General features: G+C 37.0%; 2 protein-coding genes, 1 long non-coding RNA gene and 1 pseudogene across 3 annotated transcripts in view; 3 read left to right on the top strand and 1 right to left on the bottom strand.

Moving 5' to 3' along the window:
* Positions 1-1,743: 1,743 nt before the first annotated feature.
* LOC121319035 lies at positions 1,744-34,507 on the top strand (annotated as a pseudogene).
* Positions 34,508-44,218: 9,711 nt separating this feature from the next.
* On the bottom strand, positions 44,219-60,726 carry LOC121317907. Its single transcript, XR_005950549.1, has 3 exons — positions 60,574-60,726; positions 44,886-44,941; positions 44,219-44,265 (listed from the first exon to the last, which is right to left on the bottom strand). It is a non-coding gene; the product is annotated as an uncharacterized LOC121317907 (long non-coding RNA).
* Positions 60,727-62,555: 1,829 nt separating this feature from the next.
* Positions 62,556-103,014, top strand: LOC121318363 (tyrosine-protein phosphatase non-receptor type 12-like). Its single transcript, XM_041254937.1, has 18 exons — positions 62,556-62,912; positions 83,061-83,169; positions 83,358-83,434; positions 83,719-83,814; positions 84,387-84,425; positions 84,743-84,814; positions 85,635-85,694; positions 86,551-86,693; positions 87,551-87,617; positions 88,278-88,355; positions 88,450-88,545; positions 90,287-90,372; positions 94,014-94,969; positions 98,804-98,881; positions 100,224-100,327; positions 100,415-100,445; positions 102,248-102,367; positions 102,731-103,014. The coding sequence occupies exons 1-18, from the start codon at positions 62,814-62,816 to the stop codon at positions 102,790-102,792; spliced, it is 2,373 nt and encodes a 790-aa protein (XP_041110871.1). The 5' UTR covers positions 62,556-62,813; the 3' UTR covers positions 102,793-103,014.
* Positions 103,015-107,668: 4,654 nt separating this feature from the next.
* LOC121318361 (lysine-specific demethylase RSBN1L-like) overlaps positions 107,669-121,896 on the top strand; it is a 39,010-nt gene continuing 24,782 nt past the window's right edge. Inside the window, exons 1-3 of the mRNA XM_041254935.1 lie at positions 107,669-108,236; positions 109,684-109,785; positions 120,541-121,211. Coding sequence (XP_041110869.1) covers positions 107,762-108,236; positions 109,684-109,785; positions 120,541-121,211 — 1,248 coding nt within the window. The 5' untranslated portion in view covers positions 107,669-107,761. The remainder of the gene's footprint in view (positions 108,237-109,683; positions 109,786-120,540; positions 121,212-121,896) is intronic.

The following is a 121,896-nucleotide window of genomic DNA, read 5'->3' as shown; positions in this document are numbered from 1 at the left end:
CAAAACACTATAGATTCACATCCTCCTTTCCTGTCACCTTTAACCATACCAAGGAACAGATCACATTGCTCCGTCCACTTTTGTATCATCTATCATGAGCCCTTGGTTAACGATTTGGTAAACAGCTGCCACGTCGTTTCCCTTCTGGGTCGATGATTTAGTGTAACAGAGCTCCGCCCCCTTTCTAGATGACCAACTTCCGCCTATTCCTGGAAATGAATTGTCTGGCCATCCAGTACAGGGTACTCTGTTCCCTTTACACAGCGCCCTCACAGGTCAGGAGGGAGATGAATCGCTGTCACTGCCACAAACACAGGTGTACATAAAGCACTTTATTTAATATTCAGTGGCTCTCAAAAGTATTCACCCCCCTTGGACTTTTCCACATTTTATTGTGTTACAACATAGAATCATCTGTTTTGTGTTTAATTTAGAACAGTTTGTAGATTTTATTTTTCACTTTGACATTATGGACTTTTTTGTTTTGATCAGTGGCAAAAACTCCTAATTAAATCCATTTTGATTCCATGTTGTAACACAATAAAATGTGGAAAAGTCCAAGGTGTGTGAATACTTTTGAGAGCCACTGTATTTTCTGGTTATGATACAATGAGGGTATTTGTATTTTGCACTGAGAAGAGGTTTTAAAAAATAAACTATTGTTTGATTTTGGACACACATTGGGGGGGAAAAAGCAAAGTGCAAAATAATGGGAAATATATTATTATTATTATAATTCAAGTAACTGTTTAACTGTGCCACCTTGTATATGTTTTAATACTTTAAATGCTAGTTGAACATTAGTTTATATGTGCATTTTAACTCTGTTGGATTTTTTTTGTTTAATAAAACATAAGACAGTAAAGGTTAACTGTTTACATTGTACCGCTATTGATTTTTAGGACAGCTCCAGTACTTCGTTATGCCAGTAAACCCCGGCTTCATCAGCTTTAGTGCTGATCTAAAATAGTAAAGGTTTCTTAATTTTTTTTTTTCTTGAATAATATAAATCCATATTTCATGGTGTTCAGTAATTTATTCCAGATCACTTCATGTTTTTAAGTGCACCTTTTCTTTGTGTGTTGGGTTTGAAACACGGATATCAGGAAGACTGAAAGCAAAATGAAAAGTACATATTCAAATTTTAAAACAGGTTGGACAGGATTCTAGCACTATAAAAAGTATTATGAGTTTCCTGATCATTTTGAAATATTGTATTTTTAAAAGATGGTAATGATATAACTTGTAAGTGTTTTATTGAGGACATTCATTTATAGAATGTTGCTTTGATAATTTTATTCCCAGGGTACACTGGGAGACCACATAGTCCTATAAAAAATGGCCATATATATTTTCAACACACAGGACTTGATCCATGTCTCCCGATTCCCAACATTTTTGCATCTATGGTCTTTTGTGAACATTAGCATACTGTCCATTGGTATATTTGGTCAAGGTTAGTTAGTTAGTACCAGGATTTAGCAGGGTATCTATTTTAATATTTCCAGAACTATGGCACAGTAGTGCTTGTAGTCTGGGACTTCATAAGTCTATCGCATGTGTTTTTGTTCAGTACTGACAATGTCTTGGTTTACATGCACTTGAAAATTGACTCTACAGTCATGACTGTGTGACGTTGTCATGCAAATACGTCATGAAACGGCAAAAGGGCGTCCTTTTGCCAGCATGACTTTAAGGGCAGGGTCAATCACTTTCTTGCCATAAAAATAACTGTAAAAACCCATGTCAGCCAGAGAAGGAATTGTGCTTGTGACTCGCGTGGTTTCAGCTCCTACTCCTACCTACAACCGCTGGTACGTTGTAAACACCATCAATATTAAAATGAAAGACAAACTGTCGTATACAACTCAAGTTTTATTCAAGCACATCATATCAAACATCTGCACAGCCGAAACGCCATATATAAATGAACAATTAAACATAAAGGGTTTATTTTCTAACTTGCCACATATAAAGCACTAATTTAAAAAATTCAAAACTATAATAAACATTTCAAAAGAAACTAGTGTAAACAGGTATATCCACATACAAAGCTGTAAAATCAAAAGTAGTTTTTAATCTAAAACAAAAGTAACCTGATTTATCTTGCATGTGTGTCTCTCGCAGCACAGAATCCAGGTTGAGCTGCTGCAGCCTACAGCTTGGCAGTTTTCTGATCGAAATGCTTCTGCTGAAGCACTGTGGTTAGCTTCAAGATGAAATCTCTCCTACCTTGTACAAAACGAAGGAATTGATGGTTACCAGGTCCATTAGCGATAACAACAGGTGTGTGTATGTATGTGTATGTGTGTGTATATATATATATGTATATACAGTGCCTTGCAATAGTATTCAGACCCCTGACCAATTGTGTCATATTACTGAATTACAAATGGTACATTGAAATTGTGTTCTGTTTGATATTTTTAATTTTTAAACACTGAAACTCAGAATCAATTATTGTAAGGTGACATTGGTTTTATGTTGGGAAATATTTAAAAAAAAAAAAACTGAAATATCTTGCTTGCATAAGTATTCAATCCCTGTGCTGTGGAAGCTCCCAGTTTGCACCGATGAAAGAAATTGCCCTAACGAGGACACAATTACCTTACCATTGGCCTCCACCTGTGAACCATTAAAGTTGCTGTCACATTTTCTGGATAAAAACCCCACTATTGAAGGATCATTGGTAAGGCTGTGAATCTGAAGGAAAATGAAGACCAAAGAGCATTCTACAGAAGTTAGAGATAAAGTAATACAAATGCATAGATTAGGGAAAGGGTACAGAATAATATCCAAGTGTTTGGATATCCCAGTGAGCACAGTTGGATCAATTATCAGGAAGTGGAAACTGCATCACACCACCCAGGCACTGCCAAGAAATGGCCGCCCCTCGAAACTCAGCGCTCAGACAAGGAGACGTGAGAGAAGTCGCAGAGAGGACAACAATCACTTTGAAGGGGCTACAGAGTTCAGTGGCTGGGAGTGGAGTAATGGTGCACCAGTCAACCATATCAAGAGCTCTGCATAACACTGGCCTGTATGGGAGGCGTGGCAAGAAAGAAGCCATTACTCAAAAAGTACCATCTGAAAGCATGTCTGGAGTTTGCCAGAAAGCATGAGAGTGACCCAGCTGCGATGTGGGAAAAGGTTTTATGGTCAGATAAGACCAAGGTAGAGCTTTTTGGCTAAAACTCAAAGCACTATGTGTGGCACAAACCTAACACTGCCCATGCCTCAAGACACACCATCCCTACAGTGAAGTATGGTGGTGGCAGCATCGTGCTGTGGGGATGCTTCTCATCAGCAGGGACTGGGCATCTTGTTACAATTGAAGGAAGAATGGATGGAGCAAAATACAGGAAAATACTGCAAGAGAATCTGCTTCAGTCCGCTAAAAAACTGAAGCTTGGGAGGAAATTCACCTTTCAGCAGGACAATGATCCCAAGCTCAAGGCCAAAGCAACATTGGAGTGGCTCAAGAACAAAAAGGTGAATTTCCTACAGTGGCCAAGTCAAAGTCCTGATCTCAATCCCATTAAGAATCTGTGGCACTATTTGAAAATTGCGGTCCACAAGCATCGTCCAACCAACCTGAACAACCTGGAGCAAATCTGCCAAGAAGAATGGGCCAAAATCACTCCGACACTGTGTGCAAAGCTGGTACATACTTACCCCAAAAGACTTAAAGCTGTTATTGCAGCGAAAGGTGGCTCTACCAAATATTAATGTGTGGGGGTTGAATACTTATGCAAGCAAGCTATTTCAGTTTTTTATTTTTCTTAAATATTTCCCAACATAAAACCAATGTCACCTTAATACACAGGACTCATTTATTTTGAGTAAGTGTTTTAAAATAAAATATCGAACAGAATGAAATTTCAATGTATAATATATATATATATATATATATATATATATATATATATATATATATATATATATATATTGATTGATATGTAGGTTATATTAAAAGTAAAAACATGTATTGTAAAAGGTGCTTCTAGTGTTAATGAAATGTAACTTTTTTAGATGTTCCACAAACAGGCATACATAATTTTGTGTGTGTGTTGGGAAGGTAACCAGTAGCTAACAAACAAGTAGCTAATGCACGGCGTAATTCAGAATGTGCACGGCAACACGTGAATTCATGTATTTTGTTAAATGTTTTTATCTTCATGGCAACTCTTGAAGCTCTCCTAACGATATTCAGAGTTGTCCTTTTCCTGCTTAGTAAGCAGTCGCAGACATTTAAATATCCCCTCCCCTAAATGACTATGAATAGTATAATCTACATTGGCACGGATGATTTTTTTTTCCTAAATCGGAACTGCATAGCAGTGCATTTCCTGAAAAGTAACGGCAAACAGGTTGTGAGGAAAACTGTTATGACTTGTGCATGTAAACGCCACCAATGACATTGTAGTAACTAAGTTAAACCAATCCTGCTACATTTCCTAAAAGCTAGATAAGAATTTGTTTGCAACATTCTTTCATTGCATTGCAAGGATTTCTTAGAGAGAGATTGTATGTCTCAGAAGAGATTGTATGTCTTTCAATACAATTGTACAATACAATACAATTCAATTTAGTTTTTTCAGCAGAAGCTATGGCGATAGTACATAGTGCACAAGAAACAGCAATCAGTAGCTTTTAAGTCAGTGTGTTGGCTATTTTCTTAACTCTTGAAAACAGAGCTTACATTAAATGTTTAAACTGGACCAAAGGCAAAATATTAAAATTATCAAACTGAAACTGCCCTACAGCAGTGAGAACACAAAACTTTTATTTTGCATCAGACTAGCATTCGAGAAATTTGTAGTGCTTGATTACCCAAATATGTTTTTATTCGAAAATCTTTATGTAGGGTGTGACAGAAATACAATGATTCTTGGATGTAAATCTTTCTCCCAACCCCATGAAGCAGCGAGAACAGAGTTTCCTGGAAGAGGGAGAGACTCCATTGCAATAACGCATTGACCCGGAAGGGAAACGACGTGGCAGCCACAGATTGGAGAGGCGGTTGCACTCGTTTACCAAGGAGTCATGTGTGACAGCATAAAAGGGGATGGAGAAACGCAATCTGTTCCTTCACATTGGTTTTGTGTTAATGAGCTGAGAAGGGCTGTCAGAGACCCCGTAACAGTTTCAGTATCGTGAGTGTTTTGTTTGTTTGTCTTTGTGTAATTCGTCTCGTTAGTAAATCACTAGATGGCTAACACGATTCCGGAGCCGTGGCCGAGGGCCAGCACTAGCTGCAACAACACTGCACTACTGTCACAAAATAAACTATTACCCACCATGAGCACTACTGCACACACCCAAGACTGGTGACCGTGCCGGTATTATTGTGGGGCAGATACGTATTATTTATTGTTTAGGGTCTAGAAGCCCATTATTGTCTACCCCGTACAGTACACATTGTGTATTGCAGGGGGATTATTGTTTATTGGTCACCAGACCTGATTTAAAAATCACTGTCTAAAAGTCACTGTCTGTTTCATTGCTGCACTGCATCACTCCTGCACCTGTTTCCACAGCCACTTACACAGTAGGCCATAAAATGATAAACTGTTTAGGAATGTTTGTCATTCTACCTAATGAAAAGGCTATTTAATATTAGTCTTAGATATAGAATACCTCAGTTTAGAAACTTAGAAATGCTAGCAATCAATCATTGTGTTTTAGTTTGTATAATTCCCAAGCCTTTAGTATACCGTTTGTGACTGGTGTTGCAGCTTCAAGTCAGCCAAGTTTTCTCTCCTGTTACTATTTTTAAGTATAAGGTCAAAAAGTATTGGTTTAGAATTTACCAAAAATTAGATGGATGAATTAATTTAAACTTCACTAAACTCAATGAATGTTGTAACCAAGCAGATTTTACATTTATACATGTTTTCATATGCTTATTCCCTTCAGCTCAGGGGGTCTAAGAACAACAACTTTGAATATTTTAAAAGTTGTGAGGCATCTAAAAAGGAATGAGTACACATTATTTATGTGATAGGGTGACATTGAAGCTACAGTGTCTGATTGTGAAAAAAAAAAAAAAAAAAAAAACTGATGCTTTGATTTAATTAGAGTACATCTTGTACGGAAAAACAAGACGATCACAATGTGTATTACATTTAAAAAAAAAAAATGTATCCCGTACCGTGTGTGCAATCAGGTTAAGTGTTTGAATATAAGATGAAGGTTGTAAAATAATCTGATGGATACTTTAAAGGAGACATTCATGTGGTGTTCTTTTCCATTTGATTGTAGATATCCAAAATGTCGTCTAAGGGCAATATCACAAAATGTTATTGAAACCTAACTATATAAATGCCACTTATGAGTCACATTTTACTGTAACCAGTGAAAACATTTTAATTAATAACATGTAAATGAAATACCCTACTGATGTTGTAATCCACGACTCTTTCACATTAAATATTAAGTGTTGGAATTTTAGTTATTTTCTTTCTTTGAATTGTATATCCATGTGATAGACAGATGTGCCAGTTGTAAGACTTCAAAGATGGAATGGTGATGCTTTTTTTTTTTTTTATTGCTAACTGTTGTTTAACATTTTGAAAATAGTGTATACCCACATATACTTGAGTTTTACCTAAAAAATCTCTATCCCGTTGCAAACCGGCTCTTTTTGAGCTCAATGGGGAATCGAATTTAAAAACAGACAACAAACACCCCTCATTCCGCTACAGTGATTTAAACCATGTCAGGTTGAATAATTGAAGGAATTGATTTTAGCACTTCTGAGTCCACACCACACTTACTTTTCTCACTGTATACCACAAAAATTGACCACTATCACTTCCCGTCTCAATATCACAAACTGTTTCTTCTCCATTTCATTGCAAACGGGTGAATTTAAGTTTGACTACTTAAGTACAAATCTTAATTGCTCACCAAATAAGCCACTTGTTTACACTTCATAAGAAGGAATAACAAAAAAAAAATGAAAAAACCTGGAGAAATTATTGTAGACATCTTGGGCTCGTTTCTCGAATAGTGTCATCATGTATATTCTACTGCTGATGTGTACATTAGAAATAGCATTTCTATATAAAGTTGGTCCCAGTGTTTTATCATATTACCTGTCATATTCCACCGACGCCTATACCCCTTTTTCACTGGCAGATCTAAGCCATGAGGGACCCAGGAGTTTTCCACTGGTTGATGTATTCAGTAATACATGAAGAACAAAAACAATCATAACTTCTGAATCTGCCATCGTGCCAAAATCTTCCCCTTCCTCACATTATGTATCTTTAAAACTGACTAGATGACATTTTTTTATGGAGTATCGAGACTTTTTGGGAAAGAGCTAATAAAAAGAGTGACTTTAACCGCTATTAAAACCAGCCCTGGCGTCCTGCCTTTCAGCACCGACGAAACTAGACTCGCTCAAATTAATGGCATGGGCGAATCAGACCTGGTTTTGGCATCTTTCCAGGATTTTCTTTTCCTCATGTAAGCTAAACTTAATAAAAACAAACATATACAGTACATCAATTCAATATATATGAATCAGTGTGCTATATACTTAGATGTAATGTCAGTTGGCAATATTGTACTGCTACTGTGAACAAAAAAATAAACATTTGTAAAAGTTCTATTTCTCGCATTTAACATGACAAAGGCCCTTGGCATTAGGATAAAAACTTTACACACTGTGTCATGTAATCATCATCAATAACACTATGTAACACAATTTTTGTTCCTGGGTAGTAAGTGTTATTTCCTAATTGCCTATGCCTCAAAAGTATAGAAAATGGCTATTATTCCCCACAAACTTTGCTTTTGTGACCAGGACAGTGATATTTCAAAATATCACTATTTCCAATGGGAAAACGGGCAAATGTGTGTCTTTTCGTTCACAAAGTCAGAAAAAAACAACATATGAATCCAAATTAACATGTATTATACTAAAGTAATACAAAAATGACTGCAAAAGATTTAGAAGTGAGTAGTTTTTCGAGATTTACGATTATACTGTAAATACATTTGCCCGTTTTCCCATTGGAAATAGTGATATTTTGAAATATCCCTGTCCTGGTCACAAAAGCAAAGGAATAATAGCCATTTTCTATACTTTTGAAGCAATTAGAAATTAACACTTACTACCCAGGAACAAAAAAAAAAAAAAAAAAAATTGTTATACGTGTAATTAAATGAATCGCTGTAATAGCTATTTACATGTATTTGTGTGCACTGCAGCCTGTTAGTTACATCCCACTGCGGCCTTGTGCCACCAAATGAAGCCAGCGGCTCCAATTGCTCCTTCCCAGTGATCCAGCAGACTTTGTGCTCTCCCCCCAGGCTGCATAGCTCTGGCTGGAGCTCATTTTCTTTCTCGTTTTTTCTAATTGGCACCATACGAGATGTTTTAAATTCTTTTAATTGTTAAATTGCTGTTTTTTCTGTGTTTTACAGATATCACATGCAGGTCTGTCTGTAACGTGGTGCCCAACACGCATGCAGCAAGTGCAGCTGCTGGGTTCAGCAGCACTGCGCAGGATCGAGATACTCGGGACAGATGTTACCGCACTGGTGTTAAGTACACAGAACCAAACCCCTGCCTACCAGGTTCAGAACCGCCTATGAAGGACATTGTCCCTCACTGGAGACTAAACGTGGTGCTTAATGTACTCATGAAGCCTCCATTTGAACCCATGCATTCAGCTGAGCTGAAATTGCTATTATTTAAAGCAGCTTTCTTGCTTTCTATCACCTCTGCAAAGCAGGTGAGTGAGATGCAGGCATCGCGAAAGCATGCATATTTTTTTTACAGATGGCCAGGACAAAGGTCACGCTCCATACCAATCCTTCCTTATTATCGAAGACTATCTTGGCTTTCCATGTTAACCAGTCTGTGGAATTCAAGGCTTTCCATCCATTTCCTTTCCAGTCTGACAGGGAGTGACAGCTCCATACACTCTGCCCAGTTTAGGCCCTGGGATATAATGTTGACACAACAAAAGATTGGAGGCAGTCTAAACCATTTTTTGTCTGCTATGTGGCAAAGTCCTGTGGTCAAGCCCTGTCTTAGCAGCGGTTGTCCAAGTGGATAGCAGACACAGTGAAGACTGCCTATGAGCTGGCCAACTTTTCCCCCCTCTAGAAAAGCTCATGGCCAATTAGACTTTGAGCTTTAATCCAGGGTGCATCTTTCAAGGACAGATGCAATGCGGTGGTGTGGGCTACTCTCCATACTGATTCCCGAAATAGAAATGTAACAATTAAACTTTAAGGTTGCTGCATCCCTTATTCGCAGCAGGCTTGAAGGAAAAATGACACTGAGATCTGTGACAGCAGTCTTTTTGATCCCTTGGGGGCGGGGTCACGACTGCGTCACAGTCTCAAAGAGCAGCTTTGGTATAAAGAAAAGGTTCTTAAACTCTGCTCCCAGGTGGGCCGTGGGAGCAGTGACATTCTATGTTTTTTTTTTTTTTCTATTAATGGCGAAAAGCAGGTGTAAGGGAGTATTGTCAATCAAAACAGAAATTGACAAATCAGAGCTAACAGACAATAGGGCAGTGTTAAGGTCATGTGATCGCTGTGCTGGCAGATCTAAGAAGTGTGTTCAGTATTAATAAAATTAAAATATGTCAAATCCGCTACCAAAGAATGCGTTTGGCAAAGTACAAAGAACAAAAAAGGCAGCTACAGGAATTTGTACTGTGGGCTCAGTTTTTTCACTTGTATCGTTTTCATACTAACTTTTGTACTTGATAACATTCATTTAAAAATTCAGTTGATGCCTATGATAAATACGTTAAATCCTAATTTCAGTGTTCAAAAATTAGGGTTTAAGAGTTATATTTTTGTGCACGTTTTAATGGTTTTAATCAAAAGTGATTCCTGTTCAGGTATTTATGAATGTAAATAATGACACATGCACTTCTTTCTTGTTTGAACAAGCAAATAACTGCATTTCTAAAATTTTCAATTCTACAAAGGTGCCTAATTTTAAAGGTTTTTTTTATTTTCTAAAACTATAGTGTTTCAAAATGTATTTTCACTTGGTGCATATTCTATGTGATTTCCATCTTTCACAATATTTATTCAAATGAATAAAGGTCAGTTTAGACTAAGCTTATTTATCATGTTACAGGTTTAAACATATAAAGTGTTTTTTAATTCAACATTTTCCCAAGGAGTGCTAATAGTGAGTCGCAGAGCATAATGCAGCAGAACAGGGACGGGGCACTTTGCTAAGCTGTGGCAAAGTGCCCTGCCCCTGGGCTATTTATCTGTGTTGTATGTTGCGTGTAGTGTGTTAATGTTGGTGTATAGTCATTGGTACACAGGAGGTAATATGGGTTACGAGCACGTGTTTAAAATGTATATTTGTATTTAGGCACTGTGACCAAGGGGGAATTGCACTTTATTAATTCATGTGCAGTTGTACCGAGACTCCAATTGAATGATTGGTTAGCAATCGAGTCTCTGTACAGCTGCATAAAAGCAGCATGTTTTCATTCACTCTGGGTTGTGTGTTCGGTGAGTGGAGAACGGGTGTGGAGAGGAGAAAGTAAAGAAGTAAAGTAAATAATTGATTTTAACTCGCCGTGTTTGTCCTCTGTTTTGTTAGTGTCTGTTTCATGTAGTGTTAATCTGTTTTGTTTGTCTGTTTATTTTGGCCTCAAGTGCTGTGTGCTGTTTTTTTGTTTAACCTTTTATTTTTTGTCTGTTTGATTATTAAACCGCGCAGCAGCGCGTTCATTCATTATTTCACTCGGAGTGCTGTGTATTCATTTCTGGTCTGAAGTCGCCCATTACCGACATCTTTGACACAGAGTTATGATAAAACCCTAACTTATTAAACAATAGTCCCCCATTTCTTTTGTTTATGATTTTGGTTCTTTACTTATTTTACTTGCTACTTCTATACTTTAATTTGGATTATGCAGCTATTGCAAAAGTAACTCTGATGCTTCCTAGTACCTAATCACTTCTTGTGTTGTAGTTCAAACTTTCTGCAGTGACCTTGCAACCTACAACAAAGGAACCAGGATGCAGCAGTTTATTTGTAACGTTGTATTTAGTATATTTGCATAGACTGAAAAAGTATAGAAAACAAGTGAAGAACCAGAAGATTGTTGACAGTAAAAGGGGAATAATGTTAATAATAATAAAAACCTCATTAGAGGTAAGAAAATGTGTTTTAAAGCATAGATTAGCACTACTTTAAAATACAACATATTGTTTACAAATGTGAGCTATGGAAACAATTGAGACTACATATTTCCAGTAGGCATATATTGTTAATTTTGAAAACAGGACCATATGAACAAGATATTTTTCTTCTAGAGTATTTATTGCAATCTATTTTAAATTCCATTTAAACAAATGTAAACAGTCAATTCTTGTTAAAACAAACTCAGATTAGATGAATTTCCTGATGGTACAATTTTTTTTACAATGTCCCGGCCAAATTTAACAGTTGCTTATTGTAAATGATGTCTTATAATACAAATTCACTTTAACATGAATTTACTGTTCGTGCAAATTGTTTTGGAGCCCTCCCAGGAAAGAGAAAACTTGAATAAAACAAAACTAGATTAGCGCTTAGATAATGTTTATGAAATTGCGTAACAAGCACTTCCCCTAGAATACACAAGTAGGTTTGAGGGAGATTTCACTGAGATGCCAACTTGTTGTTTACAATATTTACAAGTGGCTTCGACTTTTCTGAGGCATTGTTTGGTATAATGAAATGCAAATTAGCCTTAGATCTTGGAAATAACATGTTGATAACATAATCAAGTACTATGTGAACTTGAACTGAAACAAGCAGTGTATATATACCAAGTCCCCTTGATTGACTCGATAGAGATGTTTGAGAAGGTTTTCAAATGAGGACACTATTAGCTTATACAACTTAAAAAAAAAAAAAAAAAAAGTTACCATCACATGAAGAGACAAGAGCTATGAAGTGAGGAGTTAAACCATTCTGCTACGGTGATAATGACTCTGTTCAGATAATGAAGACGTGGAGTTTCGTGGTTTCTGACCAAGTGATACAAACTCTGCAGTCTGATTGATCACACGTTCCTGTTCCGCTACAATCTATATTTAGAATTATTTATTTATAGAAACTAAGAGCTTGTAACTCGGCCACCGTTTTTTTTTTTTTTTTTTTTTTTTTGCATGGAACATTTTAATGCTATAGTGCTACTTTGGATGTTAATTTATTATTCTGTGTTGTGTTTTTACACTGGACACTGCAATTTCTTACTTGCAGAGATTATGTAAAACCCTTTATTTTAGTGGACCGAAAATGTCACGTGTTTATATATTTTTTAAATGTAGACTTTTATTTTAGCGTTTTTCACCAACAAATGTGTTCTTTTCATGATGTGGTTTTGCACGGGACACTGCAGCTTTAAAGTTTAATGTTTGTTTTGTGAAAAGTTTTGAAATGACATAACTGCCAACATACTGCAGCAATGAATTGTATTTCACCTGTCATAAATATGTTAACTGCTCTTCTTTAGCATGACTTGTGCTGTGCTGTACCTTTTGAATTAAGCATGCCTAATTGTAAACATGATATATCTACCTTGTTATCACAAGGAATGACTTGACTTTCAAACCCAAAGGCACAAACCATTTTGCTTGTAGGGTCCTTTAGGGTTGAGTAAAAGAGTTTAATGCCCCCTGCAATTCTTAAGTACAGAATGTCTAGCTTTTGACCTTTTTAAATTAGACTACTTATTGTTGCAAAGGTTAACTATAGTCCCCCAGTTCCATTGCTTAAGAAGACTGTTATTTGCAAATCAATCTGTCTTTTTCTGCAGTCTGAAGTTTCTGTTGTTGTAAACATTCTAAGAAATGAATGCCTTGATGAAGAAATGCATCCTTTTACTAATTCCCTTTACTGCCAGGCTGAACTAGTCCAACTGCAGTTCATTACAGTCCAACTTGAGAAGGAGATTGAGAGTATAAACTGAAAAAAGATGTAAGTTGTAAATGAGGTACAAGAAAATACCTTATCTTTGTCCATGGCATAAAATACATGTATATATTGTAAATGTTTACCTGTTAAAGGCCAATTTTGAAAACTTTTTAGGGATATGCAAAAAGAAAACAGAGCTGGCAGAGCAAATCTCTGAACTAAGTATTGCTCAGAAACAGACTGAGACCAAATGCAGGAGGATAGGGGATGAGAAACAAGAGGTCATGAAGGAACTGCTTGGTAAGAGGGCACTGCTGGAGGAAAAAGAGCTTGAGCTGAACAAACTGGTGAAATAACTGGAAACAGGAAAAGAGAATGAAGTAATAGTTATGGGAGAAAGGTGGGTTACAAGTTGCTTGTATTGCAATGCTTTATGTGCAAGGGAATTAGGATATAAATGTAATTGAATGCAGCATATAAACAGAGCATAACGTATCAATTGTTAGAAAGGTAAACAACAGGGGCTCTCGAGTGGTGCATCTGGTAAAGGCACTCCTCGTGGACTGCACGATACACCCTATACCCTGGACATCGTCGGTTTGGATCCAGGCTATTCCAATGCCGACCATGGATGGGAGTTTCCAGGGGGCGGTGCACAATTGGCCGAGCACCGCCCGGGTGGGGGAAGGCTTAGGTCAGCCAGTGTGTCCGCAACTTACCGTGCACCAGCGATGCCTGTAGTCTGGCCAGGCGCCTGCGGGCTTGCCTGTAAGCCGCCCAGAGCTGCGTTGTCCTCCGACGCTGTCGCTCTGAGATGGCTGCATGGTGAGTCTGCAGTGTTTAAAGAAGTGGTCGGCTGACGGCACACGCTTCGGAGGACAACATGGTGGTGGCAGCAGTGAGCTGAGCCTAAATAATAATTGGATACTCTAAATTAAAAAAAGAAAAATCAAAGGTGAACAAGAAGGCAAGTTTTAAATTCTGAAAAACACACATTCTGAAAAATAAATTTTAGAAAAAGCAATGAGATGATGTTGTGTGTTTTTTTTTTTTTTAAATTGATTTAATCATAGTATGTGAACAGCTGATTAATTACATTTATTATAACTGGCATATGATGATGGAATTACGATATAGTAATAGTCAACCCCAAAAGGTTCTGTAAAAAAAAAAAAAAAGAACATTAAAAAAGCTTTCAAATACTGTTTCAGTAAATGCATTCTTGTTGATTTAACATGGTATATAGCAATGAAAAGGGAAAGGGAATTATTCTCAGTACACTTGAAAAGACAGAAGTGTACTCGGGAACATTTCCAAGTGTACTCTGTACACATCCAGTAAGTTTCCCCTGGAAAGAGCTGAGGACCCTTGGTAAGTGTACTGTACTTGGTACATTTACAAGCATACCCAGTGTGAAAGGGCCCTTAATAGAAATGATAGAGCCTTTTGTAGTGATACATTTAAGGAATTATTTGCCGATGTTTAATTACATTATTTTATTTTAGCCTGCAACCATATAAAGACACTTCGCCATCTAGCAATATAACTTACTGGCAGTTGTTTTAGTTATATTCCGCTTTGGCAATAGTTTATGTTGTTACTAGACAAACTGGAATTTTGATTAATATAAAAAGCCTTAACATGAAATCTGTAAAATGTGAGGTAGGCTATAGTCCATTGAATGTTTTAATACTTAGCATATTCAGTAGTTTAAAAAAATACAATGATTATTTGAATTATAATTTGAATGATGTCTTTATTTTTTATTTGAGTTAAATTGCTTAAGAATAAATATATGCTACCTTTGTAGAACTATTCTGGATCTGTATTCACCCCTTCTTTTGATGGAAAAGAAAACTACATGACAGCATGTCTCTGAAGTAGAGAGAGAAAGACATATATCTGAGCAATCTGAAGAAAATGGAGTTGCAAGTGAAGTTGGCAAATGACGCATTAGCACATATTCAGTCTCTGCATGAGAAAGAAATCCCAGGTATGTGCTGATAGCAATTAAAGCTGTAATGGCTCGGTTTAGGGTAGTGACGGCTGGTTGCCAAAAAAAATGGAGGCAGAAAACGGGCAGAGGGAGGGCTCCCGAGTGACACATCCATTAAAAGCACTCCGCCTGGAGTACAGGATGCGCCCTATAGCCTGGACATCCCTGGTTTGAGTCCAGGCTATTCCATTGCCGACCGTGGACGGGAGCTCCCAGGAGGTGGCACATTTGGCTGAACGCTGCCCGGGGGGGATTTGGGATTGGCCAGGTGTCCTCAGCTCACTGCGCACCAGCGACCCCTATAGTCTGACCTTGCGCCTGCAGACTTGCCTGTAAGTTGCACGGAGCTGCATTGTCTTCAGGCGCTATAGATCAGAGGTGGCTACATGGTGTAAAAAGAAGCGGTCGGCTGACAGCACACGTTTCGGAGGACAATGTGTGTTCGTCTTCACCGATGTATTCTGACTGACAACACTTTTCATATTATTATTTATTTATTTGGCAGGTGCCTTTATCCAAGGTGACTTACAGATGTTACAGTGCAGTACTGTACAGGGTTGCAATGTAACATTAATATGAAAATACAGTATAGTTTACAGTAAGTGCAAATAATACTACTAAAATACAATACGAACTAGGATGCAACAAGTTAGGATTACAACAAGTTATATATACAATTACATATTGGTAGTGCAGTAGTGCAAGGATAGTGCATCATCTGAAGATCCAGTAATGTGGTGCATAGTCCAGTGCATAGGAGTAGATGGGGTTGATCAAGAGCTCTGCAAGTGCAGTCTAAACAGGTTTTACCCCAATTCGGCTGTTAAACACATTTTCTCCACTAGGCTACAGACAAAAGAAAATGGTAGCCCATCATAGTTTATTCTAATTGACTTAACTACACACTGTCAGCGTATATGTAAAAATGCGTCATATACAACATGAATATAGCATTTAGATTTCAAGACCACGTCACTAACATGCTTTGCATAAAATATTTTTTAAACAAAGTTGCTAAGGTAGGAGAAAGGAGGACAAAAAATCAAGCACATCCTATTGACATAATTTGCTAAATTTAAATGTCCAACAAAATAATGATATACCGTACAGACGAAAAGAGAGTGACGAGTTTGCCTGCGCTGGGGAAAATAAACAAATACTGCTGGGGAAAGGCTAAAATAATATAACTTCCAACCAACACTAACAGAGAGAAAAAACAACACCAGCAACTAGATTTGTTCCCAGAGAAAGGAAGTGGTATCACAATATGAAACTTTGAAAATATCTCACTTTCCTGATGCTATTGGTGTCACAGTACAATGTGCAGATGTGATCTGCTATTGCTAGTACCTTGGTTAATAGCAGATAAGGGTTGATGTTACTATAGGAATGTTGAATCTTATGTTTAGGTTAATTTTTTTTTTTTTTCCTTGCATTTTATACAATATTTCTGTTTTTGTTTTATTGAACATTTCACTTTGAAATTTTGAGAAGGCACTGTCTCCCTAGCCTAGTGGTGCCTTATAGTTTGTCCCACTCAACTACAGTACATGTTACAAAAGTGGATCTGGGTTGTTTTTGTTTTCGATGTGTACAAACAAATTACAATTTATATAACCGGCCTTTGTCTTGTATAAAGCAAGTTTCTGTAGAACATAAGTGCAATAAAAACATTTCCATTGCCTTGTTCTCCTCATGCCACATGTCTTGAAGTTTATTTCCATTACATTTCTTAGATTACATTTTCAAGACATGCTGCTTACATTACTCTGTACTTAACCTATCTTAGCCATTGTATTGTTGGAACATTTTAACTTACTGTTTTGTTGCCATGTACACTTTCAGTATGTCATTTTGTAACTAATCACCATCACAAGTACATACTGTTGCAGCTGAAACCACAGTCATAGTCTTAATCATATCCTGTAAGAAAAAAACAGAAAAATAGAACATTATAACCACTTTCCCTGAAGGTGCTCAAGAAAGATCTTGTAGAATGAGGAGGATTTTCCTAGGAAAGGGTGTGCTGCACCTTTTTTATCTGCACTAGAATTTGTGATAACATCTGTGTGTGTAGAAAAAAAGATGCATGTGTTGTACAGCTTTGTCTATATTGTATTTCTGTTTTTAGCGCATGCAGTACAATTGTTTTTTAGTTTCGCAGTTAATCATGCAGTGCTGCCTTTCTATTGATGGTATTCAACTCAAGCCAAGTTTAAAGATCAACATGTGTTATTTTTGTTTCTTTGCAACAATACCGTGCCATAACATCCAATGTTATTTCCATAGCATTCATCGTAACAAAGTTATACCCTGCTTGCTAAATAGAAAAGAGTAAAAAAAAAAAACAAAGTAGCTTTACCCCTGTATTTAAAATTTAAATTTCACACTGTAATTGCATACATATTGTGTTCATTTCTTATTTATATGTTTAGCCTTGGGTGTCTGATAGTTGCTTCTGCTAATATTTCTTTTTGTGTCTATGCTCAAAATGCAGGACAACTATTGAAGTCCATGGATCTATTATACTTGCATGAATCATCACATAGTACCTTGGGGTGTGTTTTTGACATCTAAAGACCTGATTATCCCTTAGGTTTGAGCAAGTATAGGCTTTCATATAACCACAGGGTGTGGAGCTTATAATGCATGCTTTAGTGCAGTACAAGACAGAAGGCATTATTGATTTGCATGAATCATGGATCTGTAAAGATAAAACAAAATACCCTGGCCATCTATAGTTATGTCATCCCTTTGAAATGATATTTACATTTTCATCTGTTGATCAATGCATTGATACACAAATTAAAAACTCAAATACTTAGCAACAGGGGTGTTTTGATATCAAGAAGTTTGTTGTAAAACTCCCAGTTGGGTGAAATACATTTCTAGATTTTATTATTATTATTATTATTATTATTATTATTATTAATAATAATAATAATAATACTACTACACAAAAGCTTAGATAACAGGTAACATATAACTAGATGAAATCACAATGACCTTATGTCACAAAGACGGCCGGAGTGGGTGGCGTCAGACCAGAAGCAGGAAAATAAACAAAGAGAGAAGTGCAGTTTGGGGAAGCTGAGCGAATGTTTTTTGCTCAGCATTTAATAAACAGAACAGACAGAAAATAAAAAGGTTGTTCAAACAAAAACACAAGACACTGCACATTCGCTAAAATAAACGGACTAACAAAACAGACGATACAGACAAACACGGTGAGCAGATATTTATCTACTATCATTATTCTTATGATTATTTTGACCTCCGTCTCCTATCCCGTTGTCCACTCACCGAACACCCAACCGACACACAATGCGCAACATATAACAGAAAATATACACGGGGCGGGCACTTTGTCACACCTTAATATACCCATTAACCAAGCAAGTGTGTTTAAATGTCTGTTGGGTTGTTTTTAGATGGATGCCTTTGAAATTATAAAGCAAAACTTGGCACAATGGGTGAATAATTAAATTCTCAGAGACTCCCACACCAAGCCAAATCTGAATAAAAAACATAAAACTGATCCTGGAAAAGCTTTTTGCATTAGGTGACTCAGCTTACCCGCCTGGTCCAAATCAAAGCTGACGAACAAGAGCAGAAATCAAGGGACTTTGTTAAAGCTGAGGTATTGTCAATGTAAAATACACACATGGCAGATAAAATGAGCATAAAACTGCGTTAAATATAGAGTACTTATTAACAGTTACGGATTTAAATGTATCTCTATGCTTTTGTGTTTTTAAAATATATGCTTGATGGGACAGTACTTTTTATGGGAAATAGAGGTATGATCATTTGCAGTGCAAGTAATTTACAAATGGATGTTTGAATAATAATTTCTTCATAGCTGGCCATTACTGGCACTGTAATGCAGTGTATATACACTGAATACACCTAAACCTAACCCAACCTAATTCAGCTAAACTATACGTCAATACTAAGTATGTAATTTTCACAGAAATTAGTGACACTGCAGGAAGTAGTAATCAGTTTCTTAATATTGCACCAGATGTATTACCCAAGCAAGCTTAGATGGGCTGTTGTAAACATTCTTACACTGAACAACAATATAAACACAACATGTAAAGTGTTGGTCCCATGTTTCATCAGCTGAAATAAAAGATCCCAGAAATTTTCCATACGCACAAAGAGCTTATTTCTCTCAAATTTTGTGCACAAATTTGTTTACATAACTGTTAGTGAGCATTTCTCCTTTGCCAAAATAATCCATTCACCTGACAGGTATGGCATATCAAGAAGCTGATTAAACAGCGTGATCATTACACAGGTGCACCTTGTGCTGGGGACAATAAAAGGCCACTCTAAAATGTGCAGTTTTGTCATACAACACAATGCACAGATGTCTCAAGTTTTCAGGGAGCGTGCAATTGGCCTGCTGACTGCAGGAATGTCCACCAGAGCTGTTGCCAGAGAATTGAATGTTCATTTCTCTACCATAAGCCGCCTCCAACGTCCTTTTAGAAAATTTGGTAGTACGTCCAACCGGCCTCACAACCGCAGACAGCGTCGTGGGCATATGCTCACCTTCGATGGCCACTGGCACGCTGGAGAAGTGTGCTTTTCGCGGATGAATCCCGGTTTCAACTGTACCGGGCAGATGGCAGACAGCGTGTATGGCGTCGTGTGGGCGAGCAGTTTGCTGATGTCAATGTTGTGAACAGAGTGCCCCATGGTGGCGGTGGAGTTATGGTATGGGCAGGCATAAGCTACGGACAACGAACACAATTGCATTTTATCAATGGCAATTTGAATGCACAGAGATACCGTGACGAGATCCTGAGGCCCATTGTCGTGCCATTCATCCGCCACCTCATGTTTCAGCATGATAATGCACGGCCCCGTGTCGCAAGGATCTGTACACAATTCCTGTAAGCTGAAAATGTCCCAGTTCTTCCATGGCCTGCATACTCACCAGACATTGAGCATGTTTGGGATGCTCTGGATCGATGCGTACGACGGCGTGTTCCAGTTCCCGCCAATATCCAGCAACTTCGCACACACATTGAAGAGGAGTGGGACAACATTCCACAGGCCACAATCAACAGCCTGATCAACTCCATGCGAAGGAGATGTGTCACGCTGCATGAGGCAAATGGTGGTCACACCAGATACTGACTGGTTTTCTGATCCATTTAAAGGAATATGGAACAGTAATTTTTAGTATTACTGAATTATTTAGTGTTTTGGGTGCAATGTTCAACATGATTTGCAATGCCAGCTATTTTTGCTTTTTCTCTGTAAAAAGAAAAACATATACATATTTGTGGCAAAGTGGCTGCTGAGTGAGTACAGGTGCAGAGGTGATGCAGTGAAGGAATAACACAGACAGAAACTGTAATCCGGTTTGGAAAAAGGCTTTTTTATTATTTTTAATCCAGATCTGGTGACCAAAACAATAATGTGTAATGTGTGAAGGTAATATTAACAACTCGTTGCAGCCCAAACAATTAACACAAGTTATCTACCCCACAATAATACTGTACATGGTCTCCAGTCCTGGGTGTGTGCTTTAGTGCTCGTGAGGGGTGATAACAGGTTATTTTGTGACTGTGGTGTAGTGCTGTTCCGGCTTTGTGCTGGCCCAAGGTGACAGCCCCGGATATGTGTTAGCCGTCTGGTGGTTTACAAACAAGACAATTATTAACAAGCACAAACAAACAAAGCACTCACGAATATAATTGCAGTTTTCGTTGGTGTCTCTCATGATCCTTCTTGTCTCTTAAACAAAAACCAAGCGAAGATTGTGATTCTCCTTCCACCTTTTATGCTGTCACGCATGACCCCTTGGTAAACGAGTGCAGCTGTCTGTACAGTCTGCAGCTGCTACTTCGTTTCCCTTCCGGGTCAATACGTTCTTGCAACGGAGTCTCGCCTTCTTCCAGACTGACCGACTTCCTGACCCAGGGAAAGAACTGCTTTGGCTGAAAAAACTATTTTTTCACTGCTTACATAATTTTATACTAGTAACTTTTGTATTTTGATTTGGAACTAACTCAAGAAAGCCCTCCCTCTCTAATTATTCTATAGAATCAACCTGGCTTTAGCAGCCTGCCAAAGTACTTTGTGAAACAGGCTCCAGGTTTTTAGAACTTGTTCACTTATTAACTGTTAACGTTTTCTGTACTATACAACTACTGTGTGCTGTACAATTTGTGTCCTAATTCTTCCACATTTTAATCCAGTAAAAGCTACCTTTTCCATGGGTTTCCTTTTGTTCCACTTGCAGGCTACTCCAGAAATCCAAGATGAAGCACCTCAATAGCAAAACAGTGAGAGATAGCATAAGAAACGACATCTCCAAAGTGAGCTACACCCTGTACGATATGAGGGACAAGAGGGAGGAGCAAAAAATGGACATCGGCAAACTTTCCACCATGATTAGCCAGACCGAGGAAAAGATGGTGCAGCTGCAAAAGATGTATGAAACTGCAGTAAAAAATCGCAATGACAGGTAAGCCAGTTTCAGCTGTCTTCTTATGATATCACATTTGTTACTTTAAATAAAAAAGTTTAAGTAAACCTTGAAAAATGCATATAATGTCTTGGGATCCCCAGTTCAATACACTGGCACCTGAAATAGGAAAATTCGGGATTGCTTTGTAGCAAATACTCAAATGTTTTGGTGTGCATAACTTTCTATGGTGCCAACGATTCTTTATTTAAATTTTTTGGTTTAAGAAAAGGGCTTTATACAGTATGTGTCTTCAAGTAGGAATAGATTGTGTTTCACAAAATGTCTACTACATCCATTTTTATCATTGGTGTTCTTTAAACCTTCCCTTCAGTATGAGGCTCCATTTGTCACTCTGCCTCTTATTTTCTCAGGGGAGTACAATTAATTGAGAGAGAGAAGGAGGTCTGTATGTATTTTCTTTGAAAAGGTGAACATTCAAGACACCCTGATACAAAATGGAAATCTTGAGGTCCAAGCCATTGAGGAAGAGACTCGCGTTCTGAAATCACTGATTACTGAAGTGGAGAGGCAGAACGAGCAGATTTATAAAAGCCTGCCACACCGACAGGCCCCTGAAGCAGACTTGGTTGTGCTGCAGATACAGGTGGGAAATATGATTCTATTAGTAAAAACCCTAGCTGCTCTCAAGTATTCTGATTTACTCATGACTTTATACATTCATGACAATTATTCTGTTTAAGATACAGGGTTATTGTATTAGAGAGGTTATCTTCTTTTTCAAATCATAGACATTATAAGGCCCTCTATAGCAGACAGCTTTTTTCCTATCCTTTTTTTATAGTTGCACATTGTAGTAGCGAGTGTTTAACATCTGAGATCATAGCCACTGTAACAGGTGTTACATATTCTATTCTGGCTTAAATATATTATAATTAAGGGTACGATTTTGTCACAGAGGTCACGGAAATCGTGAAAATCATGAATTTGAACAAAAGTCAGTGGAAGCTTGGAAATGTATGCAAAAACACATTTGGTTAGGCACTTCTTTTATGTCATGCACTGAAAATACAAACCTGCGAGTATCTGTAAATTGTTTGGTTGTTTATGAATGCAGCATTTATGTATAGCTATGTAGGTCAGCGAATGAGATTTGGATTTTGTAGCTGAGCGAGCATATAAATGAACACAGATCGTATTGTAAACTCTCGGCTGTGATCTTCAGATACATACAGCAGTTGTTAATTAATTTTTTTAAACAAAAAAGTAGGCTTGCATCTCTAAAAAAATATGAATTAATACTTTATATTTCTTGAAACATTTTTTTCATGCAATGTAGAATACCCAGTAGTCTGCTGAAAATAAACTCACTTTCTCTAAAACTAAACATTGCTAAGCAAAATACTTCAGACTGCCATTGAACATCTTTTTTTATTTCCTGCAAACTGTAGCTAAATCGAGAGGTTTATCTGTTTTGTAGACGTACTTTCCTGCTAGTACATTCAACTCTGTAACATCTATGGCCCAAATAAAAATATTGAATGTCTATACTATCTTCCCTAAACAAGGAGATTTTTGTCACCTTATTTTTGGCAACTTTTGAATACGTCAGTCCATCCAATCATTTCTGCAATGTGAAGATCTAAATTAAAGTTATATTTGGTTCAAGTTAAGTCCTGCAGTTCTTGTATGTGTTATATGGAACCCTTTTATCCTGATTCACATATTTTTTAAAGGTGGCTTGCTGCCTGGCTGTTAGGCAGCCGTGATTTTGTTGGCGAGCTATCTGATCAGCGATCTGAACAATGGTCATTGCTTTATTTAAGCCCAGAACGGAAGAAGGAAAGAGGTATTAAAACATTGTTTTGGCAAACGATGGATAACACCGTGTAACAATTTTTTTTTTTTCCTTTTTTTTTTTTTTTTTTTTTGTTCCTGGGTAGTAAATGTTATTTCCTAATTGCTTATGCCTCAAAAGTATAGAAAATGGCTATTATTCCCCACAGACTTTGCTTTTGTGACCAGGACAGAGATATTTCAAAATATCACTATTTCCAATGGGAAAACGGGCAAATGTGTGTCTTTTCGTTCACATAAAGTCATAAAAAAAACAACATATGAATCCAAATTAACATGCATTTATACTAAAGTAATACAAAAATGACTACAAAAGATTTAGAAGTGAGTAGTTTTTCGAGATTTACGATTTATACTTTTGAGGCATAAGCAATTAGGAAATAACACTTGCTACCCAGGAACAAAAATAGTGTTACATAGTGTAATTGAAGTAAAATTTATGTAACTTTTTCCAAGTGGACTTAAAAGTAAACCTAGATTTCTCTGCCATAACTCTTGTACCAATATAAAACAACTTAAAACAGTTTTATTTTGCATTTAAGAGAGATGGATAAATCTGCAAATTAATATTAATACTAACAATTCGTTTTATTTTGTAAACTGTTATGAAACAAATGAACAGAACAGTGCATTCTTAATTATTCTTTATTTTCCGACATGAGGACAATTAACAACATATTGCTTGTTATTTTACTGAGTTAAAGTACTGACATTTTCAAGTAATTGACATTTAATTATTGGCTTTTTGTCAGAAAGTCATGTTTTCCACACTGTGAGTGTTTGCCTACAAGTTTTCAAACAGAGGTATGTCAGTGTCCCAATGAATTCTGTGGATCAAGTCCAGCCTTGCTGGGGGAACATATGAGTCTTTGTGATTTTGAGAAAAGCTTGTGGGACCTACCATGTGTGAAGGCATTAACAGTGTGGGCAGAAGATATCAATTTATCCAACTGAAATTCCTAGTAACAGATGTGACATTTCAATAATACATTTTTGTTGTGGGTTACTGCAGTTTCTCTCAATTAAACATGATTAACTCACCCCAATTTAATTTACTTTTTTTAAATGGGGAACTGTGGCAAAGTGGTTTGCAATGCGCAGGTGTAATGCTGAGTGCAAGTGGTGAATTACAGTTTAATGGTGAACAATAGTGCAGTGTAGACCAGGGTTGGTGCTGGCTCATAGTGATCGTAGTGTCCCGGATCTTTAGTCGTCTATAATGATAAATACAAGAATTACTAGACTGACAAAACACTCACGGTTACTTTTTACTCATCCAGCCATCCTTTCACAACCATAACGGAGGAACAGAACACTTCGCCACATCCCCTGATATGCCTTCAGTCACACCCCCTTCAGTAGCGAGTGCAATCACTTTTCCTCCAATCCGCAATTGGCACATTGTAACTGCATTAAGGTGATGACTTCTGGTATTGTGACTCCGCCCCCTTTCTGGATTGCACGCTGTTCCTGTTACACAGCGCCCATACAGGTCGGAAGGGAGATTTATGACTTGGATTCTCTTGCTCTCTGTCACAGGAACATATCCTATGAAACATTGAAATATCATTGGGTCTATTTCAATTGATTTCAAATACAGTCCTGACATTCTTTTAAAACCCAAAGTACACTCCTGTTCACTGATGATCTAAAGCAGGGCTTCACAAATTCGGTCCTGGGTACCCCCTGTGGCTGCGCTCAATTACTTAACTAGACATTTAATTGAACTGATCATTTGATTAATTAGACCTTTTTACTTGTTTTTAGCTCTTGAACAGTTGCATATTTCATGTTAGCTATAACATTTGATAAGGAACTTGAACTGCAACTGTTTAAGAGCTGAAAACAAGTAAAAATATCTAATTAAGCAAATTATTAGTTCAGTTAAGGGTATAATTAAGTAATTGAGAGCTCGATTGGAATGAAACAGGGGATCCCCAGGATCGGGTTTGAGAAACCTTGATCTAAGAGATCTGTAGCTGTTCAGATCAATTAAGTAGTGCCATTTTTGATTGGAAAGTAATATATTTAGAACTATATAAATGAAAGAGCACACATTTATGTATTTTTAAATTACATAATTTTTCCTACTTTCCTAATATTTCCTAATGTTTTTTGGTTGTTTGCAGCCACACATCCGCTCCAGATCTGCTCGCCATCTGCCATACACCATATGATTGTATGACTTTGAAGTAGTCTAAGAAAAGAAAATATGTGCAACTCTCTGACTTTTAACGTTTACTGAAAGCAGTTTGTTTTAATATATTACTCTGGATTTACACAATATCAGTGGTGTTTGATAACACTTTCATATAGCCACAATATTGGCAAATTTTACTTAATCAGCGGGATTACTAGCATTTTTGTATTGTGTTCTCACAAAATCCATCAGTATTTTTGTGATATTTATTTAAATGTTGTATCATCTGGAAATGGATCCACTAAAACTGTTAACCGTAGCTGTAAAGAATTATTCACATGCTTACTTCAAAGAAAAGATAAATATTTTCTTTGAAGTATTTATAATAATCATTCTGTTTTAATAAAAAATAGTGTCTCTTACAGGAAGTAATTAATGATAATTCCTGGTTATAATTTGATATATGCAAGTGTTTCCATATTTAACTGTCCAAAAATTACAGAAATCTGTAGTTCTTTATGTAAGGAATTTATATCCATCTGTGTGTCTTTCACCCATATGCTGTGCTTTGATTTATCTTGTAGCATGTGTGAATAACTGCATAAATGGACCAAACTGTATATCCCACTAAAATAACTAAAAAGCTTTTTCAACCAAGAATAATGTTCTACAAAAGCAAAATATATGGACAATAGTTTTGCTAATTTTCTTAGATAATCGCATTTTAATCTTTAAAAAAACAAAACATACTTTTTAATGAATTGAAGAAAATATATGTAGTGGGCTGAAAAGACTATGAGCTGATTGAAGATTGATTCCTGCTGAATCCTGGGACTCAAACTTGTTGTATCTCATAAGACTTTCCTGGTGAGCAAAATGTAACACTTTTTAGTGAGTTTGATAGGCACAATTGCATGGTATGTGTCCTGTGCCATACGGAAAGCTGTGCCTCCAACTAAAAGTGTCAAGATGCGCAGGCATAACCTTTACCCTCTGCACCTCTTAAAAGGCTTCATCAGCCGGTTCAAATAAACTTGTAGCACAGTATTTTCTATTAGTTCTCACAGTGCCGGGATAGAACATTAGATCTGGAAAAAACAGTGTTGGATCCTTGGAAAGAGGATCAAATGCAGTTGCTTGAGGGAAAAGATCCATCACACACGGAGCACATCACAAAGGCAGAAGAGGTAATGCAGATATACTGTGGGCTAAACAGGAAGCTGATGGCGTTTACAGAAAATACTTTTGTAGTTTAGTTTTCAATGGAAAAGCCAAAGTTCCCATGTGTACTTTTTAGTTATAAGATTATTATGTTAAATATTTTAAATATAACATGTCCTCTCTTTGGGAATAACACACATCAAAGTAAGTGTATTAAATCCAGTTCTGCTTAAAATCTGTGCTATTAAAATGAAAACAAAGATTTTTTAATTCAGTGCTTACACTAGCAATACTCAAGTGACTGTTGCATGAACATTAAAGCTGTAATCAGTGTTATGGATGGTAAAAATAGGATCTCTGTTATCAACACATAACCAGTCACAGACCTGTCAACTGTCCCTTATTTGCGGGACTCGCCTGTTTTTTTACACTTGTCCCGGACAACTCCCAGGACAGATTTTCTCCCTTATTTTGCTTAAACACTACTGTTAAACCTCTTTATGCCGGCAAACCTTTATTTTCTGTAAAAAGTCATGGACTGTCTGTGGTTACTGAAATGCAGGGTTTAGGACCCAGGGGTGGCCTGTGGCAGGCATGTATTCAGTGTGTGAGGCAGCTCACATACTTAGTCATCTACAGTGGCTTTTACATGTAATAAGACCTCCCAGTAAAAAAAAGAAAATCTAAAATATTGATGAAAATGTCAAGCTTTTTGGCATATTCTCACATAATCGGAAACAATCTTGGAAAAAGTAGTATTTGTTGTAAACTTGGCAGGACTGATTTTATCGGTGGGACATGGGAGCAAGAATTGTTTGTAGTTAGCACTAGAGATCACAAACACCAAAAAACCAGCGAAGCTCAGAAAACCAGATCTTCAACTAGTAACATCTTTCTTTGCCAAAGAAACAGAGATCAAGAATGTTACATATGCAGAGACCTTTACATGTTGTGACCAGCAAATCTGTAGACATGTTCCCAGACTCGCAATGCAAAGTATTCTGCAGGGAAGTCTAACAGTCACACAAACAGTGAACTGTGTTTCAGTTACATATTCAGCATCAACATTGCTTTGTAAATTCAAATTGATTGATAACGTGTTTATATACAGTACTAGTGTGTTCATTTAAAATAGAAGATCGTTGACAGTAAAATGTTACTGACAGTGGTATTATTGATATACTGCACATAGGTGCAGTGTAATGAATAACGTTGTAATACCACGTTGTTGTGTGTTTTGGCTTAATTTAGAGGATTTTTTTTTTCGTTATAAAGAAGGATTTTTTTTTCATCATAGCTTGTCCTTTAGGTTTGTTGGGTGGTGACAATAACAATGGTAACTGTGTATGCTTTGCTGTCCTGCAAAATCAACTACAGTGTACCTGTTCACAAAGTACAGGTATTAGCCAAATCAGTCACAACTACAGTATAATTAGAACCAAAAGAGGATTCGATTGTGAATCACGTCATGGTTGGCTATCTGTTTTGACATTTTTCCTTTTTAAAAGCAATTTGAAAGCGACCAAATCACAGTCTATAATAAAGTGGAATAGATGTATGCCTTTGTGTTATGTAGATACTCACTTCAATTCAGGCCACTAAGATTTCAGTTTACAAAAGCTTCCAGTGTTGACAGGTGTGCAGTTAGCCATGCTTCTTGTGTTAAATATAGCCATTGCTAGGGCCTTCAACACTAATTTTGAATAACTTCTACTTCATGTGCATGACATCATGTGAAATATTATGCCATAGGGTAACTTTTAGTTGGTCCCATGTCCAAACAAGATGTCCAAAACTGAAAAAACATCTATATTTCATGTTTTAATTGAGCTTGTGCTGAATAGGCCAAGAACTGGGAGTCCCATTAAAAGGTGCTTATGCTGCCTAATTTGTAAGTCGTTCCAAATTGCTTTTACAAAAAAAATAAATTAAAAAAAATAATTAAATGCAACGCATGCTCCCTGGTTATATCCTGTATTACACTTACCTGTACAGCTTCTTCACAAGAAAGTTTTGTGAAAGCTAAACTTTTTTTAATAATACTTACAATCCTTTCAATTACTGTATATTTTGATTCCATTTCACTTGCTGTTATATTATTATTAGATATCTACAGCTGTATCTATGAAAATGCATTAAACAGAAAATGTGGCGTATTTATCATATTAAGCCATCATTGATAAAAAAAAAAAAAAAAAAAAAAAAAATTTCCCTAATGAAGTTAATTGAAATATGTATTCTAAACACCAATGACCCTTAGATAATGTATTTTTTTAATTAATTGTGAAGCTCAAGAATATTTCTATACACGTTATGTAACAAATCTGATTTAATCAGATTGTAATGTGATTTACCAACTACCTATCTTGCTTTTCTGAATATCCCCACCCCCCCATAATGCAATAAACAAGCATATACAATAATGCAATAACAAGCATATCACAATCATTATTCAACATCCACAGGATTTTAGGATTTAAATAAATAAAATGTGGTCTTAATTCAAACTTTCATGTAATGTCAATACAGTAACATGATGTTTGTCAATGGCTTTAATTTTTTCAAAAGTTTGAACCTCTTTCCACATTAGAGCACAAATACAGAAAATTAAAACTTTTTATATTGTTCCAGGTGAATGAGCTTCAGATCAAGATTAAAGAGACCACAAGGAAGATGATGGTGCTGGTGTTGGAGCTGTCTATGCAGCAGGCAAGTGCAATGAAGATGCAGCAGCAGGTGCAAGAGAAGGAACGATTCCTTGAGTCGAGTCACATAAGGCTGTAGCAGGGCCTGCCACCCAGTCCTGAAATGGAGTTGGAGTGGCTCAGGACAGCGAGGGAATATCACAAAGACGGCTGTAGTGGGTGACATCAGACCAGAACCAGGAACCAACACAGAATAGACCGAGAGACGTGGAGTTTTGGTGAAGCTGAGCTCTACCTTACGCTCAGCATTTAATGATTACACAAGCAGAAATTAAAAGGTTGAAAGACAAACAAAACACAGGACATGGCACTTTAGCCAAAATAAATAAACAAACAAAACGGACTACACAGACAAACACGGTGAGCTGATATTATGATTTACTTTACGTTTTACTTTCTCCTCTTCACACCCGTTCTCCACTCACCAAACACACAACCTCGAGTGAGTGAAAACATGCTGCTTTTATGCAGCTGTACCGAGACTCGATTGCTATTCATTCAGTTGGAGTCTCGGTACAACTGCACGTGAATTAATAAAAGTGCAATTCCCCGTGCTCACATATTATTACATTTTACCTGCATGTGAAGTGCTGTGCAATCCTCGTGCCTAAATACAAATATACATTTGAAACACTTGTGCGCAAAGCCCATATTACATCCTGTGTACCAATGACTATACACCAACATTAACACACTACATGCAACTTACAACACAGAAATACACACAGGGGCGGGGCAACATTGCTACAGGGACCAACAGAGACACAATAGAGAGAATAAAGAAACAGCCAGGCTAAGAGAATCATTGCAGCTCAGCATTATAAATTCACTGGCAAATCTACCCCTACCATGCTTTTACTATTTATTATACTTGTATGTGCCTTAGTACAATTTGCTATATTTACATGCTATTTCAACTACCCACCAAAAAGTTTTAACACATCCTGTTTATTTTCACACAATTCTTAGTAAAGGTCATCTAGACAAATATTTAACACATAGAAACGAGTCCTTAAATTGCCTTATTTTTATTGTTAAAAAGCATCTCAAGTTAAATGTGTCATATACTAATAGAAAAATGGATTAGTCTTATGGTATGATAGATATTTTTTCAAAGTTGTTAAAAAAGCACTATTTAACCTGTTAGATGGAGAAAGCGTATCTTTTTTTTTTCTTGCAGCTCATGGAAGAGGATCAGCAGTACCAATTAGCAAATGCTGTCTACACCACATCTGAGCCCAGGCCCAATGCCTACATCCCACAAGAAGAGGGTGCATTGCCTGTAGCCCATCCATATGGAGCTTTGACTCCATTCAAACCTACTGAACCTGGAGCGAAAATGAGACACATAAGAAAGTATGTTTCTGTTTTGAAGTATATCCTAAAGAGAAACGTTTCTGTAATTTACAAAATATGAAAAAGTCAATCATAATGTGCTATTGTAAATTATTAAACTTACTCTAAAACAAATGGTTTAGCATTCGTTACATATTAATTGAACCGCTTTTGTTTTCTAATGAATGGCTATAAATAAGTACCAATCCCAAAATGTTTGTCAGGGTAAATGAACTGTTTCAAGTTTTATTATTAGGTTCTTGTTGTTGCTGAGTGATGGGTTTGTCACACCACAGATTATTGGCTCAAGTACAGTATGTAGTTTTGCAAAAACAGAAAATATATTATAAAGGTCATAGTAGGGGAGAGTCAGGTTCACAGGTCTAAGTGAAACCTTCCTGCTCATTTGGCTTATCTTAGGGAAGGTTGACCAAGAGTGCAAATAGGGGTCTGGAAAACTATCCATTTATTCTTTTGTCAAGAGAAAGCCAAGAGATTTTTTGAATATTTTACTTAGTAAGAGTGCTTAAGAACCATGAATTACATGCTATATTTTAAGTCTTGATGTGTTTGGAAATTGATTTTGCACCAAGTCTAATAAGCACCCTATGCCAAGCTTAAATGTTCTTCTTTTACTTACATGTTTATTAACAATACTCACTTTATTTTTTGCATTCCAATGTACCAAACTTAGAAAAATCCTTTTTTGCCAGTTCCTTGTGTTAATTATCTTATTCTTATAGAAGTTATTCTAATAAATGCAGACTTCAAGAAATCCATTGTTATAAACATTATACTGAATATAATTGCACTTAATGTAAAATAAACTACATACAAAATATTTACTTACATTATAGAACTATGAAACTTTAATAAAGCAGCACTGAAACTAATATAAAACAATTACAGAAGTTAAATAAACCAGTTTCATAAAACAGCATCACTATAAATAGACTGTATGATATCACTTTTCTTAGAAATATTAAATATTTGCTTTTTCTGCAATAAAACATTTCACAACATCCAGTTTTATTTGACTTCATACAGTGGAACTTGTATGGAGCCACCCTGCATATTAATTGCTGCATCATTTTAATAGCCAGTACCTCCCACTGCTTAAAATAATAACCTATGACCCAGTGGCTTCTTCCTCAGTGTTTAAACAAGATGGTTACCAGCAAAGTCTCTCTCTCAGTAGCACCGCCAAGCAGACATTCACCAAAAAAAATATTGTTTTTATTTCACCTCAAAGCCCATTAGAATAAGTTTGTTTGAGAGCTAGTTCTTCAACAAATAGTTGAAGAAATAGTTCCCGCGGGGCGCCGCACAATTGGCCGAGTGCCGCCCAGGGTGGGGAGGGCTTAGGTCAGCCAGGGTACCCTCGGCTTACTGCGCACCAGTGACCCCTGTAGACTGGCCGGGCACTGCAGGCCCGCGGAGCTGCGTGGTCCTCCGACGCGGTAACTCTGTAGGTAGCTGCATGGAGGGCCTGCAGAATGAAAAGCAGTGGACAGCTGACAGTACAAGTTTCGGAGGATCAAAAGTAAAGCTCAGTTGAAAAGAAATCAGCTTAGCTCTAAAAGTCTGTTCATAATACTTAACTTCAGCTGTTCATTTGCCTTACTGTTGTCAAGATCTATAAAGAATACAAATGTAATACCCTTGTCAGAAAAATAAAACAGTCTACACTTACCAGTTAGGAAGGAACTCAACTACTGGAACTCCACAACTCTTACCTGAAGTGAACATTCACTGAAACAACTGAAGCATTACACCCTTCCCTTCAATCAATATTTTATGCTTCTAGAAATACACCCCTATCCAAAGGTAAAGCAAACATGCGTAGAACATTCCAGCATAAAAACTAAATGTCTTGTAATATTAGTTTGCAAACTTGAACAGTATCTATTAAAAAAAAGTGTGTGTGTGTGTTTATATTATATATATATATATATATATATATATATATATATATATATATATATATATATATATATATATATATATATATATATAGATAGATAGATTGCTCAAACTCTCAGAAAAGAATTGAAGATTGTTAAAAAAATGTTTTAAAAAAAGTGAGGTACAGTATATACCACAAATACCCAAACTGACACAGGAAGAGAAAGAATATACTTGCCACTTCCAAAGTTTAAATTATTAAAAGGTATCCATGGCTTACCGGTAGCTGCAGATTAAAAAAACAATACTGCTGGAACTGTCTTTTGTTCAGTAAAGAAAAGGCGATCTGACTACAGCACTGTCTACATCTAACGAAATCAGCACAAAAACACGAGTGTTCTCAAAGTCACTTACACTCTAAACTTTTGGACAAACCCTGACTGATGTTCAAATGGATAAGTAGTAGTGTAGGGATACAATACATCACAAGAGCAGCAAAAACTGGTTTTGTAGCACAATGAAACACCGATTCCTCAAATAATGGCCATAAATTAACCGATCAAAAATTTTAAATAGAGTGACTATATATATATATACTTTGAATATGGTGTTAAAAAAAACGAGACGACCACCACATTGCAATTAAAAAAAAAGTCTCCTTGAGTTGTTAGTTAACAGGATACAAGCTGTTGACAAAATGGCAGCAAAACAAAGCTTTATATATTCCAATTCCAAACACACCTTTGAAAGTATTTCCCGTACATTCATTTTTCTTGCTTAGCAATTTGCTTACTACAATAGATTGATTCTTAAAACGTGTGTGGAAATACATTTTAGCTCCCAATTTTGAAAAACATATTTATGAAAATGTAATGCAAATATTAACAGCAACAGAATACATGATACTCTATATTTGTATTTAAAAAGGCTACTGCAGCTGTAGTGATCGAGTCTGACCTGAGTAAGTGAAGTTCCAGTTATAAAGTTGCAGCACAAAATGAAGTGTCAAGCATTTCAGATAATATGTATGTTTTTGGGATTTGGGAAACATTCCTGGCTATGCAGTATGACCTTTTCAGATTCCATGACAGACATGAGTCATTACACATTTTCTACATAGTTAATAACATTGATTTATTACACTGACAGTTCCATTGTCTACTTTTGCCATTATGTAAGGTGTTTGTGTTTAAAAGAACAATGGTTTTTATGTGGCCTACAGACTTATTATACAATTGCAAATTCAAATGGTAACACACACCCACTCCTGCTGAACTTTGTGATTTATGAAGGAATTTCAGAAGGATAGAGCAGCGACAGAGATAATGCTTCAAGCATTGGGCGTTTATTGATTGGTTAAGGAATTTTTATTATTTTTTATTACGTTCCAAATGATATATATTTTGCCCCATTTTCTGTTATTAAAATAAATCCTTTCCCCTTTTATCCCAGATTACAATCCTTATATAAAACAGCACCTTAGGCTTTCGAGGATTTTCCTGCCTGTATGCAATTACAAACTGCTATTTATATGCATGCCTTTCTCTTTTGAAGCAGATCCTGCAGGGAAAAGTAATAGTTCGACTAACTACAAAGGCTGCAGTTCAATAACTTTAAAGTGAGATTTTCCCTATGCACTGGAAAAATTGAAATCTATTAAAACAACGTATGCTGTTCTCTGAAAGTTTTGAAACTGCAACCTGAAGCTGGTCCAGTACTAATGTGATACCCTAGACTATGCTTAAAGATCATCAGTCCTATTACACTTTGTACTAAAATGAGAATACATCAGGTCTCCAGAAAATTCCATTAGGATCACCTAACAGCTTCGGACAGCAAACCACCTAAAAACACGACTTCTGATATAGACAATTTCTTATGTTTTTTCTTAACAAGACGACTAGATCTTTTGGAAGGACGATGGAATGGAGAGTTGAAACGCCCTACCTTTCAGCAGTCTTGTCACAAAGGTTTCAGTCAGGTGAAGTACCCCATGGTCGATGTACAGCAGAAACGTGTGAATGGGAAGACCGCGGACCCCAGCACAGCGTGAAGAGAACAAAACCTTGCCATGGAAGGCTTTCAAACAGAATTCTTACTTTTCAGCTAGTTTTTAAAAGCCAGCACAAAAGGCAGACGCTAAAAGAGGGAAACCTAAGAGTCTTAGAAATGATTGATACAGAAACGATAGTTGTACAGCATTTTCAGTGTGTCTTGTATTTGGGTTTGACATGACCAATAATGCCCTTCTACTAAAGCAGACAATATGTAACTCAATATAAACCCTAATAATATCAATTCTTGTAGTTATCCTTTATCCTATATAACACTAAATAGTATCTCTGACAGTTTAAGATGAGTACATTGCTTTTATGAAAACCTTATATAATAAAGCATTAAAACAATTCCTTCAATGTCTACATATTTCATACGTTTTAGACTTGGCCAATAAGTGCACAACAATTCAATCTTGGAAAAACATCTTGGCAAACTAATTTAATGACTTGTGATGCAATTTCTTTGTGATTTATGTATAGTTCTGACACTAAGCACACAAAGCAGAGATGCAATCTATTTGTATATGTCCCTTTGCAAACATAGAAACCGCCTTAGACAGGCTTAAATAAAAACAATATTGTCTGAAACTGGATGCTGTAAGATTATCTGATGTTGTTCTATTATTCTCAGGCCTGCATGTTGGCAACACTTAAGGGGAGTGATTTTTATTGAAATGCAGTTATAAACTGTCACAAACATACATAACACAAACACATTATATTATTGTGTGTGTGTGTATATATGTATGTATGTATATATATATATATATATATATTATATAGTAATGTGCAATAGTTCCTCCCAAGATTCCTCCCTGCCTAAAAACATGTGCAAATGCAAGTTTTGTTTAATTTAATTGCTTTTGTTTAATTTGTTTGTTTAATTGTATTATTTGTTAATTGTTAATTATCCCCTGCACCTGGATGTAATTGTAAATTAGAACCAGGTGCAAGGTATTTAAAGAGTGCAGCCAGTCTGTTCTGGGCTGCTGCTGTGTGAAGAGGAGGTAATTGTAAATTTGAACCAGGTGCAGGGTATTTAAAGAGTGCAGCCAGTCTGTTTTGGGCCGCTGCGGTATGGTGTAGAGCCCGACTGGAAATCTGTGTAAAACCTATGTTGGTTTTATAAAAATCTGTATTAAAGTTTGTTTTTGTGTTATATGTCAGGTAAACAGCTTAGCTGTCCTGCGCGTTAGTCAGGGACCTGCATATGTTTAGTTAGTGCTCCGAGGGAGCTAGGGTTTTGTTTGTTTGTTTTTGTGTTTGTTTTGTATTTTGAATTAAAGTGCGCATAAGCTCTTTAAAAATCAAAGTTTTGTCTGGTCACTAATATATATATATATGCATGCACATACCTCCATACTTGTTCATAAATGTAACCAAAGATTTATCACAAGTAAATTAGTTCACTAAGGCTTTGTATCATCACAGAAGGTTCAACTCAAGCTTCCTACATAACTGTAGTGCGAAAAAATGGTACTTACAAGCAAAACCCACTTGGAAGCTGAGAATATATTTAATCCACATTGTCTCTGCCTGACCCGCTCCAGCTATGAATGCGAAAAAATTAAAAAAAACTAAACATACCGGGTTAACTTCAGTACAAGAATTCAATTCATGTTTGCACAACATTTAAACAAACATGATCATTTTACTGCAAGTTATCTATCTTGTTCAGTGTACGACTGTATCCCTGTGGTAATGCCACGTCAACAGAAGAATTTCTCAAACGTACAGCATATTTGAAACCACTGGAATGTATAACAGAAATCAATAACAGCAACAACAGCAACCATACTTCATGACTGAGTTCATTTCAGGTTAGTCAACAACAATTCAAGAATATCAGCATATAAAGTTTTTGTTTAACATTTAAACAAACATGATCATTTTAAATGCAAGTTATCTATTTGTTCAGTGTAACTGAACCTCCCTGAGGAGCATCCATCTTTTTCAGAAGAAAAAAAATCACATTTTGAAATCACATCATTAGTAAAATAGCTCAGTTTTGTTGATATTACAATTATCTTTCTTTATTTCACATAACAGAGATTTACAGTCTACAGCTATAATACTTTTGGCCATAGCTGTATATCATGTGCAGGTTTAATAGTATGTTAACCAAGCATGCTATTAAAAGTGTAACATTTTTCAATTTCTGTCAGTTTTTCATTAAGTATATGGAAAACTACAAAGCGGTATGTAATTAGATAGTAAGATATCCCATTATGAAAACCGGTGGCGACATTAGTAACATGTCCAAATTATCATAGTATGGTTCGTACGATAATTTAACAGTGTATTTATAAATATTGTAAACATATTTAAAAATTTTTAAAATATATATATGATATATATATGATATCTATATACTTTTATCTATATTATATATAATATAGTGGTTTGTGCATAAGTATTCAACCCCTACCAATACCATCATTTTGTTGAATTACATTAATCTATGCAGTTTTTCAGTTTTGTATTTTGAATTAAAGTGCGCATAAGCTCTTTAAAAATCAAAGTTTTGTCTGGTCACTAATATATATATATATGCATGCACATACCTCCATACTTGTTCATAAATGTAACCAAAGATTTATCACAAGTAAATTAGTTCACTAAGGCTTTGTATCATCACAGAAGGTTCAACTCAAGCTTCCTACATAAAGTACTTACAAGCAAAAAACTTGGAAGCTGAGAATATATTTAATCCACATTGTCTCTGCCTGACCCGCTCCAGCTATGAATGCGAAAAAATTAAAAAAAACTAAACATACCGGGTTAACTTCAGTACACATTCAATTCATGTTTGCACACAGATATACAGAATGCACACCCACTGTACACACTTCTTATACAGTACGACTGTATGTGTGGTAATGCCACGTCAACAACCCATTTCTCAAACGTACAGCATATTTAAACCACTGGAATGTATAACAGAAATCAATAACAGCAACAACAGCAACCATACTTCATGACTGAGTTCATTTCAGGTTAGTCAACAACAATTCAAGAATATCAGCATATAAAGTTTTTGTTTAACATTTAAACAAACATGATCATTTTAAATGCAAGTTATCTATTTGTTCAGTGTAACTGAACCTCCCTGAGGAGCATCCATCTTTTTCAGAAGAAAAAAAATCACATTTTGAAATCACATCATTAGTAAAATAGCTCAGTTTTGTTGATATTACAATTATCTTTCTTTATTTCACATAACAGAGATTTACAGTCTACAGCTATGACCAGCATCACCTGTATTTTAGGATTGAGAAATAGTTACATTTTATTAATCATGTAATCAAAGAAACTACAAAATAATATCGGCAAGTGTCTACCGGAAGCCATAACAGTAGTACAGTATTTCATATTGGATTCTGAAATGTCACATTTTTCAATTTCTGTCAGTTTTTCATTAAGTATATGGAAAACTACAAAGCGGTATGTAATTAGAATTCATTCTATAGGGTAATACTTTTGGCCATAGCTGTATATCATGTGCAGGTTTAATAGTATGTTAACCAAGCATGCTATTAAAAGTGTAAACATAAATATTTGACATTTGTGTATTTAAACCTTTTTAAAATTTATATATATATATATATATATATATATATATATATATATATATATATATATATATATAGTGCGTTGCAAAAGTATTCAACCCCTACCAATACCATCATTTTGTTGAATTACATTAATCTATGCAGTTTTTCAACCAAACTTTTTTTTTTTTTTTTTTTAATTCAAAGCTGTAGGGGTTAAACTGAACACTGTTAGTTGTGGAGGAGGTTAAATGTCAGCAAAACTTGCAAAGAAAATGTACAAAATGAAATTTACTGGTTGCATAAGTATTCAGCCCCTTACGTCAGTACTTGGTAGAAGCACCTTTTGCAGCAATTACTGCTATGAGTCTTTTTGGATAGGTCTCTAAATCTTTGCTCAGCAGGATGGTGACATTTTTGCCCATTCTTCACAGGAAAATTGCTCCAGGACCTTACTTGGGACGCTCACTTTGTCCTGTTTTTTCCCCAGCACATCATCGCGCCGGTAACAGAATATTGTACTTGCATGTAGGCTGCTGTGTTACTAATATATCTAATTTAGCAGAGTACAATGACACTTACAATGACTAAAGGAAAGGCTGAACGACCAGTAGCATTAAAAAGTGGCTGTACAGCGCTGTGCAAATCTGCTGAATTACTGAACAGTCAATGTTCATATTTGCAACCAATCCAGAGAATTGCGGGTGGGTTTATCAACTTATTAGAGTGTTGCTAAATGAATTGGCGGCTATCCTCATCTGAATCATCACTCTCGCTGTGTGAAGAGGTTAGACTAGTCTAACAATAAGGTTCATACAGGTAACATTTGCATTTTGTTGGAACTATTCTCTTCATCCATGATATATCCATACCTGCGTGCAAATGTCTTTGCTACGTGTGTCTCTATAGGTGACAATTGTGGAAACCAACGCTGTTATGTCACATCACCGTGCCATGTTTACAACGCAGTGCACAGAAGCTTGTCGTGGTTTGAACACTGTGCATCAAAATAGCCCATCACTACAATAGGAGGGGCTGTAAAATGAGAAAAGTATTTGGAAACATATTTTCTTTTAAAATAAGTCTATAATCAGTTTCAGCTCACCACAGGTACCCTCTAAGAAATGTATGTGAGTGAATAATACAAAATATAATTTCACATCTGGAAAATTCAGTGTGGCAGGCTGGTGAGTCGATAGAGGCCCAGAGACAGTCTGGAGTTCAAAAAAATAACTTATTAAAACACAAAAATGAAAGGGCACAAGGGCCAAAACAAAGCAATTTAAACACAAAATAAACAAAAAATAAAGGTTTCCAGGCTGGGCAATGCCTTCACTGGACTCAAAACATTCAAAAAATCACAAACACCAACCTGCTTCCTCAGCTCCCTCCTCCTAAATGAAAAGCAGAGGCCTCCTTTTATGTCAGGTGGCTGGGCGCTGATTGATCGTTAAACTAATCATCTAATCAACCCCAGCCACCTGAACACAGTCAACCAAGGCAGGTAGGGGAATTTAACCCCATCCCTGCCAATTTCTAAAGAGCAGAGCTGTGCTCTGCCACATTCAGGTTATAAAAAGATTTCAGAATTTCAGATTTTTTTTTTTACTTCTTTAAGTATACATTTGATCTTGTTTCAATAATGAAATACAATAGTTTCAGGTCACCTGCTGCCAATTTAATTTCTTAAAAAAAAATGCACATTGATAGTTGAGTATACAGTATATGATACAAACAGTTTAAAACAATTAAATTTTACCTTCTTTAAAAAATATCTAAATAAGCTGCCTTACAGGCAGGATAAATCATTTTAATTTGCTGACCCCTTACTTTTATTTCTGTGTTAAATGTATTATACAAGAATATTTTATCCTGCAAAGCTTAAGAGAAAGAAAAATAGAGACAATGCAGTATTTCTATTTCCTGGGGCTTGAATTACTGGGGATCCCTTTAAGTTTCTCCAAATAGTTTCGTTCTAAGCAATGCCCGTCAGTTTACAGCACATTAAAGGGGGAATTTGGAAATTCAACTATTCAGAGAAACTTAAACGGTTTGCCTGCCTGGATTACTATTTATCATACTTACTAACTACTTCAGCAGGACATTTCTGTTTGTGCAACCAGGCCAGCTTCTAAACAAAACCAGAAAACTGACTAGTGTGCTTCATTTACTGCACACAGTCAAAAGACAGGGTATTTAACACATTTCATCACCTTTGATAGCAATAGTTTAATAGTAGAAAGTGGCTGAAAAAAGTATCTATTAATCGCATATATACAAAACAAATACCACGTCATATTAAACAGTAAGAAATTAAATATTTTAAAAAAATATAGATTCTATGAATTAACCATTTAATAAATAGAAATACTGATATATGTAATGTTTTCATACAGGAAAGGCCTGGTTTGCAGATTGGACACTGGAGGATAACAGAGATAGAGACAGAACAAGATAGAAAGTGGAAATTAAAGGAGAGAAGATGTCGTTTCTTAGGCAGAAAAGTGACTAGATTTGCAGCAGTAATCAGCAATAACATTGAATCTCAGAATTGTATATTATTGAATTGCTACTGTGTAATATAATAACTATACTTGTACAGAAATTAAATTACAAAGACAATAAGATCATTTATTCAGAAAAAAAAAAAGTTTTTGAAAGTAAAAGATCCATTCTGAATATCACCACGAGCCTCTGCATTCACTTTCACTATGATATTAGATCAAACATTGCCAAAGTGAAAACAAAAACCCTCGAGCTAGAGAGGCGATTCACAATATTTCCATACTGTCCCTGTTTACAGACTTAAAAGTCTGGTCACTTTAGCAATCCGGCACCAATGAACCCCTGCCTACTGCTACCCAGCCAGTCTTTTACTGACACGTCACAACAAGAGGAGTTTTCAAAGGTTCAGTAAATTCAAGAAATGGGTACAAACCAGCTTTACAACAAAATTAACAGCCATCGTGTCAATCTGAACAGTGTCTATAAAGGTGCTGAGCTTTAAGGTGTAGATGCGCTGTTCACACGCTTGTTCTTTTTGTGATTTTAATGAAGTACCAGTCAGGAAATATTTTATAAATATCCTTCAGAACTTTAAACTTTCAATCAAAAATATAAAGTAAATGTCCCCATGACATCTCTACCGATTGTTGACCAGACTTTTCTTACACTGTAAGTTTCGCTTTTGATATTAAACTTTATTTTTTTCATCAAAACATAGCAAAAGACCAAATAAAAAACAATAATAAAAAGCAAACAAACAAAAAAAACACCATTTAATAACTTCATTTACCAAGCTTATGAGCACCCTCTGCTGGTTATCCTCCTCTTGGAACAGTGGAACCACTCTCTTATCTAGAAGAAACCAGAGGACCATGTACTGATCACAGCAAATCACACCCCTTCTGGTGTTTAATTGTAACGTTCTTGATGCTAGTGGCCTTAAGGGTGGCAAAATTCAGACATTTGAAATTGATGATAGCAATATGTGCCTTGCTCTAATAACAGAATCAGTCACTGTGTTATAAAGTGTTGGAATCTGCACAACTTGAGTAAGGTCGGGCTGCTTTCAATCTATTTTGGGATGTTTTTCCTAAAAACATTTTTGGAAATTGTTTACTTTTCACCTAATGGTGTATAGCTGGGGGCCGGGGGGGGGGGGGGGGGGTTGCTGAAGACAACTATTTTTGTAAAGCAGCTGTTGCGTGTTTGCATGTGTTCTCTGGCTAATAAAGGCACATTTACAGGTCAAAGATATCTGGATGTAAGGAATGTTTAGTTGCAGTGCTGATTTTTAAACATCCTTTCAATATCTGCCTAAGATGTGCATGTTGATTGTGCACTGAGGAAATAAAGCTTACATCTCCAACATATAAAATAGCAAGCACCAAGTGTCGACAATTGAAAGAACCCTATAATAAAATAAAAACATAAATATATTTATAATCCAGGGCTTGTAATGGAATGTGAGACATGCACTGTGATTGGTTACGCAAGGTTCCCACTGTCCGTATACTGGATGGATACTGACAGTTGGAGCCCTGTCACATATTCTAAATCATTGGGCTGCCTCACAGAATTTAAAGTATCTGTAGTGGGCTCCCGAGTGGAGCATCCAGTAAAGGCGCTCCGTGTGTAGTGCACAATGCGCCCTATAGCCGGGGGGGAGGGGAGCGCAGGTCGGCAGGGTAAATTACTGAATTCCTCACCTCTGTTCTGCTCAGTGTGTCTGCACTGACAGGAAGAAAAAAAAAATAACTCAGTGCCGTCTCAACTCCGCCCCCTGGTGTATTTTTTTTCAATGGCAATGTGCACACTATCAAAAAATTATTTGCTTTCTTTTACATGTTTAAATTGAATTCCATTTACTCATCTTAACTTAGCATGGGCTACTTTATTATTTATTTATTATTTTCTTCTTCTTCAAATCCACCGTTTTACCTGGATTATAAATGCAATATGGCCCTCCGTATACGTTGAATATATGGGCTTCTCAGGGGTTCTCAACGCCCCGAGGCGTCTGTATATTCGACGTATACGCACGCTCAACCGGGCTATTGCGTACATATTCAGAATTAAAAGAGAAAACAAAAATGTCCTAATTTGACAAGTAATCAGCGAGTATACAGTACCAGCGTACCTGTTGATGTAAGTATATACTAGCAAGTTTATATCTGTACAGCAGTGCATGCGACTGTACTGCATTCAGAAGCATAGCTTGGGAAGAGTCCAAACCAAATCTACCGACATTCATTGAAAAGCACATACAAAAAAAGAATACAAAACTGGAGTAACCTTCACTTCGAAGGTTTTCAGATCATGTTTTTTTTTTTTAAATGTGTTTTATGATGAAGCCACAAATGTATTACAAAGGTTTTTCACATGCGTCCATGCGCCACCTACTGCACTGTTTTAGTACAGTACTATAAGCAATTTAATTTAGTTCTCATATGTGGGTTCCACAGTCTTAGATTATCATATAAAATAAGGCAGTGGGTCTGTTATGATGCTGGTGGAAAACTTGCAAAGTTATACCACAAACCTATGTGTGCAGTTTTCTCCACAATGTAAAAATTAAGAAAAGTGCTAGGTGTTCCAGATTAGGAAGAACCATTGAAAACCTCTGGAATGTGTTCAAGAGGAAGATGGATAGTCACTAGCCATCAAACAAAGCCGAGCTGCTTGAATTTTTGCGCCAGGAGTGGCATAAAGTCACCCAACATCAATGTGAAAGACTAGTGGAGAGCATGCCAAGACGTATGAAAGCTGTTCTTGAAAATCAGGGTTATTCCACCAAATATTGATTTCTGAATTCTTCCTAAGTTAAAACATTAGTATTGTGTTGTTTAAAAATGAATCTGAACTTATTTTCTTTGCATTATTCGAGGTCTGACAACACTGCATCTTTTTTGTTATTTTGACCAGTTGTCATTTTCTGCAAATAAATGCTCTAAATGACAATATTTTTATTTGGAATTTGGGAAAAATGTTGAAAAATGTAGTTTATAGAATAAAACAAAAATGTTCATTTTACCCAAACACATACCTATAAATAGTAAAACCAGAGAAACTGATAATTTTGCAGTGGTCTCTTAATTTCTTCCAGAGCTGTATATTGTAAACTGTATCAATTGCTGTATTATATGAATGCTCTCTGAGGCCTTATGTATGCTCGTAGCAGGATACACAAGGAAACATTGACAGAGCGCGCTTCTTTGAGCATGTGACTCGGTGATCATGTGATAATGCAATTCCCACAAAAGGCGATGTGGTTTGAACAGCAGTTACAGTATATGCACAATTTTATTGATACGTGTGTAGAGACTACTTCTATGTAACATACTATCACAGTTGCACCACTCAATTTTAAAGACTCCCTCCATTTTCTGACATTTAAAGAGGAATAATCATAGGTTTCCTTAAAAAAAAAAAAAAAAATGTTTTTTTGTATAGGGCCTGTTCACAAAGCTTTAACTGAAGAGTTATACAAATTCTGTCTTCATGTATAAAGTTTGATTATTCACGAAACTGTTGTAGACTGTTGTCTGTAAACAATGAATATTGATGCGCTGGTTAGATCAATAGTATTGGCTCACAGTACAAGCGTTAGGATTGCATCAGATCAATCCAAATGATTTAAAACATTAAACAGCACTCTTACCTGCCTCAAGATGCTTGTTTGTCCTGTAGGATATTGACAGCTTAAAAAAAAAAAAAAAAAAAATCAACAACACTACAACACACTATATAAATTGATTTGAGTCATAGCACCTTGGTAGTGGTGATTTGTTTTGTTTTTTTTGTACAAATGATCAATCAATCACAGTTAATATAAAATAATCCAATGCCATGTTTTTAATGCTTGCTGGTATAGTTTGAGCAGCCAGTTCCATTTGACTTTGTATGGGCTGAAATGCTCACACTGCTGTGTCTTATTGTTCAGGTCTGTTAGCTGAAAGTGATGTGAAAATCCTTTCCTATATGATGGCATTTTTTTTCAATTGGGAAGTTCACATGCGGCTTGGATAATTACCGTTGTACAATATTTATAAATGTTTCCAAATGAAGGACAAAACAATCCAGCATGTGCTATTAAGTAACCTTTAGTGTCTAACATGAATCCTTCTTGCTGGTCTCTATGGAAAAACAGACTACTGTTGTGATGAACATATCCAGCAAGCTCCTTTCTTTGTTGACCGAACAGCTTATTACACAAACCTCCTTGTAAAAAGTGAACAGCAGATTGAAAATTAAGAGGAATTAAGCTTGTGCTAACATGTTTACTTTAATCTGTTAATTCTTAAATGTAGGGAGAGCCTACCTTGTTTTGTTTTTGTGAAAGGGTCATAGCCTCCAATAAATGGCTTCAGATGTTTCCTGTCAATGACAATAATACTTACATAAATAATTTCAAGTTGAAATCTTTGAACAAATTTATTTCTACAAACTTAACAGTTATTTCCGTGATGACAGACAGGTGCCTCCAGATTCTGATTATCTCAATAGATAATTATCTCAAAAGATTATGCTGAAGTATATCCAGATGCGCTTCTCCTGATACTGTATGTAAAAACATAGTGTGACATAATAGAGAGACAGACAGATCCCTTCATGTATTTCCAAAATCTGTTACTCTTAATAACTTGTGCTAAAAAATACTGATTGCCAGGCAGATTTAAATATATAAATCAATATTCCGATAATATCAATAACCTGTGTTACAGAATGTCCACAGCAAGTTTCATCATATATGAAGAAGTGCGTCTCAAGATATATGTAAAAATGTGTGTTCCATACTGACAGATTGATGGACAGCCCCCATATACTCAGATATGACATACTCAATAATAACTTGTGTTCAAGAAGGTATTTGCAAAACTCTAGCAGGGTTAGTCCATCCAGTCCTGGTCTGCGCCAGCCCTGTTCTGAACTGTGCAATTGAAGCAAATAAACATGAACTCCCCTAAAGTAGTTGACTATTTCATTGCACTTGTAAATCCTTTACCAGTGTTTTTACAGTTATGTGTCAAATGCACTCAATACCTGTTTGTTGTCTGGAAAACAAATAATAATCTACACTGATCTTTAAAAGGTGTCAGCGTTGGAGTGATTCGAGTAGGTTAGCTTCACTTTTGTCTGCCCCTTTAGGAGAAAAAGTGATTATAAGCTCTACAGTAGCTACATTTATTATGTTTGAGTTAATATCAACCTCAGTCGACCCAGAGTTTACTATGTAAAACCTTTTGACCACAAGATGGCACCCTCACCAAAAATAACAATTCTAAAGGTTATAAAACCTGAAGACAGATACATAATCATTCTCAAGGACGAATTGCTTTAACAGTATTCTGTCACCTACTAACAGCTGGCATAGAAATATTTTGACATTGCTTGAATTTGTCTACAAGCTGGCCTATTTTATTCCTTGCTCTGGGTAAGATGACATTAAACTGTGCAAATGTAGACAGAGCACTTGGATATTATCAAGTGAGTGAAACAGTTGGGGGGCTTTGTGGAATAGGCTGAGATTCCTTTCAAGTCTCACCAGATGGAATTCTTCCAAGCTCAGCAGTAACATTCAAACTCATGGCTGTGAAAGCCCTGCGACTAGTAAGTTCTAGTGGCCTCAGCCCAGTCCTTGTTGATAACATAAGCCATGATCACAGCTGCATGTCAAGTATCAATGTCTGACTTTAAACCCCTTTAATGTTTTTATTCACTTTGCTTTTTTTTCTGCAGAGTTTTCCTATCCAGAGCTGTTAACCAGGCTTCTTTCATGAGTCATACATTTATCACAGTGTGTTGTAACTTCTTCTTTCCTGTATAATGTTTTCACGGTCACTAGCGAGCACAGCTATTGTTCTGCTTTTTTTTCCAGCAAGGAGGATTTTAAAACTAGCAAGACAATAAAGCAAAGAATGTCAATTTTAATGCTGCTTAACTATTACAGCTACAGAACAAAGCTAGTATTACTCACATTTTGCATCAGTAGATAAGAGATGAGATCCTCTCCTGCTCTTCTGCAATTAATCAACAAACCTTTAGAAAAGTCAAACCTATGGTTTTGTAATTCTTGCAGGATAGACTATACTGCAGAAAGGGAAGTCATGGGTTTTAATCTGAATTACCTGACTTCTCTTTAAGGCATTCATTTCAGACTAATTACAGAAATGAAATTCAGACTCAGCAACTTTATATTGGTTATTCTTCCATTGTATTGGGCAACTGCTAATATTTCAGTCTGCTTGTGGGATTGTACACCACTCACCAAAAACAACAGAAGCTGATACTTTTGGAGTGCAGTGTATTTCTAACATTTTGATCCACTGCAGTGCTTTGACTGACATCTCGGGCCTTATCACCACCCCAGGTGTGGTATATCTCGTGGGAACCACATGGCCCATGTGGTTTATACCTTACATATATTACAACATATTTATTAGTATTTTATTTCTGTATATATACTTCAAATATTACACTTTTAAAAGATGTATATCAAAAATAAATACCACAGTTTTAAATGTTGTTAACAGCTCTCTTTTATCAGGTATTGTTCCTAATTCTTTCAAGACAGCAGTAATAAAACCTTTGCTCAAGCCCTGCCCGAACGTACTTAATAAATACAGGCTTGTATCCAATTCCTTCCTTTTTTTATCCAGGGTGTTAGAAAGAGTGGTGACGGAGCAGCTCAACAGATTTCTGGCTGCACAGGACATTTCTGAGAAATTTCAGTCTGGTTTTAAGCTGTATCATAGCACTGAGACAGCACTAACTCAAGTGGTAAATGATGTGGTGTGGTCCTCCAATGTGGGCTCACCTTTGGTTGTTGTTTTATTTGGATTTAAGTTCAGCTTTTGACACCATTGATCACTTTGTTTTAACTGAATGTGGGGTCCCCCAGGGTTTGGCCCAATTCTATTTTCTCTTTATATGCTACCCTTGGGTAATAATATTCGTAGACATGGAGTTTATTTTCACTGTTAGCTTTACCTGTCCCTCAAGCAGGGTGATGAATCTGCTGCTAATATTTTGAATACCTGACTTGCTGACATCAAAAATTGAATGTTTAAAAATGTCCTTATCCTAAATTCAGAACTCTTATTTGAGGCACACATTAAAATGTTAAAAAAAATAATTTAAGAAGCATGATTGATAGATATTTTTTCTAGACAGGATGCTGAGAGATTGATGCATGCTTTTATATGGTCAAAACTTGATTATTGTATAGGTCTTTTAATTGGTATTGGTAGCAATCAGGTATCTCGTCAGCAACTTCTACAAAATGCTGCTGCATGAGTTTTAACTGGGACTAAGAGACAAGATCATATCACTCCTCTGCTGGCATCCCTACGCTGACTTCCTGTCTGATTAAAAATACATAGCCTGGTGTATCCAGTTATCTAAAATGATATTCTCTTGTTTCTATATGCACTATTTTACATTATTTTATGTTTCATTTATTTTCAATACTTTTAACTATTTTATGGGTAGTGTTCTTGTTATCATTACCATTGTTGTTACTGCTTAGCGTCAGGGGAGAGAACATTTTCTTGCCTGAACAGGAAATGAATAAAAAACTATTTACTTTCTACAATGCTGCAGGAGCGCTTTAACTGGACTAGGGCAGATATCGATAGTACACCAAATTTTGTTGAATTATTCAGCTATAATTGCAGACTTTGTCACTGTAATAGCTGTCTCTGTGAGTGCTGTAGTAAAATGCAATGCATTTAATAATGTTGTTGTTGCCCTATTTGAAATCCATGGTATCTTAGGGCAGTATTACTGATAAGAATAGGGAATAGGGGCCCAGGAATCAAGCTTTGCGTAGGGCCCCATTGCCCTCAGCATGCTAGCTTATTACCATGCCGTGTCTCTCTGTGCAATGCCTGTGCTTTACTAGGCTTTTGCTATGTTTTTGTACCACAGCAAACTTGTAATAGTTCCAAACCTTTATAAAAAAAAATATAATAATTCATGTAAAAGTTTACCATGGGAAATTGCCAGGTAATCTCTCTGTGCACTGTGCCTTTCTTGTGCTTATACAATGCATTTGCTATGTTTTTCCATGGTCAGATATGTGTTTTCTTTTCTTTTTCTTTTTAGCACGCTCTGTATGGAATTTACTATAGTTGACTGCTTTACCATTCTTTCACTTTGTTTTCACCATGAGATATATTGTAACAGCAATGCAAAGGGGATTTAACAGTAAATATATAAAGCATGACATATGAAAAATAGTTGGAGCCTCTCAGGTAAAAGGCTGATTTATTCTCCAAATTATAACCTGGCACATAACCCTATAGGTGAGTGTAGCAGGGCTGTAGGAAAGCCCTGCTGTTTGATCGTATTGTTTGCCCCTGTGTTATTTTGTATTTGTTTATATTTATGGATGACAGCGAACCACTGTGTGTTTTGTTTATTGTTGTGTATTTGTGTATATAGATGACGGCAAACCAAATTAATGAAATTATTTATTTGTTGATAATCGGGAGATGGTCACCTGTATTCGGGTGGCTGCACGGAGGAGAGACAGAAAGAGAGAAGAGAGAGAGAGAGTCTTTGACTTTTAAGATCCTTTATTTAAACATTCAAATAAAATCCATTAAAATTCAATAAAGGTAAAACACAACAAAAATTAAGATTCCTACTGCCTCAGCAGAATTAAAAAACCTAAAATACATCATGTTCTCCTTAAAAACAGATTTTAAACAGAATAAAAGGATAATTTAAAAAATCAATAAAAAAACAGTGTTTTCTTTCTGTTAAAAACAGATTAAAGCCAAAATTAATAAAAACTCTGTAAAACAAAACAAAAAAATAAATAAATAAAATTAAAATTTGAACAAAAACTGGAGCTCCCCCTCATCACTCACATCACACAAGGCGTCTCCCACACACTACCTCTCCTGGAAGTCCTCCAGGTTATTATTTAGTTTAAAAAATTCAAAATCCACTCTTATCCGGCTGACCACCAACACCCTGAACTGCAGAACCCGGTCCCAGAGATCCTGTTCTTTCTGGACTTTAAAATGGCTAATTTTGCCTGACCCATTATACAATTTGTTAAAACACACCTGCTTCTCTTTTTAAAACTGTAGGGAACCCCAAAGATAAAAATCTGTTTATTGGACTCCTCACCCAGGCCCTGTAGGGGCTTTTGTAAGAGATGGAAGAGTGGTCCTAGCCTAACACACTCGCTGTGCATGTGGAACACTGTCTCCTCTGCAGAGCAGAAACAGCACTCTGAGCTATTACTGGAATCAACTCTGTGGAGAAACCTGCCGGTGGACACAATACAGTGCAGGATCCACCACTACAGGTCCCCCGCTCTCTTGGCGAGAGGCAGTTTATACAGCACCCTCCATACTGGCCTGTGCCCCTCCTCTACCTCCAGACATGCCCTCCACCTTGAATATACCAACCCCCTCAACTGGTGAAAATGTGATATCTTCACACAACAGGTAGATTTTCTTACTCCCTGCTGTGTGAAGAGTTAAGTCTTTAACTGTGTTAAAGTTGAGTAGCGTTCCCTTATTCCCTCCATCCCCCTCTCCTTCACCTACTGCTGGACACACTAGCAACCCTGGAAAGATGAAGTCTTGTCTCTTCCCTGTGCCTCTGGACATCTCCTCCCTCAAAGCCTCGCTGAGCTCGGGGGAGAGAGCTTCTCAGCTCACTAATCAGCCTCTCAGAGTGCCAGCCCAGCCGCCTGGCCTGCTGTGTAGCAGTCAACCAGCAGGAGAGGTCAAGGTTGATCAAATGGCTCAGCCTGGTCACTCCTGCCCTCACAAAACCGGCACAGAGAGTCATTGACTGAAAGAAACGCACAGGGAAGAGCGGATTGAAGAATAGGGGCCCCTCCAATAGGACCCTGCCTGTCAGAGACCCCTCATCTCTCTCCACCCTCACTGCTCTCCAGGCATCTAAAACACTCAAGTAAAAACAAGGGAGACGTATTTTAGCTAATCCAGTACTCTCAATTAAAAACAGGTGTTTGCCTATCCCCAGCCCCCCTACTCTGCTGAGAAAAAAACAAGCCAGCCTCTTCCAATGAGCCTCCTCCCCAGTGTACAGGAGCCTCTGAACCGCCTGCAGTCTGAAGGCTGCTAACCTGCTGGCAATACTGACCAGCCCCTGCCCCCCTTCATCAGTGGGGAGATACAGGACTGCTGGCCGCAACCAATGTCTCCCGCTCTAGAAGAACTCCAGCAGTATTCTCTGGATCTCTTGCACCATACTGCGGGGAGGGTCCAGACACACCAACGTGTGCCACAGCATGGAGGCCACCAGATTATTAATCACAAGGACCCTTCCCCTAAATGACAGCTGGGCCAGCAGTCCCCTCCACCTCTGCAGCTGCCCCCTCACCCTGTCCACCAGGCCCTCGATGTAGTGTCTCAATATCTCCGTCACTGCACACAAACACATTCATATCAACTGCATATGAAGACACCTTCACTATGACAGGGTAGGGTGAAGAGGGCACCGCCCAGCCAACCAGCCTACCCCTCAGTAGGTGCAGCAGGGGCTCTATGGCCAGTGAATAAAGCATTCCAGACAGGGATCAGCCCTGCCTAATACCCCTGCACACTGGGAAGGGTTGACTCAGCCCATTGTTGATCTTTAAAATGCTAAAAACATTTAAGTATAAAAGCTGAATGTAAGAAATAAAAATAAGGCCAAACCCGAAGGCTCCCAGGGTTTTAAAAGGTATGTGTGGTCGACCCTGTCAAATGCCTTCTCCTGATCTAAAGAGACCAGCCCAACATTCAAATCACATGTATTAGCCATTGATAAAAAAGTCTCAAATTAAAAATAAATTATCAAAAATAGAGCATCCCGGCATACAGTAAGTTTGGTCCATGTGAATTACAGCTCCTATACATTTTTTTTATCTATTGGCCAGACATTTTGAAATTATTTTAAAATCAGAACATGAAAGCTAAACAGGCCTCCAGTTTTTTTTAAAACACAGGTCTCCTTTCTTGGGCAGTAGTGTGATTACTGCCCTCCTGCAACTGAGGGGCAGTTCTTTATCCTGGAGGCTCTCTCCCAGCACCTGCAAAAATTCTTCTCCAATCACAGTCCAGAATTTTTTCAAAAATTCAGCGGGCAGTCCGTCAATGCCAGGAGCTTTTCTTTTTGAAAGCTGTGTAACAGCAGTGGTCAGCTCCTGATATGTTATCGGCTTATCTAATTGATGTTGTTCTTCTTCGCTAAAGGTGGGCAAATCCTGAAGCAGCAGGTCCATATCAGGTTGGTCATATGGCTCTTTACTATATAACTCAGTATAAAATTTTACTGCCTCCCTGCTAATATCCTCCCGGCTGTACAGCTCCCTGCCGTAAGGTATCCGGATGCAATGCATCTGCCAGCTGTCTGCTCTCTTCCTTTCCAAGCCAAAAAAGAAACTGGAGGGGGTGTCCATGTCTTTCAGTTCCATGAAACGAGAACACACCAGCACCGCCTTCACTCTCTCCTTCAGCAGGCTGCCCAGCATGTGTTTCTGCTCCTTCAGGGTTTGCAGGGTCTGCTCCTGGTGGTCTGTGTCCAGGGTGCTCTCTAACTGGAGAATTTTAAGCTCCAACTCTCTCACCACTGCGTTCAGTGACCCAGTTGAACTGAGTGTGTCTTGCTGGCAAAATATTTTAATCTGTGTTTTGCCAATGTCCCACCACTGCCTCATATTTTTATAGAGTGTTTTTTCTTTTTTCCATATGTTCCAGAATTGCTTGAATTGCTTTACAAAAACTGTGTCCTGTAATAACTATACATTAAATGCCAGTAGGAGGTGCTGTGAGAGTCAATGGTAGGTGTTACTGTAACTAACAAGCAGTGGTGGTCAGAAAGACTACTTGGAATGATGTTGGCTTTAATGAATTTATTCAAATGAGTGTGTGACGTGTAGAAGCGGTCTAACCTTGCTCTATATATTTGTTGTGAGCGACAATGAGTCCAGGTGTATTGCCTTGCATTAGGGTGCAGACACCTCCAGACATCAACCAGGCCACTGAACTGAAGAACTGCAGCTAATTCACTGGAGGATTGGGGATTGGGCTCCTCATTGTTTCTATCCTTAGTAAAATCAACGGTGCAGTTAAAATCTCGGCTGTGGTGTTGGCGACTCCATTAGATTCGGCGGCTCCCTGGTTTCTGCAGACTCTGGCTGCCGCTGCGACGGGGGAGCCGACTCATCCTCCCGCTCACACCCAACATCCCCAGCCTCCTCCGTGTCATCAGTACCCTGCTCCTGCCTTTCCTCATTTCTATTTTTTCTCGGGCAGGCTCTCCATTGGTGTCCCTGTTCCCCTCAGTTAAAGCACAGCATTGTGTCTGAGCTGACAAATACAACACAGCCCGTACTCTCCACACTGAAGCTCCAAGCGACATCAATCATCTGCCCTGGGTTATTCAGCAGTAAAAACGTCTGTCTCCGAAAAGACAGGACGTGCTTAACATTAGCATTTTTACACCCTAATGGTATGTTTTTAATTGGGAACACCAGCTTGCCATACTGGGCAAATTCATTCTCCAAGATCTCATTTTTTTTAAATGGCGGCACATTTGACATAATAACCTTGGTAACAGGGGTTACTAAGGGGGACACTTGAATGAAATCTCCTTTCACTGAAAATCCCTCCTCCACCAGTTGATTGACCAGCGATACCTCTTTTTAAAAGATGACAAATCTCTTATTCATGCGGGAAGCCGACACCATGTTCTCATAGCCAACTACCTCTCCTACTGCCAGCAGGCACTCCTCCACCGACAAGTCGGTATCCGACAAGCAGCTAACCCTGTGTCGGTGGCTGAGAGCCCCCAGCCCTCCAGAGTGAGATCCCATAACGTGTGTGTGTGTGGATGTGTGATTGTAGATGACGTCATTCGTACTATCTACACACACACACACACACAACACTACTCAGTAAGCAGTAAAATGCAAACCAAAACAAACAAAACAAGCTCTTCCCACAATCCTCTGCGAGAGGATTTATTTTTGTTATTTAATAAACAGCGGAGAGAGAGAGAATAGGATCAGTGAAGGTATTTATTTGTGTTACTTAGTAAACGGCACACGCCACGTCTTTTTTGTAAACTGATGCTACCTGACCTGTGTGTGCTTCCTTCTTCTGGTCTGTTATCACCGCAACGCCATTTCCTGCCACAGTGAGACTGGATGTGATACTTGATCCATCCCCATCTCCATCTCCCCCACTTTTCCTTATTTTTGGTGTTCAAGGTCAGTTCATTACAATACCCTTTTTATTGAAATCAAGGGACTGATGTAAGCTTAAGAGCTATGCAAATTACTCAACAAGCACAAATAATGAGCTGCAATTATGATAATGAGGGTCATAGTGAATACCGCCTGTGCATCGGGCTATTTAGCAGCCTTACTTACAGCCCAGAGGTGAGGTGAGTTAGACAGAGAGCAGTAGGAGCTGTATGAGATTTGTGGAGCACAAAAATCAAACCAAATAAAAAAAATGTCAGGACAGCAAAGTCCTCTTGGCACACGGAAAAGAAAAGTTTTCTGAGGAGGAGTTGAGAGTCCTTACGCCTGAGGTCACTCAGCATGAAATTTAGTTATTTGGAAAAGCCTCAGCCAACATGTTATGCTACCAAAGAGGCCATATGGTTCCCTGTAGTGAAGAAAGTCATGCTCTCAGTGTTACAAGGAGGACAGTCAACGAGGTTATGAAAAGGTGAAATTCAACTATTAGGTCAAGGATGACCTGCGGAGTGAGATGATAACACCTTACCACCGCATCCGCTGGAATCCCAAACAAAGTGACCCTGGCTTTGAATATGCTGGGTCTTCTCCGTCTTACCCTTCTCCTCTGAAGGTTTTCCAGACTGTCCTCAACAAGAGCCAAGCATTACTGCAACAGGATGTGTACCGCAGCAGCCATCCTGAGGCCAGTGACAGGTCTCTGAAGGTGTGTGGTTTTATATAGCTCTTAATTACTTGCTTCTACAATGGTTTGCACCTTGTAAGATGAGGTGCAAAGTTTTTGTAGGATCAGCAATTGACCATGCAAGCCAAAATCCTTACATCACATTATAATGTTTGTGCCTTCTTAGTATTCCAAATCCCATGGTCTTTTCTTCATTTGAATATATTTCAGTATCATTTAAATGGATTAATTATGGCAAAGTGCTAGTTTGATAGCAGGTGCAGAATGGCAGATGAAAACCATTTTTTACATATGCTGCATTTTTTGTGGCCTCTAGAGTCGGTTTGTGCCAATTCTGATGGCAATATGAGGCAGAGGCAAATCACTTTGCATGTATATTTACTTCAGCCCCCAAGTGAACCAATCAGCCAGCATTTTGCACATCTTCAATACCTTATTGTTTTAACACTCCTCTGCCCATGCCAACAGACCCTCTGGCACAGTGTCACATGCAGACCTCGTGTTATTTATATCTGCTTGTGTAATCTGAACCTCTGTTGAGTTGCCGGCTCCTCTTTTTCTGGTAATGCAGATAATCTTGTCTGGAAAACAGGTAACAACACTAAACACTCATCCCTTTCCTTTTATCAACAAATTGCAACACTGGCTGCCTAACACTTATGCAAGATAAAGACGTCTGACACTTCTACAAACCAATTACCCCTGTGCTGCAAGGCAAAATACCATAAGCAGAGTAATTGGAAAGTGTTGGTGGGGGGAGGTTCTTCTGTGAATCTGACAGTATATCAAATAAGGTACATCTGCAGTATATTTTTTTAGTACAGTGCATAGCTAGTTTTGACTTTTAAAATGATACAGATAACTCCTACCTTTAGGAACACAATACTAGACAGACTCACTTACAGCCACCAGGAACAAATCTGTGACGACTATTTTAATAATAGTTTCTTAAAACTTATGGTACTAACAGACATTACAGTTTTGGAATCATCATATGTTGTCATATTTTGTTGTTTTATTAATTGTAGAAATAAACAGAATGGCAGTGTTTGAAAGTAGGCCTTGTTTTCAAATTTCACAGTTATTTGAACTGATAATTCTACATATTTAAACACACTGTCCTATTTCCAATCTGCATCAGAAAATAGTTTCAATTGAAGTATTGATAACACTTTATATGAATCCCAGAAATAAACAGTAGCTGATACTACATTGAATTTAGCACAGAAGGGTGTCAGTAGGCATGTTTAATTGCTAGCATAACACAGGAAAGCTGTTTAAAACCACATCCATAAACTGGTAATGTTGACTGTACTGTACATGCACCTTTAAAGAAGTGCATAACATGTTTTTCTAATGTGGCTTGTTGGCAAGGGGTGATGATGACAAGCCTGGCTGCGATACAGCGGCATTTATTTCATGAACATTCTTTTTTTTCCTGGGTTTGTCAGGACTTGTTGGTGCACATTCCTGAACTCAGCTGCTATGTGTTTTATTTGGGTTCTTGCATAGTTGTGCATGGGCAGAAAAGGATTTCACATGTCCCAGCACTCTGTCTTTGCATTTCATTTCATATCCAGACAGAAAAAATAAATGCCTTTGAGTTATGTCTGAATGTTTTTGCTGTGTTATGGGGAAATGTTTTCTAAGTGAAGTTGGCTAGAACACCACATACACTTACAAAAGTATAAAAAGTTTAAAATATATGTGAATCATGTTACTACAGACTAGTTCTTGGATCTCTAAAACCATTCTTCCTCATTCTACACTTTTGTTTACATCACAGGACAATGATTATACTGTATGTTTTTTGCTTATGTCATGATTGTATCTTTCATTGTGTTTACTTCTTGTACTGGGGTTAAAAAGCAAATATTTTACCTTTTTACAACATTAGCAACAAACACTGACTATAAAAAGCTAACATACAGGGGCATATTTTGAAAATGCTTACTCTAGTCTTGTAATCTGCTTTATTTTTTTACAAGGAGACTAATTCATGGTAATAATACAAACTGACACCATTCACTTGGCTCGGGTCTCACAGGGAGCGTCACCAGGCTAAGAGATTTAGTTATTTCATCCTTTCTTTGTCACATAGTCCTTTCTGTCCCAGGATCAGTCTGGTTGTTCTTTGGACTCTCTGGAGGGCCACAATGTCCCTTTGGTGTTGTGGTAACTAAAATTGGACACAGTATTCCAAGTGCTGCCTCACCAATGCTATCTACAACCTTATGATAACCTCCTTGGATTTGAACTCTGCAATAATTTCCTTATTGGATTCCTAATTCACAAGCGAATTGCTAACTATGCATTTTCATTCCTAAGAAAAGCACTTTCCAAACTCACTAAGTTCCCATGAACTCTGGAATCAGCTGAGCCTCCTGGGTCCTGAACCTTACCAGTTCCTTTAGCACAAGATGCAAAACAAAGTTATGGCTCATCAGTCCCAGATTTACTGTTTCTTTTTACTATATACCAAATTTTATTTTTCATATTTTGGATTTCTTTGGGTGAATAATAAATCATGTAGTTTATTTGAACACTTGTGGTAATCTACAGTGGTGTACCTATTTACATGTTTTAATCTGTAGAAAGATTAAATTGTCTTAGTCAGTGAAATAGCCTTGTTGGATGCCAAGGATTCCAGCCAATAGAATCATTTCAGTAGCAAGGCACAGGACTGAATCTCATGAGCATCATCACACTGATATATTATTGTGTATGTTCTTCTTTCTAGCTCAGATTTTAACCGCTGTACAAAAGAGCCAGGCTCATTTAAACTGCAGGATTCAATCTCGTATAGAATCACTGCATCTCTTTCCATGGACTCCACCAGTGACCTACTTTTTCATAATGACCAAACCTGATTGAGTTATTGAAGGCTAATATGGGGAACAGGGGGACAGTTCTAAATGCTTTGGATTTCATGATACTGATACCAATATGTGTTATTTACATTGACTGGCCAAAGAATATAACATTGTATCCTGCAATATATGCAGATATGGGTCAAGCCTTTCATTACAACTATATAAGCTGTGTTTGAGTTGTGTGCAACTTTTCAGCAACAATCATAGGAAAGGAGAAGGATATCTGTGCCTTCACAGGGGGCATAAAAGTATGTGTCTGTGTCTATGTCCATCCAGACAAGTGTTTGCAGAAAACTACCACTGGAAAGCCACCCCCACCCCTGTGTATCTAGCCCATAGGCATGTGCAAAATATTGACAAGCAACAGGCACGCTACTGTGATTCAAGTCACAGAAACCTCCAACTCTGGACAAGGCATAACCATACCAGCAATGGACTGTGTTTTGCAGTGCATGTTGGGAGCACTGAGGTGGATGATAAGAAGCTTTTTTTTTGTGGTAAATGGGACTTAGCTATCCTGCTATTCAAGGGGAATGCTTTCCTTTCTCAGCAATTTTATAAAACAATGTTTCTCATTGCAGTTTCAGAGTCTTTGCTTTGCTTGTAGCACAGAACACAATCATTTTGTGTTGCTGTCTGTAGCTAGTGTTTTTGAAAGAGTAACATCATATGATAAACCACCTTACAAACTGTAGAATACCAGGCACCCTGCTCATTTAATATTATTACAGTTTTTGTTCATAATACAGTTTCTGTTTATTTTTACAATGGTTTGCTTTGCTCCACACTGACTCAGCTTGGGTAGGAGGGCATCTCAAACTGGCCTCATATTACTTGCTGCCAGCACCTTAGCTTTTGTAATTACCAGCAGAAATTGGCATTATATTTCTCAACAGTAATGTGCTAGCTACCAAACTCATCATGTCTAGTTTCCTAGACCTTCTCTTACAAAAGTTATCTAGTTCTCTGCAGTATAATATGTTTAAAACAACATGTTTGATAAAGGATTGTGAATTCATGAAGAATATATTTCAAAGTATAGACTTCATATCAAATATACTTCAAATGTAGGTCACTATTCACAAAGTGTTAACTTTAATGTTAATACAGAAAGGCACCTTTGTTGTCAGCTCTCGGGAAAACCAACAACAATTGGATGGAGACTGAATTACCCTCTTTTAAGAAAGTTCAATGCATTGAAAAAGCTTGTCTGAGCTATATCTATGTGGTACAGTAAGTATACAAAGGTTTTCATTCCTCAGGGCATTCAGTACAGCATGTTTTTGGTCATTGCTTTGTCATTGTTAATCAAATACTGGTATCAATGCAAATAGTTTAAAAAGATTAATCTTTTGGTCTGTAGTGAGAATGGAAGAAGAACGTTCTTGTAGTGTTTTCATGGAGAGACAGGCTGTTTTTTTTAATTTCAATGCTTATTCTTTAAAGCATACCAGGCGTATAAGCATTCTGCCAAGCTTTCGCCAAAAAAAAAAAAAAAAAAACTTGGCTCTAATATCCCTTTCGTTTAAAACTCAATGGGTGTTTTGTTATCATTAATAAGTCTTGTGAAAAAATCGGGTCGATTTCCTCTTTGGAAACACCAGCTGACTCTTCATTGAGGAGATAAGAACTGCTGTGAGGATTTCAATATGAAAAGTTGTTTTTTTATTTATATCTACTGATAAAAAAAAAAAAAATGAACAGTAAGATTACGCCCTATACAACAAATGGTTTAACACGGTAAATAAAATATTGCATCTTGCACAGGGATGTTTTTAAGAAGTTGTACACAATGGACTCTTGCTGCACTCACTGTACAAAGATTAACCTAATTTATTAGTTTAAAAACCTTGTATGCATTATACTGACTGTAACTGAGTGACTGTGTGCTGTTTCAAAACTTTCAGTCATGCCTTATTTTAAGGGGTAGTGTTTTTCTTTTTTTATTATATATATATATATATATATATATATATATATATATATATATATATATATATATATATATATTATAATTTTTAATATTAATATATGAAAATTATGTGTCTATATTAAAACTATGGTATACGATTTACACGAAAATTTTTGTGTAATAATTTAGATTCAATTTGCTGTTAAAAATAAATTATGACCAAACTTAGTTAAATAAAATTTATTGGTTAATTGTGAACATATTTATATAAATATAAAAATACCATATCGGTATTATTTTTAATATTATATAGATTATAATAATAATAATAATAATAATAATAATAATAATAATAATAATAATAATAACATTAAACATAATTGATTTAAATTAAATACAACAATAACAATGTGCCAGTAGGCATGGCTTAAATATGTCTTATCCTCCCTGGTTTCAGAGTAGAGTGGTTGGTTGTTTAGGTCTTGCCATCTATAGATGGTGAGGGGATTCTCAATGTTTACTTGGATAATAAGCTGTGTCTAGTGTTCCAGCCGATCTGATTGAACTCAGTCAATTGAATGGGACGTTATCAAACAAAAAGCAGCCCATATTAATGGGCCAGTAGGTACCTACTAGCCTACTAACCCCTAAATCTATCCCCTACACCTAAACTTAATGTCTACAACTAATCTAATGTCTACCCCTAACCCTAATCTCAACCCCTAAACCTAACTGTGTTATTATTAAAGTCATTTTTACTATGAAATCAACACCACTTTTAAGAGCCCTCTAGCGGCTACTAGTACATCCCATGTCTGTTAAAGTGCTTGATCCGGACCGAATCTACCTGCTGGGAGGCTACTAGGTACCTACAGGTCCATTCCTATGGCATGATTTTTGCTTGATAAAGTCCCGTTCAATCAACTGATCTCAATCAGATCTGGTGTGTGTTCTGTGTGCTGTTTCCTATTTTGTGTTGTGCTCAAACATGACATTCTGCCTTGACATGTGCTTCAGTATCTACTTAATATCATCAGCGATCAACAAGCTACCCTGAAGCTAATCCTTGGCAACAATTACAAGATCACCAAAACGGGATTGTGGATAATTATGAAAAACATTTCATATACTGTATACTTGCAATGCGCCTGGAAGAAACCTATATGGGTCTTACAAACAAAAGAAATGAGCCTGTACAATTATAAACCTTTACCTTTGTTTAAGTATGGTTAAAACATGGAAGCCTCAAGAGCACTGTGCTACCTCAGCTTTCAGATTCACCCTTCTCCTGTTTTTACTTACCTTGAGATTCTTCCCTTTAGCCTCCAGAAATATAAAGCATTTCACAAGAAGGCTGTGGCCATCACTCTTTAAGAAAGCAGGAGATACTGGGAGTCACATGACCTTTACCTCCCTCAAGCCACAAAATTCCAATCATTTAGTAAACAAGAAAGAATCCTGTAGGTTTGAGGAGTTTCTAAAATGACTGTTGCTGCTAAGGAACAGGAACTTTTTTTTTAACAGACTCATTTGAGTTTTGTAATACCGTTTTAGCTACAGCTTGTCCTAACCCTGCTTTATTATTCATTATATTGTGTTGCATAAGAGCTGCTTATGTAACTGCGCCCCCTGATCTTAATAGTTCATTTGGTCTGGAAAGGATCTTACTCTGTAAGTGCAGGTTTAGAATCTTACTATTCTTACAGTTTGTACTGGACACACTCAGAAACATCTCTAAGCCTGTTAAGATCAGAATGATAACAGAATAGTCTTAGCTCATTAATCCTTTTTTTTTTTTTTCATTTTTCCTACCACACTGAAACAGCACCATATTGTTATGGTTCTGTGCTCTCATTATATTTAAGAAATAAGGATTAGCATGGGATAACCCTCCCCCGAAGGGGAATATGAAGCACGAGGAACAGCAGGGTGTCTCTTCTCTCCTGGGTTAGGCTTGTCCAATGATAACCAACCTCTTGCCTAAGATCAATGATTTATAAACAAAAAAAAATCCTTTAGGGAAACATTATTCTGTGGCCAGTTACACCCAAAAACTTGCTCTTAGAAAATAAATACAATCATTTTATGGTTTTATTGGTTGAGAAAGTAGGTGAATAAATAGGAGCTGGACCATCACATTCAAATCAACCTCTAAAGCAGTTACAGTGTTTTTTCTAGATTATTTAATCATCAACTGAGGCTTTCAAGAACATATATACTGTATTAGAAAGCAAATATTACACACTGTTTAAAACAGGCACCCTCTGCTGTAACTGGTAGTCCTGTGATGTGTGCACAAGGAATCATTGTATTAATGTTCACTTTTGCTCAGCAAAAAAAAAAATAACCCCACCCCTTACTCCCACACATCTTTTCATGCAGTAAATAGCAACTAGTTCAGGACAAAGTTGAAACTAATTACTTAACCAGTGGTGTCTTTAAAGGCAGACTGAAAAAAATATTCCAGAAATAGACTGCACTATATATATATATATATATATATATATATATATATATATATATATATATAATATATATATATATATATATATGTCCATAAGCTAGATCAATACATAATAAGTGTGTGCATCTAGTTACATTACATTTATTCGTAGGTCTATACTATTTATGGTTTTCGTAGTTGCAAACGTTGTTATAACGTTATCAACAATACAATTAAAAAACAATAAAAAAAACTTAAAACATATATTTTTGTTTTTACTATTTTCACTCGCCAAACGAAATCGCCACACGACTCGTTTATGATTACGGGGATGGGGGCGCGAAATTTGGCATGACTCAAGACAATTGTATCAGTCTCCATTCCTGCTGCGGGTTATGGTTCATTGATGCTTCTGGTCCTTTTTACTTCTTAATTAAAACTACTGAAACTACTCTGGAACTATGCAGGCTGTCATATGTTTCATACATATGTACAGTTTAAACCCAGTTTTAAGGGAACATAAATCCAGTCAGTTGGCCTTAGCAATACAGATACCATCATCAGACCAATTAACGGAAAGAAGGCTTTTTTTTTAGGCAAAGCTACGCTCTGTCAGACGGTCTCAGTTGACAATGCAAACAACGAATAGATTCGCAGAAAGGCTGGTCGAATGTCTGACGCGCTTACTATCAAGCAGATGCTGAGAAAAGAGGAATTTAACCCAATCAAGTTTAACTACCTTTTCACTACGACCCAATCAAAGCTGATATTCCCTGAAAAGGGGCAGGTTGCTTCAGAGCGTCTTTTGGGGGCGGTCCAGCTGGTTAGTGTGATTTGGTTTAGTTGAGAATATTGAGGTATGAAGCAGTCTGTACGGAGTGTTTTCTTTATTTTTTAAATAGAAACAGTCAGAACTAAATTGGATTAATTCTGGTATCTAAGCAACAACTAGCTAAATATGGGACGATGCAAATGTTAAAGTGAAACTGTGGTTTTATTTTTTATATATAGTTGTACTTGTTTTTTTTTTTTTTTTTTTTTTTAGTTTTGTCCTTTTTCTCGTGAAAGCCGCTGCGTTTCGTCTTGTCTGAAGCGAAGGATGGATCAGGTGGAGATCCTGAAAGTGTTCATTCGGGGAGTCCAAGCCATGACTACCGGGGATCAAAAAGGAGAGGATAACTTCGGCAGCGACTTCATGGTGAGGAGGAGGAGGAGGAGGAGGAGGAGGTGGAGGTGGAGGTGGAGGTGGAACATGTGTACTTCCAGCCCCAAAAGATACAAGTGTAAAAGCTTGCCATTGGATCCTAATATTGCAGAGATGATAGTGGTCTAAGATCGCTACGGTAGTTCCTGTATCAGGGACTTTGTGTCTGTGTGGTGTGTGTTTCGGGAGGCGGTGGGTTAAAGGGGATGTCAGTTCATGACTTTGTGTCTGTGTGGTGTGTGTTTCGGGAGGCGGTGGATTAAGGGGGAATGTCAGTCCATGTCTTCCCTCTGACTCCCACCTCTGCTCGGTTCTAGGCTTTATATGAGGCCTAAGCTTGGTCCCACATCTCCATTCGGAATGCAGTTACTTAAGGTTTACAGCATCTTCACCGGTGATCTCTAAATACTTTTTTTTTTTTTTCTAATTTCTGCTTGTACTTTAAAATGTGAAACGGTTTTTGGTTTACAACGCAGTACTTGCATTCTTTCAAATCACGTCTAAGTGCTGTATTTGTAAGTAAAAATATTACATCAGACAATCATTTTCAGGGCAGGGGGGTGGGTCAAAATATCTCGGATTTTACAATCCCATCACAATTTTAGCATTGAATATGTTTTTTTTTTTTTCTTCCAGTTTGCGAGCTGATAAATGAAAAGGTTTGCCTATCGCGTATACATGGTATACATGTGAGTTTTTGTTTAGTTTAGTTGCAGGTACATTTATAGCTGTTGCGCGTAATTGTGATCACTGGTGTAATAACTGGATGTTTGGTTTTTATTTTTAATTTTAATTTTGATAAATCGGTGCTATACTGTATGTGTGTATGTGTGTGTGTATATATATATATATATATATATATATATATATATGTATGTATGTATGTATGTATGTATGTATGTGTGTGTGTGTGTATGTATGTGTGTGTGTCAGAAACGTCCCTGCACAAATTTATTTTAATCAGTTTAAAAAAAAAAAAAACCCAACAACTTTGATTTCAGTTTTGTACACACAGCAGTTACACATTTTATACGTATCTATTGGTGGGGTAGTAACATGGTGTTTTGTAACAGAGTATTGTCAATGTAAAAGTTTTGCACGTCTTCAGGGAAGGCAAATAATGAGTGATGTTAATGTTATCAGGGATTGTGTTACAAATTGTTGGGAGTTTTCGGATATTGCGCAAAGAACAGGGCGTTGGATCCACCGTGTGAGCAGGGAAGACGAAAGGAAGTGGGGTTTGGGAAATGAGGCAGTTGTAAGACTTCCCCAGAAATGTATTATACTGCGCAAAACAAGTCACTTATTTAGAAGTGACGAGCTATTTATAGCTGGACTGTAATACTGACGAAATAACACCAATTGTTGAAGCACCGTTTTTTATGTTTTAGAATAAATGGGATTGATCAAAACCAGTTTGTTATATTGTAGTCTTAGTAGGTTGTAAACGCAAAAAGGTCAATTAACTGTTATTGTGTATTTATAGTACATGGTTTTGTTACTGTTCCAGATATTATATTATGCATGTGTGTCACGCTAAAATACATTGCCTAGGGCTATAATTATGCTGTTTTATGGAAGCAGTCTGGGAGATTAGTTCTAATTTTGAAATTCCTTAATTTTAGAATACATGGTATACCGTATACTTTCTTGAATCTGAGAAAGCTAATTCATGTAAAATCAAATACACTACTGTAGATGCCACTGCCATTATAAAATTTATATGCCTTCAAACATTTTAGGATGGGCTCTGTGCATATAATATGAATGCTTTCACAGGGAATCAGCCCCTTGTCATGGTAGGCATTTCATGTCACATATTAAAATAGAAGATTTAGGTTATTTAATTTTGCACAGCTTTCCAGTTCACATTAAATGCACTTTACATATTTTTATGTGACACAATTCAAAAGACAAGAGTTGTCATTATTATACACACCAGTTTTTTAAGTTCTGTTTTCAGACACATAGCATGTCTTTTGTCCCTGCGGAAACCACAGTGCAAACTGAAATACTAATATGAAATGCAGTTGAAATGAATAGTTTTTAACCTTTTTTTTGTTTTGTGTTTTGAACTTTACCCCTGTCTGAAAGTTTCACCTTGTAAATATTTCACATTATCATTTACTTCCCACCGCAGCATAATTGTGTGCTATTTAAAATGTTTATAATATCAAAAATAGGGGGGTACCAATATCGTTGTAATGCTTCAGTGCTGAATACCTTGAGTACAAGACGGTATAAGAGAAGTGCTATGGTCAAACATACAAAATATACGCTAACACTAATAATTAATTAAAAAACTACGCACAGTCTCTACCCCCCCCCCCCCCCCCCCCCCCCCCCCCCCCGCCCTTGTATTTAAATTTCTCGAAAACCCTCTGGAGACGACAAATTTGTAAACACAAATTTACTGGTTTTTTCAAGTAATAATAATATCATCAGTAGTCATATCAAGTAGTATAAAAAATCATCTTCATTTTACACTGACTGACTATGGACGACCTGACGAACCTTACCACTGACATTTCGACATATGACGAACTGCTGTTGTTGCTGCAATGCAAGCTTACTGTATATGTCTCAAAAAGCCTCAATTACGTGTAAATAAACATGTATTTTTATTTAAATTATAAAAAACATGATTACAATTCTATAGAACATTTTTAAACTACATATGAATGTTTTATTCCATTTATATTACCTGTAAAATAATAGGATATTCAATCAAATATAAACAAGGCGGCCAGCTCTGGTGTGTCATCAGTAAATTAGTACCATTGACTATTCGAACCTTCCTTCGGTAATGTGTTCCAAACCATTTGAAGGTCAAAATTAACCCTTTGTTGCAGCCATAAAAGGGACTTGATGTAACTTTCTGATGCTTAGCACGTTCTATAGACTGTTTTTTCTTCCTTAAATTTTCCTTTGCAAGTAAGAAATGTGTTCATGTTTGACGAAACGATAACGATAATCTGGATTTACTCTATCAAACACCGAAAACTATTCAACCAGCCGCTATTTCTGTTACTAAAATGTAGCTACGCCTAATAATCAGAGCGGAAACTCACTCAATCAAAACCACGCATGTGTACAGGTTGGATGAAATTAACATTTGAGCTGCTAAACAAAAACGAAATTTTTATGCAGAGTGGTTTAGATATAATATAAAATTACCCTTAGAAGTACCCCCGGTTGAAAACCCCTGCATTAATGTTTAAAGGGCTCTTAACACTTTGTGCTGTCCCTTATTTTGCATTTTGTTGTGAGTTTATGCCTATTCAAATTACAGCCAGGATTAATCTAATGTAGGTAGGACAAGTAAAAAGCAGGTCAAAGCAGAAGACGAATGTGTTCTCTTGAGAAACGTTGCAGTTATTGTATGTAAAGTACTTACGTTTTTACTCTTCAATAATGATCAGAAAGCAGGGTTTCCATTTATAGTCTGCTTGAAATTTGTCATAATTATATAAATGCCAATACAGTATGTCACACACCAGTGAATCACTTGAGTGCTTGGAATGTGTGTGCAACATCCCAGATGGAATTGGTAAATTGCCACACTAATCCAGGGTTTTCACTTATTCCTGTTAGCCCAGATATTTGCAAAAGCTTGTATATTGCAGTGTGCGAAAGTCAGATTCAATGCACATTTGTAGATTTTTTTTTTTTTTAATCTCTTTAAAAAAAGGCACCTGTCTTTGTTTTACACTTCCAATCTGAGAATCACCTTTTTGTGGTGAAATGTACATATTTCTCATTCGAGCTAGAAAATGAATCTAGTTCATCGTGATGTATGAAGGGAAACTCGCATCTGTTTGCTTTTTACATGAACAATAAACTTCAAGCTGTCTAATTCTGCATGCATAATAACTGGTTGGTCCCAGACCAGTGTTGATTTTTCATCTGACCTTTGGGATTAAACAACAGTTTTTCCTTAGTGTTGCGGACCAAATATTTTTTCACAAGAAAACATGTTTTATTGTTGCAAAAAATGCATTTGAATGTTAAATAATTTGCAGTTATTATATTTTTGGACATTATCACACTAGAAAATGTCTTCCTTATGGTTTCTTTCACTTTATGGTTTACTGTGAAATGTAGAATATAGGCTACCCTTTTATAGTGCTTTTATTGAACTTTGTTTAAGTTAGAGTACTGGCACGTATAGTGGCAGCAAGCTATGTTTAGTCTTTTTTGGAATCTACTGTATCACCCAGTACAATACAGAAGTTACCATAAATTTAATTAATTAATACAATAAGGAATAAAAACATTCAATATTGAGATCTTTTGAGGCTACTGTGTGGTTATTGCCCAAAATGGCAGTTTTGGACAATTCTTTATTAGGCAAAATGCTCCAAAAACTGAAGATATCATTGCTGCTAATGTCATCTGCTGCTGTGATCGGATCACACAAGATGATGATTTCTTCAGTCAGTAACTTCAGCTGACTTCAACAATCATCATATATTATGAATTAAGTGAAAAGTTTGCTTTTTTGCGGGAGCATTTGGCATCAGTTACCTAATTGGGGAATGACCACATCTGTGATTGCTGGCAGGGACAGATTTAATTCCATCCCTTCCAAGCTTACATTCCCACACACACCATTTACAGCAGCAGCGCTTCTGCCCTGTATTAACAATTTTGGGTTCACAATACCCTGTAAGTCACAGTAATTGCATAAATACAATGCTTTATACTTATTGGCTTTAAATAGTGGTTGTATGTAGATATTTAGTATACTGTGTGGTTCATACTTTAAACTTTCTTTTTTTCTTCATAATCATTGAATACAGAGCTCTTCATAGTAAGTACTATATAGTGAGGGTTGTACAGCAAGATCAAATTTATAATCCGTGATACTTGCATTGTCTATCTAAAAAAAAAAAAAAAGTGTAAACAGATATCTTAGTGTATCTTGTACCATATTAAGTCTTATTCTTTTTCTGTGCTACATTCTTAGTAAAACAATCTAACAGTCTGACAACACAACTTTTGGCTTTCCAATATAGTTTTTACTTTTTACAGCAAGTTGGTCACAACTGTATAAAGGGAAATGATCCCTGAGCTTTGCAAGGCTAAAAGTACCCTCCGCTTTTACCTGCTGACATGCAGAGAGAGATTTAATCCATTAAGTATTCCTGTGGCAGAATTGTTACTATTTAAGAAGGGTTCTCTGTCGCAGATGTTGGCAGAAGTCAGGATTCCTACCTCCAGAGGAACCAAATTAATGTGATTATGGGATGGATCACCGCATCACAATCCCACATCCTGCTTTGTTTCAGAACTATGAAGTTGCTGTGCTCTGAAAAAGGAACCCTCATTTCCTGCAGCACTGTGCCACTTATTAGCAACCATGGTAAATGAGAACAAATGCTGGCAACTGCTAATTAAAGAGGAAAAATTCAATGGCTGCATTTTAGTGACCTCCAGGACTCCATGCCTGGTGTTTTAAAATATGGTTAAATAGAAAATACATTTGGAACTGGCAAAACAAGTCTTGGAGGTATTAATTTTTTTTTAAAAAAGAATAATACTTGTATGCTAATGGAAACATGTAAAATTGCAATTGCACAAATTGCATTGTAGTATGAGTTTAGGGTATAAACTTAAAATATTACGTTTAGAAGAAAATTTCTGAAGTACTTTTAATCACAATTTTCCTTTTACACTGAATTCTGTTAGTTGCATTTGAAATGCTTTGGCTTTTGTTTAATATATCTATAACAGGGTTTTCCCTGGGTAAAAATATGATCAGGGTGTTTCCTCATCTACTGTATCGTGTCCCAACAGGCCTGGGGTCAAGGGGCTGCCTAGGCCTCTAAGCCAAGGATGCAAAGAAAACATTGAAACACATACAAAATGAAATTGGTAAAACAAATTACTTAAAAATCTTTCACATACTGTACATTTATATTTCACAAACTTCTGTACTGTACCACACTTTTTTTGTGGTACAGTACAGGCACCTGTAAGTGTTCTGTACTCTTGGCATGGCTGTTTCTCACATAACAAAACTTTCCACTCGATAGGGCTGATGTAAGGATAGGTGTAGTGCAAACAATACGGCTACAAAATCCAAATTGCCGAGCGGCCAAGCAGTTATTTTGCACTGCTCCCTACGTAAGCTTAAGAGCATTGCAAATTACTCAACACGCACCAATAACGAGCTGCAGTCACGATGAGGGTCGTAATGAGCGCTGCCTGTGCTTCAGACTATTTAGCGGCCGCACTTACAGCCAAGAAGTTTAGGTGATTTAGGAGTACAGAGAGAAATAAGCGCTGTATAAGATTTGTGGAGCACAAATCAAAAGATTTTGGCTGCAATATTGGTGTTTTGGATCCGCGAATCATTTTGCACGTATCCTTACATCAGCCCTTCTTTGGTGACCTTCTCCAAATGCTGCATGCTTCATTGTATGGTTTGTTTCTTTTGAATACAAAAAAAATAAAAAATATCAGAAGCCATGCATATTTTGAGAACAAGTAATATGGAAAATGATCCTGACCAATAAACACAAGTGGGAGGGGGACAGGATGATGCCCTTTCTTTGCAAGTCTGTGGGAAAACCTAAGTTCATCAACAGCATGCCTTTCACCCACATACAAGGGAGCAGACAAAAATAAGTGCTGGGTTTCTGCTTGTTTGAAGATTATTTTATTTTACAATTATTGATTCTGCGTATCTTATTTCCTGAAAGCTGTGTTGGCTTAAACAAGATATGTTGACTTCAGATAGTAAGAGGTTTGTGAAAGGAACTAAAAACAGAAAATGTGCAGTAGAGGAATATGTTTTCTAAAGGAAATGGCTACACTATGACAGTTACTTCTTGCACTGCAGTAGTCCTAGTAGCCACAGGGTTTGTTTAGCTCAGGAAACCTTTCTAGCTATAAAAACTACCCCAGCATGTTCTAACAATGGTCAGCTTCAATAACTATTTGTTAATTCAGTGTTTGGTATCGGTTTCTATGTTCAAATAGTTGTTTTCAGTTTTTTTTCTTTAACTATATAAAAGTAGAACTGCATATGAACGTACGTCCTTTTAAAGAAAAGTTTAGAAGGTCATGAGACGTCTAATCTAGGTAGCAGATTTCAGTATTTTCCAGCTATTATTAAGATAGACTGTACATATTGGTAGAGTCAGCAGAGATGAGCTTCCATGCTAGTGAGTCAATTCAGAGGTCACATTAACACAAAATTTTGCATCCTAGACGCAAAATAAATCCATTGGACGGAAAATACTTTGTCATGCGTTCATGGGATGCACAGAATGGGAAAGGGATGCAGACATGAATATTCATGGTACTGTAAAACAAGAAAATTTCACAAGCAAGAAATGTTTGCTAATTTAGCTTTATTGAAAATCCGCAAAATGAATGTGCTGTGAAATATTATTCATACATGTGCCGTACATTAAAAGAAAAAGCACAAACATTTATTGCAGCAAAAATTGACCTTGAAGGCCATTAGCGAGATTAAGTTGCCACAAAAAAGCCTGTTTTACAGTAATCTATTACACTGCAGCAATGAGCGTAAAATACTAGCTTGTTTAAAATAAAAAAAAAAAAAAAAAACACATTAATTTAAGGTAAGTCTCATATTTGGCTTTGCCAGCAATATTAAGAATATTTACTTTTAGGTCCTGTCCACACTTCATAACCGATCTTAAGAACCATACACAAAAGCGTTTTAATTAATCCAGCTCAAATTTTTGGGGTCAACACTGAAGTAAGTACCGTTTCCTATTTAGTCGGGCATAATGCGTACACACACTAATGCTGTTAGAATAGTTAAGTTACAGTTCCTAGCAGCACAACGAACATTGGGAAATTAATACGATAGTATCCATCCATGCACTGTATTTTATTTTAAAATAATAGGTTATGCCCTATATTAACAGAGGTCCATATTGCTAAGAAATATTTTGGAAAAAGTAAATGCAAACACACACAAAGTAGGGCTTGAAGTTTTTTGGTTTTATTTTTAATCAGGTGACAAATTTAGTTGATTCTGTTTCATAATTAAACTCAGAAAAAGCTGTTAATTGCAAAACAGTCTTTGCTTTTACCTTCATACCTTGCCTGAGCCTGATTCTGGTCCCTTTAATTTTATTTCATGAATTTTTGCAGTCGCCTAATTTTAAAGTTGTGCTTTTGTTATTTTCCACACTAGTTTAACAGGGAAGCCCTTGCAGATTTTTTTTAAGCATAACATTTTTTCTTTTTGTTTTTTTGCTAAGCAGTCAGCATCTTCAGGGGATTCTCATGAAGAAGATTGCTCATCTGCATTTCAGCCATCTACTTCTGACTACGAGTACTACACCGAAGCAGTTGCAAGCAGTAGTAATGCACAAAAATGCAAACGAAAAATATGTTCATATAATTTTGAATGGGAAATTAAGTATCTGTAGCTTGTTATCAAGACGGCAAGATGTACTGTGTGTGAAAGAACTAAAAATGAGCACAGATGTACAGTTTTTAAAGACTCTTCGCGTAAAAGACACGGCAGTGCTGTTATTGAAATGCAGAAAAATATTGAAACACAGGTAGATGAAGGCAACAAACGGTGCTTAGAATCCCGTTTCATTGTCATGCGAACGGTCTACTGTTAGTATATATATCAAAGAAAAAGCGTACGTCTTTTATATGTATATCTATACACAGACAGATAGATATATACTACTACATGCCATAGAGTTTAAACGTTCAGAAAAATTTACCAAAATGCACATCCCTGGAGTTTCTTAGCCTTTGTGTTAAAATGTGTATTTGTTGCAAAGGTTTGGGCATGTGTGTTTCAGGAATGCATGAACAGAAAAGCTAGCGCAACTTCTGATTCAATTGACAGTTGGGAGCTGTCACTGGTTAGACCTAGAATTCCCCTGTCTTTTGTAGTGTTTGATAGTGAAGAATGAGTTCTGACAGTGTGCATACTGTAGCTCTTTAATCTTCTGTCTAATTAATTTTGTAACCTCCTGTTTTCTGTAATCGGATATATTTCACCAGCACAGAACCCCTATAATGGCAGAGGAAGTTTAGAAAGCTGATCATGATATTGTTGCTCCATAGAGCACATTGCCGATGGGAATCTAAAATTGAAGTGTGTGTCTTTTGTCACCACCCCCTTTGTAACAAATCCTCTTTGCAAAACGGCTGACCTTTTTAGAGTTCTATTGATTTTAGCATTGGATTTCTTTCCATCAATGTGTAGATGATTTCTTCAGTGTACTGACCTTTTTTATGTGTGGCATTCTGTACCTGATAGAACATTAATTGGTGAAGATGAAGAGGATTATTTGTATTTCTATTTAAAACAAACAAAAAAATGAATGTCCAATGACTGTTTTCTCTAGTGGAGAATTGCATTTCAGTGTTATATTTGTCTCTGGGAACTACGTACCTTTTTAAGGTTTGATTTCTATCAGTTGTTTACCAAGTAAGTGTTTTAATCTGGACTGCTCTCTTGTCATTTTGCATGAATATCCTTCAGTTAAATGGGACAACTTTTTTTCCCTACCAATTATCTTCAAATGGCATGACTTGAAGTTGTTGAATCTGGCCTCTCACCATTAGATCCGAGACAGGACGAGACAGACGTTGGAGGTAAATTTCAGTAGAATCCTAAATTGGACTGCTTCCATTCCATTAAACACTGCTCTCACTGTTAAAGCATTTGTTTTGATTACCTTGCAGCCAAGAGAATGTTGTGCAACTTTATTGACTCAAAGACAAGACAGACCTGTGCTCGGCTGGAGCGGAACAAGTCCATTTAACTATGTAACCGTTGACCTTGTTAATGATGTTTCTGGCCTTGTAAAAATGTATGTGGTGCCAGCTGCTTTTCATTTCACATGCCCAACATGTGTTGTATGCATGTAAACAGTATTAAAATGAATTTCTCTGCATGCAGATTATTTAGCATTCTGACATAGTATTTAAAGTATCTTTTATTTAACCAAACTGAAAATGAGCCATGAAATAGCATATAACACCCAGTGTTCCTCCCTGATATATCTTTTAGTCTACCTGCGGAGACTACAGAACTGAAGGGTCTTAAATAGTGATTTTGAAGGGCACTTTAAAGCTTCAACACAGTAAGCTCGAAGTTCAGTCCGCAGGTGTTTCCTGAAGATAATTAATTGTTTAGCTTATTTTATATCACCATATTTCACTGCAAGCGTCTGGAATTGTGTTAAGGAACATGATGGTGTTTTAATTTAAGCGATGGCTGGCACTTGCTTACAATTTGCCCATGATTACTGAATACCTGCTCAGTAGGGACTGATGTTGCCAGGATGCTTAATACTTCTGACCAATGGTACAACTTTTGGTATGATCTTGGTAGTTTTTCTTCATTTTTACATGGTGGGGGTGGTGGTGGTTCAGATGAATAAATGCAGATTTCGTTTTGAAGTTTTGTAGAGTGCCATCTCATTAAATGGTCATGCAGATTAATTGTGTTACTGGAGTATAACAAATATTACTTTTACTTTTTTGCTATCTTACTTTAGAAAATAATTTTCCAAACATTGGAAGGCATTGTAGCTCGGGCGATACAGCAGCATTTGTAATTCTAGCACAACGCTCTTAACTTGTTCTGTTACTTTGAAGACTCCTGCACAGATCCAGTCCCATCAGTAAACACTTGCAGGGGGCGGGGCAGGGGGGGACAAGGTGAGCTCAATCACATGCCGGTTCAGAGTCAGACCTTTATGTGGTATCTGTCGCCGATAGTAGGTCGAACAGGGATGCTTAAAAGAATGGGGTGAATGGAAAATACCAGTTGCTCAGCTGACCTACATGTACAAACTGCTTTTCCTGTTTCTTTTTAAAACATGTTGTATATTAAAAATAATATTTTGACAATGCTCGTAATTCTAAGTGTTCATTTAAAATGTAAGACTGGTTGGTTTGCACTTTGCAGTTTCTCAAATGGTAAAAAAGGATCTTTAATTAACCCGTTTTACTTTTTAAGAAGTTTTATACCAGTTTCCTTTTATTTTTATTAAGATCCAATAGCTGTGTTGACTAGCTGAAGAAAGGCAGTGTGACTGAATGAAACGTTTCATCTGTATTCTGTTGTCGGCGGCAGAATGTGCAGGATTTCTGAGGTCCAGCTGCCCGCAGTCTTTATTATGCACAGTGTGCGTGTTGAATTCTGAGGGGGAAAACAGTTATTGTGCTGCTTTAACAAAACAAAAATAGCAAGCAGGGTCGGAGCTGTGTCTATGGATAGGTTACTTTTGTTGCAGTCTTTAGAAAATGCAATCTGAAGAGTAACAGACTAATCCAGTTAGTATTCATACTGTGTTTCTTCAATATTTAGTCTTGTTTTCTTGGTCTACTTATTGTGTGCAAATATCCAAAATCTCCACCATTTTACAGTTTTCTGTAAACTGTTTTACCCATATAATTTTGGCTTTGAAGTAACATTCTTTTAAATAGAAAATGTATTTTATCTTACCCTCCATTTCAGGAACTGAAACAATGACCTCTTTTAAAAGGGGTCCAGTATTTGATTGGAGACTCCCACTGTGGTACTCCTACTACTGTAGCATGTTAATAATATTTTCATACCCACATGGAGACCCCGGTTCCAGTGTATTTCAGAAGTACTGCACATTTTTAGAACATAGTGCTTGTGTAGGTCATGTTGTGTTCTCATAGCCTACTGCATAGTAGTTTCTTTTTGAAAGGCAATATTAAAATCAAATGGCAACATTTGCTTGTTATAATAAATGGGATTCACATCGAGCATTGTTTCTCAGTGTAAAGGGTTAATATTGTGACTGTGTGTTTTGCTGTAGTGTCAGTAATTCTGGTGCATGTTTGAATTTGTAATTTTCTTATCAAGCTGGGGTTGTACTAAACTGAAGGACACATTGAATTGTGTAGGACAGGGTTTTTTTTTTTTTTTTTTTTAATGGAACCAGGGTTTCTTCAGTTTAGTAGTACCCCAAAACGGATCTACCAAGAGTTTACTGTGTTGTGTAAAGTTTCAATTTTGTTACCAGTACTGATGGAATTTTGACCTAAAAAATCTTGTAAAACAAACCCAGCATGATAAGCTTCTGAGAAAGACCAGGGTTCTCGCCAGCGCTGTTGAGCGTAACGGCCTGTTACATTGTTACCAGGAAAAATGACGCTGTATTCAGGTGGCTATGCTGTGTTTTTAGTTTGCATAACTGACAAAAAATGATCATAATCCTGTGAAACATAGTTGATTATTCCTTTATGTGAGAAATTGATTTTCTTAATATACTTGTTTCAGCTCTCAATACTCTTCAGTGGGTTGGTTGTGACAGCATGTTCTTTAGGTTGGTGTGTGTAACGTGTGCGACACGGAGACAAGATTAAACTTCACTGAACTTTATTAGCACGTTCCCCCCATTTGATAGATGAGATAAATCCTGGGTGCGGCCCTGATACACAGCTCTGTAACAACCAACACCGGTGCAGATCTTTGTTAATATACCATAACTACGTTCCCTCTACGACTTTCATTTAGTTAACCACTGTGGCTAAAGTAACTTAACATTTTTAGCACACTGGAAAAACTTTTAGCCACTTAACAATACTGTAAACAAGTTAAGCATACTGTTTCAGCAAGGCAAAAAGACTTGTATTTTGTTTTGAAAACCTGTAGATATTTAAATGCCAGACCCTACCATTTAAAGTACACATAAATATGATATTTAAATTGCACTATAACTCTGATTCCCATTTAATAAATGGCAAACTTAGTCCCACATGAAAAAAAGTCATTACAGATTTCCTATATTCTGAATAGGTTTGCAGCGATATTAAGAACATAAGAACATAAGAAAGTTTACAAACAAGAGGAGGCCATTCGGCCCATCTTGCTCGTTTGGTTGTTAGTAGCTTATTGATCCCAGAATCTCATCAAGCAGCTTCTTGAAGGATCCCAGGGTGTCAGCTTCAACAACATTACTGGGGAGTTGATTCCAGACCCTCACGATTCTCCGTGTAAAAAAGTGCCTCCTATTTTCTGTTCTGAATGCCCCTTTGTCTAATCTCAATTTGTGACCCCCTGGTCCTTGTTTCTTTTTTCAGGTCGAAAACGCCCCTTGGGTCGACATTGTCAATACCTTTTAGAATTTTGAATGCTTGAATTAGGTCGCCGCGTAGTCTTCTTTGTTCAAGACTGAACAGATTCAATTCTTTTAGCCTGTCTGCATATGACATGCCTTTTAAGCCCGGAATAATTCTGGTCGCTCTTCTTTGCACTCTTTCTAGAGCAGCAATATCTTTTTTATAGCGAGGTGACCAGAACTGCACACAATATTCAAGATGAGGTCTTACTAGTGCATTGTACAGTTTTAACATTACTTCCCTTGATTTAAATTCAACACTTTTCACAGTGTATCTGAGCCTCTTGTTAGCCTTTTTTATAGCTTCCCCACATTGTCTAGATGAAGACATTTCTGAGTCAACAAAAACTCCTAGGTCTTTTTCATAGATTCCTTCTCCAATTTCAGTATCTCCCATATGATATTTATAATGTACATTTTTATTTCCTGCGTGCAGTACCTTACACTTTTCTCTATTAAATGTCATTTGCCATGTGTCTGCCCAGTTCTGAATCTTGTCTAGATCATTTTGAATGACCTTTGCTGCTGCAACAGTGTTTGCCATGCCTCCTATTTTTGTGTCCTCTGCAAATTTAATAAGTTTGCTTACTATACCAGAATCTAAATCATTAATGTAGATTAGGAATACCACACTCTATTCTGAGGTTTTTCCTCTAATCAGTACTTTCTGTTTTCTACATGTTAACCACTCCCTAATCCATGTACATGTGTTTCTTTGAATCCCAACTGCATTCAGTTTGAGAATTAATCTTTTGTGCAGGACTTTGTCAAAAGCTTTCTGGAAATCTAAATAAACCATGTCATATGCTTTGCAATTATCCATTACACCGTGTAACAAATTATTTTTATTTTTTTTGTTCCTGGGTAGTAAGTGTTATTTCCTAATTGCTTATGCCTCAAAAGTATAGAAAATGGCTATTATTCCCCACAAACTATGCTTTTGTGACCAGGACGGGTAAATTTCAAAATATCACGATTTCCAATGAGAAAACGGGCGCTTTTGTGTCTTTTTGTTCACATAAAGTCAGAAAAAAACAACATATGAATCCAAATTAACATGTATTTATACTAAAGTAATACAAAAATGACTACAAAAAATGTTGTTTTTTTCTGACTTTATGTGAACGAAAAGACACACATTTGCCCGTTTTCCCATTGGAAATAGTGATATTTTGAAATATCACTGTCCTGGTCACAAAAGCAAAGTTTGTGGGGAATAATAGCCATTTTCTATACTTTTGAGGCATAAGCAATTAGGAAATAACACTTACTACCCAGGAACAAAAATTGTGTTACATTGTGTTATCGATGTTGCATCCTCAAAAAAAAATCAAGCAAGTTAGTTAGACACGATCTCCCTTTCCTAAAACCATGTTGACTGTCTCCCAGGACCCTGTTACCATATAGGTAATTTTCCATTTTGGATCTTTTTATAGATTCCATAAGTTTGCATATAATAGAAGTCAGGCTTACTGGTCTGTAGTTACCTGGTTCAGTTTTGTTTCCCTTTTTGTGGATCGGTATTACGTTTGCAATTTTGCAGTCTGTCGGTACCACCTCTGTGTCAAGAGACTGCTGCATGATCTTGGTTAGCGGTTTGTAAATAACTTCTTTCATTTCTTTGAGTACTATTGGGAGGATCTCATCCGGCCCAGGGGATTTGTTTATTTTAAGAGCTACTAGTCCCTTTAACACTTCTGCCTCGGTTATGCTAAAGTTATTTAAAACTGGATAGGAACTGGATGACGTGGGGCCTGTTGTCCGTATCCTCCTTTGTAAAAACTTGTGAAAAGTAATCATTTAATATATTTGCTATTTTTTTTTTTCTTCATCTACGATTTTGCCATTTGTATCTCTTAAACATTTAACCTCCTCTTTGAATGTTCTCTTGCTGTTGTAATATTGGAAAAAACATTTTGGAATTGGTTTTAGCCCCCATAGCAATGTTCATTTCTATTTCTCTCTTGGCCTTTCTAACTTCCTTTTTGACTTGTGTTTGCAGATCTGTGTACTCTTTCTGTTTACTTTCTTTTTGGTCCTTTTTTAATGCTCTGCAAAGTGCCTTTTTTCACTGTATTTTTTTTTAATTGCTTTATTAAACCATTTTGGCAATTTAGTTTTACATTTAGATTTGTCTACTTTAGGGATGTAATTGTTTTGCGCCTCTAGTACAACATTTTTGAAGAACAGCCATCCTTTTTCTGTGGATGTTTTCTCTATTTTACTCCAATCTACTTCTGCTGGTGTCTGATTCATACCTTCATAGTTTGCTTTTCTAAAATTGTAAACCTTAGCTTCAGTCTTTGCTTTTGGGGTTTTAAAAAACACTTCAAATGAGACCATGTTGTGGTCTGAGTTTGCTAGTGGTTCTCTGACCTCTGTTTTATTTATTCTGTCTTCGTTATTTGAAAAGACTAAATCAAGGCATGCCTCCCCTCTAGTCGTTGCCTTGACAAATTGTATTAGGAAGCAGTCATTTGTCATTTCCACCATTTCTATTTCATCCGTCGTGCTACCCACCGGGTTTTCCCATTTTATATGGGGCAAGTTGAAATCCCCCATTAGTATGGCTTCTCCTTTGCTACACGCATTTCTAGTGTCATTGTATAACAGAATATTTTACTCACTGTCTGAATCTGGCGGTCTATAGCATGCTCCTATTATTATTCCCTTTTAATTTTTGTCCGTTATTCTGACCCATATTGATTCGGCTTTATTTTCTTTGTCTAGTTTTAACACCTGAGCTTCAAGACTGTTTCTTATGTATAGCGCTACCCCTCCTCCTCTTCTGTCCTGCCTGTCTTTCCTATACAGTGTATACCCACAAATATTATATTCGTCCCCATCACTCTCAGACAGCCAAGTTTCTGTAACACTTATCGCATCATAGTTACTTGTTAGTGCAGTAGCTTCAAGTTCTAGAATTTTGTTTCTGATACTTCTAGCATTTAGATAAATACATTTAATGGTTGTCTTACCTGAGTTGTTGTCCTTGTTTTGATGCGGTCCCCCTTCTGTTTTTTTTGTTGATTTCTCCCCCCTTCCTTTCTAGTTTAAATGCTTCTGAACCTGCTCGAGGATCTTTTCTCCAAGTAGATTGGTTCCCTTGTTATTTAAGTGCAGTCCGTCCCGACTATACAGATAGTCCTCGTTGTAGAATGTGGTCCAATGATCAAGATAGGTGAAGCCTTCCCGTGTGCACCACGTCTTCAGCCATGCGTTTTGATTAATTATTTCCAGCTGTCCGTATGGTCCTTTGCAAGGTGCCGGTAGTATACCAGAAAATACCACAGTTTTGGTTTTCTCTTTTAATTTCCTTCCTAGCTCTCTGAGTTTGTTTTGCAGGGATTTTGGTCTGTCTCTTCCAATGTTGTTTGTACCGATGTGGACGACTACTGCCGGGTCGTCTCCTGTTCGTTCTAGGAGCCTGTCCACGTTCTCGGTGATGTGCTTGACAGAGGCTCCCGGAAGGCAGCACACTGTTGTAGTAAGGGGGTCCAAACTGCGAATTGAACTTGTTGTGTTTCTCAATGTGGAGTCCCCAACAATCATGACCTCTCCTTTTTGCTGTCTGGTCACCACCGTCAATAGGGTCCTGGATGTTGTTTCTTTCGTTCTCTTGTTGTTGGTTCTGCTCATCAAAATTCTGAAGTGACCAGATTTTGATTTCTGGTGGTTGTGTTTGACAAAGTTTCTTTTTTTCCCTGCTTCTGCCTACCTGAACCCAGCTGTTCTGACCTTCTATCTCCCTGGTGGCTTTCAGTCTGTTAGGGGTGATGCAGACTTCCATGAATTGTGGGTGTGCCAGCTCCTCAGGATCCTGTTGCTGTCTCACTTCTTCCAGCTCCATTTCTAGCATATTAGTTTATGCAAGTCCTGGATCGCGCGGCACTTTACGCACACTTGATTTAGCTCCGCTGGGTTTTCTCGGATTTCCCACATCAAGTAGGTGTAACAGATTACTGGCTTGAAGACCATGTTGATTGGGTTTTTTGAAGTTTAGTTTCTTCTGCAGCTGTCAGCCTGCTTTCAAACTGCTTCTAAACTGCTCTGCACTTTTCCATGCCTGTACTTATTCCACGCTGTCGCTTCTACTCGCTGTCGCTGGGAAGACTGTCTCGTTATTAGCTGCGTTGTTCTGCTGTGCTGTTGGCTCCTCCCCTCGTCCGTGTCTCAGAACGGCGCTGAATTTGAATCGGCTGCTCAGAGTTTCAGTTTGTTATCAGAAAAACACATGCGGCTGTTTGACTTTGAGCTGCAGTGTTTGCCCAATGTCCTGTGTTTTCTGATTAAAGCAATTAAATGTAATTTCTCCTTACTGCTTCTAAACTGCTCTGCACTTTTCCACGCCTGTACTTCTCCCACGCTGTTGCTTCCACTCACTGTACTGCATAATCCTTTACATTATTTTGACTGTGACACGGTTTTCTTTCCACTACAGAACGGTAAAGCAATATTGTGCCAGTAGACAGTGCTATTAGTGTATGTTAATATTAATGCCTTCTGACCGTGTTCTTTCACCTGTGACTACTCAGTAATATTGCACCGATTTTGACATTAAAACTCTAAGTCATAGACTAGTGAGACTAATCCTTCTTTTTAAAATAATGTGTATTATTTTATTAAATTATTCCTCTTTCGAATCCACTCTGTTGCTATTTCCAAAATATATTTCAGCACATTTTAAAGAGCAAACAAACAATGGGGGACAAAATAAAAACAATAAAAAAATTTAGCTGCGATCTTGAAGCTGCGTGTTTCTGGCTTGCCGTCTGTGAAAATGTTCTTTCGGGACCAGAGGGTATGTTTGAAATCATGACTGCTTCACCTCCCTGTGACTAGTATCACAGTCATATTTTAGTTGTGTGCATGGGTGACTGGTATTCCCTGGGCTGCATCTTTCGGAACATGATTCTGGTAATTGGTCTGTACAACTTGTTTTCATTTTTTTTCATCAAGCTGGGAACGTAGCCTATCAAGCTGGGGTTAAATACATAAATCGTTCAGGTGAAGAACAATAATTTGTATTCCAAACAGTTGAGATATTCAATCTTTTTATTTCAAGGTCTTTAGAAAAAAATCCAAAGTTCCACAATTTTACAGTAATCCCTTTGTAGGAGTTCTGTTTCCCATAGATAGATTTTCATATAGTATGTAGGTTTTAAAATATAAAATGTGGGGGACAGTTTTACTTGCGATAATTGGGGGGGGGAGGGGGGACGTTTGTTGTATATTCCTTAACTATGGAACAACAGTGACAAACAGGTTTTCCACTTATTCTTGCAAGCACACATGTGATCAAGTGTAAGTTACGTCTTGTAATGGTGCAACAACCATATCAGAACAACAACAAAAAAAGCAAAACTCCACAATCACATGATCACAGTAAAGTTTATTGGAATATTTAAATTGTGAGATGATGTACATTATTAGTATAGCAGTTTTTTTAGTAATCAGTAAGTAGCTTTATTATTTTAACTACAAATAATACAATACAACTCACATGCAGAAACTACTATGCAGTAGTTAAAATATAAAATAAATAAAATGACAGTCGCAAATTAAAAATGTTTAGAAAACCTAATTTTTACACTGTTTTTCAAAGAAAAAGAAAAACTCACTAATTATATCCAATCGTAGGCCATTCTTAATGTCTTGAAAGTTGAAAACCGGTTTCTCAGTCGGACAGAAATGATAACACTATGGCAAAAATCTAGTTTCCCCTCCGTTGAATGGCGTCCATGCGTCGCTAGGGAGTACGTCGTCCTATGACGCAGACTCTGCATCTACCTACTGACAACCATAGGATATTATTATGCTGACAACTACTTCTACAAAGCATAAGCATGTGCATGACTTGTCCTGCCTTGCCTGCAGGGGGTGGCGAAGATCTCAGTTTCTTTCCCTGCCCCGCCCCCTGCTCCTGCCCCCACCCTGCTCCCTCTCATCCCACCACCATGCTGTGAAAAATTATTGGCGAGAACCCTGAAAACTACTCTTTCGCTGCCCGAAGTGAAACTGTTATACTGTAAGTGAGTTGAAGATGAATTTGCAATATACTGGAGAATGAATTTACATGTAAAGTATAGTTCAGTTGAATTAATACAATGTGGTATTTTACTGGAGTGGGAGTACCGTATGATGATTGTGAAGAGTTTGGTTGGTTTTTCAGCATGCATGCTTTCTCTGTGGTAGGAACCAACACAATGTCTAAATTTACGGTATTTAGGCAGCCCATCCTCTGAGGACAGGATGTAAACTCCCAGTGTGTTCACTTTTCAGCTATCATGCATTAGCGGTCCTGTTGTGTTTAGAGATTTACATCTGTATTTGGATTTGCAAGGTCAGATTGACCCTCTTTTCACATTTCAAATAATTCACTGACGTGATAGTAGTACACAGGTGTTTAAACGTAGCTTGAACTGTCTCATTGTGACAGGATCTTGAGTCTCTGTCTTTTCCACTTGTTTGCTTGTTTTACCATTTAATGTTCAAGGTTTCTCTCCAAACAATTTTAAGTCTTTTTATATTGAATCCCCTTTTTTTTTATTTTACCTTTAGTGCACAAAGTTATCAATAGACAAGTTACTGTATCTACAGTATAAAGCATGGGAGTACAATACCAAAACGCGCATGCTCTTTAATAGGGTTGTAATTCATTTCTCGTAACACTTTCAGCATCTTTCATCCACATTCTGTGTGAGCTGCAGGATCAGCACTCGTACTGTTTTCTTGTTTGTTTTTCTTTTGAAAGTCTTAACTTCCGAACGCATTGCTGGATTGATGTCAGAATGTGTGTAAGGCTTAGTGGGGGAACAAAGCATGCATGGGTACAGTTCATTATACAAAAGTGTGCCCCTCAAACATCCTTTGGCTACAGTAAATGGATCTATGAGTGTAATAGTTTTTGGGAACACAGTGGTGTGACCTGCTGTGTTACTGTAGGCAAACAACCTCCTAGTTTTGATACACTTGTTTGAAACGTATACTGACTTTTTTTTTTTTTTTTTATATATCATTACAGAGATTACGAAGATTATCCACCAAATATAGAACTGAAAAAATTTACCCAACCAATGTTGGAGAAAAAGAAGAAAATGTTAAAAGGAATAGATATAAAGATATCTTGCCTTGTAAGTATTGTAGATATGTTTCTGTTAACTTCCACAGCGGTTAGAGTATTGGTTAAGACTGCTGGTGAGCTTGGATATGCACTACTATAGGGGTCATTTTTTATGAACTCTTGAATTGTAAAAGGGGGTGGGGTTTACTGTTCAGCAATAAGTGACATTTATTGATTGATCTTTTTATTTTTTTGCAGTTGACCACAGCAGGGTAAAGGTAACATTAAAACCCTCCCCTCAGGACTCTGATTACATCAATGCTAACTTTATTAAGGTAATGGCAGTGTATGTTTAGTCGAATGATATTCAGATGAGTTTGAGGTTCTGAAATAGAGAGTAGCATTGTCTGGTTCAGGTTACTTTCAGTAAAAGTATGAGGTTTTGTTATTGCTTACACTGTCGTCTAGTAATACACTCCAGTATTGCCACGTTAAACTGTCTTATATGTTGGCGCTTGTTGTTGTTTTTTTTTTTTTCCCTGTAAAAAATACTTTTTTTTTCTGTATTGCATTTCTTTCTAGCTAAGTTTTTTTCCCCTCTATTCATTCTGATTTCCAGGGAGTGCATGGGCCAAAGGCATACATTGCAACCCAAGGGCCACTGGCCAACACAGTAATAGATTTCTGGAGGATGATCTGGGAATATAATGTTGCAGTAAGTAATTTTAAACAGTTCGCACTTGTCATGAATACACAGATGTACCTCTGAATACTTGTACCTCTGTGTATTCAGCACTTTTTTGGGGGGGGGTGGGCGGGGGGGGGTCCCCCCCACCCGGCCCGCAACCCTCCGTAGTTACAATCAAGCACTTCGTTCTTCTTTCGGACTGACTTGATTGCTTAAAAAAAAAAAAAAAAAAAAAAAAAAAAAATCTTATTTGTTAAATAAGATCAGGTGCTGTCTTAAGAGAGAGAATGCCAACATTTTGTTTAATTTGACCATTACATTAGTCCAAAATAGAAACAAACTTAACACCCTTTCAGTATGACCTTTATCCAGTGGATATCTTTGGTCACTCTTGTTGGTAGATTAGTTAACTGCTGCATAGCTCTTGCAAATTTATTCTGCAATGTTTGTTTTGTACAGAACTCGAGTTATGGGTTATGGACCAATAACAAAAAAAAGGCCTGCTACTCCATGTTATTGACATTATTAGAGGATGTCAAATACTAATGGCCTGGCCACCACTGTGTGTCACTAATTTATACTATTGATATTTTTTTCAGATTATTGTAATGGCTTGTCGAGAATTTGAAATGGGACGGGTAAGTCTATTTATATTGTGTATCTGAAATTGTGATCGTCTTCCATGATGACCTGAACCATATTGAAGGTTCTCTGAAATGATGCCATGCAAGGATACCTATTTTTCATAGACAAATGTGCATGATTGTTTTCTACCTTGACCGTAACATAGGATAGTTCAGCACTGTTTGACTGCAACACAGCATTTGTTACATTCTCTGAGGTACCACAATATATAGGGCTGTGTTGATAAAGATGTGACACTGAATTGTTAGTGCAGCTTGTAACATCTTGAAAATGTTTTAATTCAGATTTGCAAATTACTTTTTCTCTGTAGAAAAAATGTGAACGGTACTTTCCATTTTATGGGGATGAACCCTTATCTTTTGGACCATTTCAGATTTCTTGTGTAAGTTTTTATTCCACCACTACTCATATTGCCTTTTTGTGTCGTGTATATAGAATAAAGTTTTGCTTTCTACTGATTCATGACAACATATTTATAACGTCTTGTCTGTGGTTATAACAGCAGTTGGAACACATTTGAATTGTATATGTATTTCATTGTGGTTGTAAAGATGCTTGTTACAGACTGTCACAATTCAGGATATATTTGCCTGTGCTGTTTTATGCCAATTAAGAGTAGATTATGAATGTTGTGGGGAGGTTGAAGTTAACCACATTTATTTATTTATTTTATTTTTATTTAGCTGGATGGGCCACTTGAACACTGTATCTTTAAGCTTTCCTATCTTCTGTGACACAAGATTGAATTTAATATGAGCTATAGTTTGGAAGTAACCTGTTTGGGTTTTGTAAGGGAAAGTTAATTTTGCATAGAGGTCAGCGCTCTTTCCCAACACAATCTAACATCTGTAGAAACATAAAAGGAGCTAATGGGCTGTGACAAAAGACAAAATGCATGCTTGTTCTGAAAGGTCTGCTGTAATTTAAGATAAAATGGATGGTGAAAGGGTTTATGAAACAAAAAAAAAAAAGTTTCCACAATTCAGTAATTGAACAAAGATATCTACTGGGGAAACAGCTGAATAATTTGGTTTCAAAACTCATTGGATTATATAATTTTATAAATGAGTTAGATATTTTAGTTATCAGATTGAAATGTGAATGGGAATCATCCTCTGTAACTGGATACAAAAATATATTCTTTGTGTTTTGATTGACATTAATATTTGAATTTAGCATTCTTATGTATTTCTCTTTTTAAGGAGGCTGAACAAGCTAGAACTGACTACTTCATAAGAACTCTCCTAGCTGAGTTTAATAATGTGAGTATTTTTTTTAAGTTCTCTGTCATAACATACCCCACCACCTACATTTTAAGAAAACAATATTTGTTTGTTTATATGTTTATATACACACCAGATTAAAATCTATCTATATCTATCTAAAAGAAAAAATGCATAGGTATTTTGAATGTACTTTTTATAGCATTAGTATGGCAGTTTGCATAGTTAAATAGACAGTTCCAAAGAGCCTTAACCTGACAGAAATAATGCCCACCATTGGCATCGATGACGGCCTGTCATCTTTTGCCCATGAATCGAATCAGAGCCTGGGGAATGGCAGCCCACTCTTGCTCAAGTGCCTAGAAAAGTCCTTGTAACATCTGTGGCACAGGGTGACACCGTCGATCAAGCTCATCCCATAAATGCTCGATGGGGTTCAGATCTGGTGATCGAGACGGCCAGGGAAGCACTTGAACGTTGCTCTGAGTGAGGAAAGCTGTGGTGGTCTGGGCTGTGTGAGGTCGTGCATTGCCATGCTGGAAAGTGACGTTACGATGGTTCACGAATGGGATCACAGCCGTATGATCTCATGACAATAGCACTGGGCTGTCAGGTTGCCAAGGTTGGTTCTGCCACTGTCTGAGATTGAGATTGCTGCCCACACCATGACACTCCCTTGATCATTATAATATGATATTAAGCAAAGTCATCTGTGTGTGTGTATATGTGTAATTATATGTACACACACACACCAAATCAGCAATGTAAATTTGTCAGTTGAGTGGCTATTACTGTAACACTGCCATAAAAATATAAATTCAATTAAATAAGCACTTCCTCACTTAGAGCAATTGTGAGGCATAAATGAAATATGCTTTTCCTGCTCTTCCTCAAGGAATCCCGTAGAATATACCAGTTTCATTATGTGAACTGGCCTGACCATGATGTTCCCTCATCGTTTGATTCCATCTTGGATATGATCAGTTTAATGCGGGAATACCAGGAACACGAAGACGTGCCTATCTGTGTACACTGCAGGTAAAAGCATTTAACTACAAGGGATTTTCTTAAGTGTCTGTTTTATTATTTATTTGTAGAATGTAAGGAGAAAAATAGCATGTGTTTGCCATATACTGTAACTTCTTTTAAATGTAGCATACATATTTATTGAGCCCAGAACTGCAGTCTTTTCTGTTCAGTATGTTGGAAGTACAGTATTTCTGTTTGTAAATACCAGTTCTTGACTGTAAAATGTTGTACTCCTGTAACGCAATAAGACATCCTGTGTTGGTAAAGCAATGATGTAACGTCTGCAATCTAAATTGTGCTCTAACGTGAGTTCTTAAAAAGCTCGAAGCCTTTTAATCTTGCTTTTGTATTTTAATGAATTACTTCCAGAAAGAACATTCAAGTTGGCAATGAATTGATTCATTATTTCTGTGATTAAATCCTCATGTTCACATTACTCCATGCCTTTTTAAGGATTTCTGAGCTGAAATTTCTTTAGTAATAAAGGATTCTGTATGTTTACACTCATGTTGATCTCTGTAGATTCAGTGGGATCTATTCAATATATATAAATGATGGTAAATATCAGTATAATATATACATGTATATTTGAAAATAGTTGTGGTAGTGTGATAAACATACATGCCAAATCATGAAAATTAATGCTTATGTTAGTTAACGTTATAATAATATAATTGAGCATTATGCATGGTCTGCAAGTTTGTTTGTATTGTACAATAGTACTTCAGAGCGTAATTTTACATAAAGATCATTCCTCCACTGAATGTGCTGCGTATGTGCCTTTTTTTTTTTTGTTCTATTTTTAATGATCTAATATATATATATATATATATATATATGATTTTTTATTCCCTTTCTATTTTCAGTGCTGGTTGTGGAAGAACGGGTGCGATTTGTGCCATAGACTATACATGGAATTTGCTTAAAGCTGAGGTACGGGAGCTATCAAATTTGGAGATGTTTTCTCTTTGCAGCAAACAGAATGCTGCTTTCTTGTTCCAGGTTGCCTGGCAGTAGTTCTAGAAAGGAAACTTAATTATAAAGTTCGACAAGCATTTTAATGGGAAGTCTTTGTCAGTGCCTTTTGTGTTCCTTGTACTTGTTTCCCTTTTTTCTTTAGTGTCCTTGCTGTAGAAAGTTGAGAATGCCAAAGGCATAGTGTTTCAGGATCTCCTCTATTGAAGCAGATTGGGGACTATAGCATGACAGCACTGTTTTCCCACCAGCTTCGATAGGGGAAATTCCACCATACGACAGCGCAAAGGAATTCTACTGGGTGCCATTTAGTGTTCCTGTCAACAGTTTAGCATCAGGATACATATGCTCCGGATGCATCTGATTTGCCAGGCTTGGTCACTAAACCCCATGCTGTCATATTCTTTTGTTCTGATTTTACTTGAACCAATGCTAGAGCCATTGGCTGAATTTCTTTGTTCATTTTCTTCATTTCCAGTATTATAAAATGCAGTTTTTTTTTTTTTTTTTTTTATTTAACATTTTTATACCTCTCGTTGCCCTTTTTTGGCTTTTATCCGACATTGCCCTGTGCTATTCCGGAATAGTCATAGATTTCTTTGCTTCTTTGTGTTTTAGAAAATTCCAGAAGAGTTCAATGTCTTCAGTTTAATTCAAGAAATGAGAACGCAAAGGCATTCCGCTGTACAAACGAAGGTACTAAGTGTAACCACTGAAGAATGTGTTCATATTTCTTTGGTTCCTAAATGTCCCACTGGCTTACAAACCCTTTATTTATCGATTTTTATAGGAACAGTATGAGCTTGTCCATCGAGCCATCGCACAACTCTTTGAGAAGCAGATACAGCTGTATGAAGGCCCTGCAAAGAAAATCACAGATGGTATAGTAAGTGACATTTTGATCCCTGCCTTAAAAAAAAATGTAAAAACATAAATACAAAAACAAGGTAGGCTTTTTTTTTTTTGTAAACAAAAAATTGCTTTAACCCTTTGCAGACTGAGAATTCTAACATTGAGGGCAGACTGACATGACTTAACTTTTAAAGCATGTATCAGACCAAATAACTACGTAAAGTATACAGTATTATGCATTTCTAAAATGCGGTTTAAAAAATTACGAAGAATACGCTATTTTAATGAGTTCTCATTTGCCAGTTAATCCAGCCCCCCCCCCCCCCCCCCCCCCCCCCTGAAAAAATGTAAAATTTGAGAGAATAAAGGCAGGATGTGAACTGCAATGAAGAATAACTTTACAAGTTGCAGAAAAACTGTGGCAGGCTGCCATCCACTGAGACTGGTTTCCTCCTTCAGGACCAGAGGATTTGTGACATTAATTCCTTTGCAGAGGCATAGATCTGACCATTAAATAAAATAGATTTTTACATATTTTTTCTTAAATGTTCCTTCTTTTAGTGATTTAAACAGTATTAATGTATGCTACCATTAATTGAAAAGACCACTGAATGCAAACATTGGTAAAATACCAATAAAAAAAGAAAGATTGGAACTTTTTTTATTTGTCTTCTCAGGACTGTTGTCTTGTATTATTTTGCCCATAAGCCAGACACAAATACTAATGGTAATGACTGAGGTGATTTGATATGAATTTGTTTTGATCATCAACAGTGTCTCGGTTGTGTAACGGCGACAAAGGTTTCACACTGGTGTAGTCTAATCAATAGTGCAGAAATAGCAAGTCCTGAAAATTCATGCTCAACATGTAAATCGCAGCAGAAGCAGCCAATGTTGCTAAGTTTGTACACTTTTCACCATAGGTATAGTTTAGGTTACTGACGCTTTTGTTGCATACTTTTAATAAAACAAATCGAACATTGTGTGTTGCTCATGTCTTGTATCTTATTTATGAGCTGGTGAGTCTTTACAGTAAAACCTAATACAAACGCTTTGTTTATTTTTAATTCTTAAAAACGTATATTGGTGTATGGTGCTTAAAAAGCAAAAAAGTTGTGGAATGAAAGGCTGTCTTTCAGAAGCCAGCTCTGTATTGCAGTGTTTGCTATTTCTGGATTGTGCTGGGGCAGTGCCATCGTGCTCCGAATGTGTGGGTGTCAGAAAGCAGGCAAAGAAGAAAGACAGCAAAAAATGTTTCTAATTCAAAATTCTTGACTTTGATGATGGGGCAGATAAATAGCTGCTTTTGTATGTTTTCTTCTTCCAATTTATTCTTATTTCTGTTTAACAGTTTAAAACCAGGAAAATGCTAATAAAAACCCAGTGTTTGAAAAAAGAGGACAAAGCATGTGATATGGAGTTATTATTCCTAGACGTCCTAGAGATCTGCGGTGTTGAAAGAGTTAAGTTCCTAACAAGCGTGACTAAAGTCATGAGACCTTTCATATTTAAATCACGGGTCTTTTTTTTTTTTTTTAAATCTTCTGGGAATAGGATGTTGCCTGAGCAAGCTGCCTTTAAATCCGAATGTGGTTTTGTAGACTAGACCTTAAAAATGTGAACTAAGTTCCACAGTATATAATAAAAGCGCCTTTCGCAAAAAACACTTCACCGGAAAGTAAAATGCAGGCCATGCATTTATAATCTATAGGGTTCATTCTTAACCATCATAAACACTTTGCACACCTTAATTTATTTTTGTTTTCTTTCTTCAGAATGAGATTAGTCCTGAAAACACCTCCAGCTCCTTAGATCTAGAGAAAGGGGACTCACCCCCACCGAAGCCGCCTCGAATCCGCAGGTAACTTTAATATTTTGCAGTTCTAATACCTGCTCCTGGATGGTTGGTTAAGCTTTCCTAAACTCTAAAATGCATTCATTGTTTGCTGTAATACATTTTGTTTAATGTGAGAAAGTTGGGTCCTCACCACCTTCCTGTGAACTCTTTAGTAGGCCATGTAACATCTTCTGAAGGGTATGTTGGTGACCTAGACCCACTTTCACATGCATATAGCCTTTAAAACAATTTACCACTTGATTATGTTTGAGTGCCAGCAAGGCCTCAAGCTTTCGGTGTACTCTGGCACTTTTTAAATCAAGTAATGCAATCGATACATAGTAATCGCATTTTTAATTTATACTCTCAGTTGGTGTCTTAACAATTTAGGTTCATTTGTCAGAGTTCCATTAAATTAATACATCTTATGGATTGTATTTTCTTATGACATGATGATTTTGCTCATTGTTTAAATTCATGTTAGTTCAATAAGGCCAGCTGAGTTACACATGTCATGGGAGGTACTGAGTGGGTGGCAAAGGTTAGGTTTTCATGTTTGCGTTTCCTTGCTAATGTTGCTTCAAAATACTGTAAAAACCCTTCCCAGATGGAAACTGGCAGGCCAGTTATTTGCTCTGGATGGCAGATGCCATGTGGACTGTTTTGTATAGATTTGTAATAGTTTTCCATTTCTTGGACAAGAACATGGTGGTATCACAGTGAAATACATTAAATGAGCTTCTGTAAATATTCACAGTGGATTGGCCTTGGTCAGAGCTTGGATAATTTTCTATTAAAATAAATGGAGGTATTGACTCCTAACAATGTCTGTCTAAGCATGGGGTTTGTTTGTCAACATGGCAAACTTATTGATTTTTGAATAAAAGAAATACAACATTGCCAATTAAGTATTGTAAGAGAAGGGCTTCAAATCAACCAAATTGGTTTGTTTTTGTTTAAGGATGTGATTTTATGTGGTTTAAAGTGTTTAATCTGCTGATAATGCAACTTTGCCAACAACTGCATAAAATGGAGGAAAATAGTATTTTTGTTATCCAAAGATTATTTTTTGCGATTTTACTATGGCACTACAGAATATCTTTTAGGTGGAGTTGACTATCGAAATAACTTTTTTCTTCTTTTTTTTTTATAGCTTAGTGGGCGCTTGCAGGATACCAAAAAAAATAAAAAAAAAAAAAAAATTGTAATGCAAGTCTGTGGAAGGGTGGTGGGTAATTCACTGACACAGGAGGCAGACAGGTGTACTTGAAAACATCACACAGGTGCCCAGTTTTATTTTCAAGTTGTGCTTTTGCTTTTTAGCCCGCAGAGGGCGCTGTTGTCCGTGGTCTGCTTACCAACTATGGTAAATAGAACCACGGGAATACCAAACGACGGTAAACAGTTCAGTGTGCAGGCGCACTTACATGTGCTCAAAAGAATAATTCAAAAATAGAAGGTGAAAGGAAAAGGGAAAATAAAACAGTAATAAAACTACAAATAAAAGGTGCCGCACTTGGCAGCGATATCCCGGTCGCCGCTACCCGCACGACCCAGATCACCGACCTACACTCACGGCTCACTAGCCTGCTCTCCACAATATTTCGGGGGTCTGCCCAAAGGTTCCCCGCTGTCACTGTCGTGCTGTTGGGTCTGTTTCTTCCTCCTCGCTGGTTCTCGATCCCCGACCAGTGCTTCCGCACATTCAGCGCGTTTAAAAGGGCAGACCTGAGGAAACAGTAGAGCATTATCTTATAGGGCTAACAATCTCCCCAAGACCCGCCTCCCAGCCATTCGGAGAGAGGGAAAGTCCACACACCCCCTTTCCCACCTCGTCGTGTCACTGCCATGACTCGCAGACGGTTATTGGACGACTGCTGCCCTCTTCCTGCAGCACTGAGCACACCAGCAGAGTCAGCACAGATCTCCCCCTGCTACAAAGACATTGAAGTATGTTTGTCTAGAGCAGCTATTTCTATATTTTTTGCTATTAGGTTAAAGTTGGTTTAAAAAATAAATAAAAATAAATATTTGGGTGGGACAACTGCTGTTAATTGCAAATAAACATCCTGTGTTTCCAAAGCTGATAGGTTGATCCTGCAATACAGCAGGTATACAAGTTACCAGAGAAACATTTTAAACTCCCTCACTGTTATGAACAATACTATATTTATATTGTTGGAATGAAGTTTGTCATCTTTTTTGCCTTTATCTACTTCAGATACTGTTCCACAGTAGGTGATTATGAGAAGCTGTTGCCAAGTTATTGGAAGGAATAGGTTGCAACCTCACTGAAATCATCTATGTAGTGTTTACTTAATAAAAACAATACAGTAAATTAAACAGGAAATTACTCCTGCTAAACTGGTCTTGCTAAGTAAAACTCTTGTAGTTCTGCCATTGCACATGCTCAAGATGGACAGTATTCTGGATATTTGTCTGCATGTAAATGTCGAAAAATAATGGAGTAATAAATTCCACTTGCATGTAAACAAATTATCTAGAATATGGTATCTTTCCTTTTTTTTTCCCGATTTCAATATTTTAAACTAAGTTATATAGTGGATTTTTAATTTTTATTGGTGGTAAAATTAATTTCTATCACTTGCATTGTGGTTTATGGTCTTGGTTATAAAATAATTTAAAAAAATGTATGAATGTTTTAATGTTTCTTACCTCAGCATCCTGGAAATGAGAGATTGAAGTCAGGCAATTGATCTTTTTCCATTGTAATCCAGACCTTCACATTGTTTAAACACATCAAACACAGAAAATGAGTGTGCAGTAAACATAGCGTATTAATTTTATTTTTAAATGATTTGTAGGAACTAGGTTCTTTGTGTTGCATTCCCTAAATGCCTTATGATAGGTATTGGAACTTAGTGATATCTAGTGTGCCACCTGATGGTTGTCAATGATATTTTCTTTCTAATATTTACCTTCATGTTCTTGACTTTTTATAACGAGGGACACCCACCTAAACAATGCGTGTGACTGCCTCCATAAAGCGCACTTGTGCAAGAAATGTTTCATCAGTTTTCATGCAAGATCATAATAGACCTGATTTTGTTTGGTTTACTGATATAATTTTGTTTTACTGGTTCCTTTTGAGAGAGGATTTTTCTAAGTCACTCAATTGTAGATTACACGTACAATGAAAAATTTATAAGATACAAGTAGTTCAGTGTTTCCTTAAATGCTTCAGTAATGTTACACAGATTATCTTTTTCTGCTTAACTTGTTTCTTAAGTCGTGCCTTGTAAATTGAAGACCCATGTAGTTTTGATTTGATGTACCCTGCCCTTAGTCAAAAATTTCTTAGTCTTGATTGAAAAGTACATTTTTATTGAAAGAATTGTGAAAGCCTTTGCAGTATTAGGACCTGAAATTCTGTTGATGGTATTACCTGAAATCCACCAAGTTTAATCTGAAACCTGCAGTTGATATATATGGTTTATTAAATATTTTTATGTCCAGTAAGAATATAACAAAATAAAATCAGTGTTTTCTTTAAACACAAACATTTTGCAAAATAAATACACAGAGCTGCATAGGCAGTGGGCCCTGTTGGAGCCTTTGTTTATTATATTTATTTTGGAAAATCAAACCACTTTTATGGCTACTCCATTCTTTTTATAATGTAAATTATGTGCCGCCTTTTTCAGTTGCCTTGTTGAAGGCGATGCCAAGGAAGAGATCCTGCAGCCTCCAGAGCCTCACCCTGTCCCGCCTATCCTGACACCTTCTCCTCCATCTGCCTTCCCCACTGTAACTAAAGTGTGGCAGGACAGTGACCGATACCACCCCAAGCCGGTGTTGTACGATCTAGCGTCGAGCCAAGCCACTAACCACAACAAAAACTACAATAAACCCGCAGAGCCAGTTTCAAAGATGGAGAACAACCCAGCTCTTGTAGAGCCCTTTGAGAAAAGACTTGAGCGAAAGCTGAGTATTGAGATCAAGAAGGTGCCTCTTCAAGAGGGGCCAAAAAGCTTTGATGGGAACAGCATGCTTCATAGGGGACAGGCGATTAAGGCCAACTCCTACTCTCTCATGGAGTTCAGTTGTGGTTCATTTTCTGCAGATTCAGCCACTGAGCCCCTGCAGAACCTCTGTTCAGATTGCTCAGGGCCTGACAAAGGGAGCTTGCAGACTGCGGGTCAGAGGCACACAGGATCTGACCCTCCCCCGAGACCCAACCACCTTCCCCTTAAAGAGAAAGGACATGCTGCATGGTCTGTGCCGAGCCCTGAAAAGGCACCGTCCTCTTCTCCTGTGTCTGCCGAAGAGAAGTCTTCCAATATTCCTAGCCAGGTCACTAAAACTGTTGCACTGCAGACAGTCTCCACAAATACCAGCAATCTACAGTGTGCCCAAACCCCACCAACCAGAATGGCACTTAGTTTTAGCAACCCTCTCCATTCCGATAACTCTGACTCTGAAGTTGATGGGAGGGACTCGGAGAAAGCCATAAAAACCAAAAACCTATCTAGTAGTTCAACCGCAAGTGCCACTGTTTCAGCCACCACTACTGGGGAAAGTGTTACAGCTAGAAAAGTAACGTCTATGTCTATCGCTACCCAAAAACCATCAAGCTCGCTCAGTATGGAAACATCAACAAGTATGTTTGTGTTTTATTAAATATGATTTTTTTGTATACATACATACATCAAGCATCAAAAGAAACTTATCACTATTGTAATACATTTATTTTTGAAAAAAAAATAAGATATGTAAATTATGGACATTATGGACGAAATGTTTTTGGTTTCTTTTTAATCATTCGATCAGTCATCCTTGACCATGACACGCTTGAGTGACTGACTGAAACATATGCACTTAATCACCTAATTAGTGAGAAGGTTGATTGGACACTGGATATGGAGTGATTTCAGCTGTTGAACTGCAAGCTTGAATAAAAGCAATAAAGAAAATCACATAAAAAAAAAAAAAACAGTAATATGCCACGTTTGTCAAGAGAGCAGCGCCTACTTGCAATCGGCATGTTGGAAGCTCTACTAGGGCAGCGTACTGTGGCTCGTTGTCTTGGGTGCTCACAGCCAGCAATTTCAAACCTGGCGAGACGGTATAACCAGACACGCTGTCTCAATGACAAGCCATGAACTGGTAGACCAAGAGTCACAACACCTGCCCAAGATCGACAGATCATTTTGCAGCATCTTTGTGATGTCAGTTATTAATCGGCACAATAAAAAGTCACTGCACCCGCTCTAAAACGGAATTTGTCATTTTTTGATCCCATCTACTGAATTTTATCCAGATATAAGTGATAAGTTTCTGTTGATGCTGAAGTACAAGTGAAGTTTATTTTGATGCTCAGTACACACACACACACTGCTGTGCAAAAGTCTTAACCACATTGCATTTTTCTACTCTGAGTAAATTGTTGATGTGCAGAATATATCAAAGCATCCACTAGTGTTTCCTACTGTTACAACAACCTTGACTTGAGTGAAGTAGCTCGTATCACTCGATTTTCAAGGTGTGGTATCCAAAGCATCAACAAGGACAGAGAACCATCATCTGTAATTGACAAATCCAGGACTGGAAGACCCAAAAAGCTGTCTAACAAGGATGAGCAATACTTGAAGATAATAACATTAAGGAATAGAAAGAAGACAAGCATTGAATTGACAACAGAACTGGCAGAAGGCACAGGTGTCATTGTCCATCCACCAGCAGTTCAAAGCACCTTTGACCATTGTTCCATAGTCCAATTTTTGTGTTCTTGTGCATATTTTAGCCTTTAGTCTTGTTCCCCTTTCTTAACGGAGGTATTCTTACTGCAACACATCCTTTAAGTCCTGATTTCAAGAGTGACCTTCGTACTGTTGATTTGATGGACAACGACACCTGTGCCTTCTGCCAGTTCTGTTGTCAATTCAATGCTTGTCTTCTTTCTATTCCTTAAGGATATTATCTTCAAGTATTGCTCATCCTTGTTAGACAGCTTTTTGGGGCTTCCAGTCCTGGGTTTGTCAATTACAGATGATGTTTCTCTGTACTTGTTGATTATGCTTTGGATACTGTTTTTGTTTTTTTTTTTTTTTTTTTTTTTTTTAAATGGTGGTACTTGCCAATTTTATTCTGAAGTTTGGAGAATCTTGCCTCTCTTCTATGTGTTTGTTTTTTTTATATAAGTCGTTTTATTTTACTGCTTTAAACTATTTTTGTAGCTGGGTTGGACTGGCACAAAAAGGGTCAAGAGCTACTGAGCTGGGATTCAAACCCAGGATCTTCTGGCTCCTAGACCATTCTGTAATGACAAGTTACCATCTAGTAACTTATTTCAGTAGTCTGAATCTATATACCAAAGTTAGAAATCTAAATAATCTTGGCAAAGTAATGCTTTTGAATAGCTCTTTATACAAAAAGGACTGCACATGCACTGTTGTTTCTGCCTGCCTTCCAGAAGTTGTTTGTTTTTATGGTGTTAATGGTTACGAATATATATATATATATATATATATAATATATATAATATCTATATATATTATATATATATATATTTATGTAAATACATGATTTACTAAATGAAAAGTGTTCACAAGCGCCACTTTTCACAAGCATTTTTGTTTGTTTGTTCTGCATAGATATCCTATGAATAACTACAAATCAAAAAATAGTAGCATTTTACAATATACACTTAGACAATTACTATAATAGATTATTTTTAATATATGAAAACACTATTTTACACTTTTTTTGGCACGAGTTTAATACTGTTTATACACGGAGTAATTTGTATTTGTATAACATCACTAATTTGCATGCTCTGTTATAAGAAATTTCCTTAAACTATTATTGTGTTACTGGTACTTGCTTTAGGCAATTAATATTTTTGGACTGCCATGTAGTATATATTGGCACAATGTAAAGTACAGCAGATATGCTAAACAGAGTATAGATCTTAAGGTTGTTTGCCTTACAATAAGTGACACAGAGGGACATAAACTGGGTGATTTGTTGTGGATTAAATCTAGGTACCATGCTAGAACTAAAAACCACTTTACAATAAAACTTGAAAGGTCTGAAATACAACTACTTGGATCATAATGGTTTGGAGAAGCGAGGCTTATCAGTGAAAACAAAAGCAACCTTGCTGTACAAGGTTCTTTTATTTTATCCTTGATTTACAGTGTTGTAACCACTTCCAAGGAGAACTAAACAGTGTTCAAACATAAAGCTTCCTTGCCCCATCATAAATACATTGTAACTATCTTTGTGTGCTTATTCCTTCCTGTATAGTGTTTTTGTCCTAATGTGTGCTACTTTGTTTTCGTTCTTGTTCTCCTCTCTCTCTCTCCTTTTTTCTTATTTTTTTTTTGCTTTACGTACCTACTCTTTATACTGGAAAATGATCTTTGTATATTCTGCCCAGATTTTGTGAAGATTTTTGAGAGAGAGAGAGAGGGGGGGGGCATTGTGTGAACAGGCAGTTATTTTGAACTTGGTGATATGAGCGAAAACAAATTAGGAAACATAAGAAAAAAATACAAGACAAGGTATTTGTAGTGGAGCATGTACAGTAATCCATTGCGTATTCGACTGCAGTGAAACCAGAGTAAGCGGGGATACGTTAAAAAGTCGGATAAATGAATCCTGTTTTAAATACCTGTAACAATTACTATATTCACACAATTATTGTTTTGAGATTCAACTTTTATTAGGGAGCTCCCCTAAGTTCCTTGTTTAGAAAGATACAGGAGATCGAGACAGAGGTTGAAGTTTATACACCCTGCAGGCGAACAGGATTTATTTACATCAACACACTGAACAGCTCATGTGACACTACCAGCAGTGAATGCACATGAAGCGCATACACACCGTGTACAACAGCTTTGGAAGGATCTACAATCTCTGAACTAGTCTTCTCTGTTCAATAATAAACTATTATTGAACAGATGGCGGATAAACGGTTAGGGTGGATATGTGACGGGTTACTGTACCAAATATCAGTACAGTGATTCTTATATTCTCCATGTATTGCCATTAAAACACTCCCATTATATTGATATATGGACCTAGACCAATGTTTCAACAAAATTCTTTATCAATGTCTACATTTTTGCTTTATCTCATCATTTAAATGGCTGAATTAAAATGTCATTGTGCAATATACTGTACTACAGAAAACAACAGTTTCACTGTTTAAAAAGAGGTCACACATATGAAGTGGTTTACAGTAATTGCCAAGGTTTGGTAAGAGTATAGTATTCTATTCACAGTGATGCTGTCAATTTTTTATAATTTTATTGGAAATAAAGTTGGTTTCCATGATTTATCCAGGCAGGCGATGGACAGATTGTGTTTGCAAACTATTATTTTCCACCTTAAAAACTAAAATGCAGGGGACAGTAGATGTCATGCATTAAATTGTGGTTTTTGTGATTGTTCACCCCTCAGTAATAATATTTGCTCTGTTTTGTCTCAGATTCTGATAACAGTGAAGACTCTCCTCCCCCTCTGCCTGCGAGAACCCCTGAATCTCGTCGTCTGGCGAGTGATCTTGGTGAGCCACTCGTCTCATAGCTGTAGTTTTTGCAAGTGTTCAGTGTACAACACAAAATGAGCTATACCGGTTTTAATCTGTATCTTGCATAAATAGTAAAATACAGTCTATACATTATGAATGTTTAATTTTATGCGCCTGGTCAGGGATTATGAAAAACCCAAAGAAAGCAAAACCTGTTGCAGAGCAACAAAAAAGGGAATTATTAAGTACATCAGTCAATGGTGAGTAATTGAAATGCAATGAACAATCTTACAAACTGGAAAGAAAATACCTACTCAAGACAACAACTGTCTCTTGCTTAGGCTTTCTCCAGAGATGGTCATAAAGATAAAATTTGCTGGTTTAAAAGCCAAGTAAGCATGAGTGCAGACAGAGTAATACACGATGAATAAGGAGGCTGTGTGCTCCAGTGATTAAAGAAAAGGGCTTGCAAATCCCGGATCACTCTCTGACTCACTGTGTGATCCTGATCAAGTCACAACCTCCTTGTGCTCTGTCTTTTGGGTGAAACGTTGTAAGTGATTCTGCAGCTGATGCACGGTTCACACGCCCTAGTCTCTGTAAGTTGTCTTGGATAAAGGCGTCTGCTAAATAAACACATAGTAATAAAAACACATCATTGGATAATAATAGAAATTATTCAAATTCATAGCTCCCTCTAGTGGACTCAACGTAAAATGATTGCCTTAGTTTGTTAGAAGTAAGATGGATGTGTTTTCAAATTTTCAGCTAAGTTCCTTATTTCTAAAACTGTCAGATGAATATGATTAAATGTATTTAATTAAATAAACATTTGTTATTTACACATATATTTGATAGGAAGCAGAAATAACACCTGAGAATGGCTAAACTGTTTTTCTTGTGCTGTTTTTAAGGAAATGTAGTGTTTGAGGAAATGCCCTCTATGATTATTGATTTAAAAAACAAAACAAAACAAAAAAACCTTTGACTTCATTTTAAACAGACAACGTGGATTCAGTCTCAGTGTAACACCAGTATCTAGCCATACAGCATAAACCATGCTGCAACCTCTTTCCGTCACATTTAAACATTATATGCTGAGTTAGTTGGGTTCATATGCACTGTATCTCACTGCGATAAAACATATACTACCCCAGCAATCAAATGTAGTGTATTTAAATGCAGGGGTAGGGTATGTTGGTACGTGTTTCATCAGCAGGCTCTGACTGAAAAGAGCAGCAATCATTATAGCTGTAAATTGATTAGTTGGCTGAAGAAAGTCCATTTAGTTGTTTGTTCCAGATGAAAAAATAAAACGGAGCACCGTTTTACAGTAAGTTGCGGTTCCATGATTTTTGTCTTCATTTTTTTAATGCAGGTTCTTTAACCTCTAAAACACTTGGTCCAAGTCATTCTGCAGAGTGGATTGGGTTTCCACAGAAATCGACTGCAGAATTCCACCAGTCTGTGATCAGGAGTAAGGTAATCTGAAGTCTTCAGTTTAGTTACATTTAGCAACTCTAATGGTACTTCAAGCTTACTTAACTACTCGTTTTTTATCTTTTACAGAGTAGGAAACCAGCTAGGAGTACAGAAAATGGTACGTTTTTCTACAGTATCATTTCTTTATATGTATTCCCTTTTACTGTGTAATTTTATGTGCCACTGTCACAACTACGGCTGCAGTGGGTGATGTCAGACCAGAAACGGGAATCAACACAAAATAAACAGACAGGTGGCGTTTTGGTGAAGCTGAGCGCTTGCTTGCGCTTAGCATTTAATAAATGAACAGACAGAAAATAAGGTTGTAAGACAAACAAAACACAGGACACAACACTTTAGCCAAAACAAAGAGACAAACAAAATGGACTACACAGACAAACACGGTGAGCTGAAATCAATTATTTACGTTACTTTTACTTTCTCCTCTCCACACCTGTTCTCCACTCACCGAACACACAACCCTGAGTGAGTGAAAACATGCTGCTTTTATGTAGCTGTACCGAGACTCAATTGCTAACACCGTGTAACAATTATTTTTTTTTTTTTTCCTGGGTAGTAAGTGTTATTTCCTAATTGCTTATGCCTCAAAAGTATAGAAAATGGCTATTATTCCCCACAAACTTTGCTTTTGTGACCAGGACAGTGATATTTCAAAATATCATTATTTCCAATGGGAAAACGGGCAAATGTGTGTCTTTTCGTTCACATAAAGTCAGAAATTTTTTTGTATTACTTTAGTATAAATACATGTTAATTTGGATTCATATGTTGTTTTTTTCTGACTTTATGTGAACGAAAAGACACACATTTGCCCGTTTTCCCATTGGAAATAGTGATATTTTGAAATATCACTGTCCTGGTCACAAAAGCAAAGTTTGTGGGGAATAGCCATTTTCTATACTTTTGAGGCATAAGCAATTAGGAAATAACACTTACTACCCAGGAACAAAAATTGTGTTACATAGTGTAATCAATCATTCAATTGGAGTCTCGGTACAACTGCACGTGAATTAATAAGTGCAATTCCCCGTGCTCACATATTACTACATTTTACCTGCATGTGAAGTGCTGTGCAATCCTTGTGCCCAAATTCAAATATACATTTTAAACACTCATGCGCATACCTCATTACATCCCGTGTACCAGTGACTATACACCAACATTAACACGCAACTCGCAACATACAACACAGAAATACATGAGGGGCAGGACAGCATTGCCACAGCCACACATTTTGGAGGGTATCGTTACATCTGTGTCATTACAGGTTAAGTGGACCAACTGGACTTACTCAACCTCTTGCATCAGGGGTTCCTAAAATATGTGCAACAACAACATTCTATATATTTTTTTGTATATATACAATAATGAAAAGCAACAATAAAATACTAATGAAGATTCAAAGGAAAGAAAAAAAGTCATTTTTCTTTAAGTGCTAATTGTGGGCCGCACTGCCTATTGCAGTGGAACAGGTGGGGCTCAGGTAAAAAAAAAAAAAAAAAAAAAAAGTTTGGGAACCCCTGTCTTACGTCAATGACTTGCTGCAGTTAATACTTTTTTGTGGAAAGCCTTAAAACAAGCTCTAAAATGACAATGTGGGACATGAGTTCCACAGCTCTTCTTTTGCATGACACCTATACTGGCACAATTTTTCCAATCTTGTGGAAGCTACATTTGATCAAAACAGCAACAACTAAAAAACAATCAAACATATCCAAGTGTATTCTGTAATGCTGCTGAAATCCTTTTAAATTCTTTAAAACTGTGTGAGAGCCCCTAAAGTTCAAAGTAAACATTCATTCAAGAGTGGGTTGGTTGGTTGACTTTCTGAAGCCAATATGATTTTTATGTTAAAACATTTGTTGCTACCAGATAAACCGACTAGTCTCTGTTTTGTAGATGATCCCAGTCTAGGAGATAGTAGAAACCAGATAAATTGCATTGCACAAGACAACACAGCCAGTGCCAGGGGAGACACGGTATCACAGAGAGGAATCTCAGCTGGAAGCACAGACCTAGGTATGCAAATCTATCCTTCTTTTATATATTGTTTTTTCATAGATATACAAGGATTGGACACATGAAAATAAACCTCTTCCATAAGTCAGTGGGGTGTGGGGCCAACATGGCCTGCCAGGAGCACAGATGATTGAAGGTGTTTCAAATGCTCTGGGGATATATATGTGACCTTTTGGTCTGTTCTCCAGAATAAGGAAGAATTCTTGTCAAATGAGTCTGCCATCAGTCATAAATTCAGTCAGATCTTTAGTGTGGAGGTGGGGGGATAATCCTCTCAAAACTGACATGGATCTTTACAAGTCACTGCACAAATGGTAGGACTAGAAATACTGTTTTTCTTAACATTTACTCTTTCATTTTCAGGCTTCAGTAACCGGTGTACAAAACCAAGGGGTCCCAGGGATGTTCCTTCAGAATGGACATGATGGACCATAAAGATAACATGGACCATAATACTGGAGCGTTCTTCATTTACATCAAGTGCCACTGTATATTGAAGAATAGATGCAACATATTCCACAACACAATACTCTTTTTCTTTTTTTTGGTGTACTAACAATCTCAAGCAATGTAGTCTTCTTGATAACAATGATACATTGTCTGTCTGTACATCTGTTTGCCAGGGGTGTGAATTCTGGTGCTAAAAGTGTTAATCTCTATTTGCTGGGACCATTTACCTGCCTTATTTAACTTCTAGTTAAAGTATTATAAACTTAGGTGTTTTTTTTTTAAATATATTTTTACTATTGTTATTACAAAAAAAGTAAGTATTCTGGCCTTATTTTTTTACCCTGTTACAGTGCTTGTAGACATGTACGTTTATAATATGGGAAGACTTATTATTATTATTATTGTTATTATTATTAGGGACAGTGGACTACTCTTTCTAACTTCTTGATAGCTTTATATGCCTTGTTTTATATATGTATATAGGGCAATATATAATTTAATTCATTTACTGTCATAAAATATTCTTAACAGAAGATGTAAGAAGTATCTGCATGGTCTAAAATCTTTTGTATACCATTTGGTTTTGTAAATTATTGGCCCTGCTGTTTTTAGAAAATATTTTTGAAAGTTTTTTATATATATATATATATATATATATATATATATATATATATATATATATATATATATATATATATATATATATATTGATATGAAGCAGAAGCAGCCAGCTCCCAAGATGTCATGGGTTAAAGAATGTAATACATTTTGTAAATTGTATTCAAAAGGTTATTTTTATATGATGTGGTGTTTGCGGTGTACCACTAGCCTTGGAGCCTCACAAGTGCCTTGGGGCAGTATGCACCTCTGTTAGCATGCAAGTCACTCAGTACAGTTTTTGTGCATCTGTGACACCTTTTATTCAATGCATCTTCCAAAAGGATCTGTATTTTACAAAAACTATTGACCTGTCAGTAAAACAATTTTAAGTGAACAGTACAAAATGATTTACTCTCATCTGTCTTCAAATCAGTTTCAAGTTAGTATAAAGTGCCAGTGTCTGTAATGCTCTTTTGTTTGTTGTGCAGTACAACACAAGGTAGTGGAAGCATGGCTTTGGTAGACCAAGAAAGGGTCTTGGAGAGCAGTAGTCTGAGCATTTATGCTTCCGTCACTAAGAGACTCAATACTATGTGTCCTTTATCGCAATTCATTATTGGGTGTTTTCATTTTTTTTTTTAAATGCTTTGTCAAACATTTCAACTGCACATATGTCCCTTAATTGATTATGTCTCTCTTCTTGAGGGTCTTGTGGCCAGACCTGTGTTTTTGGTAACACGATTACTCAAGTCACTCATTTATTATTTGCTACCATATTGCCAAATTTGCAGACCTCAATACAGTAGACTACAAATACTAACTGAAGTTGTGGCTTCTAGTGAACTATTGACCCAAGAGTTGAAAAACTGATTGTGCACAATAAAACTAAAACTGCAGGATGAGGGCTTTATTGTCCACTGGGCAAAACTCTGGTCAGTGTTTTATTGAGCCTGACCTGGGATGTGATGTCAGAACTTAATCAAATGTTTTTAAAACTACCGACAGCTGGAGTAACTTTTGGTTCTGGGCTGTTATGTCAGAAGCCACTAGTACTTTGATTATTGGCCAGTTTGTAGGCAATATCACAAACTATTTTGGTCCTGTGACTATTAGTCAATGAGTTTGCAAGCTTCAGTTTAAGGGTTTAAATAACAAATATGCTGATAAGCACATTGAAATACTCTTATGAAATAACATAAATATACATAACTAATAAAAATGTATGCTTACAGGATGTCAGACCTCAAGATAAATATTGTGAATGCCAGCTAACAAATAACAAGATTTAGCTTTTATGTTACTTGAAGTGTAAGAAAAACTGCTACCTCAGTTGACGTTCGAACTGAGTGTCAAATATAATTGCTAAGGGAGTCTGGTGTCTGAAACGTACTATAGGGTTTTTAAAGGCTTTCGGAGCTGCAAAGACAATAATACTTAGTTTCTCAATTTTATTGTCCTACCTCTGCTTTAAGCATCTCTTGAGATGGTGGCCTTGTTTACAAAAGACCTCTTGGGTACATCGCCACCTAGATCAAATGTCATTTTTTTTAATAGTGAAAGTCATGTCTAGTTTTATGTTTTCAATTCCTTAATATTTTAAAAGTAGAATGGCCCCAAACAAAGATGCAACCTGCACTTCAGTAAATTGTTTACAGTTGATGCACAGTTGTTTTCCATTATATTTTCAGTCAAGTTTCATTTCAGGTGATGCCCAGTGTGCAGGGAAAAAAAATACTGTCCCATTGCCATTTTAACAGCTCTTTTTCTCATACCCATTTTACTTCAGCTTTAAGACTATTACATCACTGATGCCATCCATTCCCCTTATATCATGTCGCCAGGGATATTTTCTGTTCAATGAAAAAAAAAAAAAAAAATCTAGTGGCAAACACCTCTGACAGGAAGCGGAAGTATATTCAGAGAACATTGAGTGATCCTGCATGGCTGGAAATTGTTGGTATTTCTGTTTCCTGGAGCTGATCAGGCAGTCCCTTGGTGCTCTTATAAAATAAGACAGCAGCTTATGATCTACTGGGTAACCACAGTAAAGATGAACCTACTGCAGCCACCATAATAAAAGCTACAGGTAGTGGACAAAAAAATGGAAACACCTGGGTAAATGAGGGACATCAAGTATACTGAAAGCAAGGGCTTTCACACAGGTATGGCTCATGAGTTAATTAAGCAAATAATATCCCAAAATGCTTAGGGTCATGTTTAAAAATGCAGGACAAGCCTGGTTGCCTATAATTATGGCTACAAGATGGAACTCCGAGAGAAAGACATCATCAGCAAAGGGCAACAATGGGCGGAAGCGCATACTCCAGGATCGTGATATTTGTGCATTAATTTGAAGTGCAAGGCAAAACAGGCGAGCAACTGCAGATCAATTGACTGCAAATTTCAACCTGGGGCTCAAGCAGCCAGTTTCATCAAAAATGGTGCGCCGAGAATGCCACAAAGAGTACAGGCAATGGACTAGCAAGCAGTGGAGAAACAGGATATGGTCAAATGAATCATCCTTCAGCATGTTCTCAACAAATAGATGAGTGCATTTGTGGCGTCAACCTAAAGAACTCCACAGTCCTGAGTGCTCGGTTCCAACAGTGAAGGGTTCTGGTGGTTTTGTAACATTTTCCTGGCATGGTTTGGGTGCACTCATTCTCTTAGAAGGCAAGGTCAATGCTAATCGCTACTTAATGGTACTGAGAGTGCAACATCCCCCCCCCCCCCCCCCCCCCCCCCCCCCACAAGACAATGCTACATAATTACTGCTAAAAAAAGGTATTTGCATGCAATGAAGTATCAAACTGGTGTGCAATTTGTACCATTTTGTGTGAAAGGAAAACATACCAGTAAAGTAACAAAACTTATATGAAACAGCTGAGTTGTTTCTAGCCACTTTTGTAACAGCTTTACTTTCCTTTCAAAAAAGTAATGCCAATTGCACACTGGAGTGGTTTTTATATAGAGCCCTTATGTTTTGCTGAAAAGTGCAGTCACAAGGGTTTGTGATAGGAAGTGTCCAAGGTCTGTTTAGCACATGTTCTGTTAATATTACATAGTCAACAGCATTACTGAAATTGAAAATGATTTAATATAGGAAAGAGACACATTGAAATGGTGAACCTGGAAAGTAAACAAGACTGTTCAACTGGTAGAACAACATCAAAGAAATCACCTCTTGAAAAGCCCCTCTCACATTTATCACACAGGTATAGTTATTTTTTTCTTCTTCTTATATGTCGTCCTTAGTAGTGTTCCAAATAATCACTCCACTTAATAGTGCACAAAAGGGCAGTAAGAAAGATATTTGATGAGGGTATGTTTTATTGTGAATTCGTTAAGATTTATTTAGCCAAGCATTTGGAATTTGGAATTCACGTCCTGCTACTTTCATACAGCTGGAAAAGATAGAGCAGGGAATTGCATGAGATGTAATTGGAAATAAAATATTTTGCATCTCATACACTAGGCATTGAAGGTATTTTAGCCTCCATTAAAACAAGTTACCTATCTGTGCAAGTATGTAATAAATGGTATCGAAGATAAAGATGTTGGTTTAATTAAGGCATATAAAAGGATTGCTTAATTGTTTATTTTAAATATGTGTTAATATTCAAATTGATTATGCAAATAGATGACCATAAAACCATGACCAACAAAATGCTGATCAGACATAATGCATACCTGCCAACATTTTGAAAAACTGTTCACCGGGACGCTTGTCCTCCCGGGTGTTATAAGCATCATACACGCCAAAAAAAAAAAAAAAAAAAAAAAAAACTCTATCATTTAATAATAAACGTGTCCCCTCAACTCAACACCACACGACCAGAATATCTGTAAATATAGATAATATTAAGTGTTCTTACCTTTGTATACCGGTTTTCACTTACTATATTGTGCAGATCAGGCATTTTTTTTATGTGTAAATATCGGGACTTTCTTCCTATGCACCGGGACGCGGGACATTTGCTAGGAAGTCGAGACTGTCCCGACCATATAGGGACTGTTGGCATGTATGCATAATGTTTGTGTGTTTCAAATATAAAAGAAGGAATGCATGTTTCCTTGCCATTGGTAGTACCAACTAGGTACAGAATTATAACACTGCTATGTATGCGATGTCAGGTATTTTACAGTAAATTGTTTGTTGCAGTCTTTCCCGCTTCTTCTGCAAACCGTCAATCGCGTCGTTACCCCACCCACTGCTGCTCCAGCTTGTCTTTCATGATCTGGATTCGCCTCTGGTCGGCTCTGCCTGTCAATAGCGGTGCAGCTCCTCCTCTCAGTGAAACAGCAGTGTAGCAGGCAGAGAGAGTAAATACAAAAAGCCCCAAGATGGCGGAGTCACTGAGCTTCATGCGCATAGCAGCTACCGACAAAAACCCGCTCCAGAAACCCAAGGAAACCAAAGGAGCCCCGGATATCATACCGCAGTCTTCCCGGGATCACCACCCCCCGCCGCCCAAAAAAGTCCGAAATGAGGAGAAGAGCCTTAAAACCAAGAAACTCAATGGAGAAGGAAGTCGAGGTGGTGCAGTCGAGAAGCAGCAGCACCAGAAACAGAGTTATGGCAGCCCAACAACATGGAGCTTCAATGCTATTAAGACGAACACTCCGACTCAGCCGACCCAGACTTGTCTCCATAAAGTCTTCACGCCCAGCGCCTTTCAGTCAACCTCCAACACGCCTAAAAAGCCCAAGGAGAAACGGGAGAAGGAAAAGGAAAAAAAGAAACACAAGCCAGTTCCAGATAATAACAGCGTTGCTGGTATGAAGAAGGAAAACGGGGAGGTGAAGTTGGTGCAGAAAGGTGGGGAGTTAACAACTGAAAATGTCTAAGTTTCATTATTTATTAACTACATTTGATCAGTACTGTAGTGGCCGTATACATTGTTTACGTGTCGTATTTTCTGCATTTGGTTTGTTTTGGTAGTAAGCGCTAGAGGATTTGACAAAACATCTCCGTTGCAAACCATTGGAAGCATGTGGGCCGTGATGTACATACATTTCATCATGTGTGCACCTAGCTAGGCTCTGTAGATCTGCCTTGTTGTTTTTTTGTTTTGTTTTTTTCCCCTCGTGATGGGTATGTTGTAAAGTGGATGCAGAATAAAACGGTGTAAACGTAAAGATAGTTTATTTTATTACAAATATGTCAGTAACCTCTAAGTCTAAGCGGTGTGTATTAATTTAAATACAGAGGGTGTTCTTTCATTTTGATTTTAATTCTGTAGTTTTAATTTATGGTGGGTGTTTAGCTGCCTGGGTTGTAGTTCCACTTGCTATGAACCTGTCCTACTGTACTGGCCCCTGATAATGTCAAATATTAAAATACTAAAAGTATCAATGCAACGTAGTTTAGTTGTACGGCACGGTAAGTTTAATTGTGATATTTTATATAAATCATTTTAAGTAAAACATCAATTTGAAAAGTAGATTTTTGGATTTGACAACTACATAACGGTTACTGAACTACTGTATGTGGTCGCTGGCTTTTACAAACCTTGTAAAAAAACAACATATAATATACTGTGGATGAGTAAGCTCTGGTTTAATATACGGTTGTTTTTCCTACCACGCCCCCATGATATAATAAATTAATTACATGGCCAGCTACGCACACTTTTTGAATTTTAAAGGCGCCCGTAAGGTAATGAATCTATTCATTTTGTGATATGTTTACACAGAAATAAGATTTTATTTAGCAACGCGGCGTGAAAAAACCTGAGACTTGTTGAATTATAATGCATACGTAAATGTCCTTTTTTGCAATAGACCCGCGTCGTCGAAGTTTATCGGCCTCCTGTCATGTCGCTGACCTCAATGGCCGTGCAGGGGACCTTGCTGTGTGACAAAAACAGTGATGTCATAACAATAATGGCAGCATTGTATTCTTAATCTTCACTGTGTTCGGAAACTGTAGGTGTGGAAATCTGTCACTCTATAGCTAGCCATAAATAAAAAGTAATAGTGCGCTATTATCGGCCATAGACTTCTATTTGAGACTGTCCTGTTTTATTTCAATTTGAAAACAAATTAACCACTACACTTATATTCACGGGATTTGAACACCGAACACACATTAGGATAATTTAATAAAGCCTGTGATAACCACGCAAGGTATATTATTTTGATAATTACATTTGCGTTTGAAGACCACACTTCTACTACAGCAGTGATGGCAGTTTGGTTCCTGTTGCGGAACACAGGACATCGTTACTGTTCTGCCAATAACACTCCTGCTTCTATTCTTTCAGATCAGAATAATAAAGAAAAGGAGAAAGATAAAGACAAGAAGAAACACAAAGTTATGAATGAAATTAAGAGGGAAAATGGAGAAGTGAAATTGCTGCAGAAAGGTGGGTATTGATGCGTTCATATGTGTGTCTAAGTTCTGACTGACTGCAATGAGTGAAGCGGCTGAATTAGTTAGTGCTCATAATATTTACTGTGAGGGTTTTAGGAAGAATGAAGCTCCATTTATTATATTATGTTTTATATTCACTGATGTACCAGTGCATTTATATGTAATGCTTGTTTTGCAGAAAGTTAATTCTTTAAATATATATTGGACTCTCATCCTCAGACTGCAGTGGGGATAGCATGTCTCAAGTGCTCATATAAGACCTAATAATCGTTCCAGTCAGGTCCTGGGTAATTGCCACCTGTTGAAATGAAGGTCGCAGTTGGCCAAAAAAAGTTTTTCATTTTCCGCTGATTCGTCCAGACTGCTACTTATGAGTTGTAGACAAAAAATGTCATCATACACTTTGCATTTTAGTTAAAGGTTGTTTATTTACAGCGATGTCAAACATTGTGGTCATTTTCTGTTTCATATCCCTATGATGTTTGTAGAGAGTGAGTAAACCCAGTACTTTATTTCCCTCTATAAAATAAGTATATTTTTTTTATGAAGATGGACTTCCTATCCCATAGTGCGTTTGCACACTGTTTTGTTAGGCGTTGACTGATTTATGGCTTCCATCTTCTGGAATTCTGGTAAATAGATTTGAGGTAAAACTAAAAATCATTGAACATTTTATAGGTTTTCCTACAATTTTTTTTTTGGTCTGTTGTCTTTTAAACCATTAACTTTGACCAGTTTGTGGTGGTAAAAAAGCTGCCGCCACTGCACTGTAAGCCTAATCTGAGCCCGTTTTGAGATAATAAATTAATATTTGTAGTTATAAACACTGTATGTTGAATGTTTTGGTGATTTGACATTGGCCAGTGTGGCTGTCACATTGAGGTTATGTGACTTTTTTTTTGGTTTATGGATGACGGAGGTGTCACTTGATATCACAATGTAAGGTACAACATTAACACTAATGACACGTACAGCACTCTCAACTGGACTGTATTGAAGAAAGCCAGACCTGCACAATAATCTGAGTGACGCTTTAAAAACGGCTAGTTTTTTTGGCTAATGAGTTACGGTTTGGAGTAAAACCATGTTTTTAAAAAATGATGTTCCCATTTAAAATAATTTAGAATCCGTTCTAACGAGCCTATATACTTGAAACTCGTTGTGACTGCAACAGTTATACCCGTGCACTGCGTTTCTTTTCAGACTGGATGGAATGTCTGGCATGCATGTTTCGGGTTATCCTCAGCATACAGGGTGGAGGATATAAAACAAATTAGTACCAAATTGCTTGTGCGCAGGCTATGGATGCTGGTAATGAAATAAAGCCAAAAATAAGTGACATTGGTTATTTAAAATACACAAAGTTAAGGTGAAATGTGTTCCACTATGTGTGTTTTTGCTTGATTGTAGTGGTTTGGTGCTGGACTTGCATGTGGTAACTGTACAGCTGCTGGTTTATATACATGTTTTAAAGAGTTTCTGAAAAATCATTACTTAATGCTGCTCAGAACATCAACATATTAAAGCATATTTCCACAGTTTTGAGTTTCCTGTCACTAGCTCAGCTGTGAGAGGTGAGGTACTTGTATCAGTGTAACAAACAATTCTGGGATATATTTCAGTGTTTGTTTTTAATTATTTGTTTACCAGGCCAAGTATCATTAAAGTAGAGATCTTTAATGTAATCTGTTGCATTAATTTACAGGGATTATACAGCGTTGGTAACCAGCAGAATTTGTTTTTCCTGAATGTGTAGAGGGTGACAGATGTCTGCAGTGCTACATGTTTGTTACGCTTCAAATTAGAATGTATTTACATAAGATAAGTGCACTTATGGAAAGTTGCTGCTTTATTAGCACCAGTGCTGGGCAGGTCCAGCTGCATTCCTCCAGCAATGTATATATATATTTGGGTCACTCCAGGGTGGTTGCTTGAATCATTATTACATTATATTAGGGTTGCCAAATTTTTATTTGGAATACGCCAGAGAAAAATACCCCTCATTCATCCCAGTCTTTTTCTTTCTTTGATTTCCTCTTTCTGTGTCAATCCAAACACATGCAGTTGTTACTTAGAACTACTTTGTTTTCTATAGTGTGTTCCATTGTTAAAGCTCCTGATTGCAACTCTAAACAAACCTGGTTTCAGCAGGTCTTGGAAGGATTTAAACCACTATTTCCACTATCAACTTAAATTTACAGTTTGGAGGTACTGTAGAGCTGCAACTACAGCACTACAAAAAAAAAAAATCCACTGAGTAAAAAAGAGAGAAATTCATAAATTCGCCAACCCTGATGTATATTCGAAGAGTCTCCAGGTACAGTTCACTGGAAAAATGCACAGTATGCTATTTTTCCTGTAGGTGGTCATGTAGAACACAGAGATTACGTGGGTGGGTTAGGAAGAGTGCGAGTGGGACGAGATAGTGAGATTGTGTCGACTGAGCTAAGACACAAGCTTTTGGTAGTTAGCCACTTACAGTAGGGTGGGCAAACGTCATTTCTGATTTTAACTATCAAAAAAATGTGCTTGACAGACCTGGTCATCTGTATATACACAGCTGAGATTGAAAAATGGATGCCTGTGTATATACAGAGAATAAAATGAGGAGATTGCTTTATTTATTTGTTGGTGTTACAGGTTGTAAGGAAGCCTTGTCAGGTTTGGTACTGGTAAAAACAACCTATTTATTTATTGTACCTACACTTCACAGATATAATTAATAAAACAGCACTATACACACGTGCCTGAAACTGGGAAAGATACTGTTTATTATGTGATTGAAAATTTGCGACAAGTTTTCTGATGTATATATGCTAAATAAAGACATTAGCATTGATGAGGGTTTGAAGTGAGTCTGCTTTGAAATCTATCACACAAAAAAATTCTAAAAAGTGATATGCCTGCATAAGTATTATAATAATTCCACTGTAAAAATAAATAAATAAATAAATAATTATGATCCATTATACTACAATTGTAAACACATGGTTGTTTTGTTATTTAAGTTCTCTTGAAATACTGTTTCGGTTTTCATAATCACAGTAAAAACGTGTATTAAAAAAAAAAAAAAATTAAGATAATTAAGCAATAGTCTGTCAATGCGGGCTCTACTGTGTGGAAGTTGACCGCGACTGGAATTACGCGTCCCGAGTCGTAGGCAAGGGTGCTAACGAAAGTGAAGGTCATCTACCACGCGGTAGAGCACGCATCTAGAGGGCTGTATCGCTATTAGAAAACAATTTATTTATTTATTTTCTCTTTACAAAAAACTAAATTTTAAAACCTCTATTTACCTTGAACTGATATTTTGTCAGGTAACCTTATGCGGAGGAAAATAGTCCATACCATAATTAGAATAGAAAACAGTTTTTATTATTATTATAACATTGCCAGTTAAATTAACTGTAGGATTGTTAAGGCGAGGCATCATTTAAGCAGGCAGGGAGTGGATTGGCTGGTACGGAAAGAAATGAAACAGGGTTGGCAGTTTGATTGGCTGGTTTTGAGACAGGGCGTTGTTTGGATCCAGCTTATGATAAATTGTGGATGAATTATGCCTTTCCTGTTGGTCTGCTGTCCAGTAGCTGCGAATTGAGTCTTCATTACAGTGTCCTGTCACAGACATGATTTTCCTTGTCTTTAGACCAGCGTCAGAAAGTAGTTTAGTTGTAGATTAGATTAGAATGTTAAGGGAAAAAGCCAGTATTTATGTGCAAATTGATTTTAAAATTGAATTCACAGTTAATCACTTCCAACTTTCCAGCGGGCATCTATGCAAATTAGAAACCCGCTGGATCTGGAAAATTGTCTGTGCGCACTCAATTGTTTTCTAATAGCTAGTTAATCCCTCGACCACTACTATAAAGACGTGAAGCTTTGGCTGCAACGGGTGAGCGTTCATGAGTGGAGAACGGGAGTAGAGAGGAAGCACAAGTAAATATCTATACGTAAACAGTTTACACTGGTTTACACTAGGGGTGCTAGATTCCGTTTAATAAACGTTAAAACTTTTAAAAATGTATAGTTTAAACATTGAAATAAACATTTTGAAAAGACGCTGTCTAAGGGGGGTAGTATGCGTCCCCCTCTGTGCGGTCTCGACAGCTGGAGAAAAATGTAAGTCGGCCATCTTGGAGGAAGTGCGTTCGCTGCAAGGGCTCTGATCATTTTAAAATAAATAGCTTTCTATAAATGACTGCATCTATGTCTGTAAATAGGTGTTTTTCATTGGCTTTTCTACTCCATAAATGCAATTGATACTTGTTAATCCATTCATGTATCTCAATCACAACTCAAACGCATTAATAGTAAAATTGGTTTAATTCACTTTTTTTTTTCTTTCTGTGAAACTACTAAATGTGCTTTTCAAATCGTAATCGTATTCTAAACATGTATTGCTTCTTAGAAAAATAAGAGAGAGTTTGGAACTCCTGGTGTTTGATGTTCTAGATATTCAAAGTAGTGGAAAATAAGCTGCGGTTTACAAAATGACTTTTGTGATGTTAGTTCAGGTCAGGATTATATTTGCTCTATTTCAGTGTCTTACAATGATGGGATAGGGGGGTTATTTCTGCTTAAGATATAATGTGAGAATTTGCATGCCCTTTAAATGTCACAGACTCTGAGCTGAGCACTTTGATACAAAAAATCCTGTTGGTAATCTGGAATACCAGATCCCATTTGCATTTTAAGTTTTAATTTCAATATAAAAATAAGAAGTGTGTATTTTGTGAGCTGTACCGCTGACCCCAATTTTCATCCTAATATTTGAGAAATTGTTCATATAAATCAAGTTCTAAAATCCCTACTGTGCCGTGTCTGTGCACATGGTTACAACATTTTGAGTCAAATGGCAACCAAAAATAAGATTTTAATCAGGTGACTCTGTGCAGGGATCTTTAATAGTGGTGTTATTTATAGCTTCCTGTTTAAGGTGTTCTATGTTGGCCACTGTTTCACAGAGCAGTGTCAGTTTGAGAAAGAAATCGTCTGTCCCCCGAGACAAGATGCTGTTTGTGTACAGATGTACAGCACTTTGTTAAACTAAAGCTTCTGGAAATTGGGAACCTTGTACATGAATGTGAAAGGAAATGATGCAGTGAATTAAAGGTGTTTTTATAGCATTCTGGGTTGTGGTGCTACAGTACCATTTGTTCGGTAAGTATGTTATTCAGAAGACAGTCCCCCCCTTTTTTTTTAATGGCTTGTGATATAATTTTATATTTGAGTAATCTGTTTTTTGCAGATTTCTTTAGAGAAGTGCAGACATTGATTAACTATCGCAATTTATGAGCAATCAAATAATCTCCTTTCTGCCCAAACCTTTGTCTTTCTGGCTGCTGCAGAGTTTAGCTATTGATTTGAACGGAATAGCATGCTTCATGCAAGTTTTTGTAATGCAGTGTTACCTAATAATGTAAGCTTTCTATGTGTCCTATCGTATTCTGCAGTAAGTGACAGGACTGTGCTTAAAAATGCTGAGCAATGAATATATGCACACATGAGGTTCAGTAGGAAAACTACTTCTCTTCCCCTTGCAGTATGCATATTTAGTGTCTGTTTTTATTTTCGAATGTACTTCATTTCTTCAGTGCACTGATCCCTTACTCCTTCTCTATCGCACACAAGTGGATCTTCAGGTTAAACAATGCCGCTGTTTGTCATTTGTATTTTTTTTGAACCTCCAAAACTTAAGTGAAAGCATGTAGGTAACAAAAGATGTGGCTAGAGATAGCTATAATGACAGACAGAGATGAATGAAATACCTACATAAGGTGGTCTGCTCATTCACTGATTGACACTTGGTTGTCTATAACATTGAATGCTGTACCTTGGGACCTACTTGACAGTTTCATAATTTAAAATGGCTTTGAGATTCCCTACAACCTGATTGGCTGCTGACATTCCAACCCCTCACTTTCTAATACGATAGATTATCTTGAGCAGTTCTGTAGTTTTATTTATCTATTTATTTAACTGTTTTGACATCAACATGGTTATCTATTATTCTCAAACAATACAACAAAAAGCAGCATGAATCAGAAGAGCAGGAAGTATCCTCCAGCATGCTAACAGCCTGCAGTGGCTGTGTCAGGCACCAGCCCTAGGCTTCCCCTTTTGATAGAAAACTTGATCGCTTGCTGTAGTTGTCTCACTGTCCACCTCGACATAGGAGATACACAGGAAGGTGTATGTGTATGAAGCCGGTGGGTGCAGAATCCACTAACTGACCTTACTTCCAATGTGCTGTCATACGCAATCCAGCAACTCTTTATTTTTAGGTGGTTGTTACTGGAATAAAAAGGTTAGAGCACTTTAAAACAATTTTACAAACTGCGACACTTTCCTATAAACATCCCAAAAATTATTTGCGATTCTATTCCTCATGCTGTGGATGTAGGCTGTGTTATTGACTCCTGTTTTTATTCTTTATGGCAGGATCCATGCTTTAGTATTCGCAGTAACCCTGACACAGTGTGCAATTCTTAAACTCTGTCTTTGTGTAGCCGTAGTATTTGAATTATAAAAGATTCTCAGATTTTTAAATACATTTATTTTCTGAAAGTTATTTCAAAAGCAAATGGGCTGTTTGTTTTTTGGGGCATACAGTACTACTGAAATGCTATTTCGGTATTTTCCTGCAGTGCTAGTTAAATATAATCCAGTTTAATTTCTTGCATTAATCTTGATAGTGGAATGTTAGTATTGGTAATAACAGAGCCCATGAGTGGTTTTAAATTATTAAAACTAAGTCAGTTAAGCACTTTAATTAGTCATTCAGAGGCAGTAGTTAGTTTATTGAAACAGCCCTGTTATTGCAGGATTTAGTACCATATCCTTTCATTGAAATTCTAGAGGTGTTCCACTTGATGTATAATTACCAGTATATATTTATTTATTTATTCTATTCCCTGTATTCTTTTAAAACTGTTCAATGTGTGTAATCGTTTCTCTTTAAAAATCCAGATGTGGTTTCCAGACCGTACGGTTAGGTTATACGTCTGATAATAAAAATGGGTATTGAAACATTTTAAATCTGATTTTGTATAGATAAGAAAAATTTATTGCTACTGTTTCATAGCATGGGGGTTTTAAATATCACCTGCGATGTCACCAGCACAATGAAGGATGCATTTAAGTTGAAGGGTTTGTATGAAATGTTCCTTGAGGGACAGTTGCCTTTGAGTCTTGCGTAGTATTTCCGTAATTTCTTATCAAAAGCTAATAGACGGGCAGTGGCTGAAGCCATCCATCAGTTTGACTGGCAGCAAAAGCTCTGTCAGTGGCAGCTAGAAGCAGACTGTCACTAACAAGAGTGAATGAGTGTGCATTTTGTTCACCCCTAGACTACGCCCTTTAAAGGCACAGGCAGTCTTGTTAAAGCAAGTCACCGATAGGCCGATTTCAATCCACGCCCCATCCTTTCTTTCCTTCTGGAGGGAAGGATTTGTTTTTCGTAGTCCTCCGTGATGTGTTATTTGAAATGAAAGCATGAAGTGCGATTTATTTTTGTAAGAATGGACAGGTGTCACACGAAGGAAGATGTTTTGAGTGTAACTGGTAAAACATTTAGTGACCAGTCACTGACGGGCAGCACTTTTTCTTAGCAGAAACACTGATTATGCCTGAGCATGTTTTGTATTGGTTAGGGATGAAAAGTTTAAACGTTTTAAATGTATAAACTCTAAAGAAGTGGTAAAACGTTTAATAATATGCTAGACGTATAACCAGTCAGGTGAGAAATGTCACCAAACACATTTTTTATGGATTAATTGTAGTAATTTATCATGAGTAGTCTGTCCCGTATCAGACTGCTCTAGTGCCACAGTAATGCCAGGTTTACACTGCATGATCTTTGCTGATTGCTGAGGAGTCGGTGACTAATTTCTTAAAATCTGGAATAAAAAGAGGTTGTCAGGGACAAAATGGTCTAAGTGTTAAAGGGTCTACGGTGCCCCGTTAATAGCTTCTGCGGTCTCCCGACGCTCTTACGACGTCCCGACAAATTTCTAACATGTCAGAAAACTTTAGTCCTCGACAAAGCAATTTGTGAAGTGTGTGAGGGGCTAAGGGCCGATTTCTTGACGAATGCTGCCAGCAGTCAATAGGACAAGCTAGGAACTATAGCGATGAAAAGAAAGGTTGTGCCTCTCTTTGACATACGTGACATTGCCTATCATGATCGCTCATTGAAGGTGTCTGGTAAGTAAATAACTGTTATAACTTGTTAACGCCGAAGCAGATACTGTGTCTGGTAGTGTGTGCTCTCCTGGCAATCAATTTCTACAGTCACTCGTATTCGATATCCCTTTCAAACCCTACTGTATGCTTCTATTGCTAATTTATTCAAAATATGAGGAGGAGGGGTGCGTGTCTGTGTGTGTGAGAAATAGAGAATGTAGATTACGTTGTTGCATATTTAAACCTGTAACAAACTTGTAGTAGCTACTATTAAAGTTGTATTCTAGTCTGTTCAAAAGCGCAACACTCGCTCGTAGTACAAAATATTTATTAGTTTAAAAGTCTTCAAATTATTCATTAGAATGTGGTATTCTGATGAAGATTGCCAATCTTTTAATCTAATAAATATTTTGTACTAAGAGCGAGTGTTGCACTTTTTGAACAGATTAGATTTTATTATTTTGGATGCACCTCGACTTGAGTTGCATCATCAGTCCATACTGGTCATGTCTTTAAGCCAGTTGCGCGTCCAAATGGATCTTCTCCGTGTTTTTTTTTTTTTTTTTTCTGTGTAAAACAATGCACAGATAACAGTGGTCGCCTTCTTGCTTGAGTCCGCGATTCTCCCGAATGATGTCTACGATTCTGCAATGAAAATAGGCGCAGTCTGCGACAAGATATCTCGTGTAGTGTGTGTAGCTTGCAATCCCTGATCTACAGTGAGAAATCGTAGCTCAGTCGGTAAGTGTGAGTGGCGCTGCGTCTCCCGATTGCAAAAATCATGCAGTGTGAGCCCGGCTTAAGGGCAGGTGTTATAAAAAAAAAAAAAAAAAAAAGGAAGGGGTTTGGCAATTACCTCCAAGTAGCTTTTCTTTTCTTCTTATATAATATATAAATAAATGTAGTCATTGCCAATTATTTTTTTGTTATTTTCTCCCAATTTGAAATGCCCAATTATTATTTAGGCTCAACTCGCCGCAACCACCCCTGTGCTGACTCGGGAGCGGCGAAGACGAACACACGCTCTCCTCCTAAGCGTGTGCCATCAGCCGACCGCTTCTTTACACACTGCGGATTCACCGTGCAGCCACCCAGGAGCTACAGGCAAGCCCACAGGCGCCCGGCCAGACTACAGGGGGCGCTGGTGCGCGGTGAGCCGAGGACACCCTGGCCGACCAAACTTTTAAATCTCTGCGGCAGACTTTTTTAATATCGGTCACGGTGCTCTTTAAAATTTTGTATTTCCATGCTTTTTTCAATTGTAAGCACAACTAGCTTTCGCTTTCCTGTAGCCGTTTTGCATTAGCGCTGCACAGTGGGTGGTGATCGTCTCCTTTTTTTTTTTTTTTAACCATATGATTTTGGGCAAAGTTACTTATTTAAAAAAATAAATAAACAAACTAGAAAAAAAAGGGAACAGGTTCTTGTTTTTTTTGGTTATATGAACCTTTAAGAAATGTACTATACTAAAAACATACTATCCAAAAATGTTATATAATATGTATGTATAGTTATATCTCCACTAGTAACTTTAATTACAACCACAAATATAAAAATTTCAATATATGCTATGTATGTTTTTTTATTTGTACTTTGTAGTTAAGTCTATGTTAAAACATTATTTGCTTAATTAGGGTTTATTTGGTTAAATACTTACCAGGCTGTCATTATCATAATGTAATATAAAGAGAGAGAGAGAGAGAGAGAGAGTGTGTGTGTGTAGATATAGTTTAAACATTTAAACGCTGTGTTGCAAAGTGTTTAAGCATTCATAAATATTTACCAAAAGCACATCCCTAGTACTGGTCATGATTCTGCTGTTATAGAAACTGTTCTGAATTGCCTGTAATTCCTTGTCCTTCTAAAGATTGTTTTGTTTATCTGTTTATAACACACCTATGCCAACCAGAATGCAACACATCGTGGAGGGTGTATACCTACATTTTTATGTATGCATTTATTGGTGACCACATGTAGCACATTTGTTAGTGTAAATAAAATATCCCTGATGTATTCGGTAGCCTAAAACTCTTGTTGTAAATAACTTTGTTACAAGATGGCATAAATTTCTGTTTTGATTGTAAAGAGAACTGCATTTTCTGCAAATTTAGAACCCAGAATTTTTAGAGACTTAATTAAATGGAAGTCTGCTCCAAGCAATTTAAACACAGACAGGCTGCTATGACACACTTGAGGTGTTGTTGATTGTTTCATTTTTATATTGAAAGCATAAGTTGTGCTCGACCACATGTAAAGGTTTATAACAAAAATACATCTAATTGGATCAGCTGGACTATGAATACAAAAAACTTGACCTCCTCTGGCAGGTTGTTTGTCTGTACATATCAAGTAAGAATATTTACACAGCAAAAGCTGAAATACACAACTCTGCTAATAAACATATTTCATGGTATTGTGGGCGAGATAATAAAATAATTGTGATGTAAAGATGCCAACAAGAAATTTTATTTGTTTTGAGTTAGTTCAACCATCTGCCACAGTTGACTAAATCCTAAAATATGGGTGGTAATTAGAAATAATTTTATTATTTGTTTCTTTACAGGAGACAAGGAAAAGCCAAAAATAAACACAGAAGAGCTGCAGATCAAAAAAGTTAAGAAGAAAAAGAAAAAGAAACACAAAGAAGCTGAAAAAAGAAAACGGCCCAAAATGTACAGCAAATCCAGTCAGACCATATGCTCAGGGCTTGGATCTGACACTATTGGGGAAGGAGCCAAACCAAGCAAAGGGGAGGAGCGTGACACCAAACCACCAGCCCACCTCTTCCAACAGGATCCCAGCATGGAGAAAAAGCACTGCTGTCCACCCAATGCCAAGCCCCCTGAAAGCAGGGTCCCTCCCTTCATCTCCTTAAAGAAACCCAAGGTTCAGACCCAGATACCAGGGTTGGACAACTTGGAGTTCAAAAGCTTAATTCACGTAGAGCAGCAGCCTAATGGAGGGGCCTTAGTAGTGCATGCTTACAGCAAAGAGCTATCTTGTTTGTCTCCTATGGAGATGCAGAGGTTTGCTGAAGAGTTTGTTACACTGTCGTTTAGTGAAGATGAGAATTGTGCAGCTTATTACGTAATGGGTATAATTCACGGGGCAGCTATGTACCTACCAGATTTCCTGGACTACTTTTCATTCAACTTTCCGAACTCTCCGGTGAAAATGGAAATCTTGGGAAAGAAAGATATCGAGACAACTACTATGTCAAACTTCCATGCTCAGGTAAGAGTGCATAAAGTGTTGTTCTTGCAGAACGAATAGTTTGAGATTGTCTTAAGTTGGCGTGTGGTATTGGATGTGGTTAGTGGTTATTTGTTATTTTATTATTTATGTGGTGTTGGAGGGGGGGAGGAATGTGCATCTTTCAAAAGATGCCTAAAAGTAGTGTCCTTTTTTTAATGTATTTAATTTGGTACATTCTTTCAATCATTATCTTAATGGCTTCATATATTGCTGGTTGAAGTTGGCTGTTCCATTTTAGCTATTGAACAGATTAAACCTCCTTCCAGTTCATAATATCAGGGCTTCAAACGTAGGTCATAAATTTAAATTTTGTAAGCAGAAAATAAAAACTGATCTGAAAAATGAGGGAGGATTAAGTTGTACAACAGAAGTTGTACCTCACGTGAGTTTTTTTTTTTTTTTTAATCAGTGTGTCCTGGGATTGTAGTCCATTGTTTCAATTTTTCCATTGCCACTAAGCCACTAAACATATCCCATCATCACTGCTGTTAACAGTAAATGCGTGCAACTACATGTGTGCAATGTGCAATAAATAAAACCTCGATTGGAATGGCACTCAGGGACTCTAATGCTTCTTGATACCTACAAAGATAAAGTTCACCATAATCAACACACTGTACAATTCAGAATGCAGAGGCTTATTACTCTAGGTTGGTGATTTTTC

This window comes from Polyodon spathula, chromosome 7 (assembly GCF_017654505.1).
Source record: "Polyodon spathula isolate WHYD16114869_AA chromosome 7, ASM1765450v1, whole genome shotgun sequence".
NCBI lineage: Eukaryota > Metazoa > Chordata > Actinopteri > Acipenseriformes > Polyodontidae > Polyodon > Polyodon spathula.
The sequence above is the reverse complement of the archived record's forward strand: the minus strand, read 5'-3'. Positions and strand labels throughout refer to the sequence as shown.

Bases quoted from the DNA above. Each gene is read 5' to 3' on its own strand.
- LOC121318363 (XM_041254937.1), top strand. From the start codon at position 62,814: ATGGATCAGGTGGAGATCCTGAAAGTGTTCATTCGGGGAGTCCAAGCC. The intron at 62,913-83,060 runs GTGAGGAGGAGG...ATATCATTACAG, and splicing joins ACTTCGGCAGCGACTTCATG to AGATTACGAAGATTATCCAC. The intron at 88,546-90,286 runs GTAAGTGACATT...TTCTTTCTTCAG, and splicing joins AGAAAATCACAGATGGTATA to AATGAGATTAGTCCTGAAAA.